General features: G+C 53.1%; 7 protein-coding genes, 1 long non-coding RNA gene and 1 other non-coding gene across 29 annotated transcripts in view; 4 read left to right on the forward strand and 5 right to left on the reverse strand.

Moving 5' to 3' along the window:
- Positions 1-1,046: 1,046 nt before the first annotated feature.
- LOC100155534 (uncharacterized) lies at positions 1,047-13,147 on the reverse strand. Of its 10 annotated transcripts, none has more exons than XM_084994076.1 (7): positions 12,990-13,147; positions 9,375-9,563; positions 9,031-9,154; positions 7,360-7,574; positions 6,752-6,822; positions 6,400-6,504; positions 1,047-1,275 (listed from the first exon to the last, which is right to left on the reverse strand). In XM_084994076.1, the coding sequence occupies exons 2-7, from the start codon at positions 9,537-9,539 to the stop codon at positions 1,101-1,103; spliced, it is 855 nt and encodes a 284-aa protein (XP_084850202.1). In that variant the 5' UTR covers positions 9,540-9,563; positions 12,990-13,147; the 3' UTR covers positions 1,047-1,100. The 10 variants fall into 10 exon arrangements, with proteins under 10 accessions (XP_084850202.1, XP_020928729.1, XP_084850203.1 ...); XM_021073070.2 differs by having other exon boundaries at positions 9,318-9,563; XM_084994077.1 differs by having other exon boundaries at positions 9,375-9,567.
- On the reverse strand, positions 11,933-12,012 carry MIR130B (microRNA mir-130b). The gene has a single exon (NR_035391.1). It is a non-coding gene; the product is annotated as a microRNA mir-130b (primary transcript).
- Positions 13,148-16,500: 3,353 nt separating the features above from the next.
- SDF2L1 (stromal cell derived factor 2 like 1) lies at positions 16,501-18,496 on the reverse strand. 2 transcript variants are annotated; one of them, XM_001929542.6, is made up of 3 exons: positions 18,248-18,496; positions 17,718-17,914; positions 16,501-16,901 (listed from the first exon to the last, which is right to left on the reverse strand). In XM_001929542.6, exons 1-3 carry the CDS (start codon positions 18,432-18,434, stop codon positions 16,620-16,622), a joined length of 666 nt encoding a protein of 221 aa, XP_001929577.3. In that variant the 5' UTR covers positions 18,435-18,496; the 3' UTR covers positions 16,501-16,619. The 2 variants fall into 2 exon arrangements, with proteins under 2 accessions (XP_001929577.3, XP_084850207.1); XM_084994081.1 differs by having other exon boundaries at positions 18,062-18,496.
- A 3,035-nt stretch (positions 18,497-21,531) lies between these two features.
- On the reverse strand, positions 21,532-28,113 carry CCDC116 (coiled-coil domain containing 116). 5 transcript variants are annotated; one of them, XM_084994043.1, is made up of 6 exons: positions 26,219-26,319; positions 25,744-25,892; positions 24,502-25,065; positions 23,755-24,399; positions 21,911-22,660; positions 21,532-21,820 (listed from the first exon to the last, which is right to left on the reverse strand). In XM_084994043.1, exons 2-6 carry the CDS (start codon positions 25,813-25,815, stop codon positions 21,692-21,694), a joined length of 2,160 nt encoding a protein of 719 aa, XP_084850169.1. In that variant the 5' UTR covers positions 25,816-25,892; positions 26,219-26,319; the 3' UTR covers positions 21,532-21,691. The 5 variants fall into 5 exon arrangements, with proteins under 5 accessions (XP_084850169.1, XP_084850167.1, XP_084850168.1 ...); XM_084994041.1 differs by having other exon boundaries at positions 21,532-22,660; XM_084994042.1 differs by having other exon boundaries at positions 21,532-22,660; positions 26,014-26,319.
- Positions 27,666-45,133, forward strand: YDJC (YdjC chitooligosaccharide deacetylase homolog). Of its 3 annotated transcripts, none has more exons than XM_084992897.1 (5): positions 27,666-27,869; positions 27,956-28,115; positions 28,329-28,428; positions 28,505-28,682; positions 42,420-45,133. In XM_084992897.1, exons 1-5 carry the CDS (start codon positions 27,706-27,708, stop codon positions 42,442-42,444), a joined length of 627 nt encoding a protein of 208 aa, XP_084849023.1. In that variant the 5' UTR covers positions 27,666-27,705; the 3' UTR covers positions 42,445-45,133. The 3 variants fall into 3 exon arrangements, with proteins under 3 accessions (XP_084849023.1, XP_084849022.1, NP_001230491.1); XM_084992896.1 differs by lacking the exon at positions 42,420-45,133 and adding an exon at positions 29,150-29,435; NM_001243562.1 differs by lacking the exon at positions 42,420-45,133 and adding an exon at positions 28,854-29,435 and having other exon boundaries at positions 27,695-27,869.
- Positions 34,024-82,288, reverse strand: UBE2L3 (ubiquitin conjugating enzyme E2 L3). Its single transcript, NM_001185133.2, is given in 4 exon segments — positions 34,024-34,431; positions 40,851-41,037; positions 67,495-67,590; positions 82,231-82,288. Coding segments are annotated over 4 exon segments (465 nt in total). The 5' UTR covers positions 82,258-82,288; the 3' UTR covers positions 34,024-34,276.
- Positions 68,981-81,135, forward strand: LOC146396677 (uncharacterized). Its single transcript, XR_014826104.1, has 3 exons — positions 68,981-69,042; positions 70,427-79,312; positions 80,743-81,135. It is a non-coding gene; the product is annotated as an uncharacterized LOC146396677 (long non-coding RNA).
- Positions 82,289-89,789: 7,501 nt separating the features above from the next.
- On the forward strand, positions 89,790-97,668 carry LOC100153093 (RIMS-binding protein 3A). Its single transcript, XM_001926953.6, has one exon. The coding sequence runs from the start codon at positions 91,806-91,808 to the stop codon at positions 96,657-96,659; it is 4,854 nt and encodes a 1,617-aa protein (XP_001926988.2). The 5' UTR covers positions 89,790-91,805; the 3' UTR covers positions 96,660-97,668.
- A 4,838-nt stretch (positions 97,669-102,506) lies between these two features.
- Positions 102,507-138,048, forward strand: part of HIC2 (HIC ZBTB transcriptional repressor 2) — a 37,382-nt gene continuing 1,840 nt past the window's right edge. For 2 of the 5 annotated variants that reach the window (XR_014826084.1, XM_084994050.1), the window contains exons 1-3: positions 114,376-114,543; positions 131,865-131,962; positions 133,726-138,048. The exon at positions 133,726-138,048 is cut by the window's right edge. Coding sequence is in view for 4 of the 5 variants with exons in the window: in XM_084994050.1 (XP_084850176.1) it covers positions 131,937-131,962; positions 133,726-135,517 (1,818 nt within the window). In the remaining variant the exon portion in view is untranslated. Of the gene's footprint in view, positions 103,063-114,375; positions 114,549-116,455; positions 116,610-131,864; positions 131,963-133,725 lie in introns of those variants that run through there. The other 3 variants (XM_084994051.1, XM_021072792.2, XM_084994052.1) reach the window with 3 other exon arrangements.

The raw sequence follows: 138,048 nt of genomic DNA on the forward strand, positions 1-138,048 counted from the left end.
GTTCCTGTCGTGGCTCAGCTGAAACGAATTTGACTAGAGGACTCAGGTTCGATCCCCGGCCTCGCTCAGTGGCTTAATGATCCGCTTAACCACCTTGTTGTGAGCTGTGGTGTAGGTCTCAGACGCGGCTCGGATCCTGCGTTGCGGTGGCTATGGCATAGGCCAGCGGCTACAGCTTCAATTCCACCCTTAGCCTGGGAAACTCCATGTGCCACGGGTGCGGCCTTAGGAAAAAAAAAAAGCCCACCTAGCTCAGCGGGTTAGGGATCCCACGTTGCCACAGCTGTGGTGCAGTTTGCACCTAGGGCAGGATTTGATCCCTGGCTTGAGAACTTTACACATTCTGCGATTGTAACAAAAAAGTAAATATAAAGGAAAACTCCCACTAGGCCCCATATCCACTCCTCAACTACCCCCCCCCGCCCCCCCAAGGCAGACAGCTCAAAAGGGACATCCACACTTTCTGTCCACCCGCTCACTGCCCATACAGTTCCCACTGCCTCCAGGCCCTTCTCCTGGGAGGCCCAGGGGCAGGAGCCATCAAGCCTGAAAGTCCAAAGCCCTGATGATACCTTCTGTCTCTTCAGCCAGACCACCATGTTTGTGTGCCCCAGCCAAGCCCTGGACCTCCCTCTACAGTCAAGCACTGGGTGATCTTGCCCAGATTGATGGCTTTAAACACTGTATCCCTTGATTCCCAAACACTAAATTGCCAGCACTCTTGGGAGTGCCTGTTGTGGCTTAGAGGTAACCCGACTAGTATCCATGAGGACACAGGTTCAATTCCTGTCCTTGCTTGGTGGGTTAAAGGATCTGGTGTTGCTGCTGTATAGGTCACAGACTTGGCTCGGATCCTGAGTTGCTGTGGTTGTGGTGTAGGCTGAGTTCCCATGTTGGATCCCAGCCTCCCTGACTTGACCACCTGACCACCTACTGTGTGCAGGCTCAGACCCATGAGCCTCTGGCTTGCAGTACCCTGACCACTACTTGGGACAGGAGAAAGCCCAAGGGACAGCATGGTCCCTGGGGAGCGAGGCACAAGGAAGGCACCTCCGGGGGGAATTTATTCATTTCTCTGGCCGTGCTTTGCACAAGAGAGGTTACGGGTCCCTCTGGTAGGGCACAGGCTCCACGCTGCCAGGGTCATTCTCTGAGTCATCTTGGGGATGGGGCACAGGCTGGAACTTGAGCAGGACAGGCGGCGTGAAGATGGAGGCCTTCACAGAAGGCGATGGCATCTCCTCGGTGCTGGGCAAGCCACTACAGGCTGCGGTCCTGTACAGGAGACAGGCAAGATGTGCCCATGAGCTCAGACCCGGCACACGGGGCCACCAGAGGGTCCTATAACCAAACCCAGGCTGTGGGGTGGTTCTCAATCCGTCTCTACCCCTGGAAGCCCTTCCCACCGGTGTTTGTTCAAGGCTGTTCATTGTGGCAATGTCTGTGATTATGCAAACCTGGAAACAATCTAAAGGACCATTGGGGGAGTTCCCTGGTGGCTCAGGGGGTTAAAGACCTAGTGTTGTCACCACTGTGGTGTGGGTTCATCCTGAGCCTGGGAGTTTCTGCAAGCTGCAAGCACAGCCCAAAAAAAGTTCGTCAGGGAATTGCTTAAGGAATCATGGTGTAGCTATGCCTGCTGTGACCATTCTGCAGCTGTTTAAGGAACCACGTTGGTCTATATATCCCAACAAGTAAAGCCGCCTCAGTGGTACAGTAACAGAAAAGAGCAAGTTTCTGAGAAGTACAGGCTATATCATCTTGCCTTGATTTAAAAATCAACCAATGTAAAAAAAAAACAACAACAACAAAAAAAACTGATGGAGTTCCCGTCATGGCTCAGTGGTTAACAAATCTGACTAGGAACCATGAGGTTGCAGGTTCGATCCCTGGCCTCGCTCAGTGGGTTAAGGATCCGGCATTGCCATGAGCTGTGGTGCAGGTTGCAGACTCAGCTCAGATCCAGCATTGCTGTGGCTCTGGCATAGGCCAGCTGCTACATCTCAAATTAGACCCCTAGCCTGGGAACCTCCATATGCCGTGGATGCAGCCCTAGAAAAGACAAAATAAAAAAATTAACCAATGTATTGGGATTTTTTTTTTTTCCCTTTTTAGGGCGGCACCCACAGCATGTGGAAGTTCCCAGGCTAGGGGTCAAATCAGAGCTGAAGCTGCTGGCCATAGCAACACCCGATCCTTAACACAGAATGAGGCCAAGGATCAAACCCATGTCCTCATGGATACTAGTTAGGTTCCTTATCACTGAGCCATGAAAGGAACTCCTGGGACTCAAATTTTTTTTTTTTTTAAATCTTTTTAATAATTTTTTTTTTTTTCCCACTGTATGGGACTCAAATTTTATGCCTTCATTCTGTATTGTGAACTTTCTTCCATAGAATATGTTGTGCTTCTGTGAACTTTTTTTTGTTGTTGGCTACACCCATGGCATATGAAAGTTCCTGTGCCAGAGACTGAATCTGAGCCACAGCTGCAACCACAACTGTGCCAACACTGGATCCTTTACCCCACTGCTTGGGGCTGGGGATCAAACCTGCCCTTTCACAGCGACCTGAGTGGCCAGTCTGATTTTTAACCCACTATGCCATGGCAGGAACTCCTTATGTGAACTTTTTAAAAAAAATAATTTAGGAGTTCCCGTTGTGGCTCAGTGGAAATGAATCTGACTAGTTTCCATGAGGACACATGTTTGATCTCCGGCCTTGGTCAGTGGGTTAAGGATCTGGCTTTGTTGTGAGCTGTGGCATAGGTTGCAGATGCGGCTTGGATCTGGCATTGCTGTGGCTGTGGCTTAGGCCAGCAGCTACAGCTCCAATTGGACCCCCAGCCTGGGAACCTCCATATGCCATGGGTGCAGCCCTAAAAAGACCAAAAAAAAATTTTTTTTTAAATAACCCATTTTTGATGGTGGGTGCCACGATAGCACAGCTCACTCAGAAAGTGATCCATGGGAGTTGCTACTGTGGCTCAGCAGTAACGAACCAGACTGGTACATGAGGACACTGGTTTGATCCCTGGCTTCGCTCATGGGTTAAGGTTCTGGCATTGCCATGAGCTGTGGTATAGGTCGAAGACACGGCTCAGATCTGGAGTTGCTGTGGCTGTGGTGTAGGCCAGCGGTTGCAGCTCCGATTTGACCCATAGCCTGGGAAACTCCATATGCCATGGGTGCGGCCTTAAAAAGAAAAAAAAAAAGAAAGCAATCCATAACTGGCGGCTACAAATTGTCCCCATGGATAAAATACTTCAACAAGCAAAAGAAATTGAGTAAATGATGCACCATCCACACAGTGGGGTGTTCCGCATCTATTATCACTGGGGGAATTCAGGTATTTGTTTGTTTTTTTGGGGGTGGCTGCACCCATGACATGCAAAAGTTCCCTGGCCAGGGATCAAACCCAAGGCACAGCAGTGACAATGCCAAATCCTTTACCTGCTAGATCACCAGCTAACTCCTCCCTCTTCTTTTTGAGGTAACGAATATGTTCTAAAATTGGATTGTGGTGATGGTTGCACAACAGTGAATATATGGAGAGCCATTGCAGTGGACATTCTGGGTGGGTGGATTGTATGCAATGTCAATTATCTCAAAAGGTCTTTAGAAAAGGACTAAGACAATTGGTAGTATTTTCACAGAAAAAAATGAGTGTCTCTTCTTTTTTTTTTTTTTTGGTCTTTTTGTCTTTTGTTGTTGTTGTTGCTATTTCTTGGGCCGCTCCCGCGGCATATGGAGGTTCCCAGGCTAGGGGTCGAATCAGAGCTGTAGCCACCGGCCTACACCAGAGCCACAGCAACGCAGGATCCGAGCCGCGTCTGCAACCTACACCACAGCTCACGGCAACGCCGGATCCTTAACCCACTGAGCAAGGCCAGGGACCGAACCCGCAACCTCATGGTTCCTAGTCGGATTCGTTAACCACTGCGCCATGACAGGAACTCCGAGTGTCTCTTCTTAAAGCCTTGACAGCACAGAACTCCCTTTCATTTGGTATTTTTGAATGATTATATGTAACATATATGCTAGCAATCTTGTGGGTACATTTTTCATTACTAAGTAAGCCAAAAACACTTCTAAAGGTCTGCTTACTCTCTGAGTGTTATTGTTGGTAAGTCTTTTACCAACTGGGAATTTAGAATCATCCTCATAGAACCGTGTGAATTTCTCACATTAAGACATCAGAACGCTCATTCACGGCTGGTGGGAATACAAAATGGAATTCACTCTGGAAGAGAATTTGGCAGTTCCTTATAAAACCACATGTATCTTGCACAACTAAACAGCAATCATGTTCCTCGATATTAGCCCAAAGGGGTAAAGAACCTAGATTTAGGAGTTCCTGTCATAGCTCAGCGGTTAACAAACCCAACCAGCATCCATGAGGATTCAGGTTTGATCCCTGGCCTTGCTCAGTGGGTTAAAGATCCAGCATTACCATGAGCTGTGGTGTAGGTCACAGAAGCGGGTTGGATCCTGCGTTGCTGTGGCTCTGGTATAGGCCAGCATCTACAGCTCCAATTGGATCTGTAGCCCACGAACCTCCATATGCTGCGGGTGCGGCCTAAAAAGGCAAAAAACAAACAAACAAACAAACAAAAAAAAACACAAAACCTTAGATTAAAAAAAAAAAAAAAAAGATTTCCCATCGTGGCTCAGTGGTTAACGAATCCTACTAGAACCATGAGGTTGGGGGTTCGATCCCTGCTCTTGCTCAGTGGGTTAAGGATCCGGCATTGCCATGAGCTGTGGTGTAGGTTGCAGATGTGGCTTGGATCCCGAGTTGCTGTGGCTGTGGCATAGGCTGACAGCACCAGCTCTGATTAGACCCCTAGCCTGGGAACCTCCATATGCCACAGGAGTGACCCTAGAAAAGGCAAAGACAAAAAAACAAACAACAAAACTGCACACGGATATTTAAGGCTGCTTTATTCATAATTGCCAAAATCTGAAAGCAACCAAGATGTCGTTTGGGAAGTGAATGGATGATAAATCATGAATCATCCAGACAATGGAATATTATTCAGCACCAGAAAGAAATGAGCTGTCAAGCCATGAAAAGATATGGCGAAAACTTAAATGCACACCACTAAGTCATGGAAGCCAGTTTGAAAAGGTTGCACACTGTGTGATTCCAAGTACACACGTTCTGGAGAAGGCAAAGCTATGGAGACAGTACAGTAATCAGTGCTTTCCAGGGGTTGGGGGAGAGGGAGGGAAGAAAAGGCAGAGCATAGAGGACTTTGAAACCACTCTATGTGACGCTATAATGGTAGATGCATGTCACCATACATAAGCTATGGATTTGACATAATGAGTTATCGTGTAGGTTCAAGGGCACTCTGGGGGAGGCTGCACGTGGGTGGGGGGGGCAGAAGGATGTGGGAACTCTACTTTCAGCTCAGTTTTACTGTGAACCCTAAACTATTCTGAAAAATAAAATCAACACGAAAATGTTAAAAATAATGATTCATGGAATTCCCAAGTGGTGCAGTGAGTTGGGGATCCGGCGTTGTCACTGCTATGGTTTGGGTTCAGACCCTTGTCTGGGAGCTTCCACTTGCCACAGATGCAGCCAAAAAAAGAAAGAAAGAAAAACACTCATACTCAGTAAATCCCGACTTTGTAAAACATGCATGTAGGTAAATCATGGGGCTGCCCACAGCTGATGGAACTGATGGAACTGTTTCCTTTCTGTTGGCCTATTTGTTTCCTTTTTTTTTTTTTTTTTTGCTTGTTACAGCCACACCTGCAGCATATGAACATTCCCAGGCTAGGGGTGGAATCGGAGCTACAGCTGCTGGCCTATGCCACAGCCACAGCAATGCAGGATCTGAGCTGTGTCTGCAACCTACACCACAGCTCATGGCAATGTCAGATCCTTAACCCACTGAGCGAGGCCAGAGATGGAACCCCCAACCTCATGGTTCCTAGATGGATTCATTTCCGCTATGCCACAATGGGAACTTCTGGCCTATTTGTTTGTGATTTCTTTTCTTTTTTTTTTTTTTTTGTCTTTTTGTCTCTTCTAGGGCTGCTCCCACGGCATATGGAGATTCCCAGGCTAGGGGTCTAATCGGAGCCGTAGCCGCTGGCTTACGACAGAGCCACAGCAACGCCAGATCCTGCGACTGCAACCTACACCACAGCTCACGGCAACGCCGGATCCTTAACCCACTGAGCAAGGCCAGGGATCGAACCCGCAACCTCATGGTTTCTAGTCAGATTCGTTAACCACTGCACCACGACAGGAACTCCTGTTTCTGATTCCTTACTGTTAATGACACCATGGTCCCTCCTAGAAGTGGAAGTGACCGTCACACTGGACATTCCTCCAGCCCCCTTGTACACCACCCCAATGCCAGGAGGCTTAGGGCCTCACTTACCAGGGAAATCTCGGGCAGTGGAGCTTGGGCATGCTGTTCCTGGCCAGGTAGGAGAAGTGGAAGCCTCCAGGATTGAGCACCAAGGGGGTCAAATCAACCATGCGGCTGCAAAGCAGAGCAGGGCAGGGAACATGTGTTGGCCTGGGGGGCTCACCTTTGACATGGGCACGGGGACCCTCGCCCACAGGCAGATCTCTGAGCCCCACTCCTCCCCAGGATGAGGGATCTACTCGGGATTGTGGAGAGGGAAAACTAAGAGGACAGGAAGGCATCATAGCAGGACCGGCACCCAGCAGGATCCTCCAGACACTCCCTTTTCATTGGCCTTGAGCCCAGAATAAATTCCTTCCACCTCTTGGGGTTTGATGGCAGGCCTGTCCAGTTCAATTTCACCTCAGACTCTGAAGCTTCCAATTTCTCCACCTGCAGGAAACAAAGGAAATTTTAGGACAAATTCAGGATCTTTGTCACAAAGAGAAACACCTTCTCCAAGAGCTCTGAAAATGATGAGTCTTTCAGTCAATCAGCAAACATGTCAGGCTCATCCTTGGTTCCACTCGGAGCTCAGGGTTGGGGGAGAAGGCATGGGTTGGGGGATGGGAGCCAAAAGAGGACGTGCTTGCCATGCCTGGGGGCCGGTGAGCAGGAGTCGGGAGGGAAAGAAAGGCAGAGGCAGCAAGAGGGCAGCCTGGAGAATGACACCCATGAGGGTGGAGATGGGGGCCATTCTCCACCTGTCTTCTGGGAGCTCCAGGATCCCGCCCAGGGCACTAAGGCCAGGCAAGTGATGCTCTGTGCACACCCCACCCCCACCCCTGTGACTCTGCTCTATCTGCTACTGCCTGCAGAGCCCTCTCTGCAGATTAAAAAGAAAGTTTTGAGACCCACTGCTGCGGGCCTGGGAATCGCTGGGGTGATGCCAAGTAGGCAGGCAAGGCTGCCCCTCCCAGAGCCACTGACCGATGTGCTAGGCAGCGGAGGGAAGGGGCCAAAGACCCTGGGCATGGTGTAGACAGGAGGTGATGGTGCCACCATGGAGGTCACGGTGGTGGCAGGTGGTGGCAGTGGCGGAGGTGGCAGCAGGGTCGGTGGTAGGCACGGGGAGGTCGACTGATCTCGCAAGATGATAGGCTCTGGTTTCTTTGCTTTTGGCTTCCTTCTCTTCTTCTTGGCATCTGGGACAAAAGGTGTCAGTGAGTGCCTACCCAGAGGCCAGAAAGGTCGAATGGTGGCCAAACACAGTCCCTCCAACAACAAGGAGAAGCAGGCCCCCACAAAGGGCACAATGTAGTGACCCTCCAGGCCACCAACCAACTCCCAGCCCCACAACCACCCCATGGGGAGAGGGTACTTTTATTTCAAGCTGAAACGGAGCTCAAACTGTACCAACTACAGGCAGGATCCACGCCAGAGAGTCTCACCTCCAGGGCAGGGTTTCGTGGGAAGTGATGCAGTGTCACCGCCAAGGAGGGTTGGGCTTGGCCTGAGCAGCCTGGTCTGCCATTCACCTTCCCCGGTATTGAGCAAAGCCTGAGTTGGCCAGCAACCCAGTGGGGTATCCAGGCCCTGGACAGTGAGCCCACCGACTCCACCCAGCCCAGGGTCATCCCGGGAGTGTGCAAAGGGCCCACCCAGGTGGAGGAAGAATTTCAGAGGTGGGCTTGGAGTTGGAAGGAACTGGGGCCTGCCCCCTTCCCCTCTCCTGTTCCAACGAGTCTGGGTATTTCTACTGTTCAAAGCTGGAGGCCAGAAGTTCCCATGAAGGCTCAGTGGCAAGGAACCCGACTATCCATAAGGATGGGGGTCCAACCCCTGGCCTTGCCCAGTGAGTTAAGGATGCAGCATTGCTGTGAGCTATGGCATAGGTCACAGATGTGACTCAGATCTGGCGTCCTGTGGTTGTGGCATAGGCTGGCAGCTGCAGCTCCAATTCAACCCCTAGCCTGGGAACTTCCATATGCTTTTTAGAACTGCACCTTAAAAAGCAAAAAAAAAAAAAAAAAAAGACTGAAGCCACCAGCAAAGTATCAGTTAACAAGCCCCTCAAACACCTCATGTGGAATGAGAGAGTGCTACCAGGGTGCACTGGCTGGAGGCTGAGACTGCCTGGAGTAACTCTGTCCTGAGTCCCAGTCCAATCCACCACTTCTGTGTGACCTACACACACTGGACAACCTCCCTGGATCTCCATATCCTTTTCTGTAAAACAGGCACAAATAACACACTGATGTCACCTTGGGAGGCTGCACTAAGAGCTCCAGGCACTGTGGGTCCAGCTATCAGGAAATAGTGATGTGGAGCATGCACACTCAGCACCACAGACTTGGAACCTCCAGGTGGACGGCCCCCCAGTGTGATACAAAACAAAGGAGCCCACGGCCCCCGTTGTTTATCCCTGAACGCAGACAGACCCAAAGACCAAACCCAAACGTGATCAAGGCGGTCAGAGGAAGAAAGACAAAGCTAGCACTCCCCATTGGACCATGACACAGCTACAAACCTATTAGGTGGGTACCCCAAAGCACAACACTGCTCTTTCGTCGATGGCTTCAAGGGAAAGTGAGGGCATCCCACCTCAAAGGGGACTCCCACAGACGTGACCAGAATCCTCACTGGATTCTGGAGCCTCACCCTGGGAGTAGAGGTGCACGCGGTGGATGCGCCTCTTCAGCTGCTCCAGGCGCCGGTGCATCTCCCGGGCGCCCATGCTGTTGCAACAGTTCAGCTCCCCCTGGATGGCGCTGGAGAATTTGGCCTGCGACCATAGTGGGAGAGGAGGGTGTTGGAAGCCCACAAATGAGCCGCAGCCTTCTGAAAGACCCGACCTGCCTGCCCAGGCGGACGGACGGCGGCGCCCCGCCTCCGCCCCCTAGAGCTGAGCTCCGCCCCTGCACCGGGCCCGCCCCGCCGGCCCGCACCCAAAGGAAGGAAAGGATCCCGCGCTGCTCGCACTCTGCCTGCTTGCCCTTGCGCACCACCCTCTCGGCCAGCGCCGGGTTGCGGTCGATGCTGCGGAAGAGGCGGCGCAGCGCGCGCTCCGTGTAAGTCACCGCCTGCCTCTCGAAGTCCTCCTCCGAGATGAGCTGGCAGAAGGCCACACTCTGGGGGAACTCGCTGTCGAACTCGTCCAGGACCTCCATCCTTGAGGGCTTCGGGCGGCCTGGCTGCCTAGGGACAGAACGGCCGTCAAGGTGGGACCACCAGGGTCCGGGCCCGCCCACCCCATCAGCCCCACGAGAAAAGAGAGATCCCCGAGGGCCGGAACCATCCAGGCAGAGCCAAGCCCAGGGACGCACCGCTGTCCCCCAGCTGCCACGCCGCCGAAGGCTCGCTCCGCGCCCCGCGCTTGCTGGACCGCTCCGGCCCGTCCCGGGAGACCGCGGGCCAATCCCTGCAGGACGGGCGCACGTGACAATGCCTGCCGCTCTGCGCATGCGCCCTCACGCCTCGATGAGATGGTCGCTGCGGCACTGCGCAGCGGGAGGCCCATAGTTGCGGGATACTCCCGACGACGGCTGCGCAAACTTTCAACTTCTTTATGGCCCTTGCCCCGTGGCCAGCCTCTAGTGCCCTCTACCCCAGCTATTCCCCCCCCCTTCCTTCTGGTCTGTAGTCAAGGCCCCAAACACTCCTTTCTGCCCCCGTGTTCGACACTTTTCACCCTCTTCCTCCTGACTTACTCTCCAGGTTCCACATTCTCCTCCCATCATGAGGTCCTGACTTCTCCAGACCTTCTTGGACCATCTTACCCACTTCTTAGCTCCAACCCACTTCTTAACCCCAACTCGAGCTCCAGACTCACATCCAAGAGTAAAAGGGGCATTTCCCGGGCAGTTGATGCTGAACACATCCAGATTGACATACAGTTTCTTCCCTCCTGCCCTCAACCCACTTCTCTTTTCCCTCTCCTTAGTCAGTGGCCAACACCACAATTCAGCCCAGCCACTAACAAGGGACATGCATCCTGGACTGCCTCTTTCCTGTCCCCACCTCACCCCCCTTCACCAGCCCTGAGATCCATACCTCAGAGGGCCATCACCAGCCCTCTAGCCCCAGCTTCCCCCAGCACAGGAGGTGGCATTCACTTCCTCCTGCACTGAGGTCAGAGAGCAAGGTGGATCCACCAAGGAGGAAGGTCTGGCCTTTGCATCTTGGGTGTAGACAGACTCAGATACACCTGGGCTCAAATCTTCATTCTGCTGCCTGCCCCCGTGTGACTCACAAAATCAGACTTGACTTTGAAATATATAGTATGTGCCTTTAAAAACAGGACAAGCCTCCTCTAAGAGATCAGGCAGACCCCTGATTAACACCCCATCATGTCATGTTATGCTTATAATAGTTCACACTTTATATGTTTATTTGTATTTTTTAAAGAGTACAGTGCAAGGCACTGCCAAAAGAGGAAAAAAAAAACTACATGGTCTCTGCCCTCAGGGCCTTCCCGTGTAAAGAGAGTGTCAGCCACAGAGAGAAAAGTGTGATCTAACAGGTTCTGGTGGAGGAACATTGATGCTTTGGAGCCAAAGGAAGGCTTTTCCTAGGAGGGGACATTTGAGCAGAGCCCTGCGTTCACAAGCCCCTCCCAGTAAGGGCAGGAGACAGCTGCATGGGGTCTTTGGCCAGTGGGTACAGGATCACCTCCAGCCATAATGCCTGAAACCAAGAGGGAGGGAGGATGGGTCTGAGTCAGGTGACCCTGGGAGGGAGGAACCCAAGGGGTCAGGAGCATGTGGCATTGTCCCTCATCCTCCAGGGATGCCAGGGCTTCTGCCTCCAGGGTGGGGGTGAAGCCAGTGTCCACGGGTGCTTAGCCACCAATAAGGTGTACTCCCAAATGCCCATGCAGGGACCTGGGCTCCCTTGCAAAGCAACAGGTTTGAATGACTGTCACTGAGCACACAAAAATCTCTCGTCCTGATGATGGGGCCAGGCTCCTTGGCAGTTCAAGCCCTAGTGCCAGCTGTGAGGGTGGGCGTGACAGGCACCCCACAGTCTCTCCTGCAGGCTCAGGGCAGCATTTGTCCCCAGGAGAGAACAGGTGGGCTAGGTCAGAGGGCACGAGCTGCAGGTTTTGTATCCCAAGTCCACTGTCCACCCCAGACTGTGCTTCTCCTGCTGTGAACCCAGAACATCCTCTCTAGGCCTGGCCCTCCCTAGGCCTTCAAAGAGGGCTGGTCTTAGGGCACCTCCACGTGGTTAAGGGTCTAAGCCAGGTCCAGTTAGACCCTCTGTGCAAAGCAATGGGCCTTTCTCCACTGGGTCCTGACCAAACCTGGAGCCCCCAGGCTTACCTGAGTGCTGGTTGCAAAGATCATCTTCAAACCATAGCTTTTCTGACTCTGGGGTCTCTGCCCCTGCCCTGTCCAGCCAGGACCCAGACAGAGAGCTTAGGGGATGAGTTTCCAGCTCTGCCCTCACCTGACGTTCTGATGGAGGGTCCAGCCCTGCTCCGCACCTGCACCTAATTGCTAGGAAGCAGAATGAGGCAGCAAGACCCCCCTCCCCCCAGGCACTGTGGACGGCAGGCTGGGCCTGACTGATGCCCTTTCATCATTGCACTGCTTCCCAGTGGCCCACAGTAGTGCAACAGGGAAAGAGTGTCAGGCAGGCCTGCCAGAGCCTCTCCTGGTGGTCCAGGGTTGGTGGTGAGTGGGGATCTGAGACTTGGAATGCAGGCCCACTGGGGCGGGGCCTCTGCCTGGGGAGAAGTGTGCCCTCTGACCCCAGAGGCCCAGGCCTGGCCAGGATCTCAAGTTTCCATGGAGAAGTGAGCGAACTGGGCAGGGGGGAAGGGAGGGCCTGTGGGTCCAGGGGCTTGGCCTGGGCAGGGGAAGTGGAAGTGTGGGGGAGGGGGTCCCCAAGGCTGGTCCCAGATGCTTTGACAATATCATTGCACTGCTCCTCAAAGCACAGTAGTGCAACCTCGTCAGAGCACCTGCGGCCAGCAGGGGGGACCCCAACCGATCCCAAGACAGTCGGAGCGGCAAGCTCCACTGAGGGTGGGTGGGGCTAGGGGCCCATTCCTAGAATCAGGGCAGAGAGGGGACAGATTTTCAGTGGGGCTGCCTTCCTCGAGGTCCTCAGAACCCCAAGGCAGCCAGACCTTCCCCAGCACCTCCAGATTGCCATGGAGGAGCGACCCCAGACCAAGAGGCAGCTCCAATCCCGGAGCTCGAGCCGACGGGGGGAAAGGGCGCACACACAAAGGAGAGGGGCCGGCGCGGCAAGGTTGTCCTTAGCCCACTCACGCCCAGGGCGAGGGTGGATACTGCCCGACGACCATGCTCCCTACCCCGTTCCGCGTCTCTGGAAGAAGAAAGCTGGCCCCACTCCGGGTCGACGTGCCCCTGCCGGCTCAGGCCCCATCCCTGGCCCCTGGTTCCTGGTCCCCAACTTGAGCTCCGCGTTCTGTCCAGTAGATTCCCTGCCCGGCGACCCAGAGCGAAGAAGAAGCACGGGGGGTGTTTCCCGCCTCTCTGGGGTTCCCTGCCCGGAGGGGACGCCCGGAGTCCTGGCTGCGCCCCTCCACACACTCCACCGGGTAGGGCCGCCCTGCCCGCGCTCCCACCTTGGCCCCGGCTACTCACACGGCGGGATGCCCCTTACGCCCCGGGGCGGGACAGGACTCGGGAGGTTACCGGGAAAGGTTTGGATGGCAGTCTGCCCGCGGTGACCCCCAGGACCACCCCGCACCTCGTGGCGCCCTCTCGCCGCCGGCTCCATCTTTAACCCGCTGACAGGCGGCGGCCCAGCCCCCGGCTTCTTAGCATAGCGCCGCGCTGATTGGCCAGCGCCTGCGGGGGCCTAGCCTCCCGCACGCCCATTGGCTGAGGCCAGAGCGATTTCAAAATAGCCTGCGGGCCCGGATTGGCCGGGCGCGGGCCGAGGCTGCGGCTCCGCGGTTTTAACAATGAGTTCTACAAACACTTTCTCCCCATTCATAACTTATCAAAAGGAACTTTGCCCGCCTTTTCGCAGCTCCAGGCTCCGCGAGTTTTTTGGCTGCGCCGGCAAGAGAGCTTGGAAGCCCGGTGGGGGCGCAGACCTCGCGACCAAGCCCCCTGGGGAGGTGGCTGCGACCCGAGGAAAATGCTGAGACCCGCAGTCCACCCCGTCTCCTCTGGGCCGCTGGCTACCTCGTTTTGCTAACTGAAATCTTTCCCTGGGCCTCCCGGAAGGGCACGTTCGCCTGCGGTGGGCTCTCTGACTGGGGTAGCCCCCTCCCCACGGCATCGCGGGACTTGACACAAATGAGATTTGCTTGAAGCCGCTGAATAGGCCTGGGCTTCAGGACCTGGTCTTGGAGCCCCAGGAGCCTTGTGGAACGATGGGAGGCACAGGGAAGGGGGCTTCGCTTGGGTACCTGCGTGATTGTGGATAACCATTCCATTAAGTTCTTACGGAGCCTGACGACCCGGAATGATGTACACCAGCTCTCCTGGCCCTCACAGAGCTGCAGTGTGTGTTGGGGGTGGGGTGGGGGGTGATTTGGCTACCATGCATCTGGGCCCTTTCCTCTTTTATTCTCCGTCCAAAGCCTGAGAGTAAATGCTACGCAGGAAGGTGCAGCTGGGTTTGAGTCTTCAGCAATCTTGGTTGCCTCGTCTGCAGAATTAAGAAGAGAATTGAACTGTGCTTCTTACAGGTGTTGCCAGGAGCAAATAAGATGCTGTGCAAATCATTGACCTAGGGCCTGGCACTTAGTTTTCAATAAATGAGAGCACCACGGCTGCTGCTGATGCAGTTTTGATTCTTGGTCTTGCCCTGCATTCTGCATGCAGCCATCTCACCTGCTCCCACAGCTTCAGCCTTGATTTCCCAAGGATTCCTACATGCTGTGCACTGTTGGATTCTGCTCTTAATTAATACTTCTCACTTTTCTGTGTGTGGTAATTGGAAAGTGAGGTGACAGAAGCAGAAGCAGGCTCTTACAGCCCAGAGGGGCCAGAGGAGTGCAATGTGGTCCACATTGCTGGTGCCCCGCCTCCATTCCCTTGACACTCACCTCTACAGAAAGGATGCTTCTCTGGCTGAGGACTACTGGGCAATTGGGAAGTGCTGCAGAGTAAATCCCTGCCCCACCCCACCCCCAGCAGCCCTCAGACAATGAGAGAAGATATGTTGGTTGGATGAGTGCCCCACTTTCTAGCCTTTGGTGGAGAGAACTCTAATGTATGTTCTCCATGGGGTCCTAGAGCTCCCCAGTGTGAATAAGGCTTCATCGGCTGCCTTCCTGCTCCTCTAAGCCCTATTCCTCCGCCTCAGTGTTTTGTGGGATCACCTACCAACAACCTGCTTGCACTCCTGTCTCAGGTCATATGAGTGATGGTAGAGAAATCTAGACTTGTAGACACTATTCAAGAGGTTTGAGCAGGAGTTCCCCTTGTGGCTCAGTGGTAAAGAACCTGACTATTATCCATGAGGATGTGAGTTCAATCTCTGGCCTGGTTCATTGGGTTAAGGATCCAATGTTGCCATGAGCTGTGGTATAGTTTGCTGATGCAGCTTGGCTCCAGTGTTTCTATGACTGCAGTGTAGTTTGGTGGCTGCAGCTCCGATTCAGCCCCTAACCTAGGAACTTCCATATGCCACAGGCATAGCCAAAAAAAGAAAAAAAAAAAAAAAAAAGGCTTGAGCAGAGCAAGAGCTCATAGGGGAGAGGGCAGGGGGAGCAAAGGACCTAACCGTGACCCTCCTCCCCTCAGGTCTCACATTGACTAGAGCTTTTCTCTCACCCACTAAGGTCAATGAGTTCTCAAAAGTGAGGTGCTCTGCCCACCCTCCTCCAAGCCCCTTCCAACCAGCTGCCACCCCCATCCTCTCCTTGGGCTCTATTATTCTCATCCTGCAAAGTCGCATCCTCCACCTCCAGCAGCTCCCCAAAGCCTCTAGGGATGTAATCTCCACTATCACCTCTAGAGGGCACCCACACACCAGAAAAACTACTGTTACCTTCGTATATCAGAACACTATTTATTTATTGTTCCTTTTCTTAAGTTGCAAAGTTTTGCTGGCTCAAATCGTGCCTCTTCCAAGTTCCCTGGTGGCCTAACCGGTTAAGGATCTGGTGCTGGAGTTCCCGTTGTGGCTCAGTGGAAGCGAATCTGACTAGCATCCTTGAGGACACACGTTGGATCCCTGGCCTTGTTCAGTAGGTTAAGAATCCAGCATTGCCATGAGCTGTGGTGTAGGTTGCAGACGTGGCTCGGATCTTGTATTGCTGTGGCTGTAGTGTAGGCCAGCGGCTAAAGCTCCTATTCAACTCCTAGCCTGGGAATCTCCATAGGCCTCGGGTGTGGCCCTAAAAATGTTAAAAAAAAAAAAAAAAAAAAAAAAAAAAGTACCTGGTGTTGCCACTGCTGTGGCTTGGGTCAGTGTTATGCCACTGGTTTAATCCCTGGCTCAGGAACTTCTTCATGCTGAAGGTGTGGCCAAAAAAAAGAAAAAACTGTGTCTTGTCTTCCAGGAAGACTTGTTAGTGGCTTCAGGGTGGCAGTTCTCTGTGGTTACTTCCCTTGTGATATCTTTTGAAATTTCTCTATGGCCTCAGGACTTTGAAGGGTTGTAGTGGAGCCTGAGATGCTACATTCCAGGGCTGGCTTGGTGTGTGGAGTGCTATTTGCACCAAGAGTGAGGGAAACTGTGATGCAAATTTCCAGCAGATAGGCAGAGTCCTGACCCGGTTCTTGGTCAAAGACGTGTGAGATTGCAGCAACTGCAAGAGGCGCCAAGAGGAGGGGGAGCACCTCAAAGGATGAGGGGGCTGGAGAACTTGTGCCCATCCCAGCTGGCAGAGAGTGGGGCTCCTGCTTTCCCCCTGACCCCAGCCCTGGCCCCCACCCTTATCAGGAAGGTTTGTAAAGCTCAGGGCCTGGGAGCTGGGGTCACTTGCCACTGGACCATCTGAGGGTAGAGCAGGGGCTGTGATGGCCCAGAGCAGTGTTGGGAGTGTACAGAAGAGCATCAGAGAGGTTTGGACAGGTTCAGCTGCCAACTGTTATGGAGATAGAGGTTTTGCACTGAGGAAGAGATGCTGAACCAGGCCAGGGAGGGCTGGCGCTTGCTGGGCACCCCTAGACTCACAGCAAAATACAACCATAGACCAACATTCTTTAATCATAAAGGCACTTAAGAATCCCTACAAACCCAAAGTTTCCCCCAAGAGTGGGTCTGCAGTCAACCCATCCTTCTGCCCTCCATCCACCCATCCAGAGCACTCAGAGTTCATCATGACCTGCAGAGGGGTCCATGCTGGGCTTGATGAAGATGCCTTCCATGGCCTTCCACCTATTGTGAGTGTTGGCGCTGGGCATGCCGTGCACCTCGTGTTGCCCACGGATGGGACTCCCGTATTGCTCACCGGTGACCGAAAGGAACACAGAGGTGCCCACGTGCTGGAAGCGCACTGCAGCCTCCCGCTCCCAGTGCTGCCCTGAGCAGCGCACTGTCCACAGGTCCAGGTCATCACCCTCGCCATCCTCCCCAAAGGCGCTCACCTCCTGTGGGTGCGGGTGGGGCAGGATGGGAGGACAGTAGTCATTATGAAGGGCACTCTGAGACTCCTGTAGACACTTGTCTAGCACTGCGCTCACACCCAGGGGCCTGCCTTGCAACTCTCTGAGCCTCAGTTTCCACAGCTGCAAAATAGGACAACACAACTCCTACCCCCAGCACTCAGAAGCCCCCCACCCCCCACCTCCGTAAATTTTTCAAACACCAGCACATCCCACCTCATCTGGGCAGCGACCACAGGCCCCCACAGGGCCAAGACCTTCTCCTCGCTCCTCCATGTTCCTCCTGTTCTAATCCCTCTGACCCTCACTCAGCATAAAGCCCACACCTCAGGCTGGGCTTAAGATTAAGGTTCTATTAATCTACTTTCTCTTCTGATAACCGTCCAAAAGCATCCTCTGTTCCAGCCCCACCTCCCACCCAGTTCCAATGAACTCCACATGCAAGCTCTTCCTTAGGCCTCAGAGACACTCTCCTCTCTGTGGCCTGGGGGGCTCCTCCTCCTTCCAGGCCCAGCCTGAGTTCCCCCTCCCCTGGAGGGTTTCCATTCCTCACTCCAGTGGCCATAGTGGATTCTCCTCCTCCGCTGTCGGATTGCCCCTCAGGGATGGCACTGTCTAGCTAGATGGCTCTTTCTGCCTGGGCAGAGAGCTCCAGGGGACAGGACCCTGACGCATGCAGTCACCTCGGTGTCCCCAGAGGGGGCGCTCAACAAACACTTCTGATTTGAAATTCCCGTTCCACAGAGGAAGTCGAGGCTCAGAGCCGGCGCCCGGCCCCTCACATATACTCCAGGGGCTCACCTGGTTGTTGGACAGCGGCGAAGGGAAGTGGTGCGTGTGCAGGTTCTTGCCGGTGAGCACGTGAGTCAGCCGAACCGTCTGCCCGCAGCGCACCGGAGACCCGCGCGGACACCCGCCCTCCGAGCCGCCGCGGATTTGCCAGTAGCTGTTGGCGTCGTCGGACGCCTCCACGCCGGTCACCGACTGCTGGCCGCTGCCTAGGGGGAGATACCCCACCCCCGGGGTTGCCGTCAACGCGACAACTCTGACCCTCGGCAAGGACACCATCATTTCTCCCGGACAAGCTCAACCCTGGGACCCAGTGGCTCCCTCAGCCCCTCCCGCCCGGGCGGGACTCAAGTCACCTGGTCCGAAGCTCCCGAATGACATCGCGACCACCCCGTCAAACAGCCAGACTCTGCCCCTTGGTCCGCAACTCCTTCAGTCCCTGATGATTCCCAGACCCCTGGCCGGCAGACCCCCGCCCCACCTCTGTCAGACCCCCACCCCTGGCCGCTACTGCCCGGATGCCGCAGCCCCAGCCCGCGCACCGGATCCGTATTTGATGTCGTGCGAATGCAGCCGCACCCGGTGCTGCGTGTTGAGCAGCTTCAGCACCGACCCACAGGTCACGAGGCCCGAGCCGGTCTTGGCGGCACCGCTGCCCGGCACCAAGAGCGCTAGCAGCAGCCCCAGCAGCGCCGGTCCGGCAGTTCGCCGGCAACCCGCGCTCCACATCGCCCCGGCCGGGCTCTGGCAACTCGGCCCGTGGACGCTTCCGTCTCCGCTGCCGGCCAATCGGGCTCTGACAGAGCCCACCACGGTAGCCAATCGCCGGCCTGCACGGCGCTCCGCCTGCACTGTTATTGAGTCCTTGTGGAAGGGACCCGCCCCCAGCTTTCGAGAGACGCGGCGGGGAGGGGGTTGGAGACACGAGGAGGGTTATGATTGGTCCACGCTTCCGAGGACTCACCAATGAGTATCAAGGGAAGACTGGGGCGGTGCCGAGCGGAGAGAGCTGGTGGCTCGCTCTGCAGGTGAGGGCGGCCCTCCCGTGGCCTCTGGGCCCCAGAACACCTGGTTCGCCTCTTCACGAAGGTCCTTGGCCCTAGATCCCCAGGACCTCAATCATGGTGTCTTCCTTGGGCCCTAAGTCCCGCAGCTGCAGGGTCTTGATGTTGCTCGACCACTGGATTACGTGGTCACAAGTGGACACATCTCAAAAACTCAGTCACCTGGTCCTTCAGTCCCTGGACCCCAGGATGGACTGGTTCCCCAGTCGCTTGGTCTTTACCCCTTCTCCTGCATTGGGTCACCTCAGTTCCTGGACCCTGGAGTTTCTGAATTCCTTGGCCACTCACTGACCCCTTCCAGGGCAGAATCTCATGGTCATTAGGCCGCTGGGCAGCAGAGGGAGCTGTGGTGTAGAGGATAGTGGCAGGTGGTCCCCAGAAAGCACCACCAAGCTGTCTTAGGAAACAAGAGCAGAGGGAGACCAAGTAACTGGGGACCAAGCCTCGGTTACTTTGCGTCCAGGGCTTCAGACCCATAGCCTTCTCAGAGGTCTGTGGGCTCAGTCTTCAAGGGGAGAAACTTACACCACTATTTATTCATTTGTGGAACATTCCTACGTTGACTTCACTCCAAGTCTTTCAATTCACCCCGTCTAGATGGCTCTGACTCCAAATCAGGCTGTGAGGCATCTCTCCTGCCCCAACCCCAGCACCCTCACCACCCTAATACAAGGCGCCTCCCACCCCTCCACATCTACCACCACCTCCTAGAAGAGTTCCCTGCTTCTGATAACTCAGGCCCCTCCAAGACATTTTCTACACAGGAAAGTGGTTTGTGCCTTAAAAATCATAAATTGGATCATGCCAGGTGTCTGCTGAAAGCTACCAATGGTTTCCTGTTACACTGGGAATGAGGGGATGGCAAGAACAGGGTTAGTAATCTCCCTGAAGGCAAAGAAAGGGTTCCAATAGCAGCAGAGACCCCAAGACTGAGTTGGGGAAGCCAATGTGGCTCCACTTGTAGTTTCTGGAGACTCATGGCTCCTCCTGGATGTCCCTTTTCCTGTATACCACATCCCCAGCTCACCTCATAGGTAGGTGCTCAGCACCCTCCACCTGGAGGCCACGGTTTGTCTCCAGGTTCAGATTCCCAGGCCCTACTCAAGGTGTAATAAGTGACAGGCGCGTGGGGGGGGTAGTTTGTTTCCAATCAAGTCTGCTAACAATTCTTCCCACTCTTGCAAGTGCCAGCTGCTCCTCTCCTCAAAGTATGGGGTCCCTCCCCCCATCCCCAACCTGGGCAGGCATCACAAGTGTCTTTGACCATGAGAATGCTGCAGAAATGCTGTTTGGGAAGTTCCAGCAGTCTGGCTTCTTCCCTCTAGGAAGCCAGCCACTGTTCCTGCTGGTCCCAGGCCAGAGGGACCACTGGATGGCCAGGGGCAACACGGAGAGAGATGCTGGAAGGGGAGAGGCCATGTGGCAAGTTCCAGCCATAGACTGGACCCCAGCTGAAAGCAGCCATTCTGGCTCTACCACTGCCAGCTGAGCCTGTCAAACACCAGTGTCATTACAAACACTGATTTTGCCTGAAGCCACTTGAGTCTCAGTTTGTTACATAGCCTGAAACAGGAGCTACGGGGAGATGTCTCTAGCATCATGTGCCAGTGGTGCCCAAAAGGGGCTGCTCCCACCCCAGGAACTGTCTCTAGACGTGTACCTCTGAGGCTGAGGTGGGGCATGTGCTCTACTCCCTTGAGACTACACAGTGGCACCTGGAAGCCAGAGGATATTGGGTGTGCCAACAGGGCCAATCAGCAGCCAAGTGACATGGCAGTCAATTGTGGCCCTGAATGGTGGTGATGGGGGCAGTGGGTGGCCTCAAGGTCAAATATGTGCTGTAAAAGATCCATGCTACAAGAGCTCTGTGGAAAAATGGGTCCCTGATCCCCCACCTCAGGACACCAGCCCCTCTGACTGGCAATGGAGCAAGTGCTCCCCGCCAAATCGCAGTGTATGGATGTGACATAGAGGGTCCTTCCTGCCTGGCTGCAGAAGCAGCTGACAGTGGCTATGTCCTCACCCATAGGCCACTGAGCATGGTCAGTCCAGGATGAGCTGGCCCGGCCTCCACATACTCAGCGAACTCCAGGGGAGGCAAGCCACACCAGGCTCCTGAAGTGGCAGCCTGCAAGGCGAGGCAGAGTGGAGTACCTCCAAGTGCTCCCTTCCCATGGGGTGGGGAGGAGCAGCCAGGGGCTGAAGCCTGGGTGAAAATGCCTGAATAGGAATGAACAGGCAGACGGGAGGAGGGTGCTGAGCTGGGGCCACCGAGCGGCTGGACACTCCAGGGCTGGGAGATGAGAACTGCCAGCCATAGCACCTAGCCATGCCCACAGACCCTTTGAGAAAGAGCTGTCCTGCCCAGGACAACTGCGGAAGGGTAGTTACATGGCAAGCCCAGGGCAGCCAATCCATAGCTTGACTGACCAGCAGCCCTGACATGACCTGCAGGGAAGAAGATTCAGGGGCCGGAGCCAGGAATTACAAATTAGGAAGGCACCCAGGAATGGGCAGATGGGCCCTGGCAGAGGAGCAGCCCTGGGGAAATGGGAACATGATGCATGGGGCCCTGAGGGAGCAGGAACCAGAAGCTCTAAGAGACTCAAAGAGCCAGGAATATGCAGACTGGAGTGGAAGAGAGCCACAAGCAGAGCACGTGAGGCCATGGGGCTCAGAGGGCCTTCCGCTGACTTGAAGGCTACCTTGGGGGCAGGTGCGCAAAGGGAGGCTGAAATCTCCAACAGGAAAACCAACTGTGCTCCATCGACACAAGTTTTATTGGTCCCATTGGCTACCCAAGAGGCTCAGCAAAGCTTGGCATGGGCACAAGCTGGCCTCTGCCCAGGGCAGCAGCTGGGAGGGTGGCATTCCAACAGAGTGGAGGAGCAGGACATTGAGTGCTCAGTGTGGCTCAGGGCTTCACGGGGAGTCACTGGGGCCCACAATTGAGTCTGCGGAGGGGCTGCCTGTGGCCTCCAGTGGAGACTCTGGGGAGCTCTGGGGCTCATCCTTGTCTCCAAAGAAATCGTCCTCCTCCACCTCCTCCCCCTTCTCCTCCACCTCCACCTCCTCCACCTCCTCCACCTCCTCCTCCACCTCCTCCACCTCCTCCACCTCCTCCACCTCCTCCTCCTCCACCTCCTCCTCCTCCACCTCCTCCTCCTCCTCCTCCACCTCCTCCTCCTCCTCCTCCTCCTCCACCTCCTCCTCCTCCTCCACCTCCTCCAATTCCTCCTCTTTGACCTCCTCCTCAATGCTCTGCTTGTCCTTCTTGTCCACTTTTTGCTTGGACAGATGGGAGGCCACGCTAGTGTCAGCTGATGTGGACACCTTGGGCTCTGGAAACCCACTGGGCTCCTGCCCTGCATCTACTGCGTTCTCCTGTGGGGTAAGCAGCAGCCCTGTGTCGAGGTGGGGTTCTGTGGTTTTGTCCTGGACCTTGGTGGCTCTGGTGGCCAACTGAGGCTGCACAGTGGGAGTCTCTGGGCTGCGCTGGGGGGTGTTGTGCTGGGAGGTTTCCTGGGATGCAGGCCGGGACACCCATCGTGTTGCCCTCTGTGACACCTGCTGGCTGCTCTGGGCCTCCTCCAGCCGGCGCAACAGGCAGCTCCAGTTGATCTTGGAGGACAAGTGGATGCGTGAGCCCTTCACCCTCTTGAAACCCAGGAAGAGGTCCATGAGTGCCTCGGTGACTGGGAAGGAGATGAAGCCCAGCTGCCCTGTGAGGTTCTTCTCAAACTTGTGTTTATAGATGAGCAAGGACACGGCCTGGTCCTTCAGGTAGCTGACCAGCTCCTCCTGCCAGGGGTTGGAGAGGTGGGAAACACTGCTGGACTTGGACAAGATGGAAGGCAGCGGCTTCTTCTTGGGGAACGTGTAACTTGGGCTCTGTGTGGCAGCCAGGGAGGAAAAGGCAGATATGTCATCCACTCCTGCTCCCCTGGGCACCCTCCCACCCAGACACCCTCCAGGTCACCCACATGGTGCTGCACTCAGGGTGCAGCCTTACCACATCCTGCGACTTCCTGAAGGCGAGGTGAGCACAGGCCCTGTGCATTGGCCCAGAACACACTTACCACACCGTTGACATGCTGGCCACACTGGTCAGGCCTGGGTGGAGGCCAGTGACCTCAGTCACAGTATCAGCTGAGTGGGAGCCTATACCACCCACCCTCTCCCAGGCCAGGGCTCAGAGGTGGAAGCATGCCTGGGGCTCAATGGGTGAAAGCAGAGTCAAGGGCTGTGCTGGGGAGCCACCAGGGTGAAGCCATCTCTGTCTCCTTACCCTTCCTGAGCAATGCCCACTGGGCAGGGAGGACACACTGTAGAGTCCTGTCCTGGGCAGAAGGACCAGAGGGAGCTAGACCACGAGTCCTACCCTGGGATCAGGCTACTGTCCACGAGGGACAGGACCTACCCTGCATGGGAGGGCCTCCAAGATTTATGTGCAAAACGTTAAAAAAAATACCCAGAATAAAAAATAGCCTTTATTCATCTTTGACAACACATGGCAGGAGCTAGGCTCAGATTCTTGGGGACCCTGTCAGCTCATTCCTGCTCAGGTGGTTTCCACAAGGGCAGGGCAAGAAGCCTGGACCTTGGGCACCTGCCAGTGATGGTGGCTGCTAGGAGCGATGGCTGTTGGAGCCCTTCCACTGCAAACCCACCCCTAAGACCCCTAGCCCCAATCTTGAGGAGGTCACCTCTGGACATAGCGTGGCAGGCGATGGGGAGAGGCCCCTTACTGCGGAGGTGTATGGTGAGAATGCAGGGAGGTGGTAGGAGGGGGAAGGGCAGGGAGAAGTGAATGAAGCTGAGCCCAGGGTTGGGAGGTGGGTCTGTCTGGAGGGCACTTCCAACACGACCCCAGGGCCAGGCAGAGTGAGGTGCAGGCTCCGCCAGGGCCGGGACCTCTGGCTGGAACTCGGGGGCCCAGAAGCTGGTGTGGGTGGTCTTTGTACTTTGGGGTCCCTGTCAGATACCTCGTGCCTGAGGTGGGGTGAGGGGACCTTGGGCTCTTCTGTGGGTGTCATCTCAAGCCGGAACCTGGTGTCCACTTGAGTGCTGGACACAGGGGAGCCACCTCCCTTGGGCTTGCTGCGTCCCCTGGGCTTGACGTTCTTTCTGTGGTCCACCTTGGGGCTTGATGCTGTGGTGGGCAGCAAATTATCGGGCTCCTCCCCATTGGTGGGTGTGGCCAGCTTGGAGTTAGACTCTGTGGTGGGTTCCCATTCTGATGGGAAGAGAGGGCGGCCATTGCGCCGGCAGGCACCACTGAGCTTGTCCACAGCCTGACTGACCACGTTCTGTAGGGCAGGGAAGAGGTGGTGCTCAGCCAGGAAGTCCAGGGTCCGATGGGGCTCTCGGATGGCGCAGTAGCCAGGCAGGTCAAAAGCCACCGGCTGGCTCAGCAAGGACTTAATTTGCTTGTTGAACTCTCGCTTGAGGAAGACCAGCTCCTGCTCTCCAGGCCCCAGCTCTGATGCTTCCAGAGTGCCCGAGCTCGAGCCCAGCAGCCCTGAGAACCAGGACAGGGGCGTCTCTGGAGTCCACTGGCTGCTGGCCTGGCTGTCAAGCGAGTCCCACGGCAGCGAGTCCCTGTGGGAGCAGCACTGCCCCAGGCCTTTCTGCAGAGAGAGGGAGACTTCTCAGGGTCGTCCGGGAGCAGCCAAGCAAGGCCTGGCCCTGGGGTCCACCCCCAACAACAGGGCTGGGACCCCAGTCCTCACCCCCCTGTTCTCCAGCTGTAGCAGCCGTTTGAGGCTCTTCTCCAGCAGGAGTCTGTCCTTCACGGCTGGCAGTGGGCCCAAGCTATGGGCATCCAGGGCACTGTCCCGGCACTGGGAGCCTGGCCAGCAGGCTCTGAAACTGCTGTGGGAGTCAGACATGGAGCTGGAGCAGGATGGGTAATTGTTGGGGTGCCCCACACAAAGACTGGGCCGGGTGCGGTGCCGGTGCACGGTACTGAGGCTAGGCCGGCTGCATGCCCGTCGCCCAACCTTTGGCACCTCCACTGGGTCCTGTATCTCCACCAGCGGCAATCCTGCTCCTGTCTTCATGGTGGCCATACGCTCAGTTGCCACTTCCACCACTGTCTGCAGGCTGTCCAGCACCTGGCCCTCAACAAGGAAATCCAGGAAGTTCCTAAATGGTCGAGAGCCCTTGAGGTTTCGGCAATGGCCACGGAGCCCTGAACTGCTCACAGGACTATGCATTGATGGCGGGTGTGGCATGTGGCCCACCTTGGAGGCTGGTCCCCTTTCCGGGAACAGAGGCTTCTTAGGTGGCTGCACCTGAGCAGACAGGCATGTTACAGTGGGCATGGATGCCCAATGGTGGGGAGGGGTCCCCAGGGTCCTCCTTGGACACAGGAGCTGGGTGGGGGGTGGACATTGGAAGGAACTAGATTTTGGAGTGAACCATCCCTGGGTTTGGATACTGGCTCTGCTTGCTTCAGGCTATGTGACTGTGGGCATTATGGCCCCTCCTAAGATCCATTTCCCCCTCCTGCAAAGTGGGGATGTCTTCTGGGTTGCCCTGAAGATTTCCTGACCAGTACATTTCACATATATAAGATGCCAGGGAAGTCTGAAAGCCAGCTTTTGCCTTCACACATGGAATGAACAGGCATCACAAAACTGCTCTGAGCCCTGTCTCCACTTCTGGGAGACTGTAGTCTTGAGCCCTGTGCACCCCATGGTTGCCTCTGCACCTGGAGCCATAGACATCATGCTCCAGCTCTGGGTCCCAGGCCACCATGCTCCTCCCAGGCTGCTGAAGGGGTGGGGGGGTGGGGGGAAGGGGTACAGAGAATAAGACTGAGATGACTAGAGCCCAGCTAGGGGGAAAGGAGTGGTCAAGGTGACAGGTCACTAAGAGGCCCAGAGAGGAGAAAGTGGTGATCTGGGGTGCCAGAACTGCTGGGGAACAAGTTGGAAGCCTCAGAGTTGGGCCCTACCTGGCACACTTACCCGAGGAACGTAGGTGGTGGGACCAGCCTCGTCGTCGGCCAAATATCCCGAATGGTGGCGACAGCTGGTCATGCTGCAGGTGGTCGGGCCCGATGCCCTCCTCCTGTCTCGTCAGTGATCAGTGCGGCAGTGCAGCTGAGAATTCCACTCTGTGCCAGGAGGGGAGAGAGCGTTAGGGTTCCCGCAGGCCAACACGAATCCGAGTCTCTGTCCGTCCGTTGGCTACTGTGTCCACCGCCCCAGGAGCCGGTGGTCCCTGGCTCCCCATACCCCAAGTCCTTCATGCATCCGGTCTGTCCTCTGCTAGGAGGCCCCTGGGCGTCTGTGCAGCATCAGTGTCCGGAGTCGCGGGGGCGGGGCGGTGCCCGAGGGTGTCTGCATCCAGTCTCCGCCCATCTCTGGCTAGGTTTTGTCCGCCTCCCTCCTCCCGGCCCCAGCGCCCAGTCATACGCCAGGCCTCTGCCGACCCGCTCACCAATCCCGCGCGAGGTAGGCGCCAGATCTGGTCGATATCCCTGCTCGATGCTGGGTGGCCACGTCGCTGGGTGCAGCCCGCAGGCCTGCTCATTTGCATGTAGCTTCCTGATTGGCTCGCGACCTACCGATCACTCGCCACAGCACAATGGTTGGGGCGGGTCCACATGGCTCCTCCCCCACCTGGCCGGCTTTGCCCCGCCCACATTCGCAGCAGAAGTGGGAGGTCTAGGGACTCGGTCCCGCCTGGAGGGGAGCCTAAGGGAAAAAGCCACGGACTCTCCCTCCCCCACCCCCCACTTGGTGACACAAGCACCTTCCTCAGCTCTTCTCTGGTTCGCGGACGGCTCCTTTCCAGGGTCCTCCCCTAGACCAGTGGGGACTCCCCAGAGTCTGTCTGGAGCTCAGTGGAAGGAGTCCCCACTCTAAATCAGAGACTAGCTTCAACTTCTAGCCCCGCTGTTTCCTGCCAATGTGACTCAATCTCTCTGATCACCCACTCCTCCTCTGTAAGTGGAGTTGAGCGCCATCCACATGGGAGTTTGGAGATTGAATCAAATCACCGTACAACACACCCGCACCGTGATTAGACCCTATCCCTCTCTACCTCCTCTCCCTCCTTTCCCCACAGCTAGGGATATTCCTCCTCTGAGAAGCCTACCCAGAGGGCCTGTCCCCCAAGAGAATCACCAGCCCTATCCCAGATTCTGCCACACTGTGTTATTTGTCAGATCACACTCCTTGGGGATAGCAAATGTGGTGCTCATCCTTAATCTATGATCTTTCTAATATCAGTAGGTGCTCAGCAAATGTGAATTTCCTCGTTCCAATCCGGAGACCCTCAGGGCTTATGGCCTTCCCAGGACCAGCTTCCCAGCAGAGAACGATGGTCGGTTGAGGTACCACAATTTAACAATCACTATTGAACACAATAGTCCTGCCAACTTGGTGACAGGCTCTTTGAGGTCTCCAATTCTTAAAATCCTTCCCCCCATGGAATGGGTATACCTGTTATCCTCGAACTTGGCTCTGTCCGCTCTCCTCCTGACCTAGGGGGCCAACCGATGAGAAGATCAGAGCCGACCAGAACTCTGGAGGCCGGTCCCAGCTCCACTGCTCTCTGCAGTCATGTAGGACAAGATACTTCCCCTCTCGAAGCCTGTTTCCTCAACTGTAAAACAGGAATGAAATTACAAGCTCCATAGGTTGAGCTCAGATACTGCACTGTCCATTAGGAAAATCAAGACAGCTACATCATTGGAGTTCCCGCTGTGGCGCAGTGCGTTAAGACTCACTGCAGCGGCTGGGATGGCTGTGAAGGCAGGCTGGTGGTTGCAGGGAGCCCGGGGACCAGCAGGCGGCGAGAACAAAGGCCAAGTGCCTGTGCGCCGGGTCCCTGCGTGGGGGCGGGGCCTCGGGGCATGCTTGGGGCGGGGCCTGAAGTGCCTGGACCGCGTCGCTCCTCCCCCAGCCGCGAGCGGAGGCACCATGGCAGGGCCACGCGTACGGCTGGTGGTCACGGCCGACGACTTTGGTTACTGCCCGCGGCGCGACGAGGGAATCGTAGAAGCCTTTCTGGCGGGGGCTGTGACCAGCGTGTCCCTACTGGTCAACGGCGCGGCCGCCGAGAGCGCGGCTGAGCTGGCCAGGAGGTGAGCGGCAGCCCCCTGAAGGGTCTGGGCGGGCTTGAGGGCCGCCGCCCGAGTCGCCCGTGCTCCCGATAGCTCTTCGCCCGCAGGCACCGAATCCCCACGGGCCTCCACGCCAACCTATCCGAGGGCCGCCCCGTGGGCCCGGCCCGCCAAGGCTCCTCGTCGCTGCTCAGCCCCAAAGGCTTCTTCCTCGGCAAGATGGGGTTCCGAGAGGCGGTGGCTGCCGGAGACGTAGTCTTGCCTCAGGTGCGCAGGTGCGGCTGCGGGAAGAAGCTTGCGGGGACCCTCCCCCAAGGCTCCGCCCCCAGAGTATCTTGAAACCCTTACTGGCAAGAGCCCGCGCTGGATGCCTCCCAGATTCAAGTACTGGAGCGCTCACAGGGGGCTGAGCCCATTGAGCGGGTCCTCCTCCGTAGCTGCTTTCAGACGTTCAGCTTGCCTGCGGTCCTCTCTCTTCAGGTGCGAGAAGAGCTGGAGGCTCAGCTGAGCCGTTTCCGGGAATTACTGGGCAGGGACCCAACTCACGTGGACGGGCACCAGCACGTTCATGTGCTCCCAGGTGCGAGGGATGGTGCTGCCAGGATGGCGTGGGCGTGTGCGGCACGAGCCTCTCCCTGACTCCGCCCCACCCTTAGGCGTGTGCCAGGTGTTCGCCGAGGCGCTGCAGGCCTTCGGGGTGCGCTTCACCAGGCTGCCGCTGGAGCGCGGGGTGGGCAGCTGCACTTGGCTCGAGGGCCCAGCGCGCGCCTTCGCCTGCGCTGTGGAGCAGGACGCCCGGGCTGCCATCGGCCCCTTCGCCCGCCATGGCCTACGGTAAGGTCCCCATCCCCTGCCTAGTCCAGGTCCCAGTGCGTCCTCCATTCACCTTGTTTCTCAACCTCGAAGCGGGTCAGGCAGGGACTAACGTTGTCCCCACCCCCATCTGGCCTTGCCCTGCCCATCGTGGTCCTGTGGTCCCTGCTCCTGATGCCCCTGCATCCGTAGGTGGACCGATGCCTTCATGGGTCTGAGCACCTGTGGCCGGCACATGTCTGCTCACCGTGTATCAGGGGCACTAGCTCGGGCCCTGGAAGGTATACCTCCACGCCGTGCAGTGACGGCCGAGCTGATGGCGCACCCGGGCTACCCGAGTGTGCCTCCAGCTGGGGGCTGCGGTGAGGGCCCTGATGCCTTTTCCTGCTCTTGGGAGCGGCTGCACGAGCTGCGCGTCCTCACCGCCCCGGCGCTGCGGGCTCGACTTGCCCAGGACGGCGTGCAACTCTGTGCCCTTGACGACCTAGACTCCAAGAAGTCCAGAGAGGGGAAGCCTAATGAAGCCACTCTGGAAACCTTGCTGGAGCCCTCCTCACCATGACCCTGGCAAAGCAGGCTGTGACTTCCTGGGCTGGACTCTGCCATCTCTGTACGCAGGTCCTGATGGCTCAGAGCTTCCGCAAGCCCTCTGGCTGCGGGTAGCAGCGGTGACCTCTGGGCCTGGGGCCTTCCAAGCACTGGGGGCTTTCTTGGTGCCATGTAAGCATCTTCCTTGGGCAGAGATGACTAATAAAGTAACATGTGTCCTGTAAACTTGGGTGTTTATAGACTGTGCCCAGGAAAACCTCCCAGACACAAAGGACAAAGCAACTCAGGCTGACAGAGGTCATTCCAGAAAAGTCCTGCAACATGCTCCACATCTGGTGTTGCTTATGCTTAGGCTCCTTTCATTCCTTTTTTTTGTTTTTGTTTTTGTTTTTGGGAGAGGGGTTTGAAGAATGTCTCACCAGTCTACTTTTTGGGAGGCATGTTATAATCTCAATTCTGACTTTGGAAGATATCTCCTATTCAAAGCAGCCCTTTGCCATCCTAGGGGACAGGCCTGAGGAGGTCCTGCAAATTTGCAGGAGTGTTTACGTTTTGCCAGGAGGGAAGGTCTTCTGTAAAAATGGAATCCCTGGTGAGGTGTGGATACCCTGTGCCTGGGGCTCCTGTGGCCTGGGTCAAGAAGATGCAGGGAGCAGATGGAACACCTTGTGGTCCTTCTTGACTCACGTAATGTCACATCACAGTGATGATGCGCAGGGACCAGTGTCCCCATTTTGCAAACCTAGAGAAGGGAGTCAGAGCAGAGCTCTGAAGCTTCCTGTTCATTTATGACACACACTGGGCCTTAGTCTGTGCCAAGCATAGAACCAAGGCCACAAGAGCTCTCTGCAGCTTTCTGAAGGGGTGAGGGTGTGGCCCCATCCCTCTGACTGGTGGCCTCTTCCCCCTCCTTCTGGCTGCAGCCTCTCCGCCACCGTTCCTCTGACCATGACTTTTCCAGCCACTGGCCCCTTTCTCCTGCCTTTCATCTAGCGGTGTGAACTGGAATGGCTGTGATTTGGCCCCTCCGGTTGTCTCGACTATGCCTCCTGGCCTTGGCCCACTGGGGTCTGGCCCTGCTCTCAGGCTGCTGGCTGGAGTTGGGCAGGGGTGGCCTAAAGGCAGCACAGAGACACCTCTCTTGAGGGGGCTCTGCTGCACTGAGGGGAGGAAGCAGCTATGTGGCTCTGGGGCCCAGGAGAGAGGTGTGGGTGACAGCAGAGAGACTTGGGGGTCTGCACAGATGCTAGATGAAGCTGTTGGAGGGGCTACTGTCACCCAGGAAATGAGAGGGATGAGCAGAGATGAGGGCCTAACCAGCCCTAGACCATGGGCATGCAAGAGCAGAGAGAAGAGGGGGCAGGCCACACTGGTAGGATAATCGGGGGATGGAAATCCACCTTGTCAGGGGAGGGAAGGTGCCAAGAAGGCAGAGGGCCTCAGGTGGAACAGAGCCCATTTTGGGGGCTGATCACTGGGGAGACAGGACATTTTTCATGTCAAACCTGCTGTGCACTGGATGGCCAAGCTAGGGGTTTACTGTTAGCCATTATTCACCAGGCATGGGGGATCAGCTCTGTGCCAGGCCAGGGCTGGGGGCTGGGACACAGCCTGCAAGGATCTCACAGTCTGGTACACAGATGGGGACAGTTGTGTGTGACCTGGGCTGCAGTAGGGGGTGGGAACACCAGCACAGCACATAGCAGTGTGAGGACAGAGGGAAGTTCCTGACCAGCCATCCAACCATCGGCTGTGGCCTCTGCAGTGTTGGATGGTCATGGTCCATGTGGCACCCCCAGGAGCCCAGGCATCCAGGAAACAGTCGTTTACCCAGAGAGGCCTGGGCTGGGCATTGCTGTGCAGGACCAACCTTCAGCTCCACTCCTGGAGGTGCCGTTCCCAGATGTGCATGAGGGAAGCAGGGGAGGAGGGAGAGCCAGCACAGACACACAAGGCAGGAAGAACTGAGACTGGCTCAGGCCTGCCCTGCTGGCTGTGGCACAAAGTGCTGCCAAAGAGTGACAGCAGGGCCCTGGCCAGAGCCCCAGTGGGCAGGATGGCTCCAGAAGCTGGCCAAGGTGGTGAAGTAGATGCGTGTTTTGAGCTGAATGAGGAACAGCACGAGGAAGGCAAGAGCATGGTGAGCAGGGGGTTGAAGAAGTTGAGGGTCCCATGGACTTGGGAGAGGGACTGGCTGTGTCTGGCTCACAGAGGGCCAAGTGGTGAAAGGTAAAAACACCGGCCAGGTGTTCTTGGCCAGGTCACTGAGCATGTCCTCTGAGAAAGTAGGGAGAACTGTGCCCACAGGGTGTCCTCAGTAACCAGGGACAGAGTCCCACTGAGGAACAGAAGCCCCCTACCCTCCCCACTTGCTGGTGAAATGACCCCAGAAATTCCCTCTGAGGCCTGTAGACCTAGCCGTCAGGGTCCCAGCTGGTGTCCAACTGCAGGCAGGGGACTCAGCTGATAATAAAAAGTTGTGTCCAGGGCACGAGCTGGCCTTGTGCTGAGTCAGCACTATAGCTGTAGTCACGGGACCAACCCTATTAAGCCATGAAGCGTTGTGTGTAGAAGTCACCACCCCTACCCCAACATCCAGGGGTTGCCCTGCAGCTGTTTCTGCTTTCCTTGGCATGGCCCAAACACTGTGTGCCACTCTTGGAGGCTGGGCGAGGAGACACCAAGCCTCAGCCCCACCCCCACGTCCCAGGGCACAGAACACTGGCACTTCCCACACACCCCGCAAGGAAGAAACCCACACAACCAGACCAGTGTCCGAGAGCATTTTTATTAAGGGCAGCAGAGCGGATCGCAGCATCTTAGAAAGCCTAGTCCCCACCAAGGGGGGAGGGGCGGGGGACTGGGCGTGCTTCGAGGAACCCCACCCGGGAGTGTGAATTCCTGAGTGGGCCCGGTCAGTGGGCTGCTGGCCAGCTCTCCCCTGCTCTGGAGGACCCAGCTGACTGGGCTCAGTAGCAAGGCCACCCCCAGCAAGCTCCATGCCTGCCCGAGGGCTTGGTGACTGCCCACAAGAGCTCCTCGGCCTCAGCCTGCTGCCGGAGCAGGCACCAGGTGGGAGCGGGGACCACCCACTGCCCTGATAAGGCCAGGGTATGAGTCCCCGAGGGGCTGCCAGCTTTGACCAGGGTGGACGACCTCCCAGTGGCGAGCGGAGAAGGGAGGGTGCGACAGGCGGGCAGATTTACGCTGGTGGAAATACGAAGCAATGGACAGTTTCCAAGGATGGCAACATTTCTGGATTCAGAGAAGCAACGAGAACAGATGGTGGCTTGTCTGGATAGCATCTGACAGAATTTGGCATTTTATTACAAATCTGCGTGTGGGTGAAATAAAGTCCATCATCACCTTTCTGCTAATGAAGAGACAGGTGTGGACTGCTGGCCCAGCGCCCCTGCCATCCCAGGGGCATAGGAGTCTCCAGAACCTGCCTCTCACGTACCTAGGACTAAGGAAGCTGAGTTCATAACACACCGTAGGCCCCACGCCTGCACAACTACACAAGGTCATAAGGCCTAACCACCACCACACCCACTTCTGCACAGATGAAGCCAAGCTGCCTCACAGGTCTGCAAGCCCCAGAAAGACCTCAAGTTATAGAAGGAAAACTAAAACAGAAAGCAGAGTTTAAGTTATCTCCACAGGATCTAGCCCCCTGAGAACCCAGAAGGGAAGTCCCCATGGCAGAAGTGGAGTTGGTGACACCCAGTGCTTGGACCACTGGCTCCCTCTGGGTGTCAGTGACAAGGACTCACTACTATTTCAGGGACAGTGCCACTTGCTTTGAGAAGACATTAACATTCAAATCTTTACAAGTTCATCTGATGATAAATTCTACGGTCAATTTTTATTTCTACAAAAAAAGGCAGTCAAAACAATATAAAACATGTAAAGGATATTACTGAGCGAGCTTCGAGTAGATCCTGACTCTGCGAAGGCCGTGAGTCCAGAGGGAGGAGAAGGCCATCCTGTTCCTTGGTTGGGCCGGCCGGACGCTCCGAAGGCAGGGCCAGCTAGGTGCCAGCAACCCCAGGCTTGTACCGGTACAGTGGAGAATGCCAGAGGGTCAGACCGTGCTGATGAAGGCCTGCTGCACCGAGGTGGCAAGAGGGAGCCCAGAGCCACGTTGGCTGGTCGGGTGGAGCGCGGTGACAGGAGAGCATCAAATTTCAAATGGACACTCTGGTTTTAGTCTGCAATGACCCGGACATCTTCTAGAATAGCTGCAGGGAGAAGCGCCAACCTGTGGCCTCGGGAGCCTCTGGTGAGAAATTCCTCCCACGAGTCCCCCATCCTTTGGCTGGCGGGCCCCCCTGGGACCATCACAGGCCTGGTGTTGGGGGGTTTCCCTAGAGGAGGCCGGCTGGGTTACAGTTCCATCACAACACAGACTTCAGAGGCTGCCCATCTGATCAGAGTTTTACAGAAGAGCTGGGCCTCCCTTTCCACGGCGTTTTTTTGGGAGAGGGGTGGGTGGGTGGAGGTGGTTGCTTGTTTTTTAAACTTCTTAAAAGGATGTTATAAGTCAGAGTCAAGATCTGAACTGACTCCCACACCAGGCTGTGCAGCACGGAGGAGAGGAGCAGACATGCCAGCACTGTCCCATCTCCTGCAGGAGGCGGTGCCTGGGCTTGGGGAGCCAGTGAGTGGAAAACAAACTAAATGCAAGAAGGTGGGAGTGGCAAGGGAAGAGGGGAACCACAACCTTTTTTTTCCTTTTTTTTCTTTTAAACCTTAGGGCTAAATATAAATTGAAGATTTGGGATAAATTTAGACAGGAAAAGAAACACCATTCTTTTAAAGTAGATTGAAGCAGTGATTTTTAAAACAAAGAAAACAGAACTAGAACATCTTAAATTTTTAATCCTTTCTTTACAGGTTACCTAGACCACTTCTGATTAAGAAAACTGTAGAAAGTTAGTAACTGCCACAAGCAGACGCCAGGCGGTGGCACATGTCAATTTTCCACAGAGTCCTGCTTTGCGGGGTGTCTGAATGCACTGCTCGGGGTCTCTGCTCACACTCGCTGGAATCAATCACGGCAGATTTTAGTCCACAGGTCGCTTTTCCCCATATTTCTTTGTAAACTCTTCAGCATTCTTACAGAATTTTTTACGGTCCTTAGAGTATTCTTCAGCTAGGTCAGCCCGGAGCGGGTGCTCGGGCTGGGGGTCGTTCACCAGCGCTATAAGGGACTGGATGACTGCCAAGAAAAGGACAAGGCACTGCTGGTTAGAAGGCCTCCAGGAGGCACGGCAAGAATGCAGCTTCCAGTAAACACCTACAGGCTTTTTACACAAAGCGGCCTCCCATTTATCCAAAATTCTAACCCCCAGAGTTCCCATTGCAGTTCAGTGGGTTATGAACCTGACTAACATCCATGAGGGTGTGAGTTTGATCCCTGGACTTGCTCCATGAGTTAAGGATCTGGTGGTGTGATTGCAGCATAGACTGGCAGCTGCAGCTCCAATCTGACCCCTAGCCTGGGAACTTCTGTTTGCTGCAGGCGTGGCCCTAAAAAGAAAAAAATCTAACCACCAGCATGCACCCATGGTTCCCCTGTGACTAGAAGAAAGTAATAGACGAGGAGTTACCGTCGTGGCTCAGTGGTTAACGAATCCAACTAGGAACAATGAGGTTTCGGGTTCGATCCCTGGCCTTGCTCAGTGGGTTGAGGATCCGGCGTTGCCATGAGCTGTGGTAAAAAACTGCAGACGTGGCTCGGATCCCACATTGCAGTGGCTCTGGTGTAGGCTGGCGGCTATAGCTCCGATTCGATCCCTAGCCTGAGAACCTCCATATGCTGCGGGAGCGGCCCAAGAAATGGCAAAAAGACAAAAAAAAAAAAAAAAAAAGAAAGAAAGAAAGTGATGGACGACAGCACTACAGTAGATGACTAACTGTACAGAATGACCCCTGCCTCCTCCAGGAAGCCTTCCAGTCCTGACACACTGGGGATGTCCCAGCCTTGTCAATTTCACCCCCTCCCAAACTTTGTAAACCTCAGCCAGGTCCGGCACTCCAACTCCTATTCTCAGGCAGGTCGAGAGCTTCTCCAGAGCAGGAGAACTACACTTGGTTCAGGGTACTCTCGCTCAAAGTGTGCTGTGAGCATGAGCTGACAGGCCTGAACTGTGTAAATGGATAATATGCCCACAGAGCTTTGAACAGTCAAGAAAGGTTCACTCGGAGTTCCTGTTGTGGCGCAGTGGTTAACGAATCCGACTAGGAACCATGAGGTTGCGGGTTCGGTCCCTGCTCTTGCTCAGTGGGTCAACGATCTGGCATTGCCGTGAGCTGTGGTGTAGGTTGCAGACGTGACTCGGATCCCGCGTTGCTGTGGCTCTGGCATAGGCCGGTGGCTACAGCTCCAATTTGACCCCTAGCCTGGGAACCTCCATATGCCGCGAGAGCGGCCCAAGAAATAGCAACAACAACAACAAAGACAAAAAGACCAAAAAAAAAAAAAAAAAAAAAGAAAGGTTCACTCAACCATCCTGTCTAAGCCCTTGGGGGTTGTAACCCTGAGCAACATCACACTGCCCATTCCAGAGGCAGGAGAACCCATAGCTCAGGGTGGGAGTCCACAATGCACCCCTAAAGGGCAGTAAGGCCCAGATGGGCTGGAGGGCAAGACTGGGATGGAAGAGCCAGGAAGGAGTAGAGGGAGGGAAGGGCAGCACGGGAGGCCCAGGAACCCCAGGCCCCCTCAGAAGTAGAGTGCACACAGCCTCCACACTTCTCACATGTCCCCTCAGTCACCCCACTCCCCATAAGGACCAGCACCCCACTGTCCCAGCAAAAAGGCCCCTCTCCTTTGGACTGCCAATGCCAGGTGGCTTTATTGGGAGCCTATGCTTTTCATTCCAGCATCACAAGGAATGGGCTAAAAAAGCATTCAAATAGATTCATAGACAGAGAAAACAAACTTACGGTTACCAAAGCAGGAAAGGAGGGGAGTTTGGGATTAACATATACACACTGCTATATATAAAATAGATGACCAACAAGGACTTGCTGTATAGCACAGGGAATTCTACTCAAATCTTGTAATAGCCTATATGGGAAAAGAATCTAAAAAAGAAAGCATATATGGGTGCTCCCTTATGACTCAGTGGGTCAAGGGTCCAGCCTTGTTACTGCTGTGGCTTTGGTTACAGTGGTGGCACAGGTTGGATCCCTGGTCTGGGAACTTCCACATGCCATAGGCGTGGCAAAAAAAAAAAAAAAAAGACTTACCTGAAACTACCACAACCCTGTACGCCAACCACACTTAAGGAGAAAAAAAAAAAAGCTATTTGTTCTTCTTTCCCCTTGTTTGCCATTAATCCACATGGAGCCTAGATGATTCTTTGCATAATATATTGCTTTAAATCACATCAAAAATATATTTAGGAGTTCCCATTGTGGCTTAGCAGAAATGAACCCAACTAGGTTCCATGAAGATGTGGGTTTGATCCCTAGCCCTGGTCAGTGAGTTAAGGATCCAGCATTGCTGTGAGCGGTGGTGTAGGCTGCAGACATGGCTCGGATCTGGCATTGCTGTGGTGTAGGCCAGAAGCTGTGATTCGAGCCCCAGCCTGGAAACTTCCATATGCTTTGGGTGCAGGACCCCCCCCCCCCAAAATTAAGATTACCTACTGCAGTAAACTGAAGGCATCAACAGACATTAAACAAACCCTGCAGCTGCCTCTGGTCCAGCCAGAAGAAGCAGCACCCCAAACCAGGCCTCCAATCGGCACTTGCCAGCACTGCAAGAGCTCTACCCCAGCTTGCTGCCCTCTGAGACTTCTCCACCCCACTCTCAACCTTTCTTGTTCTTAACTTTTGGGAAGCCTGAATCCCACTAGCCCTACAGTGTAAATAGGGGAATCCCCATCTTTGTCTGGAATTAAAAATGGCTCTGTGGCAGAGCTGACAATGATGAGTTTCAAGTTTTCCTCTATTATGGAAAGTCAGGCTCTCTGCCTTTCATTGGGATCATCTCTCTCTCTCTCTTTCTCTCTCTCTCTTTTTTTTTAAAGGGCCACATTTGTGGCATATGGAAGTTCCCAGGCTAGGGGTCCAACTGGAGCTGCAGCTGCCAGTCTACACCACAGCCACAGCAACAAGGGATCTGAGCTGTGTCTGCAACCTACACCACAGCTCACAGCAATGCCAGATCCTTGACCCACTGAGCGAGGCCAGAGACTGAACCCACATCCTCATGAATACTAGTCTGGTTTGTTACTGCTGGGCCACAACAGGAACTCCTCCTTCGATCATCTTAATACCTAATGTATCAGTATAAACCATTTGTCAATCACTAAGACTTGCTTTTCAAAAGATATGCACTTGGAGTTCCCGTTGTGGGGATTTGCCCCTAGCCTGGAACCTCTATATGCTGCAGGAGAGGACCCAAAAAGCAAAAAAAAAAAAAAAAAAAGATACGCACTTTGCAAGTTTGCAGTTTGTCTAATTTTTTTCTGAGAACTTGCTTTTATTTATGCAATCAAGCCTACATATTTTCAAGTTTACTGTGTAGTTCAGATGGTATTTCATCCCTTCTCTGTTCCTCTGGGAGCTAACCCATAATAAGACCCAGCTGAGCTCAGCTTGTTTTGACAGAACACTGAGAGCCACAATGCTTTTCAAACTACAACCATGGCCACCTCGTGTCATTGTCACTTACAGGACAGGAAACTTACGTTTTACAAATGACCAAGCCCCGGATTCCTGATCTCCTCCTTGACCCTAAGGCTACTCAGAAGCATGTTTTCCCTCCAAAGTGTAGGGGTTTTAAAACATTTTCAAGACTTACCAGAGTTTCCGTCATGGCTCAGTGGAAACGAATCTGACTAGCATCCATGAGGACGCAGGCTTGATCCCTGGCCTTGTTCAGCGGGTTAAGGATCCGGCATTGCCATGAGCTGTGGTGTAGGTTGCAGACTTGGCTCGGATCTGGCATTGCTATGGCTGTGGTGTAGGCCAGCAGCTACAGCTCCAATTTGACCCCTAGCCTAGGAACCTCCATATGCCAGCCAGTGCGATCCTAAAAGAGACCAAAAAAAATTTTGGCTATGCCCAGGGCATGCAAAAGTTCTTTGGGCCAGGGATCAAACACCTGCTACAGTGGTGACAATGCTGGATTCTTAACCCGCGGAGCCACCAAGGAACTCCTAACATTTAGTTGTTTTTAAGATATTCACCAAATTGTGCGACACCACCACTATTTAACCCCAGAACATATTTATCATCCTCAAAAGGATACCCACTCTTATTAGTTATCACTTCCTCTTCCCCTCCCCCAGCCCCTGACAAACACTAATCTACTTTTCAATTATAGATCTGCATGTTCTGGATATTTCATATATGGTTGATTCTCATTATTTGCAGCAGTTATGTATTATAAAGTTGCTGTGAATGCTGAATTACAGTGAACTCTGAGTGACCCCAGGAATGACCAGCTATAGAACCACCTAGTAGAGGCCAGCCAACCTACAAAATGAGAAATAATGAACTGTTACTTTAAATCACTAAATTTCAAGGTGGTCTGTAATACCATTAATAAGTAACAGAAATATGGGGACATGCTGTCAGATGCCAGGGACAATGTTCCTGACGTGTGTGAGGATGAGATCAAGGGCCATGCCAAGACAAATCTACAGAATGATCTTCTAGGGAAAAAACCTGCCTCCAACAGAAAACAGCAATTCTGCCCATCCCTGCATGTAGAATAGCACCCTGTTTAAGATAAAATGTTTATCTTCAAAACCTAAGTCAACAAGCACAAAAATAATGAAAAACCTCTCTTAGGGAGTTCCTGCTGTGGCTCAGTGGACATGGACTCAACTAAGATCCATGAGGGTGTGGATTCGATTCCTGGCCTTGCTCAGTGGGTTAAGGATCCAGTGTTGCTGTGAGCTGTGGCAGATGAGTCTCAGATCCCATGTTGTTGTGGTTGTGGTACAGGCTGGCAGCTGTAGCTCCAATTCGACTCTTAGCCTGGGAACTTCCATAGGCCACAGGTGTGGCAATGAAAATCAAAGACAACAACAAAAAAATCCCCACACCCTGGAAAAGCAGAGCATTTTGGCTATGCACCTAGATCTAAACCAAAAGAGAGGACTAATGCTGACACAGCGCTCTTAGGCACCCACCCCACCCCCACAGGAGCAGGCAAAGCCTGTGCATTTGAACCCAGCTCTAGGGTGGGAGGAGACCTGTAACCTTGTGGTCTGGCCACCTGAGCAAATGTAACAGCTAGATTCCAACATGGAGCTAAGAATTTATATAGAAAAATCAGGAAGCTCCTGCATAGTGCAGCAGGTTAAGGATCTGGCATTGCCATGACTGTGGCACAGATTGCAGCTGCATCGCAGGTTTGATCCCTAGACTGGGAATTTCCACATGCCCAGGGTGCGGCCAAAACAACAAGAACGTTGTCAATCTTTTATGGATATCAACCTGTGTCTGACCAAGTGCCAAGTCCCCTGGAGACCCCTCCGTGGCTCCACGCTCAGCACCCACTCCTTTCTGCTACTCAGCTGTGGGAGCCTAGTGCACACTTTTCACAACGACCATTTCCAGTGAGCCTTCCCGTGTGAAAGGCTTTTCAATCCATCTTCCAGGGGTTCTGCTAGAAAATGACTGTTCATATCAGTCACTGAAAAAAAGAAACCTGCAGCCTCTCAAATTCCAGCCTCATGCAATCTCTTTAATCTAAAACAAGACTGTGAGACACAACATTGTAAACAACTATAATTAAAAAAAAAAAAAAAAAAAAAAAGAGTTGCCACTGTGGTGCAATGCGACCAACAGTGTCTTGGGAGTGCTGGGATGCGGGTTTGATCCCTGGCACTGTCACAGCTGGGACTTAGGTCGCAACTGCAGCTGGTTTCTGACCCCCAGCGTGGGAACTCCATATGCTGCTGGGTGGCCAAAAAATTTTTAAAAATTTAAAAATAAAGAGACTGTGAGTAGTTCAGGGAGTCTTATAAGAAAGCCACCACAAATATGAGATTAGGATTACAAAAGAAAGCTCTCTAATTGAGAATGAAAACTAGATACAGTCTATAACAAAGTCAGTTATTGCAGGGGTCAAAAGGGGGGGCCAACCACAATACTGAATCAAGTACTTTTCCCAAAATGTGCATGGGATGTACGTTTACAGAGTAGCACACAGACACAGGGACCCAGGGCCACATCCAATTCTCAGGAGTCCCAAACCCACCAAAGTTACCCATGAGCTTTTACCTGGGCACACAGCCCTCAAGTCTGGCTGTGCCCTCTCACAGTGACCCTACTGAGCCCTCTCCACCGCCCCAACCCACTCCCAGGTCTGACTTCAAGTGCTGTTGTGAGACCACTTCCCCCTCCAGGCAGCCCCACAGACCTTCAGGAAAACTCCCAGGGACAGTGCTCATGCCCTGTCACTGCACTGGCAGCCAGTGCTGGGCTGGCCTATGTGTGTCCCCATTGGGTTGCAAGCACAGGAATACCCGTGCAGGGGCACAGTTTAACTGAGACAAGCCATGACCATGGGACTGGTGGCCTGATCAGTCCTGAGCACTGGGGTTGGTACAGCAGCAAGGAGGCCCTGCCTGCAGCAGTGTCCCCAGAAAATGTAAGAAGACACCTTACCTTGGTCGGTTTTGGTTGCTGGCTTCCAGTTTTCAGCACTAATTACCGGCAGGCAGACCTGCCCCTTTTCATCGATGTTGGGGTGATAGATCTTCGTTTTAAACGTGATCTTCGGTGGTTTGAATGGGTACTCTGCTGGAAAGTTGATTTCAATTCTGAAGGCCCCCTTATCATATGGAGGGTTGTCCTGAAGGGAAAGAAAAGAGGTCAGAGCGAACCTGTAGCTGAGACAGGAGTGTTCTAATTGTTTACCTGAAAAATTAATTTGTTTCAAGAGGTTATATGACCTGAAGTCTCATCACCTTCAGGGAAACAACAATTTCTAGAGACCACTTCCCCCTCCAGGCAGCCCCACAGGGGCTAAACTGTGAAAAGGTCTAAGATTAATGCCCTGGCCTCTTTATCTTTTTTTTCTTTTTTTTTTTTAGGGTCACAACCACAACATACGGAGGTTCCCAGGCTAGGGGTCAAATCAGAGCTGCAGTTGCTGGCCTGCACCACAGCCACAGCAACACCAGATCTGAGCCACGTCTGCAACCTATACCACAGCTCACGGTGATGCTGGATCCTTTAACCCACTGAGCAGGACTAGGGATTGAACCCACGTCCTCATGGATGCTAGTTGGGTTCGCTGCCCTGAGCCACAACAGGAACCCTTTTTCTTCTTTAATAAACTTATTATTTTTTTGAGAGGTTTCAGGTTTACAGCAAAACTGAGAGGAAAGTACAGGATTCTCCTATGTCCCTCCTTCTACACACACAGCCTGCCCTCCCATCAAAACCCTGCAGCTGAGTGGTGCCCGTTATGGCTGACCAACCGCCACGGACACACCCTCATCCACAGTCCATGGCAGCTTCACTTGCTGGTATCATTCCCTGAAGCTGGAATCACAGACTAAGGAGTCTTTTCAGCTGGCTTCTTTCACTTAGTAATACGTAAGATTCCACCATGGCCTTTCTTGGCTTGTTAGAACACTTTTTTTTGGTGATGAATATTATTCTCCTATCTGGATGGACAGTTTATCTATTTACCCCCTGAAGGATACCTGGCTGCTTCTGGCAATTAGGAATACAGCTGTTGTACACATTCATGTGCAGCTACTGTGGGCATATGCTTTCATCTCCTTTGGGTAAATACCAAGGAGCACGATTCCTGGATTGTAGGTTAAGAGTATGCTAAGTTTTGTTAACACTGTCTTCCAAAGCGGCTGTACTGTTTCACGTTCCCACCTGCAACAGCGGAGAATTCCTGTTGTTTCATATCCTTGCCAGCACTTGGTGTACTCAGTGTTCTGGAGTTCCACTATTCTCACAGGTGGGTAGTGGCACCTCATTGTTTTAATTTGCAAATCCCTAATGACATGGTGCTGACTACCTTCTCATACGCTTATCTGCCATTTGCATGTCTTCTTTAGTAAAATTCTTTCAGATTTTTTGCCCATTTTAAAATCAGGTTCTTTGTTTTCTTATTATTTTAAGAGGGTTTTTTTTTTTTTTTTTTTGGTATATTTGGGGTAACAGTCCTTTTTTAGATGATGTCTTCTGCAAATATCTCTATCTTTTTTGAAGGTTCGAAGAGTCACACCAGGGGTAAATAAGAAGCCAACCTGGACCAGACTGAGTGCTGACAGGCCAAAGAGGTGGCCGACTCCAGATCCTGGCCAGAGTGGTCATCCCAGAGTAAAGCCAGAACCCAGCTGGACAGCTGGTCCCTGTCTGGTCACCAGGCAAGGCCAGCACCATATCCCACCCCCTTGTGCTTAGGATCACTCTAGCATTCCAGGCCTGCACACTGATGGCCCCAGGGAAAGGAGCCAGCCTCTCTCCAACTCTCCATCTCTGAGCTGAGCAAGCCCTCTGTCTGCTTTCCCTCATACTCCAGCTCTTCTGGGTCCCACCTATCCCACCCCACCTGAGAAGACCAAGCCTCAAGGGACATTCTCCACTTCCCTGCAGGGGAGTGAAGCTGGCACACCCCAGGTCTCCACACTGTCCCCCATTTTGTTCCCACCCAGGAAGGTAAAATTAGGGAGGGCTGAGGGGTGGGAGACACCTTGCAGGCAGAGAGGACCCAAGACTAGGATGGCAGGGGCTTAGAAGGGGCAAGACAGGAGGCTGGGGCCACATTTAGGGGTCTGAACCGCCCATCTGAGTAGCAGGGTGTGTGCAGCAGGGTGCGAAGGCAGAAGATGACTGCATGGGGAAGGTGGGGCCTCAGGGAGCAGATGTGGGAGCAGAAGCTGGTTAACAGGGGCCCGTGTGAGCGGCAAACCTGCGCATATCTGGGGGAGGGTGGGCTAAGGCTGGACTGGAAAATTGTTTCACCCCAACAAAATGTCCCCTAGTCTTTCTCTTTTTCTTTTTTGTCTTTTTAGGGCCGTACCACCCATGGTATATGGAGGTTCCCAGGCTAGGGGTCAAATTGGAGCTATAGTCACTGGCCTACACCACAGCCACAGCAACACCAGATCCAAACTGCATCTGTGACCTACATCACAGCTCATGGCAATGCCGGATCCTTAACTCACTGAGCGAGGCCAGGGATCAAACTCGCAATCTCATGATTCCTAGTCAGATTCGTTTCCACTGCACCACAATGGGAACTCCCCTAGTCTCTTCTTTAGGGAATGCAGAATTCTCTAGAACACTATCCAGAAGTTAAAGTGGCAGTAGACCCATCCCAGGCCCTAACCTGCCTGCCCACCCGAGTCACTCCACATTACCAGCAGCTCACAGGGGAGCTTGGAGAAGACTGCTTTGGGATTTTCAGAAGAGATTTGCTTAAGCCACATAAAAAGCTTTACAGTATGACTTCTGGAAGTTGAGATCTGCCAATCTATTCATTCATCTCCCAGGACCAACCAGCTGCCCCAGGGTGGCCACCTGCCCATTTGCGTGCCAGGAGCTGGGAGACAAGGGAGAGTCATGCTGGGATGCTCATGAACACTTGTGGCGCAGTGGGGCGGGGACACATAGCAATCTGTGCTGCCTGCCATGTCTGCTGCCCACAGCGACAGCTGTGCAAGGCAGGACAGGCCGGGCTGCTTGCTCCCCAGGGAACCTGGCTAAGCACAGCTTAACTCCTCTGAGCCTCTGTCCCTATCCAGGGCTCTGGTGACCAAAGGGGTGGCTCAAGTGTGTGCAAATCACACAAACTGTCAATCAGTCTATCCATGTGTCCATCCTAGCGATTTCTGTCAAGGAAGTTGTGCAAAAATTCAACAGAGGACATACTTCTGGATTAAGGCCTAAAACAGCATGCATGAGTTTCCCACGTTAGATGTAAACTCATTCTGTGGGAAGACAGCTCAGAAACTGGAAGGGACCCCAGGGAAAAAAATGTTCTGCTGTAGAAACAGGGTGTTCGACATTTCAGGAATCTGCCTCAAACTATCCTTCTCTGCCTGGGAAGTCTCGTGTCCTCTCCACCAAATGAGCACCCCCAGACCCCCAGACTGGTTCCTCACCCGCCCTGCCAGTGCACAAGGCCAGGCCACAGCCGCTAAGACCAAGAGGGTCTCCCTTTGCACAGCACCAACGCCCCTGCCCCCACCATGTGTCCACTTTGTTCCTTCCCATAGCAACCTGCTGAGAACCCCAAGGCCCACCTGTACCCCATGTCATTTCTTAACTAACCGAAGACCTAGAGTCCTTCCAGCACCCCCATCAGTCAGTTTTGTGTCACCACAGTAATGTTTTCCCTGTGACTCAGTGAGGACATGACATAGCTCTCTGGCTGCCACACTGAGTCCCTGAGGCACTGAAATCACAAGAGCCCATGGCAGGTCCTAGAAGGATGTCCATTTCCTAGAAGGCTGTCCACTAGGGTGACGCCAGGCTCGCCCTTTTCCCTAGCAAGGAGGATGTCTAGCCCAGGTCTAGTCCAGACCTGCCTGTGACAGGGGGACAAAGAGGAGGACTCCCTGTTCCAGCGCCTGAGGCTGGTTTCCATGCTCTCAGACCTTCACGGTCTATTCCAGAGTGTGGTCAAAAGCCAAAGCAAGCTCCTGATCTCTGAGCCCCCTTTGTAAATTGTGAAGTATTCATCTCTCTTATCTGTTCTGAAAACAAGCTTCCTGGTTGCCTGAATCACAAAATTTGCTCAATTAGCAGATTCACCTTCTGCTAATTCTGCTTTCTAAGGATGACTTCTTTGCACTGTTCTCAATAATTTGGTTTGTAGGACTTTCCATAGTACAGATCTTTGTCAATGAATACTCAAACATTAAAAAACCCCATCATATTTCCTTAAAAATAAATGTTAGTGGAATTAAGTATTCTTAGAACTGACTCTCCAATCTTTCATGACCAAACTACCCCATGAATATATTTATTTATTTATTTATATTTTTTATTTTTGGGGTCTTTATAGGGCCACAGCTGCGGCATATGAAAGTTCCCAGGCGAGGGGTCGAATCGGAGCTACAGCTGCCAGCCTATACCACAGCCATAGCAACACAGGATCTGATCCAAGTCTGCAACCTACACACATAGCTCACGGCAACACTGCAACCTTAACCCACTGAGCAAGACCAGGGATTGAACCTATGTCCTCATGGATACGAGAGTTGGGTTTGTTACTGCTGAGCCACAATGAGAACTCGTACATCTAAATTTAAAATCACAGTCTCCTTTAGACTGAATTTAACAAGAACTTCCCTCCTAAACTCATGGGTCATGGCATGATCCACTTTCCATCTCAGAATGGAGGTAGCTGTCCTATTATTTCTCATTGAAATAAAATATTCACACCAAAAAAGTAGTACTAGACCTTCCAGCCCCAGGATAGGGCTGTGAGCCCCTGTGGCAAGCTCTTCCTGCTGGATGGCTGCACCAACTGCTGTCCCTGTTTAAGGAACCAGGGTTCTGGGAGGGCGGTGCACAGAGGCAGGCTTTTCCTCCCTGGGGCGGTAGCAAGATGACTTCATGTGCAGCTCTGGGTCAGAAAAGAGGGTTTCCCTCCTGCAGCCTCAACCACTACACCACGGCGGGAGAGGAAAGAAGCTCCAGAAGGCACCAGTGCAGGAGGGAGGCCAGAGGTGGTGTGGGGACGCAAATGCGAAGGGGCAGGCGCAAGAGGAAGGGCCAGAGCTGCAGGCAGTGAGGGAAGGACACCAAGCCCTGTTGGTTTCCGGTGCTCCTTGCCTCCCCCACCCCCATCAGAGCCCAGGAACAGAAGAGAGAAGACCAAATTCCTTCCTGGCTTCAGGCAGCTTTGAAGTTTTGTTACAAGTGGGGAAAAAAATTTTAAATTGAGGTGAAATTATCAGAAAGTGCACAGCCCCCGTGGCATTTAGTAAATTCCTAATGTTGTGCCACCACCTGTCTCTAAGCTCAAGACCTCAACACCTGAGAAACACACTCTGTTTCATCAAGCAACAACTGAAAAACCTCAGGCAATACAAGTGTCCAGTGAGCTGCACCTTGTGCCTCACTGCACAGAGGCAGCCCACCTCTCCTGGGAGGGGAGGAAAGAAAGAGCTTGAGGTGGAAGGGTGCTCGGCAAGGGGCAGGCAGCCGGGGAAGAACATACTCTGCTCGCTAAGACCCAGCCTCTGAGCCACTAAAATCAGAGAAATCCAGGGAGTTCCTGTTGTGACTCAGTGGTAACAAATCCAACCAGTATCCATGAGGATGCGAGTTCCATCCCTGGCCTTGTTCAGTGGGTTAAGGATCTGGCATTGCCATGAGCTGTGGTGTAGGTTGCAGACAAGGTTCAGATCTGGCATGGCCGTGGCTGTGGCATAGGCTGGCAGCTGCAGCTCTGACTCAATCTCTAGCCTGGGAACTTCCAAATGACACGGATATGGCCCTAAAAAGACTGAAGGGAAAAAAAAAATCGGAGAAATCCACATCTGTTGTAGAAAATGTGGGCTGTGGGCAGGCACAGAGGGGACATACCGCCTGGTGACCCCCTGCCCCTGCACAGACACAGGACTGTCAGCTCCACCATCCCACTGTTGCTGGCATCACCCCCATCACTTAAGCCCTCTACATATCCAGGCCTTCAAGATGGTCACAGAGAATTCCACTGTCAGCCAAAGTGGTTTCCTTACCACCCCCTTGGCTGCCGGGTGGGAACTGTTTCCCTTGCGAAGACAAGCAACAGAAGCACAAGTGTCTGCAACAGCACCAAAGAACCCAAATGCTTCTTTATTAAAAATAAAGCTACCACACACTCCCAGGACAGCACTGGGCTGCACTGAAGGGCAGTAGGGGTGGCAAGGCTGCTGCACACATTCCAGGAAGCCACAAGGTCCATGGTGATGTTTTCAGAGAGGAAGAGGCCTGGGTTTATCTAAGATGGGAAAAGGTAGGAGAAGGGCCCCGAGGTTCCAGTGGGACCCTACGGCACACTGGCAGCTACTTCCCTGTTTTCTCCTTAGTCCAGGAGATGCCTGAGACAGAGGCATTTGAAGTTGAAGTTGAAACTTCAAATGTTTGCTACCTGAACTGCTAAACCATCAACATTTCCTCTTAACTATCATCAACACGAGTTTGTTATTCTTCTGAATATTGTTAAGAGTGTCTGCTTTCACAACAATGGTCTATCACTGTACCTGGAACACCGTGACCTCAGAACCAGCCTGGAGCTTGTTCTACAGAAGAGGAAACAATACCCCAGTCACCAGTTACTGCTTATGGCAGCTAATAAAGCAGGAAGTTTGAGAACCATACAGTCATTTAGGAGGAAGGGGTTCAATTCCAGGTCATTCACATGGAAATAAAATAACTTCTTGTTAGGAAAGAAAAACTGATCATACAGCTTTTAAAAATGAAATCACAAGAGTAATAATCCAATTTTAAAATGGGCAAGGAGAGTTCCTGTCATGGTTCAGCAGAAACGAATCTGACTAGGATCCATGAGGATGTAGGTTCAAGTCCTGGCCTCACCCAGTGGGTTAAGATCTGGCCTTGCTGTTAGCTGTAGTGTAGGTCACAGATGCAGCTCGGATCTGGCATTGCTGTAGCTGTGGCCAGTGGCTATAGCTCCAATTCCACCCCTAGCCTGGGAACCTCCATATGTCATGGGTACAGCCCTAAAAAGACAAAAAAAAAAAAAAAAAAAAAAAGGTACAATGAGAGGAGTTCAGCAGTGTCTCTGGAGCTCCAGAATACAGATTCAGTCCTCAGCCCTGCACAGTGGCTTAAAGAATCTGGGTTCCCACAGCTGTGGCAGAGGTCACAACTGTGGCTTGGATCTGATCTCTGGCCTGGGAAATCCATACGCCATGGAGTGGTCAAAAAAAGAAAGGGGGAAAAAAAAAGCACAATGATCTCCTACTTCACATCTACTAGAATGGCTGTGATTAAAAGATGGACAGCAGGAGTTCCCATCGTGGCTCAGTAGTTAATGAACTCGACTAGTATCCATAAGGATGCAGATCCAATCCCTGGCCTCTCTCAGTGGGTTAAGGATCCAGTGTTGCTGTGAGCTGTGGTGTAGGTAGCAGACATGGCTCAGGTCCTGTGTTGCTGTGGCTGTGGTGTAGGCCAGCAACTCCAGCTTCAAATAGACCCCTAGCCTGGGAACCTCCATATGCCGCAGGTGTGGCCCTAAAAGACAAAAGACAAAAAAAAAAAAAGAAGAAGAAGAAGAAGAAGACAACAGCAAATGTTAACAAGGATGTGGAGAAACTGGAACCCCACACAACTGCTTGTGGGAAGGTAAGTGGTGCAACTACTGTAGAAACAGCCTGGCACTTCCTCACATGGTTAAATGTAAAGTTACCATACGACCCAGCAATTCCACTCTTAGGTAAATATCCAGAAGAAATTAAAACACATGTCCACATAAAAACCTGTACATGAATGTTCACAGCAACATTCATAATAGCTAAAAAGTGGAAACAACCCAAATGCCTATGAACTATCAAGTGGAAAAATAAACTATGATATATCTGTGACAATATTATTTGGCAATAAAAAGGAATGAAATACAAACAATGCAGGCTACAATATGGATGAACCTTGAAAATATTATGCTAAGGAAAGAAGCCATGCACAAGCAGTCACATATCATATGATTCTATTTATATGAAATAAAAAGGCTATGGAGTTTCCATGTGGCACAGTAGATTAAGGGTCCAGCATTGTCACTGCTATGGCCCAGGTTGCTACTGTGGCCTGGGTTCAATTACTGGCCTGGGAACTTTCACATGTTGCTGGCATGACCAAAAAAAAAAAAAAAAAAAAAAAAAAAAAAACACAGGCTAGCTAAACATACAGAGACAAAGTAGACTTGTGGTTGCCTATGCCTGGAAGTCCCGTCTGGGGGCGATGACTAAGAAGGCGAGATTTCTTTGAGGAGTAATAAAAAAAAGTTCTAAGGAGTTCCTGTTGTGGAGCAGCAGAAACAAATAGGACTAGGAACCATAAGATTGCAGGTTCAATCCTTGCCCTTGCTCAGTGGGTTAAGGATCTGGCACTGCCATGAGTTGACGTATAGGTCGCAGATGTGGCTTGGATCTGGCGTTGCTGCGGCTGTGGCATAATCTGGCGGCTACAGCTCTGATTAGACCCCAAGCCTGGGAACCTCTATATGCCACGGGTGTGGCCCTAAAAAGACAAAAAGACAAAAAAAAAAAAAGTTCTAAAATTGTGGTGATGGTACAACTCCGTGAGTTATTAAAAGCCATTGGAAAAAAAATTGTTTTTTTGTCTTTTTAGGACTATACCAGTGGCATATGGAAGTTCCCAGGCTAGGAGTCGAATTGGAGCTACAGCTGCTGGCCTACGCCACAGCCACAGCAACATGGGATCCGAGGTGAGTCTGTGACCTACACAGCAGCTCTCGGCAACGCCGGATCCTTTAACCCACTGAGGAAGGTCAGGGATCAAACCTGCATCTTCATGGGTACTGGTCGAATTCAATTCCGATGAGCCACAGTGGCAACTCCTGGACACTTTAAATGGGTGAGATAAATGATTTGTGACTCTCACTAAAACCGTTAAAAAAGAAATCAAAGCTAGCTCAGGTGCAGGGTTCTTATCTGAGGACAGTATTGTTGCCCCCCCTGGGGTGGTCGAGAAATGTCTGAGGTTGTCCCAGTGACAAAGGGGGCTACCAGCATCTAATGAACAAGAAACAGACAGTCCTAGACAAATAACCTACACACACATATCAAAATGCATTTTGCAGTGCGATCCCATGAGAAACACTGCTACAAGTTCAGTAATACAAAACTGTGGTGTGCCTGCTGTGTGACACAATGTTAGGGATAGGAAGTAGGAGAGAAGCAGATAAAGATCTGCCTGAACCATAACCCACTGAGACGATGCCCAGACCACAACTTTCTAAGCAGAAGTCACCCTGTGAAGAGCCCCAGACAGAGGGGGGCTGGACCACAGCAGAGCCTAACACTGTCCGGGCAGCAGCCATTTCCTAGCTGTTTCCTTGCTGGCAAAATCCCAGTTTTGTTTTCATACACACTGCTCCCTCGTGAAGTAGATAAATCCTGACTGATCTACACCCATGCTGTCCAATGTGGTGGCCACTAGCCACAGGTGGCCACTGTGTACCTGAAACATGAGTCCTCCAAACTGAGGTGTGCTGTTTGTATAAAATGCCACTTGGATTTCAGATGTGCAAAAAGAAAGCATAAAATATTTCATTATATTGGTTACATACAAGAATACTTTTAATACACTGTGTTAGGTAAAATACTTGCCAAAGTGAATTCCACCAATTTCAGTCCCATTTTTAACGGGAGTACTAGAAAATTTAAAAGCACAGCTGCGGCACACACTCTATTCCTACTGGCCAACACAGCCCACTGTGGTACTGCGCACACCTGGCCAGTGACACACCCGGGGTGGCCACATATCCTGCTTCTAGATAATGACATGAGAGGGGTCTGCAGAAGCCCCTGGGATGGGTGTGTCTGTCTTGGTCACTGCCTGCACACACACACATGCACACACACGTTACAACTGGAAGTCTGTCTAGGGCTGGTGGATTGATCACGGTCCACTTCCTGGTTATGATACTATGTTTAGCAATGCAATAGGTGAAAACCACTGGGATCTCTGTTATTTCCTACAACTGCATTAAAATTTGTAATTATCTCAAAACAAAAAGCTCCAAAAGAGAGCAAAGAAGGTTCCTCCTTCCAGGAAACAGTGGGACCTCCCTGAGTCTAGTGCTGTGGCGGTAGCTGGGGACCAGGGGGAGCTGGACAGGTCAGCAGCGTGTAGGATTAATGCACCCTTGCTGAGCCAGCCCAGAGAACCTCCACAAGACTACCTGTCAAGTGCAGGAACTCTCCCTTTTCCTTTACTTTCAGTCAAAAGCAACCTCACTGGTATGAATAATGACTGGAGGGAACAGAGGATGGAGTGACTCCCCAGAACCAGGGATGGAGCATCTCAGAGACTTAGCAGCAGGAGGAAGGCCTTGCTGGAAGGGGGACATGTGGCTTCAGGAGCAGGAAGAGGCACAGTGGTCCCTGAGAAGGCCCATCCCTCTCTGGAAATTAATCAACAGCTATTTAGCTCAACAATCAGCTGGTTTCAAGTAGCCCAGCCTCAGACCATCGCAGCTGGTGGAGAGGGCACTGGCCTGCAGCCCATAGGACAAGGGTGCAGAGCTCCTCCAAAGAGGCTGATTCCTGAGCCCAGGTGGGGAGACTGGAGCCTGAGGTGCTACAAAGAACCCTGGGATGGTAACACCTAACTATGGCTAAGGTATTTTCCAGGTCTTTGCAATCAGGCCTGATGCTCATCCCTGAAAACACAGGGGCGCAGCAGGGCTGGCGTGTGGGCACTGAAAGGGGCAGAGAGCCCCAGAGACACTGCAATGGCAGACACACTGCTTCCTCTCCCAACAACCAAGATGATATGTGGCCCTCTAGGCACCTCTATTTCTTTTTCTTTTGTCCTTTTTTTTTTTTTTTTTTTTTTAGGGCCACACCTGTGGGATATGGAAGTTCCCAGGCTACGGGTCAAATCAGAGCTATAGCTGCCTAAGCCACAACCACAGCTACACAGGATCTGAGCTGTGTCTGCAACCTACACTGCAGTTCACAGCAACACTGGATCCTTAACACACTGAACAAGGCCACGGATCGAATCTTCGTCCTGATGGATACTAGGTAGGTTTGTTACCACTGAGCCACAACAGGAACTCCCAACTACTTCATTTTCAAAACAACTACCGACACAGCTTTGGCTACAAAGGCCTTAGGGTTACAAAGCACGTTCATAAGTGCATTTCTAAAGCCCAAAGGCAAAGAAATCTGGGTCGGTCTGACTCAATGTTACCAAGAAGCAGGCACTGACTAGCTCCGTTTCTCAAATAAAGAATGGCAGAGACAGAAGAAAGACAAGCTCTCATTGAAATGCTGTCACATGCGCATGTCTTACCTTCTCAGTCAAAGATCAAATCAGCAGCAGCACCATCATTAAATTCAGGGTAACAACGAGATGGACAGGGAGCAGCACAGGCAAAACAGGAACTCAAGCTGGGACCAACATCCCCCTTACAGAACTAAGCCCTGGGAGTTCCTGTCATGGCTCAGCAGTAACAAACCTGACTAGTGTCCATGAGGATGCAGGTTCGATCCCTGGCCTTGCTCAGTGGGTTAAGGATCCCATGTTGCCATGAGCTGTAGTGTAGCTCACAGACGTGGTTTGGATCTGGCGTTGCTGTGGCTGTAGTGTAAGCCAGCAGTTGCAGCTCCAACTCAACCCCTGGCCCAGGAATTTTCAAATGCCATGATGCCATGGGGGCAGCCCTAAAAAGAAAAAAGAAAAAAAAAAAAAAAAGAACTAAGCACTCAAATCATAAAGGTAGAAAAGGACAAAGAGCAAACAGGAAAGGAAAACAGAAGACATCACAACACAAAAGCAGAAATTACCATAAAAGCAAAAATTAGGAAATTGGAAAACAGATAAAAAGAATGAAATTTGGGAGTTCCCGTCATGGCGCAGTGGTTAACGAATCCGACTAGAAACCATGAGGTTGCGGGTTCGGTCCCTGCCCTTGCTCAGTGGGTTAACGATCCGGCGTTGCCGTGAGCTGTGGTGTAGGTTGCAGACGCGGCTCGGATCCCGCGTTGCTGTGGCTCTGGCGTAGGCCGGTGGCTACAGCTCCGATTCAACCCCTAGCCTGGGAACCTCCATATGCCGCGGGAGCGGCCCAAGAAATAGCAACAACAACAACAAAAAAGAAAAAAAAAAAAAAAAAAAGACAAAAAGACAAAAAAAAAGAATGAAATTTGGGGAGTTCCCGTCATGGCTCAGCAGTAACAAACCCAACTAGTATCTATGAGGACAGAGGTTCAATCCCTGGCCTCGCTCAGTGGGTTAAGGATCTGGCGTTGCCATAAGCTGTGGTGTAGGTTGTAGACGCAGCTGGGAACTGACATTGCTATGGCTGTGGCATAGGCCAGTGGCTGCAGCTCCAACTCGACCCCTAGCCTGGGAACCTCCATATGCCAGCCAGTACAACCCTAAAAAGACCAAAAAAAAAAAAAAAAAAAAAAAAAAAAAAAAGAGAGAGAGAGAGAGAGAAAGAAATTTCTACTTCTTGATACATGAAGTCAGAGTATGGCCATCTGTCAAAATCCACTAAAAGAGAAAACACAAGCCAATCTCACATATGACCATAGGAACACACACAAGAAAAAGGGAACTATCAGACACAACTTAGAATAGATTTACAAGGATATCCTGCTGAACAGCATTGAGAACTTTGTCTAGATACTCATGTTGAAACAGAAGAAAGGGTGGGGGAAAAAATGTAATTGTAATGTATACATGTAAGGATAACCTGACCCCCTTGCTGTAGAGTGGGAAAATAAAAAAAAAAAAAAAATTATAAAAAAATAAAAAAAAAGAAAAGAAAAAGGGAACTAAAACACTGCAGGAAAACTGCCATTTTGAAAACCCACACCAAAAAAAGAAAAAAAAAAAGTAAGAAAACCCATACCATAAAACCTAATTAAAAGTAATATGGTCTTTTTTTCTTTTTTGGTCTTTTCTAGGGCTGTACCCACGGCATATGGAGGTTCCCAGGCTAGGGTCTAATCTGAGCTGTAGCCGCCGGCCTACACCACAGCCACAGCAACACAGGTTCCAAGCCGCGTCTGTGACCTACACCACAGCTCACGATGCTGGATCCTTAACCCACTGAGCGAGGCCAGGGATCAAACCTGCAAACTCATGGTTCCTAGTCGTATTCGTTAACCACTGAGCCACGACAGGAACTCCTGAAACCTAATTAAAAGTAATATGGTCTTTAATGAAATCCACTCATTCCTGATTAAAAGAGAAACAATCAGGGAGTGACCTCAGCAAAATGGCAAAGTAGGCAGCCCCACTGCTGCACAGAAACATAAAATAAAAACAAAAACACGCAGAAACTGTCAGAACCAGCTTTGTCAGAACTCTGGAGAATGGTCAAGGTTTACAGCAACCAATTGGATGCAGAATCAAGAAAAAGGCAACTAAAACACTGCAGGAAAACTGCCCTTACCCAGCCCCACTGCTCACTGTGGATCCTGACCCTGCCTCCAGAGGGACCAGAGCAGAACCTGTTCGCAAGTTACCGTTTATTCTAACCTGAAGGGCTGACCCAAGGTCCTCATCTGTTTTGTCTCACAAAGAATCCAGAAGGTGGGAAGGGCTGGGAACTGCTCCAAAAGATTGCAAGGCAATGGAAATCCACAGCTGCCTACAGCAAAGGATAGCACTTGAGACACAGAAGCTTGTCTGAAGCCAAAGGGGAAAACCCGGAGGGAAACCCAGGGAGATCAGGGCACTAGGAAGGTCCCAAGTCCCCTGGTAAGTTGAGAAAGTCACACACGTGCCTAGGACAGGTTACACACTCAGAAAAGAACGGAGATCTGAACCTCTCAGCAATGGCTAACTGCAGGCTCAAGGAAAGCGAGAAGCAAATGTAACTGGCCTGGCTGCAGGTTAAAGAAGTCCCCCAACACATAGCCGATGTGCAAAGACAGAGAAGACTCTTTAAGATCCTGGCATTCAAGGAAATTTCAGTTGAAACACTGGTGAAACACAAGCAGAGCCTTCGACAATCAAGAACAGCAAGGCCCAGGGAAGGAGGAGAATCTGATTTCCACATTATAATATTCAAGGGCCCAATTTTCCTTTTATTTTTAGGGCCACACCCACGGCATATGGAAGTGCCCAGGCTAGGGGTAGAGTCGGAGCTACAAGCTGCCTGCCTACACCACAGCCACAGCAATGCAGGATCTGACCGGAGTCTACAACCTACACCACAGCTCACAGCAACGCCACATCCTTAATCCATTAAGCAAGGCCGGGGATTGAACCTGAGTCCTCATGCATACTAGCTGGGTTCATTACTGCTGAGCCACAATGGGAACTCCTCAAGTGTTCAATTTTCGACGACAATCACAAAGCATATAAAAAAACCAGAAAAGTATGTTTTTAAAGAAAAAAACCAAACTGATAAAAACTATCTCAGCTCCTGCACAACTCTGGTTGATGGTGAGGTAACTGGGTGGTGTCACAGATTAACATTATCAATCCTTAAGTGCCAGACCGGGGGCTACATGCTCATGGTCTTCAAGTAGTTCATTTCTCCCATTTGGTAGAATGGAAAGCTCAGGAAATGTGTATCAGATACTATTATCTAGGAACTTGGGACAAGAGCTAAAGCAGAGACGATATGGGGCAGGGAGGGGTCTGTATCTAGAAGACCCCACAGTGTCCTGCTCGGTTACACAGGGACCCTGAATAGCCAAAACAGTCCTGACGAAGATCAAAGTCGGAAAACTCACATTTCCTGATTTTAAAACCTTACTATAAAACTACAAGAATCAGGAGTTCCCGTTGTGGCTCAGTGGTTAATGAATCTGACTAAAAACCATGAGGTTGCTGGGTTCCATCCCCGGCCTCGCTCAGTGAGTTAAGGATCCGGCATTGCCGTGAGCTGCTGTGGCTGTGGCGTAGGCTGGCAGCTACAGCTCTGATTAGACCCCTAGCCTGGGAACCTCTATATGCCGTGAGAGCGGCCCAAGAAAAGACTTAAAAAAAAAAAAAAAAAAAAAGAGCTACAAGAATCAAAATAGTGTGGTACTGGTATTAAGGGCAGACATTCAGACCAACAGAACAGAACTGGGAATTCAGAAGTAAACCCTCTCATATACACTCTAATAATTTTTGACAAAGATGCCAAGATCATTCAATGGGAAAGCACAGTCTTTTTGATGAATGGTCCTGGGAAAACTGGATGTTCACATGCAAAAACACCATTTTAAACAATTAACTAAAAATAGATCAAAGACCTAAGTTTAAGAGTTAAAACTAGGAGTTCCCTTTGTTGTGCAGTGGGTTAAGGATCCAGGAATGTCACTGCAGCAACCTGGGTTGCTGCTGTGGCACAGATTCAGTCTCTGGCCTGGGAACTTCCACATGCCACAGGTGTAGCCAGAAAGGAAAAAAAAAAGTTAAAACTATAAAAACCTCAGAAGAAACAAGGGAAAATCTTGATAACTTTGGATTTGGAAATGGCTTCTCAAATATATACTGAAAGCACTCAAAGAAAAAACAGATATGATGGACCTAATAAATATTAAAAACTTTGTGCAGCAGGAGTTCCCGTTGTGGCTCAGCAGAAATGATTCATGAGAACTTGGGTTCAATCCCTGGCCTCGCTCAGGTGTTGCTGTGAGCTGTGGTGTAGGTTCAGACGCAGCTCGGATCCCGCATTATTGTGGCTGTGGCATAGGCCGGCAGCTACAGCTCCGATTCAACCCCTAGCCTGGAAACTTCCACATGGCGAGGGTGCGGCCCTGAAAAAACATAAAAAACAACAACAACAAAACACTTTGTGTAGCAAAGGACACAATTAAGACAGTGAAAAGAGAAGACAACAAACAGAATGGGAGAAAATATTTGCAAGTTATATTTCTGATAAAGATTTAATATCTGGAATATATAAAGAACTCCCACAATTCAAAGAAACAAGCAGCCCAACTCAAAATGGGCCTAGCAGCTTGGAGTTCCATGGTGGCCTTGTACGTTAAGGATTCACCATTGTCACTGCTGAGGCTTGGGTTTGATCCCTAGCCCAGGGACTTCCACATGCCTTGAGTGCAGCCAAAAAATCAAAGAAGTATATAGCAGCTTTTTTCATAATTACCCAAATTTATTATTATTATTTGGTCTTTTGTCTTTTCAGGGCCACACACAAGGCACATGGAGGTTCCCAGGCTAGGGGTCAAATCGGAGCTGTAGCCAAGAGCCTACACCACAGCCACAGCAACTCAGGATCCAAGCCGCATTTGTGACCATAGCTCACAGCAACACCAGATCCTTAACTCTCTGAGCAAGGCCAGGGATCTAACCTGCATTCTCAGGGTTGCTAGTTGGGTTCGTTAACCACTGAGCTACAACAGTAACTCCAATCACCCAAATTTAGAAGCAACCACAATATCCTTCAGGTGAATAGATAAATAAACTGAGTACATTCAGACAATGGAATATTAGTGCTAAAAAGAAATGAACTATCAAAACAACCATATAAATCTTTTTGTATTTAAAAAAAATTTTATTGAAGTATAGTTGATTTACAACATTGTTAATTTCTCCTGACAACAAAGTGACTCAATTATACATATATCTATTCTTTTTCATGTTTTTTCCATTATGGTTTATCACAGGCTATTGAATATAGTTCCCTGTGCTATACAGTAGGACCTTCTAATTTATCCATCTCATGTATACTGGTTTGTCTCTGCTAATCCCAAATTCCTAATCCTTCCCTCCCCTACTTTCCTTCCTACTGGCAACCACAAGTCTGTTCTCTAAATTGCTGAGACTGTTTTTGTTTTGTAGATATGCTCATTTGCATAATATTTTAGATTCCACATACCTAATATCATGGTATCTGTCTTTCTCCCACTTAAATCAGTAAGCACTGACTTACTTCACTTAGAATGATAATCTCTAGGTCCACCTGTCTTGCTGCAAATGGTATTATTTCTTTTTTACGGCTGAGTAGTATTCCATTGTATAAATATTCCACATGTTAATCCATTTATCTGTCAGTGAACATTTACGTTGCTTCCATGTCTTGGCTATCATGAACAGTGCTGCAATGAACACTGGGGTGCAAGTATCTTTTCAAGTCACAGTTTTCTTTGGAATATATGCCCAGGAGTGGAATCCTTGGATCATATGATAGTTCTATTTTTAGTTTATTGAGAAACCTCTGTACTGTTCACCATAGTAGTTGTACCAATTTTTATTTCCACCAACAGTGTAGGAGGGTTCCCTTTTTTCCAAACCTTCTCCAACATTAATTATTTGTAGACTTTTTTTTTCCTATCTTTTTTAGGGCCGCACCTGCAGCATATGGAAGTTCCCAGGCCAGGGATCAAATCAGAACTGCAGCCGCCGGCCTACGCCACAGCCACAGCAACACCAGATACAAGCTGTGTCTTCGACCTACACCACAGCTCACGGAAATGCTGGATCCTTAACCCAATGACTGAGACCAGGGATCAAACCTGCATACAGTTCTTAACCCACTGAGCCACAAAGGGAACTCCTATTTGTAGACTTTTTGATGATGGCCATTCCGGCCCATGAAAGATGGTACCTCGTAGTTTTGATTTGCATTTTTCTAACAATTAGTGACGTTGAGCATTTTTTCATGTGCCTATTGTCCATCCCTATGTCTTCTTTGGTGAAATGTCTATTTAGGTCTTCTGCCCATTGTTCGAGTGTTTTTTTTGTTGTTGAGTTGTATGAGTTGTCTGTATATTTTGGAGATTAATACTGTGTCGACTGCATTATTTGCAACTATTTTCTCCCGTTCTGCATGTTGTTTTTTCGTTTTACTTATGGTTTCCTTTGCTGTACAAAAGCTTGTAAGTTTGATTAGGTCCCATTTATTTTTGCTTTTACTTTTACTGCCTTGGGAGACTGACCTAAGATAACATTGCTACAATTTATGTCAGAGAATGTTTTGTCTGTGTTCCATTCCAGGAGTTGGGTTTTTTTGGGATTTTTTTTTTTTTTTTTTTTTTTTTTGGTCTTTTTAGGGCTGCACTCACAGCATATTAAAGTTCCCAGGCTAGGGGTCAAATAGGAGCTGCAGCTGCTGGCCTATAACACAGCCATAGCAACGCCAGATCCAAGTTGCATCTTTGACTTATTATACTACAGGCCACAGCAATGCCGGATCCTCAACCTACGGAGCGAGTCCAGGATCTGAACCTGCATCCTCATGGATACTGTATGGCTCATTACTACTGAGCTGCGACAGGAACTCTTCTTCTAGGAGTTTTATCGTGTCATGTCCTATATTTAAGTCTGTAAGCTTTCTTTGGGGGGCCGCACCTGTGGCATATGGAAGTTTCCAGGCTAGGGGTCCAATCAGAGCTGCAGCTGCTGACCTACACCACAGCCACAGCAATGTTAGATCTGAGTTGCATCTGTGACCTAAACCGTAGCTCACAGCAATGCCAGATCCTTAACCCACTGCGCGGGGCCAGGGATCAAACCTGCATCCTTATGGAAACTAGCCATACCGCTGAGCCACAACAGAAACTTCTGTAAGCCATTTTGAATTTATGCTTATGTGTGGTGTAAGGGTGTGTTCTAACTTCATTGATTTGCATGTGGCTGTCCAACTACCTGAACCTTCCCAACACCACTATTAACTGCACATTACCAATGACAGAAGCCAATGCAAAAAGCTATTGTATGATTTCAACCATATGACATTCTCAAAATGGCCATACTGTGAAGACAGGAAAAAACAAAAACACAGTAGTTGCTAGGAGTTTAGGGTTGGCATGGGCGGAGACGGCTGACTAGGCAGAGCACAAAGGCAGTGAAAATATTTTATATGATACTATGATTGTATGTACATGTCATTACACATTTGTCCAAACTGACAGAATGTGCAACACCAAGACTGAGCCCTGATGGGAACTGTGCCTTATAGATGATCACACTGTACCATTGAGGGTCATCAGTTAGAAGAATGCTCTGTTCTGGGTGGGGAGGAGATACTGACAATGGGGAGACCATGTTGGAGGGCAAGAGGTATATGGGAAATATCTGCACCTTCCTCTTAATTTTGCTGTAAACATAAAACTGCTCTGAAAAAAAAGCCTCTAAAAGGGCAATAGAACTTTGGAAATTTCTCCGAAAATATAGAAATGGCCAATAAGCACATGAAAAGATGCTCAACCTCCTTAACTATGAGGAAAATGCAAATCAAAACCACCATGAGAAACCAGTTCTCATCTACTGGAATGGTTATAACTAAAAAAAAAAAAGGAAAAGGAAAATAAGTGCTGGCGAAGATGTGGGAAAACTGGAGCCCTTGTGCACTGCTAGTGGGAACATAAGACTGTGCAACAGCCGTGGGACTCAGTCTGGTAGGTCCTCCAAGAGTTAATCACAGAGTTACCATGTGATCCAGCAACTCCACCTCTACACTCACCCAAAGGGATGAGAACAGACACCTGCAAACCAATGTCACAGCAGCATTACCCACAAGGGTCAAAAGTGCCAACCCTAGTCTCCATCAGTACATGGATGGACTAATAACCAAAACTGGTGCTCATATATAACAGGATATTATTCATCCATAAAAATGACGTTCTGATACATGGTACAAGGGTAGGTGAACATTGAAAAAAGTATGCTCATTGAAATAAGCCAGATAAAAAAAGGTTAAGTTATATGATTCACTTATAAGAAATCTACGATAAACAAATTCATTGACACAGATAGTAGATTAGAATGCACCAGGTGTTGGGGTCAGGAAAGTGGAGAGTTACTACTTCATGGTTATAGAGTTTCTGTTTGAGTGATGAAAAATTTTGGAAGTACAAAATGATGATGGCTATAAAAATTTTTTTCGTTTTTGGCCATACTTGAGGCATATGGAAGTTCCTGGGCCACCGAGTGAATCTGAGCTGGAGCTGCGAACTACACAACAGCTGTAGCAATGCTGGATCCTTAACCCACTGAGCTGAGCTGAGGAATGAACCTGTGCCTCCAAAGAGACAAGCCAGATCATTAACCCATTGTGCCACAGCAGTAACTCTGGCTGCAAAACATTTTGACTGTCATTAATGTCACTGAATTGTGCACTTAAAAAGGACCATAAAACGGCAAATTTTAGGTTATATATATTTTCCCACAATAAAAAATTGATGAAGGAAAAATTTTACATTTTTTTTTAAGGCTGCACCTGAGGTATATGGAGATTCCCAGGCTAGGGGTTGAATGGGAGCTGCAGCTGCCAGCCTACACCATAGCCAAAGCCACAACAACACTGGATCCAAGCTGCATCTGTGACCTACACCACAGGTCACAGCAACACCGGATCCTTTTTCTTTTTCTTTTTTTTGCTTTTTAGGGCTGCACTTGTGGCACATGGAACTTCCCAGGCTAGGGGTCAAATCAGAGCTACAGCTGCCAGCCTATACCACAGCCATAGCCACACCAGATCTGAGTCATGTCTGCGACCTATACCATAGCTCACGGCAACACCGGATCCTTAACCCACTGAGCGAGGTCAGGGATCAAACCTGTATCCTCATAGATACTGGCCAAGTTCGTTACCACTGAGTCACAATGGGAACTCCCCCCAGATTTTTAATTTTTTAAAAGAGAAACTTATGGAGTTCCCATCATGGTACAGCAGAAACAAGTCGGACTAGGATCCATGAGGTTGCATGTTTGATCCCTGGCCTCCCTCAGTGGGTTAAGGATCCGGCATTGCCATGAGCTGTGGTATAGGTCGCAGACGCAGCTCGGATCTGGTGTTGCTGTGGCTGTGGCATAAGCTGGCAGCTATAGCTCTGATTTGACCCCAGCCTGGGAACCTCCATATGCCGCAGATAAAAAGACAAAAAAGAAAGAGACAAAAAAAAAAGAGAGAGAGAAATTTTTTTTTTGTCTTTTTGTCTTTTTAGGGGCCTCCTCAACATAGACCTCTGACCTCCAACCTCCAAGACATTGAGAAATGAATTCCTATGGCTTATAAGCTACCCCATTGAATACAGCAGCCCAAATGGCACAAAGACACAAATCAAAAGGAGAACATTTGAGGAGTTCCCGTCATGGCACAGCAGAAATTACTCCAACTAGAATCCATAAGGATGCGTGTTCGATCCCTGGCCTTGCTCAGTGGGTTTGGTATCCGGGATTGCCATGTGCTGTGGTGTAGATCGCAGATGGCACTCGGATCCCACAGTTGCTATGGCTGTGGCGTAGGCCAGCAGCTGTAGCTCCAATTCAGCCACCAGCCTGGGAACTTCCACATGTTTTGGGTGTGGCCCTAAAAAGCAAAAAAAAAAAAAAAAAAAAAGGAGAACATCTGGTGTTATCATCATGGCTCAACAGAAACGAACCCGGCTAGTATCCATGAGGCTGCAGGTTCAATCCTTGGCCTCTCTCAGTGTGTTAAAGATCCGGCACTGCCATGAGCTAAGGTGTAAGCCACAGACTCGGCTTGGATCATGCGTTGCTGCAGCTGTGGCATAGGCCAGCAGCTGCAGCTCTGATTCAACCCCTGGCCTGGGAACTTCCATATGCCACACCTGCAGCGCCTAAAGCAACAACAACAAAAAAACCCAGAGAACATCTGCACCCATCAAAACTGACAATGATGATTTCTTTCCACATGTTTATTTCAGACTCTGTCACATATCAGCAAACAGTGTTCCAGAGAGCCCCACTACCACCACACCCACTTATCCAGCTTTGACAATGGCCAGAGGGGAAGCACTCCTTTTATTTTTTTATTTTTTCTTTTCAGGGCTGCACCCTCAGTATACGGAAGTTCCCAGGCTAGGGGTGGAAATGGAACTGTAGCTGCAGGCCTACACCACAGCCACAGCAACTCAGGATCCAAGCCGAGTCTGCAAACCTACACTGCAGCTCATGGCAACGCCAGATCTTTAACCGACTGTGGTTGGGCCAGGGATCAAACCCAGGATACTAGTCGAGTTTGATACTGCTGAGCCACAACAGGAACTCTAAAAAGCACTCCTTTTAGAGGTGAGGGTACTGGAACTAACTGTGGAGCTGGCACAAGACCACCACCATGCCAATCCCCTCTTGCAGCCAGAAGCCACAGCCTGAACTATGAACTACTCCAAAGACATGTGTGGGCACTTATGAAGACAGGGCCCACAGGAGTTTAAAATGGCAACAACCCTTCCGAAAAATAATTTGACAATGTAAATAGCCCTCAGATGGTCCTTCCTTACATATAATACAACCCTGATCCTAATGGAATATATAATACAGAATGCTATGTTGTAAGAGTAGAACCTAAAATAAACAAAGGTGACTATATCGTACACCTGTAACTTATATAATATACATCAATGATACTTCACTACAAAAATTTAAAAATTTAAAAATAAAATAGGGAGTTCCTTGGTAGCCTAGTGGTTAAAACTCAGTGCTTTTACTGCTACAGCCCAGGTTCAATCCCTGGTCTGTGAACTGAGATCCCATATTACTGCACACCATAGCCAAAATAAATAAATTAAAGATGTTTGTGGGTAAATTATTCTAAAAATGGAAAAACAAAAGTGCCTGCCATGGAGCAGTGGGTTAAGAATCCAACTGCAGTGGCTCAGGTTGTCGTGGAGACAAGGATTCAATCCCCAGCCCAGTGCAGTGGGTTAAGGATCCAATATTGTCACAACTGAGGTGCAGGTTGAAACAGAGGTTCGGATTCAGTTCCTGGCCTGGGAACTTCCTGGGAAATTACGGGTGTAGCCACAATTTTTAAAAAATTGGGAGTTCGCGTTGTGGCTCAGCGGGTTAAGAACTTGACTAGTCTCCATGAGGATGCAAGTTTGATCCCTGACCTCGCTCAGTGGGCTAAGGATCCAGAGCTGCCGTGGCCATTGCATAGGCTGGCAGTTGCAGCTTTGATTCCACCCCTAGCACGGGAACTTCCACATGCTGCAGGTGTGGCCCTGAAAAGAAAAGAAAAAAAGGAAAACAGCAACAACACAGCCAATATGAAAGGAATGATTAAATAAATGATCACATAAAATACCATGAGAGGGAGTGGGAGGGACTGAAAGTCTGGGGTTAATAGATACAAACTATTGCCTTTGGAATGGATAAGCAATGAGATCCTGCTGTACAGCACTGGGAACTATATCTAGTCACTTGCGACGGAGGATCATGTGAGAAAAACAATGTATATGTGTATGCGTGACTGGGTCACTTTGCTACACAGGAGAAAACTGACAACACTGTAAACCAACTATAATGGAAAAAAATCATTAAAAATATTATGGGATATTTTATAGTTATTAAAACTTAGGTTCATGAAGAGCTTCAAAGCAGTGACAGCAGTTCCTGCTGTGGCGCAGCAGAAACGAATCCGACTAGGAACCATGAGGTTGCAGGTTCGATCCCTGGCCTTGCTCAGTGGGTTAAGGATCTGGCATTACTGTGAGCTGTGGTGTAGGTCACAGACATGGCTTAGATCTGGCTTTGCTGTGGCTGTGGTGTAGGCCGGCAGCTGTAGCTCGGAGTCAACCCCTAGTCTGGGAACCTCCATATGCCGAAGATGCAGCCCTAAAAAGCAAAAAAAAAAAAAAGAGTGAGAAAATGATGGAGATATGACATTACTCATCCTCCCAGTATAAGTGGCCTGTGCCAAGGCTGGAGGGTATGTACCAGGTCAGGGGTGGACATGCTCATTGGGTGAGAAGTTTCAAGAAGGTTCCTAAAGGGCAGGTACCAAAAACTGAATTTCTTCATAATGAGATTATAGAACTCTTTCTTCCTCAGAGTTCACATCTGCATTGTTTTCCTTTTTCCTTTCTTTCTTTTTCTTTTTCTTTTTTTTTTTTTGGAGGACTGCATCCACAACATATGGAAGTTCCTGAGCTAGGAATTGAATCCAAGCCATAGCTGCAACACTGGATCCTTAATACACTGCACCAGGCCATGGATTAAACCTGCACCACCAAAGAGACAATGCCAGATCCTTAACCCACTGTATCACAGCAGGAACGCCTCCCATCTGAATTTTAAGTGGAAAAATTTTATATAATAAGTTTTATATTATAAAAATATTATATAATAACAATAATAATGGGAATCAACCTGAACTGCCGCAATAACAATGAAGGGCCTTCAGGAACTGCCTCTCCAGGCCACCACCTACTCCTCCCTCAGGGTCTAGGTCTGCACCCTCTCTGAAGTACAGCAAGGGTGGATTTGCCAAGTGGCTTTCCCAGGACCAGCAAGCACCCTGATGTCAAGGCATACTTTTGGGGGGCAATGTCTTTATCAGCTGGCACTTTTAACTCAGGTAAGATTGGGTAGAATACCCCCTGACAATCCCTGAGGTACAGGGAGACCAAGTGTGGGGCACTCATGGTGATGTGGACAGATCAGTTACCAACTGCTTACTTGAAACTCCTCACAGCACCCAGGGGCCCTGGGCCATGAGCACAAGAAAGAAGGAAGACAGAGAAGTAGGAAGACACAGTGTGAACAGAGCTGAGAGCAGCCCTGGCATGCCTCTGTCCCAGGTGCAGGTTCCCCAGATGCACCCCAGAGCCTCAGCCCAGGCACACCAGCCACCTCTACCATGGGCTCAATGAGGCCATTCCAGAGGCTCTGCCAACATGAAACCAAAGGGAGGCCTGCGGGATAGCCACCTGCCCCAGAGCCAGCCCGCAGTCTCAGGCCACTGAGCTTCCAGGTAAACTGCCCACGCCTGACCACTTAAAACCGTCCCATTCATTCTCAGCATTTTTCAGAAGTTCCACATAGTGAGTGTCCACCTAATTTATTCATAAGAAACAAAGTCTCAATTAGAAAGGGTTAGGGGTCAGACGGTCTTGGTCCTCCTTCCACTCAGCACCTAAATGGTCCCTAGACTGAGCAAGGGCTGGGGTCAAAACCAGGCTGGACACTCCCAGACTAATAATTTTTGGTGTGTACTGAAATGCTATAAAGTGTATCTTTCCTTAGTTATCCAAATGGTTATAAAAATAAACTACAAAATTAAGTATTTGCTGTTCAAGTTCCAGGGACTTTTTTCCCCCATTTTTGGCCACATATAGAATTCCCAGGGCAGGGATCAGATCCGGGTCATAGTTGCGACCAAAGTTGCAGCTGCGGCAACACCAGATCCTTAACCCACTGTGCTGGGCAGGGATGGAATTTGTGTCCCAGTGCTCCCAAGATGCCACCGATCCCATTGTGCCACAGCAAGAACTCCCCAGGGACTTTTTTTGTTTTATTTTGTTTTGGGACCACACCCATGGCATATGGAAGTTATCAGGCGAGGGGTCAAATCAGAGCTGCAGCTGCTGGCCCATGCTACAGCCACAGCAATGCCAGATCCAAGCCATGCCTGTGACCTACACCACAGCTCACAGCCGGATCCTTAACCCATTGAGCGAGGCCAGGGATCGAACCTGCGTCATTATGGATGCTAGTCAGATTTGTTTCCTCTGAGCCACGACAGGAACTCCCCAGGGACTTTAAAAAGGCACCACCTACAAGGAGCATCAAGAAGCAGCATCTGGGGTTAGCACGCTCCATGCTCAGCCCCAGCAAAGTGACCAGTCTGCTCATATACAGAGATTTCATGCAACAGAGGGTAGGGCAGGCACAGGGCAAGGTGGGGGGAGGAAGTGGTGCACCCACACAGAGGGCCCTAACCAGGGATGCTGGACGCACAGGACATCTGAGCAAGGCCACCCTCAGGACAGACATGGGGCTCCAGGGAGCGAGCAGGAACGGAGGCCGAAAACGACAACCCCGTGATCTGACACTGGGAGAAGCAGGGTCCCTGAGAGATAAAACAGAGAGAGAAGCAGCAGCAGGGAGGGCACTCCAGCCACGGAATCAGGGCTGGGACACTGCTGGGCTCTGCACCCCAGGACTGCCGAGCCAGAGGCGTGTGCTTGACGGGAAGGCAGGGAATCTGGGACCACAACTAGAGTCAGCACAGAACAAGCCTCTTAAGGGGTGAGGAGATGAAAGGCTGGAGAAATAGCAGACATTGAATCAAGAGGGCACTGAGGCCACAGGAGAGTGCAGTGAGGAGGAGGCCCAAGTTGCCTGAAGAAAGTCTGTGTGACAGGGAGCAGGGGCGTGGGGGGGCAGACCTGGAGACAGAAGCTCCAGAAAGATTCAGGAAGAGGGATGACCGGGGGCCATTAGGCAAAGGGATCTGAGAACAACAAGGGGCACAGACTGGGGGGCACCAGCAATAAAGCCCAGACCTGGGTGTCCAGAGGGTTAGAGACACAGATGTAAAACCAGGCAGGAAAGCAAAGAAAAGATGTAGATGGAAATATCAGCCATCTCCCAAGAGAGGTGAGGTCAGAGAAGGCAGCCCTCCTGCACTAAGGCAGCCAGGCAGAGAGCCAGGGAAGATCAGCAACACCGACGCACACTGCTTTTTGGGCCAATAACCGCAGACCTGGAGAGCTCGGCCCCAGAGCAGACAGGCTCCTCCTTGGGGACCCGAGGCGCAGCCTGTCCTTGGAGCCTCGAGTGACAGCCGCCCCTGAGCACCTGCTGGCTGCCTAAACTCAGAGCCCACTCGGGAGCAGAGAGAGAAGCCGCACCACACACATCACCTTAAAGAATAATCTGGTAGGAAGTGGAGGTGTTCAATACTCACAGGAACAATAAGCCCTTGCCAAGTCAATAAATTAGCTTCATCAACCTGGATGTTACGGAAGTTTTTCATCCCACATTTGCGGATTTCTTCAAGCTCCTGTTGATTGACAAAGCATAAAGGGGTGTCAAATAGGGGAAAGCACCACATATTAAGATCCCTCCTGACTCCCTCAAAGTAAACTGAGCACCAACACTGCAGACGATGACACTCCAGGGCGTTGCTGGACAGGATGGCAAGGCCTGGCAAAGAGGCCCAGAGCCGTGCTGGGCCCCTCAACCTGTTCCCCAGACCAAGATAAGACCCCACCTTGGTGAACCCAGAGAACCCAGTGGGGAGATCTATGTGCCCCTGGGGTGCACTCACTCCCCTGGGCTGTTCCCACGTGGCATGGACTTGGATTTATGAAGCACTGACTATGTGTTGGCAGGGATCTGAAAAAGACGGAGCTGGGGACAAGGGGCAAATATATGCCCACAGAGTTTTCTACCCAATGATGTGAGCGTGGTCTCAGAAAGACTCCACCTAGCAGGACTAAGGTGAAGAACACCACTAGCCAGGCCGGGGCGGGGGTGGGGCATAGGAAACCTTCACTGAGCCTCCGTTTCCTCAGGTGCAAAAGAGGAGTAGTGAAACCGAGTGTAGACAAGGAGGGGACTGTGTTGTGAGCCACAGGACACCCCGCAAACATGAGGGGTTATTACACAAACGGTCAGTGCAGCAGACGCTGTTTCACCCAGAAAGCACAGCCAGCCTGAATGCATCCTCTAGAGTTATCACTTGTTTCTCAATTGACAGGCACTAGCCTGACATATCCCACTGTTTCCCCCACAACTCAAGTGACTGTCCAGCAGGTGTTACAGCACAAGCTACCCACTGTACGTGCACACCCAACCTGTGTCCCCAAGCTTCCTCCATCCTCAGACCCCAGAGTGAGGTGCTTGCTTCCCCTAAAGCCCCCACCCAGCCTCTTGTCCACGACAGGCTCTTTACCTCCTGGGTGCCTCTCTCTGCAATCCCACAGCACCATCTGGCCAGACCCTGCCTCCTCTTTGCAGGTCCAGCCAACGCAGCCCTCTAGAACTAGGAAGCCCCTCAGTGTTTGGTGGTGTGGCTTATGACTGCAGAGGCTCTGAATCAACCCCCACATCAGCCCAAAAGATGCTCTGCACTCCACCTTCCTATCACACAGCCAGTCTACCAGGCACCCTGGGGAATACAAGGTATGGAAGGAGAAGACTCCCAAGAAAAGGGGCCTGAGCCAGGCATAGGCTCTGAGTTGGAGGATCCATGTGTGCCTGGCTTAGAGCAAAACGAGGATAGCGTGTCAGATGAACGCTCAGTAGACACGGCTGGGATGGACTGGTGTTTTATGGCAGGGGACAGAGCACTCTGGCTTGTCAACCCTAGTTGCCCACCACAATCATTGGCCTGGGCCCCAGGGCCAGAAACTCTTGCCCAGCAGGTGTGGGGTGGAGGGAAATGGGGATTTTTTTTTTTTTTTTTTTTGTCTTTTTGCCTTTTCTAGAGCCGCTCCCACAGCATATGGAGGTTCCCAGGCTAGGGATCGAATCGAAGCTGTTGCTGCCGGCCTACACCACAGCCACAGCAATGTGGAATCTGAGCCGCATCTGCGACCTACACCACAGCTCACAGCAACGCCAGATCCTTAACCCACTAAGCAAGGCCGGGCATCTAACCCGCAACCTCATGGTTCCAGTAGGATTCGTTAACCACTGCACCATAACGGGAACTCCAAGAAATGGGGATTTTTAAAGAGCTGCACAGTGAGAAGAAGAGTTCCATTTCTAAGCAATGCTTAGGGAGTTCCCCCTGTGGCACAATAGGATTGGTGGTGTCTTGAACACTGGGACTTGGGTTTGATCCCCAGCCCAGGACAGTGGGTTAAGGACCCGGCGGCGTTGCCACAGCTGCGGCGTAGGTCACAACTGCAGCTCAGATCTAATCCCTGGCCCAGGAACTTCTATATGCTGTGTCAAAAAACGGGGAAAAAAAAAAGCAATGCTTAGCTTCCATTAGGAAAATGCTGGCAACCATAGCTGTGAGCCCTGCAGCGGGAGAAGGGGTGGCCTGGCCTCTCTTCCAGAGCCTGCAGGGGGAAAGCATGGAGCCTGAGAGACTACTCAGCCTACCAGCCTGCCTCCTAATGCCTGGATTCATCACAAAGGCTCACCTGGGGATCCTAACACCTGAGCAGGTTCAGGAGGGAGAGAAAAGTCTCATACCCACACTCCCACTCTGGTATCACCCCAAAGACAGGGTCATGCTTAAACACTCGCTTTAATGATCGTGTTAGGAAATGGATGGGAAGCAGGGGCTCAGGATGAGCAGGGCTCTATGTACTTTGATCTTCTGGTCCTTGGCAAGACACCAGAGTAAGATGCTTGGCTAGAAATAGAAAGATACCACACCCCTTATGGTCTGAATCCTACCAAGCTAACAAAGATGTTTTAAACCAAGGGGGTTCCTGGAGTTCCCGGCATGGCGCAGCAAGAACGAATCTGACTAGGAACCATGAGGTTTCAGGTTCAATCCCTGGCCTCAGTGGATTAAGGATCTGGCATTGCTGTAGCTGTGGTGTAGGACGGCAGCTATAGCTCTGATTAGACCCCTAGCCTGGGACCCTCCATATACCTTGGGTGCGGCCCTAAAAAGACAAAAAGACCAAAATAAAATAAAATAAACCGGGGGTTCCTGTTGTGGCTCAACAGAAACAAAACGAACTAGTATCCATGAGAATGAGCATTCTATCCTGGGCCTTGCTCAGTGGGTTAAGGATCCAGTGTTGCCTTGAGCTATGGTGTAGGTCACAGACACAGCTCAGATCCTGCATTGCTGTGGCTGTGGCATAGGTCAGCAGCTGTAGCTCTGACTGGACCCCTAGCCTGGGAACTTCCATATGCTGTGGGTGGAGCCCTGAAAAGCAAAAAAACAAAACAAAACAAAAAAAAGATGTTTAAACCAAATATAGACAAGCAAAAAAATTCCAGATAGAATTTTGAAATTGGAGTCAAAAAAAGAATAGGAGCTCCTATTGTGGCACGGCTGGTTAGGAACCCAACTAGTACCCATGAAGATGCAGGTTCAATTCCTGGCCCTGCTCAGTGGGTTAAGGATCCAGCATTGCTGTGAGCTGTAGTGTAGGTCACAGATGCAGCTCAGATCTAGCATTCCTGTGGCTGTGTCATAGGCTGGCAACTACAGCTCCAATTCAACCCCTAACCTGGGAACTTCCATATGCTGCAGGTTCGGCCCTAAAAAGAAAAAGAAAAAAAAGGAGAAAAAGAAGCAAAAACAACAGAGGAGTACAGATATAATATACATGGGACAGAGAAAATTTTTAAATAATCTATAAATACATTTTACAGCTTCAGAAATTCATATACTAACAACATGATGTATGGGTAATAAATACAGAAGGGTAAATTTTGAAGAAATGAGTAGCAAAAAAAGTGAACCTTGCTCAAGAACCAGAGACTGAGTGGGTATGTGGGCAGGGGTGCAGGGACACCTACCAACACCTAGATATCAAGAGATAAGGGTGTGAGGAGGACCATCTCCCTGTCCTCACCTCCCACTGAGAAGACTGGGAGCCTCAGGAAGTCCAGAGCACAGTTAATCTCACTGTCATGTTAGGCTCAGCAAAGATGAAGCAGCAAGCACCTTTGCATTTAACTCTAACCAATAAAAACTGGGTATAAGGCAGGAGTAAGAGAAACCAAGACAAACAACCAGCCAGCCAGACTGTAATCTCCAGGGAATGTCAGGCAGTCCCGGAGAGTTCCTCAACAGGGTGGCACAGCATTCAGAACCAGCATCCGGCAGGACCTTGCACTAGAGCACCGAGCCCCACCCCTTAGATGCCAGGCCTGTGACACCACCCCGCCCCAGCTGCTGACAACCACTGATACTCTCAGGGGCTGGGAGGCTAAAAGTCCTGAGTTGCACAAGACAGTCCTGCAGACAAGAACTGTGCAGCCCGAAATGTCAATCACGCCTCCACTGAAGACTAATCCGGGTCATTCAGAGAAGAGGCAGGTTCATCTGAAGGCCTGACAGACCATCCAGCAAAACTGCCCCCTCATAGCTTAGGATGAAGGACAGGGGAAGGATGCCAAGGAAGCAACATCAGTTCAGAGCTGGAACGTAAAACAGATGATGGAAGAAAAGGCCCAGCGGAGGAGGGGCCCAGCTCCAGAATAGAGTCATGAAGCCAAATCCAAGAACCACAGGAGCTTACAAAACACACCCACAAAGGTCTGTTTCAGTTCTGCTCTGGGAAAGGAGCAGTCAGCTGCTCCGGGTGACTGGCACAGAGCCCACAGAGTGAGAGGAGCAAGAGGGGCAGGGAAAGCACAGCCAGCAGTGAGGAGTGGGCTTCCTAGGCAGGGCGAGAGTGAGGGGGAAGCAATGCGCTCCTCAAAGCCCAGAGTGGGCCTCACCTGAGGGAGCTGCCCAACTGGTCACCCACACTCTGGGCAGAAGCCACCTGAGGGGCCTGTAGGAGCTGGCCCAGGACAGAGCCTGGGCCCAAAAGTGGGTGCTGGCCCCCTGGGACGAGACCCAGTAAAACACACCCACCACCCATCCCCAGCTCAGGAGCAAATCCGAAAAGATTTGAACAAAGTCTCTGTTTTTTTTCCTCCTGGAGTAAAGGCTCTATAATGGGCCTTTACAATTCAAAAGCGGTTCCTAATTAGCGTGAGGCAGGGCCCTCTTTAAGAAATCCAGACAGCAGTTCCCAGACAGGAGTTCCCATTGTGGCTCAGTGGTTAACAAATCCAACTAGTATCCATGAGGACACAGGTTCAACCCCCTGGCCTCGTTCAGTGGGTTAAGGATCCAGCATTGCCATGAGCTGTGGTATAGGTCACAGACACGGCTCGGATCCTGCGTTGCTATGGCTGTGGTGTAGACTGGCAGCTACAGCTCCAATTAGACCCCCTAGCCTGGGAATCTCCATATGCCGCAGGTGCGGCCCTAGAAAAGAAAGAAGGAAGGAAGGAAGGAAGGAAAGAAGGAAGGAAGGAAAGAAGGAAGGAAGGAAGGAAGGAAGGAAGGAAGGAAGGAAAGAAAGAAAGAAAGAAAGATCAATCCAGATAGATGCAGAGGAAAAACCAGCTGCCCAGCTGCCTAAGTCAAATCGACACTATGGATGGAAGGATCCAGGGAGGTACTAGTTAACACCATGCTGTAATTTCCTACTTGCTAAAGGAAAAAGGCACACCTTGCCCTGAAAGAGTACATACAGAAAGTCCGACTGAAGGCCATATCCTCCCCCCACCCCGCCGTTGCTGCACTGGCTTAGGAGGGCGGAGCTGCTCTGGGGACCTGCAGGTCAGGCTGCAGGGAGGGGTGGCAGGTGGCAGCAGAGAGGCCTGACACCAGCCTGAAGGAGGCTGAGAACAGAGGCGTCCCCATGGGCAAGGCCCACAGAGCCCCGGGAGGAAGAAAGCCCCTGCTGGTAAGGGCCACAGAGGGACCAAGCTGGGCTGGAGTGGTTACTAACCCTGGAGGACTCACAGGGTGTGGGTGTGGGCTAGGGCCCAGTCCCAGGTGGATGGGGCTGGGGGACTCACTCCTGCCTAGGCCCACCTCAAACCCGTGGAACGAGAACCTCTAGAGAACACTGAGCACTGAGGCAGGGGTCCCCAGGGAACCACCACGCTCAGCCAGCCCAGGCTCTCAGCAAGGAAGACACGGAGGCCCTGACTAACCCAGCCTCACTGCCATTAACCCAGCTCCTCACAGAGCAAAGATGGGCCACTGAGCCAGGCACACAGAAGCAAGGCGAGGGATCCTCTGACTGCAGTTAAGTCTGCACTAAGAGCAACCCTGAAATCATTCTTAAGTTTTTCTTTGAAAGTGACTGCTTTCTGTGACTTACGTTGCTGATTTTCCTGTTCTCTACTCTGAAGCTTCCTATGGGCAGTAAAAACCAAACAATCTAACCCCAACCATCCTCTTCAGCATTTTATACATTACATGTAGAAATGCTATTTATTTGCTTCAACAAATCACCAGTGGACCAGGAAGAACAGAGGTCTCCGAAGTTGGACAGGCCTGAGATCAGCCCTGGCCCCACCCTTCGTACCACCTGAAGCTCTGAGTCTACCTCTTACCTGAAAATGATAGGAAACTGACCTCGTAAGGCCCTGCTGAGAATTATAAGCAAGGCTGGATAGTGCTTAGAGCTAGCACTCCTAGTAGGTCCTCAACTAATGTGAGTTTTATACCTGTTCACAACTGTGCAACTCAATTCTTTTTTTTTTTTTTCAGGGCCACGCATGTGGCATAAAGGTCAAATGAGAGCTACAGCTGCTGGCCTACACCATAGCCACAGCAACACCAGATCCAAGCCACATCTGCAACCCACGCTGCAACTCGCTGGATCCTTAACAACTGAGTGAGGCCAGGGGCAAACCTGCATCCTCACAGATGTGATGCTGGGTTCTTAACCCACTGAGCCACAAGGGAACTCCTCACCACACTTCTTAAAATCTAAGTGTGTCAGGAAACCAACATACATACATTCTCTGTTCTCCATAATAGGACACAGACATGACAGTGATGTCACTGATGTTGACAGCATATGATCAAAGTTCACAGGGCTTAAATTAGAAATGAATATGTTTACAGTTGTTAACACAAAGTTTTCAGAAATGATCTGACCCATTATATCCCAGTTAAGAAAGAAAAAGAGGAGTTCCCCGATGGCTCAGTGGGTTAAAAGTCCAGTGTTGTCACTGCTGTGGGGCAAGTCTGATCCCTGGCCCAGGAACTTCTGTAGGCCACAGGCACAGCCAAAAAAAGAAAGAAAGAGAGAAAGAAATATAAGAAATATAAGACGCGGGCTTGCCAACAGCATATCATACCCCTTTCCACAGGGCACCTTCAAAATCCCAAAAAAGAGCAGAAAAGAAGGGATACTAGGGAAGACACGTGCCTTTGTGCAATAGGTACACCCCCAAAGGAGCCTGTGAAAAGCTGCCAGGCCCTGAACAAGAAGCAGCGGTGGGAAGACAATGCTCAGTGAGGACACGGCTGGAGCCTCACGACACTCCAAGGAGGGCCAGTCAGCTTTGTTCCACAGACAGGAAGGCCACGGAGAAGCTTGGAGAGGCCCAGTCACAGACAGGCCTTGGACAGGACAGAGCCAAGACCAGATGGGCCCTAGAGAGGATTAGGATGGTAGAGGTTGCTGCTGGAAATGGAGAGCTCAGGGGTCCTAGCCCTGGGCAGATGGTGGGGCTCAGCGTGCTCTTAATGACAAAAGCATGACAACACAGCCTCTGCCTCAACTAGGAGTTTATGCTGTGCAGGGAACATTTCTGGCTCCTGCTCAGGCAGAACGGAAGTCAGCAGATGGAACCCGATGTATAGGATCTCTGTTAAACAGCAGCTGTGCTGTCCTGTCAGTACAGTGGTGAGTACCCCCATGGCTCAAATACCAGCTCCACAACTGATGGGACAGCAATAACCTGAAAAGTGCTACTTCCTGCTTGCGTAACTGATTTTGACAGTAATGTACTTTCCAAGTTTGCACAAAACCACAGGTAGCAATGACACTAGTTTGTGACTTTAATGTAGCTCAACACACTGTAAATCTAAACATAAGGCTTCAAAGCCCCAGAACACGAGTTCTATTTCAGCAACTACTAAGCCACAGGGGCCGCCCTTCCAGGACACTACTTCAGCCTGAGCTGTCACTGCAACTAGCACACTCAGCTACTGTCCCAACCCTGATGGGAGTTTCACTGTCTGTGCCTCTGGAGAAATCAGGATGCTGAGGCTCCAGGTGAGGACACAGACAGGTCCACACCATAGATAAGGTGTGAGCCCAGGTCCCTAATAATGACCACAGCATCAGGGAGGTGGGCCGACCGTGCACAGGCCATCCTCAGGGCACACGGCAGAGAATACAGCATAGGCTCAGAGAAGCACACAGCCCACACCCCAGGCTCCGCAGCCAGACCCCAGCTGAGCAGGCCCTGCTCCGGAGGAGTATCTCCCTCTCAACTCGGGTGAGTCAGGCCTGTGAGCTGTGTCACACACTCCATCTGAGCTCAGTGCCATAGGACAAGGACAGAAGCTCATGTGTGACATGTCTTTCCAGAAAGCACGTTGGCAGGAGGCACCCATGAAGCATCTCAGAAAGGCCCCTCTCAGGACATGGCAGCTGACTCAGGATGCCATCTGGTTGCTCAAGCCTGCGGGCCTAGGGGCTGCCTGATGGCACCCACCACTGCCCAGCACTCACCCCTGCCCAGCTCAACAGCCAGATGCAGAGCGAGCCTGGCAGACAAAGAATCCAGAAAACTACCACCCACAAAGACCCGCAACTGCTCAAACAGCAGAGACCCAGCCGCCACCTAACCTGGGATGAATCCTACTCTCCACCCTGTCCTGTCCCTCCTTAAAACCCACAGCAGCCTTGTGACAAGCGGCAGCAACACCCTGGGAGCAGCGGGTGCACAGCTCCCCCAGCCCCTGGCAGTCGCTGAGCCTCAGCCTGGGCCCGGAGGAGGGGAGCAGCCACCAGAAGCAAGCTGCCTTCACTCCCGCTTCAATGCTGGAAGAGAAGATGAAAGGCCGTGGTTCTAATGCCAGCGGCAACTGCTTCCGTCACTGGGGCTCCTCTTCCCCCAGTTGGGGTGCTCACTGCCCTGTAACATCAGGGTGGGAAGAGAAGAGACACGGGGTGAGAGTCTGAGAGATGGACAAACTGAACTCAAAAGCTTTGCAATTTTGCTGGAAAAAGTAAGCGTTTTTCAACAAAGACACGTTCACACAGCTGTCTCGTGAGCCTCTCACTAGCCCTAAGGAACAGGTTACTTCAGGAGTGGGAGAGTGCTGCGGTGAGGAGGGCCCTGGCTGCCTCGGCTGTCCAGTCCCATCTGGGCAGGCCCACCCCTACCCGCCCCAACCCTCCACCCTCCTCCCCTCCTGCTAGGCTGCTCACCTGGCTTCCAGTGGTGACGTCACATCTACATGGATCTCACACTTAGTAGGTGCCAAGCACCCTTCTAAGAACTTGATACCTATTAATTCACTTAATCTTTACAGAGATACACTGACTAATGCACAGAGAGGTTAGGTAACTTGCCTGGGTTCACTCAACTAAGGCTGATACAGGACACAAACTCCATAACCTGTGCTCTTAACCCCTGCACAGTATCCTCTCTCTCAGTTGCTCTGCCCTGAATGAAAAACACTTCTCTCCCTCTTTTTTACTGGGGGGAGGGCTAGGCTCATCTGAGCCCCCAAGAACAGAGAGGGCGAGGCTGGGCACCAGATGCTTGCAGGCCAAGACCTCACCAGCAAGCAGCTGCTTACCAATGCCACACTGGGGGACACATCAGACCCCTGAACTGAAAGACACAACACTGCTGCTACCTGTCCTCAAACCCACCAGCATCGCCCTCCATGGTTCCCCCTCAGGGAGAGGTAGTAACTCTCAAGTGGCTAGCCTGAGGACGTGGTCCTGCCAGGGCAGAGGGAGGAAGGGCTGGTGGTTCTGGAGGGCCAGGCACGTTGGGCATTCCAAACATGGGTAAAACCAGGCCAGTTCCCCAGGGGCTGGCCTAGCTAAAATCCAAGGAGGGACAGGGCAAGGTCAGGTTCATGCGGCCATCCTGGGGCTTGCTGCACCCGTTCTGAAGAAGGAGAGCTCCTCCAGCTCACTGGCTGCCAAGCGGACTATTAAACCCTACTCTCTGTGAAGGACCTGGTCAATTCCATCCCTCCTCCCACTCAAAGGTCTTTCCCTCCTGTTCACCACTACTCAGCTGGCAGACATCCAGCACACACGGGCAGCCCAGGATCTTTGTTCTGGGCTGTGCTGTTATTCCCCCTCACGGAGTTCCTGCAGGGCAGAGCCCAGAAGAGGAGGCCCGGGAGCAGAGTTGCCCTGGTGCACAGAGCGGAGTGGCCAAAGCATACACATCGAGAGGATCCCCTGGGAAAGGGGGGAGAAAGAACTGGCGAGACCCACCCTGGAAGGACCATGCTGGGGAGCGGGAATTTCTTAGTAGAGTCCTGCCCTACTGGACTTGGTTCCAGTTTCAGGGAACGGGGCCTGGACATGAGTACAGCCCGATAGGAATGGTGTGGAACTGTGGAGGCAGACAGCAGAGCACAAAGAAATCACTGAGCCACCCGAGGCAGGTGTCAGCCACAAATGGGGATGGAGCGGCAGTGGGGATGCAGAAAAGACAGGCAGGGGATGGAGATAAAGGCCTAGTTCAGCAGAATCTGGCAAGTAGCTTGATGTGGGAGGAAGGGGTGAGGCAGGCTCCCCCAGGTTCTTCCATGGAGATGGAGTACACAAGCGGCTTATTAACTAAGGGAGGCGAGGCAGAGGTGGGGGCACAGGCGGGCCTGAGACCCCGAGGCCTGCAGGTCCAAGTGCCATTCAAAGGAAACTCCCAAGGCAGGTGGACACAGGACCAGGAGGGATGTCTCTATGGTTCTCTAAGCTTTAATTCCTAATGTGCAATTTCAGCAAAGAAAACAGAAGTATCTCATGAACATTTAGTGATACTTTCCAAGAACGAGGATACTCTCAAGTGACCCGGTATAATAAAATGCTAAATCAACAGCCTCTCAATTGAGAGCTGTAACAAGACTAGAAAAGGCCCAAGTACCCTTAGACGAGTGTTTCTGTTCTAGTGTACACCTTAAGAAAAGCTCCCAGCAGTGCAGTAACGAGCCTACTCTTTCCCAGGGCTTACCCCAATTACCTCTTAATGGCAAAACATTTACAAAGAGTAACATTAAGGGAGGCTAAAATAGTCCCAATTTACTAGATTGCATGAATTTAGGGTAAAAAAACACAATGCTTCCCTCTTTTCCCCAAAACCCTGTAGGTTCGGAACAGTGACAGTGACATGACACAATTTGTACAACTTCCCTCACACGTTAACACAGCCACCAGACACACACACGGCTCCTTCATGTTAATGACCCAATCTCAGGGAGTATAAGCGTGTACTGAAGAGCAATGTAGTTGGCTGCTTAGTACAGTGAATTCCAAGGAATGCGCTGTTATTTAGCAACTCCTCCTACTCATTCGTATGTGATTATGGGCCGAAAGTACACCAATATGGAGTTCTGAGTGAGCATTATTTAAATAGCATTAGAAGATTGCTACAAATCTCAATTCCTTACCTCAACAGTTACATTATAATAACTAATAAAATGTCACACCTCTTTTAAACCTACAAATTCCCCACTGAGGAAAGCCATTCTGGGAAGATACCCAGCTGGAGAGCAATTTTCCCACAGCCACACCTACTGGTTTCACTTTTGTAGCTATTTCCCCTCCTGACCAAAGCACTGGTTACAATCTGGCTGTTGCCATCAGTGCTGAATTAGCTGCTTGCAAATTAAAATGTATTTAATGTTTTATTAACATTGTAGTTCCAAAAGAGTGTTCTGAAAAAAGCTAATCCTTTCAGCAACTACTTTTTAAATTAAAGACTTTATCATATTCACTTTGCCTAAAATAACTTCTCAGCCTGATATAAGCACATGACTCTACTTTTAATAATGTATTTCACACTATCTGCAGGCGGACCATTGCTACACTTTGACTCCAAGTGTTTCAGAAATTGTTTTCTGAGGAAACCTAAAGTTCTTTGACTTAATCCATTTGATTATTCAACATGTTTACTTATCACCTCTGAAAATCCCTTTTATAATCCAGGCCATGTATTGATCAACTTGATTCAGTAGTTTTTTGGGGTTCTTTTTTTTTTTTTTTTTGCTTTTTAGAGCCGCATGTGCGGCATATGGGGAGGTTCCCAGGCTAGGAGTCCAATCAGAGCCACCGGCCTACGCCACAGCCACAGCAACACCAGATCTGAACCGTGTCTGCAACCAACACCACAGCTTATGGCAACGCCAGATCCTTAACCCACTTGAGTGAGGTCAGGGATCAAACCTACAACCTCATGGTTCCTAGTCAGATTTGTTTCCACTGTGCCACGATGGGAACTCGTGATTCAGTAGTTTTTTTTGTTTGTTTTTTTAAACTAATCAGGCCTAAACTTTCATAGCCAATGATCAGCATTCCCCTACTGAACTAAAAAATTTCCATCCAGAATTCAAGAAACAGCATCCTTCTCCATGCATCCTTGTAACAAGAAAGGAAGCAGTGTGACAAAGGGCGTGGAACTTGGGGTTTGGACCAGGGAGAGGCAGCATTTCATCTCTTCCCAGGATGGTGCGCTAAAATAAAGATGACAACACACTAACTTTAAGAGTTATTGAGGAGTTCCCGTCGTGGCGCAGTGGTTAACGAATCCGGCTAGGAACCATGAGGCTGAGGGTTCGGTCCCTGCCCTTGCTCAGTGGGTTAACGATCCGGCATTGCCGTGAGCTGTGGTGTAGGTTGCAGACGCGGCTCAGATACCCCGTTGCTGTGGCTCTGGCGTAGGCCAGTGGCTACAGCTCCGATTCGACCCCTAGCCTGGGAACCTCCATATGCCGCAGGAGCGGCCCAAGAAATAGCAAAAAGACAAAAAAAAAAAAGAGTTATTGAAAAGATAAGGAAAAACTTATCTAAAGGATCTGGCACTTAATATGTACTCAGTTTTCACTACTTTTTTTTCTTTCTAAGCTCAAATTTTGTGAAACACAAACAAACAAACAAATAGTAACTCCCCTCTGAGACCCCTGGGAACCTGGAAGCCCCAAACTGGGTCAACTGAGCTAGACTCAGAGATACCAGGATGAATTAGGTCAAGATCTCTACCCCTGAGGAACTCAGAACCCAGCAGGAAAGGCAAGTCTAACACAAATCAGACTGTGACAAGTGCTCAAAGAGAAACATAAAGAAAGTGGTGTGGTCACACAAAGGAGGAAACAACTCACTCTAAAGGGGGATGGAGGGGAGGCCTCAGCATAGTTGGCCTTGGAGTTGAACCAGAACTTCCCTGGAAGGGAGAAAGGCAAGGGGAAGACCGCCTTTCTCAGGCACAGCCAACAGCATGTACGAAGGAGACGCTCTCTCCCTTCCTAAAAAACTGGGCCAAGCCAGCAAATCTGCCTGCATTCCATTTTCTCACCTACAAAATGGGAATAATAGGGTCTACTTCACAGGCAGGATTAAACATGATCATGAATGGGAAGTACAGAGCTGCACAAAGTAAAAGCTGGGGGGAAAAGGCAGCCATTGTGATTAGGTGCAAGAGTGGTGTGTAGTGGTGGGGAACTAGGGATCAGGAGGTGTGGCTGAGCAGATTACTTTCCAGCAACCTAAGGGTCCTGCATGCCAAGAAGTCAGGATTAACTTCTGAGGACAATAAAATCACAGAGGTTTTCCACAGGAGAGGGAAAGGATTAAATATTTGCTTTAGAAAATGAACCATGGTGTCCAAGAAGACAGTCAGAAGAACTCAGGAAGGTACCTGAGAGATGAGGGTATGGATTCAACTAATTTCAGTTAAGATTACAGAGGAAGGCACACACTCGAGAAATGTTTAAAGTAAAATCCAAAAGGCATAAAAGATAACTGCCTTTGGGGAATAGAGCAGGGAAATAAGTAACAGTTCTCTCATCCAGAGTACTGGCAGAACGGTGGTGTCGGGGACAGAGAAGAGAGAAGCCTCGAGTCTGTCCACGGTTCTTTTGTGCCCACTTCCAATCCAGTTTTATGAAGTTCAATGTCTCTAACCCTTAGCGAACAAAAGAAAGGAAATGTTTCCAGGGAGGGAGGGCCCAGAGGCTGTGACTCCAAGTTCAACGTCCAGGTCTGCGGAGTACTGCTCTGTCCAGGAGGAACCCCAACCCTTTATCTCCTCTCAGGAAACCAGCTCCTGGCTCCTTTTTATTTCCGGCCGGGCATAGCCGGGCAGCACCACCGGCAGGGCGGCCGACTTGCAAACCTAGGCGAGATCCATTCCGGGAGACGCCGGCAAACACACTCGAGAAAGAACTAGGCCCGGGTGGCATCTGTGTTCCTCACCCGAGGAGCCAATTAGCAAGAAGGCACCCGGCTGCATTCAAGATACAAAGTATCAAGTTATTTTTATAAACTTTAGCCGGTTTTGACTTCAACCCATCCCACCCCCCATATGGCACTTTGCTCCAGCAGGAAAAGGGGCACGGAGGACCAAGAGGTGGGCCGGGAGGGACTGGGGCAAGAGGCCCGCGTCGCGGCCGGCCGTCCCCCGCCCCTCCGCCTCCCGGTGCTCAACTTGCCGCCGTGTGACTCTGCAGTCACAGCGACGGTCCGCTGGCACCCGGCGCAAGCCCGAGAGCCGCAACAAACCGGCCTAACTTTCGCCGTCGGCCCCCGTCCCCCAGCCCCCGCCCGCGCGGCCCCCGGCGCCCAGCCCGGCGCGCTGCGGCCCAGGGCGGGGCGGCTCCGCGGCGAGGACTCGCTACGGCCTGGCTGGGCGCTGGGGCCTCCCGCAGGCGCCCGGTGGGCCTCCCGCCCCCCGCCGCCGCCCGGGAGCCGCCGCTGCGCGGTGGGGAGCCCGCGGGCCGGCCAGGCGGCTGGTCCGGGCCAGTGAGGGGCCAGGGCGGCGCGGCCTGGCGCTCCCGCCCGGGCTGCGGCCTAGCGGCAGGGTTAGTTCCCTCGGCGCTCGCGGCCCGGGGCGGCGTGGTCCCGCGGGGCGGGGAATGGCGGCGGTTGCCCCGATGGGCCCGGGCGGCCGCGGGGCCCCGGCTTGCCGCCGCCCCCCGCCCGCCGGCGCGGAGAATGGCTTTTACCTTCATCAGCCTCCTGCTGGCCGCCATCTTGGCTCTGGTGCTGCTGCCGGCCCAGAATGCAGCGCGGCCGCCGGGCTCGGAGCCCCCGCACTTCCTGGAGCGGGGGAGGGGCGGGCACAGCGGGCGGGCGAAGCGCCTACTGTGCGCCCGGCGCACGCTGGAGGCCCGAGAGCCGGGCCCCCCGCAGAGACACTGCCCTCGCAGGGCGTCCGGGGAGGTGGCACTGGGAAGCGATGCCTGGCACACAGTAGGTGCGCAGTGAACATTGGTTGTGTGAGATGGGTGACTGAGCAGGATTATTGCAAGAGGCGCTGTGGTGACGGGAAAGAGGCTGTGGGACATACTTCTTTCTCACAGGGAGGTCAGGAAGCCTCACTGAGGAAACAGTGAATTAATTATATCCAACACAGTGAACAACCCCATTTCTCAGGAAGCACCGTGGAGGCCAGCGATTTGCCCAAGGTCTGGCCTCTGGCCAGGAGCGGAATTCCTCTGCTGATCAGTGCCCGCTCCAGGTGCTGGCACCTGAAGAATGAGAAGCAGCTCTGAGGACCGGAGGGGGATGCTTCAAGCAGAAGTGCCAACACCACGAGGCTGTCTGAGTGGCCAGAATGGAGTAAGAAGGATTGAGGGGTACAGGGAGGCGGTGACCTTGGGGCCTTGAAGGAGTGAGAGGAATTGGGTCCTCTTCTACATGCTGGATGTGAACAGCAGCCCGCAGTCAGGTGCATGGGTGTAAGGAGAGTACTCTGGTTAGAGAATGGAGGTTGAAATAGGTAGGGGTCAGAAGGGGAGCAGGGCCATTCGTAAGCCTTTTGCAGGTATCCAGGCAGAAGTCATGGTGTTTTGGACCTCTGGGCAGTGAGGCCAAAGGGGGGGGGGGTTCAGCTTCAGATCAGTTTGGCTTTGGAAGGCATTTTCCTCTGTCTTAAGAGCAGTCAGGAGAGGAAAGAAGAAAAGGGCACTAGACATGTTTAGCCTGGAAGGGAGCCAGTCTCCCACCCAGTGTCCTGAGAGCCCAGGCTTAACACGGGGAGGCAATGGTGCAGAAACTAAATGATAATAAGCCTCATGCAATCAAGGACCCTGTCTGCCCTTTATCTCCCCCCAGGGTTGGCACACAGAGGGTGCTCAGTAAATTTATGGCACATGTAGGAGGGACTCCATCAGGCAGTTCCCTAGAGCCGTGGAAGACTTGGGTGCCTGGCCTGGGATCTGACTCCTGGTCCTAGTGTGCATTGGGCTTGGTGCTTGGTGGACTCAGGTCAAAGAAAGTGCACAGCTCTATTGGAAACTGCTTTCTCAGAAGGAAGGAGGAGTTCCCATTGTGGCTTACTGGGTTAAGAACAGCCTCACTCAGTGGGTTAAGGATCCAACGTTGCCACAAGTTACAGTGTAGGTCAAAGACACAGCTCATATTTGGTGTTGCTGTGGCTGTGGTGTTGGCTGGCAGCTGCAGCTGCAATTTGATCCCTAGCCCAAGAACTTCTATATGAGGAAGGTGTGGCCCTGAAAAGAAAAAGAAGAAGAAGAAAGAAGGGGACCCTGCCCTGAAGAATTGCAAGCCAATAGAGGAAGCACAGTGCATACCCTTCACCTTGACAGGCTCAACCAGGAATAGAGGGTGGGATTGAGAGAGGCTGACTGCCAAGAACTAATGTTTGCCAATGCAACTCCCCAGCAAGATGGCTCCTTTGTGCTGACTTGGGAAATGGGGAACAGGAGGCCCTGGGCAGCAGAGTGCCGTAGGCCCTGGGCAGCAGAGTGCCGTTGTGCATAAGCACACAGTCCCAATGTGAAAGCTGCCTGGTCGTTGGGGCCCCCATCCTTTTAACTTTCCTGTTCCCTAAAGCAAGCCTGGCATGTGATCACACCATCTCTGCCCTCCACTCAGCCACCCTATTCATCCAGACCTGACCTTTCATGCCACCTCCTCAAGCCTCCCATCAAGAGTGGCCTCTCCCAGGAGTTCCCACTGTGGAGCAGTGAGTTAAGAATCTGACTGCAGTGGCTCAGTTTGCTTCAGAGGTGCAGGTTTGATCTCCAGCCCAGTGCAGTGGGTTAAATGATCCAGCATTGTCACAGCTGCAGCATAGGTTGCAGCTGTGGCTCAGATTCAATCTCTGGCCCAGGAATTTCCATGGTGCGGATGTGGCCATAAAAAATTTTAAAAAGAAAGGTCTCTCCTGGAGATCCCTGGTGGCTCAGCAGGTTAAGGATCTGGCATTGTCACTGCTGTGGCTCAGGTAACTGCTGTGACGGGGGTTCAATCCCTGGCCCCAGGAACTTCTGCATGCCACAGACACGGCCAAAAAATTTTTTAAAAGGCCTCTTCCTCCTTCTAGGTTCCTGGCCCTTCTGCTCAAACTACCACATGCTGCTTCTTCCTCCAATCAGCACAGGTCCTAGGTTCTCACCTGCTGGGTTCAGGGAGGGAGATACAAAATGTCACCTGCCATCCAGGGGCTTGCCACACCCTGAGGAGGCAACAACTTGAAAGTGACAGAGGTGTGAACGTTTGATGAAGGCAGAGGACAGGGGAGGGGAGGGGCCTGGGACAGGAGAAGGTGTTGCAGGGAGAAGAAAGTCCCTCTGCCAGGGCAGGGAATTAGCCATGGCACTCACACTCACTAGGGCTGACTGGCCTGGGCTGGACATTTGCACCAGTCACCTAGCTCCCTGGCACCACAGAGCCACGCTAAAATGCTGTATGTCACAAGTGAGGAAGTCCCAAAAGAAGTAGCTTGCTACAGATGTGATAAATTCATTTGAGTAATTAAAAAAAAAAAAAAAAGTAGCTTGCCCTGCCTCCTCCAGCTGGGAAGGGGGCCCCAGGAGTAGACCCCCATGTGGTCCCTGCAGTGAGACCCTGCCTTGACGTCCCTCTGCTGACCAGAGCCTTGTGCCCCACAGTCCTCCCTTCCCACACCCAGCACCCAAGCCTCTGCCCAAGCAGCTCCTTTGTTTGTGGGACCTTGTCCACCCGCCAAGTGCTGGTCATGCCTCAGGCCATGACTTGCCATGCCTGCTTGGAGAACTTGACTGCCTGTGGAGTGCTGGGTCCCACCAGTGTGAATGCACAAGCCTCCCTTTGTCACCCCAACCACCCTCTGAGGTGAAAAGTTTTACCAGCCCCATTGGCAGAGGCAGAAACTGAGAAAAATCAAGTTTTTCTCGGCCACCCAGTTAGTCAGAAGGTGAAGCCCAAGTCTGTTCTTGAACCATGAGGTCTAAAGCAAGGTCTGGGAGACCTAGTCAACCCAAAGGGTGCCCTCTTTCCCTCCCCACTTCCCTCCTACCCCTCCACCCAATCTTGCTCCCTCCTCCTTTCCTTCATAAACCCCATTGGAGGTTCTCTGTGCTTAGCGAATGCAGAAATTAAAATACCACCTGCCCACCACCCTCTGCATAGACCAGATTGGGTGCTCAGCAAACGTTCAAAGAAGGAAAGGAGTTCCTGTTGTGGCTGGGAGGAAATGAATCTGACTAGCATCCATGAGGATGCAGGTTCGATCCCTGGCCTCTCTCAGTGGGTTAAGGATCCAGTGTTGCCGTGAGCTGTGGTGTAGGTCACAGACACAGCTCAGGTCTGGCATTGCTGTGGCTGTGGCATAGGCCTGCAGCTGTAGCTCCAATTCAACCCCTAGCCTGGGAACCTCCATATGCTACAGGTGCAGCCCTAAAAAGACAAAGAAAAAAAAAATTCAATGAGGGAAAGATCATCCCATGACCTAGAGCAATGACTAAATGACCGACAAGAGGCATTGCCCCTGGTGTCAGTGGGGAGATGGACAAAGGCCTCATGCTGCAGGCTGCAGAGAGAGAGAGACTGGCGAAGGCCCAGAGCAGAGAGCAAATGCAGATGCAGAAGGCAGAAGATGGTCTGTCTGGTCCGTCCTGGCCACAGCAGGCAGCTGCAAGTCAGAATGCTGCCGGCAATAGAAGTGTCCTCGGAGCAGCAGCTTGGGGATTACCGGGACACTCGGGTGGCCAGAGCCCATGGGCCAGGCTCTATGGGCACCAGCTCAGAGCCCAGACTTTGGGCACATGGGCCTGGACACAAGGCCTTGTGCAACCCAAGTAGTTTCCTCCTCTGGAGGGGACGTGCCAGCCTCCCCAGCTGTGGTGAAGACTCAGGTGCAAGGCCTGTCACATGCAGGTGGGAGTCAGCTGGCCACCCACAGGGGCACACGCCTGGGGAGCAGGGCCAGGGCTGCCGGGCTGGGCGAGAGACCAGCCCAGCAGGCCAGGGAATGCCCAGCCAGAGAACTAGAAGCTGGCACATGCTGCCTCTCGCCACCCAGGAGGGCATGGACCAGCCAAAGCCAGCTGTGGGGCCCAGGAAGTAGATCCCCTCTGCTATCCATCCAGAAAGGGGCACAGCCAGGATGGCAGGCCTCCCACCACCTAGAGCAGGAAGCCCTGTTTGGGCTGCTGCTGAGTGGCTCTCTCTGAGCCCCAGTTTCTCCTCAGGCACAGGGGGACCACGACAAAACTATGAGAAGGACACAGCCTGCACTGGGCAGGGCTTGCAGGTCCCCCCGCCCGACACCTGATCTCAGCTGTGGGCAGCCCTCAGTCTCCGGCCTCGCCTCATGGGGAGCCTGCCCTGCTGGTGCTCTTACCATTAGCACCACACCCCTCACCCATGGCACTTGCCACAGTCCAAGTTCACTGTTCCTGTGCCACATTTGTGTTTAGCATCTGCGTCTGCCCTTAGACTGTGAATTCCATGAAGACAGAGGCCACACCTCTCTCTTCTTCAGTCACGTGTTTACTGAGCACCATGTGCCAGACACTGTTCTAAATGCTGGGGAGATGTCTGAGAACAATAGGAAACATATTAACCCAAAATAAGAAACCTGGACCGACTGTAGCCACGGAAGGTAGGAGCTTAAAATGCTCCGGTGGGCCCCCAGGATGGAACCGAACACCTTCACCAAGTTTGAAAGCTCCAAAAAGCTCAGGGCACGGGCAACAAAAGAGGGCTGTGGATCAGCTTTCCCAGGACCCCAGACCCTATGACCACATGGCCCAGAGGTCTGTGACCAGGAATACAGGGTGAACCCAGACGTGAGGGGCACAAGCTTCCTCTCAGGATCGTTGGAGTCACACGGTGTTGGGGCAGTGGTGTCTGCGCTCATAATAGACAGGGGAGCCTCTAACCCAGAGGTTTGATGGTCTTAAATGTGTCCCTAGCAGCACACTTCTTTCAAACACTATTAAACCAAAGTCCTCCTTAGAACCTGACCAATGACATGAGTGAGTGGCTGTGTCCTATTTTTTTCCCCCTTTTTTAGGGCCACACCTATGGTCTATGGAACTTCCCAGGCTAGGGGTTAAATCAGAGCTGCGACTACTGGCCTACACCACAGCCACAGCAACGCGGGATCTGAGCTGTGTCTTCAACCTACACCGCAGCTCAAGGCAATGCTGGATCTTGAACCCACTGAGCAAGATGAGGGATCGAACATGCATCCTCCGGACACTATGTTGGGTTCTTAACCCACTGAGCCACAACAGGGATCTCCAGTGGCTGTGTCCTGTTGAAGCAGATGGGGCCAGTGTCTCCCCTTCAGCTCTGGTCAATCTTTCCCACCCCTACGGTTTTGTCCGGGAGCCCTAGGACAGTAGGGAAGTAACCCAGTTTGAAAACCACCCCAAGTAATCTGTCCCTTTCATGTTCTAGGCAAGACAGCCAGGGCCCAGAGAAGGCAGCCTGGTGCTCCAAGTCATCCATGGGGGTGACAGGCAGGTCACTGCACAAGCACTGCACAGCATGATGAGTGTGGGATGGCAGGAGCCTGGCACCGGTGAAGCCCTGGCTTGCTCTTCCACTTGACCACATTCCAGATGCCTCTGACGTGCCTCGGGTGGTGCCAGCATGGGCGGTGGCTGGATGGCGCCTGTGGGGCTCCCAGAGTCACACAGGGTCCTTCTCCCTGGTGGCAGCCTGCCTTCCTGCGCTGACTATTGGAGCCACTGCTCGGGGCTGCAACAGGACAGCCAGGCTGCAGAGCACCACCCACTGCACTGAGGTGACCATCCAGATGCCCTTGGGCCCTTGTAAGCCACCTGCTCTGGCTGAGCCTCAGGGCCTTAGCCTCTGTCAAACAGAAATGTGCTGAGGGTCTCCTGAAGACATGCTCCCTGTGGCCCCACGACCACCTGGACATTCCAGTGTCTCAACTCCCCATCCCCGCATCCACCTCACCTCTCAAAAAGAACACCTGCAGCCAAATTCCCCATGTTCATGTTACTCACCACTGCCCAATGGCATCACCCATGGCACATCAGCATTCAAGGGAACCCATTTTGAAAAACATGAGTACAGCAAAAGGGTGGGGCCAACAGGGCCACATGCTGAATGAACACAGCAAGTGCTTCTCTGAGCCTTGGTTTTGCCACCGGCAAGATGGGGCCGAGATGGTCTGCCCACCTACCTGAGAAATGGCTATGAAATTGAGAGGCCCGTCTGTCTGTTCTGCACCAGGAGCAACCCAGGAAGGTGAGTCAGAGAAGAGAGGCTGGGGGGGATTCACCCTGGGGGCCTTGAGGGTGGCTTGTGGCTAGAAAGCCATCCTCAGAGCAGCAGAGCCTGAGCTGTGAGAGGCTCTGGGTGCAACCCAGACCAGGATGGCACCACACACTGAGAAGCAGAAGGGTCTCAATGTGGTCACAGCATTAGGGACTGGATGCAAATGACTAGGTACCAAATGTCCATCCACATCTCCCAGAAGCCACTTGATGCCAGGGCAGGAAGGGCAGGGAGAGCCAGATTTAAGTAGGGCTCCTACAGCTGTGTGTGTGTGTGTGTGTGTGTGTGTGTGTGTGTGTGTACATGCACACATGTTCCACAGCTTAGGATTCCAACAACATCTCTGTTGAGGACTGAGCCTCACCCCCCGCCCAGCCTGATGCCTCTGCCTGAGGCCCCATTGGGCAGCCTGGGGCCTGGGGTCCTAGCCCTTGCTTCTAGGTGGTACCTGAATGTGGGCAGTAAGCAGGCCAGGTGAGCAGTAAGCAGGTCTGCACCCTTCAGGCCCTGCCTGCCTGGCCCTGGGTTCCCATCTCTCCTTTCTCAGAAGGGACTTTCACTTACCCCTCCTTGAGCCCCCTGTGGGCAGGGACCCAAACGTGTATCAGATACATCCCTGGTCCAAAAGGAGAAGCATTAGTTGGTGCGATCAGGGCAGCAGAGGCCTGGGTTGCCCAATCCTGGCCTGGAGAGTCAGGGAAGGCTTCCTGAAGGAGGAGAAAGAACTGCTAAGCAGAGGCCAAAGGATAAGACAAGGTTAATATAAGTGAGTGGACAAAACCACTAACTAGCCTGATCACCTGGAGTCAAACTCTTAATCCATAGGAGTTTAAAACTTCTCATCTGTAAAATGGGTGGTTTAAACCAGAGTTCTTATTGTGGCGCAGCAGAAATTAATCCAACTAGGAACCATGAGGTTGCAGGTTCAACCCCTAGCCTTGCTCAGTGGGTTGGGGATCTGACATTGCCATGAGTGATGGTATAGTTCGCAGAAACAGCTCGGATCTTGCATTACTGTGGCTGTGGCATAGGCTGGCAGCTGTAGTTCCAATTAGACCCCTAGCCCATGAACCTCCATATGCTGTATGTGCAGCCCTAAAGTAAATAAATAAATAAATAAATAAATAAATAAATAAATAAAGGCAAGCATTAGCACTGAGCATAGCACATAGTAGTTCCACAGTGGGCAGTGTTATTTCTGTTTCAGGCCATTTGGCATCCCAGACAGGGGAGAATGACACATGCAAAGGCCCAGAGGCCTTTGAACCAGGGGGCTCTTCAGACTCCTGGAAGAAGCTTGTAAAGGTCCAGGCCGAGCCTGAATGGGGGAGATAGGAACTTACACAGACCTCAGTGCAGCTCCTACCATATACCCAGCCTGTGGCTGACAGTGTCTCTCCAACCCTGGGAGTCTGTTTCTACCAACATACTCCCTTGTGCAGAGGCTGGGACAGGTGAAGGAACCAGCAGTGATCCCTCAGCCAAAAAGTGGCAGAGCATCCATAGTGAGTTTCAGGGGGCTGAGAGTACCTGCCTTCAGCATGGCAGCCCTGCCTGGCCCCAGCCAAACTTCTGCCTTGCAGACCTCAGTTTCCCTAGCTGTGAAAGAGGGACTAGGATGAAAATTAGAGAGCTGCCAGGGAGCCTTGCTCTGTCTGGGCACTGTGAACTCTCACCTCCTTGAAACCTTATAAACAGAGGAAATGAATGCTCCAAGAAGTCAGGGAACCCTGAGAGGTCACGAAGCACAGGAGGGAGCTGCATTATTAGCCCATCTTACAGATGAGAACATGGGAGCAACTGAAAAAGCTAAGGACTAGTTGACTCTGAAGACCCACCAGCTTTAACTACCTGACACACTGCCCTTTAGAGAACCATGGAAAGCTCTCTGGCCTTGCTGTCTCCAGGGAGGTGGTGTGGGGAGCCAGCGAGCCAATCATTTACTTTTTGGAAACACAGGCAGACCTGGGCACTTCTGAGCCAGACCAAAGGGCAGGCCGGGCCCTCATGGCAGCCCCATCCTCTCATCTCCCACCCTGCCTCTCCAACCCTGCCTCCGGATTTCACTTGACTCTCCTGCAACATGTTAAATGTGAGGCTCCACACTGGGTAAAAGACTGGGAGGGGGGCCCTCCCAGCTGTGACCCTGAGATTGGTTAGATGGCATCAGGAGGCAGAGTTATGCAGGCCTGAATCCACATTCAGCTACTTCTGGGCCACGTGACTGTGGGGAGGTCCGTATCTCCCTGAGCAACCCTGCAGGGTGATTGTAAAAACTAACCAAGAAACCGCAGGCCAGGCTTATGGTCCTGAACAAGCCCTTCTTCTCCCCTGTCTCCCCTGGCACCATGCCCAGCCCCTGGGCTGCAGACTTCCCTGTAAATTTGGAATAGGAGTTTTAAACAAATAATGCATGCAAGTCCTTGGAAAGGGTCTTTGGAAGGGTAGGTGCAGTGGGGATGCAGGAGCCAGATGCTCCCCCCTCCCCTGCAGGTGAGCCCAGGGCTCACACCCAAGTTTGGGCATATCCTGTGGTGATTCCTAGCCGCCAGACCACCTGAATCCACAGCAGTGCCAGGTGGGGTGTGCTCACACCCCACTGGTGATCTTGACACATACACCAAGCCCCCTTCTCCAAGCTCAAAGAAGCAGCTCAGACTTCCCATGAGTTCAGGGCCTGAAAGGGATCGATACAGTCCCTGGAAGAGGGCTGGGGTGAGACATTAGGGACTTGGTGGTAGGACCAGGGAGAAGCCTGGGGCCAGAGGGAGTCCTGGGCATTCCAGGAAGGGCATAGGCAGTGTCGAGCCCAGTGTCAGGAGCCCAGCCCCGACATAGGCAGCCGGGAGTGGAGCGCAGGCTAGTGCACCCACCGCAGGTCGTAGGGAACGCACCCAGAGACAGGAGGGGCGCGAGGAGACCCAGCCAGGCACCGGAAGGGGCGCGTGCGGCGGTTGGCCGCGGCCAGGTCGGCTGCCGTTGGCGAGAGGCGGCCTGGGCCAGGAGAGGTCAGACGTTTGGCCCGGCCGCGGCCACCATGACCAAGGACTCGCCCAGCCCTTCGGGCAGCGGCCACGCGACACCCAAGAAGCTGGCTACTCCGGGCCCGGCGGCGGCGGCACTGGAGGAGCAGAGGCGGGAGCTGGAGAAGCTTCGGGCTGAGCTGGAAGCTGAGCGGGCGCGCGGGCGGGCGGATCGGCGGCGCTTCGCAGCCGAAGCGCGCCAGCTGAAGGAGGCGGCCGAGCGGGAGCGGCAGCAGCTGGTTGACCACCTGCGCTCCAAGTGGGAGGCACAGCGTGGCCGGGAGCTGCGGCAGCTGCAGGAGGAGGTGCTGCGGGAGCGCGAGGCCGAGATCCGGCAGCTGTTGCGCTGGAAGGAGGCCGAGATGCGGCAGCTGCAGCAGCTGCTGCATCGCGAGCGCGACGGCGTGGTGCGCCAGGCTCGGGAGCTACAGCGCCAGCTGGCCGAGGAGCTGGTGAACCGCGGCTACTGCAGCCGAGTGGGGGCGCCCGAAGTCGCCGCCGCGCAGTGCCGCTGTCGCCTCCAGGATGTGCTGGCCCAGCTCCGCTGGGAAACTGACGGCGAGCAGGCCTCGCGCATCCGCCACCTGCAGGCGGCGCTCGACGTGGAGCGCCAGCTCTTCCTCAAGTATATCCTGGAGCACTTCCGCGGGCACCCCGCCTTGTCCGGCGCCGCCGACCCTCCGGTCGTGCCTTCTTCTGAAGAGCCGTCCCACGAGACCACCGCAAAGTCCCCACATCAACTCGGATCCCTTGATGGCGGGAACGCCGGCGCCCGCGCGCGCTCCCGCTCCCTCGACCGAGTGCCCGCTGCGTGCTCCAAGTCCCCAGACAGCCTGCTCCCCGCGCGCGCCAGCTCCCTCGATTCCTTGGCCCGAGCGCATTCCTGCTCACTCGGCAGCACCCTGAGTCGCCCCAAGACCCCCGAAGCCTCCTCGCCAGACACCTTCATCCCAGGATCCCCAGGCCCCCCGCCGCCGCCACCACCGTCGGAGCACAGAAGACCTGGCGACATGCGAGAAGGGGAAGAGTCGGGGAGTAAGCCGTGCGAAGCCCCGAGCCCCTTGCCGCAGGGCGAGGACTACCGCGAGCTGGTGAAGCGGAACTCGGAGCTGTCCGAAGCGTTGCAGGTTCTGGCGCGCCACTGCTCTGTCCTGCTCGAAGAGAACCTACAGGTGAGGCGCGCGGGCTTCCCCGACGAGGCAAGAGAGAAGGTGAAGCGGCTCAAGGTGAAGCACGCCGAGCTGGCCAGCCTTGCGCGACGCCTGGAGGACCGTGCACGCAAGCTGCAGGAGACCAATCTGCGGGCTGTGAGCGCGCCCGTGCCCGGCGAGAGCCTCGCTGGCCTGGAGCTGTGCCAGGCCTTCGCCCGCCAGCGCTCGCGGGACTTGTCGGAGCAGGCGAGCGCGCTGCTGGCCAAGGACAAGCAGATCGAAGAGCTGCGGCAGGAGTGCCACCTGCTGCAGGCGCGCGCTGCTTCAGGCCTTGGTAGCGCCCCGCTCCCCGGAGGGGGCGCCGCCTGCGCCGAATGGCTTAGCTTCAGCGACTTGGACCGGCTGCAGCGCGAATCCCAGCGGGAAGTGTTGCGTCTGCAGAGGCAGTTGACGCTGCAGCAGGCCACCAGCAGCGGCCGAGCGGAGGCGGGCGGCCAGAGCGCGCCCTGCGAGGAGGCGCGGCGCCAAGTGCAGGCGCTGGAGCTCGAGCTGGACGCGCGGCGGCGAGAGTGCGAGGAGCTGGGCGCGCAGGCGGCGGAGGCACGGCAAGGCCGCGAAGATGCCGAGGCTCAGCTGCAGGCGGCGCTACACGAGGGCGCCTGGCTGGCCAAGGAGAACGCTCGGCTGCAGGCCCAGGCTGACTGGACGCGGAAAGTGGTGGCCGAGGACAGCGAAGTGCACGGGCAGGTGGGCCGCACGTGGCAGGAGCTTGAGAATGGCGGCTTGCTGGCGGGGCAGCTGCTGCAGCAGACGGCTCAAGGGCAGGACAGGCAGCAGCAGCTGCAGGACGACCTGCAGAAGGCCCTGTGTGATCTCCAGGCTGCCCCAGAGGAGATGAGGACCCTGCAATGTCAGCCTGCTCACCCTCCCCAGGAACCCCGGAAGGCCCCCCAAGCCACAGAGCCTCCAGGGAGAAATAGTAGGGGCACCAAGTTGCAGTCAGGGCCTGAAGACCAAACATGGTCACCACCTGGCAGAGACAAACAGGAGAAGGAAGACTTTCTGCTAGAGAAGCCTGTTGCCCCCCAGGAACCAGCCAGAGACCCCCAAGAGCCAGACAGAGAACCAGGCAGCCGAGCTCGGGACTCCAGGCCCCCGGCAAAGAAAACCAGCTCCACATCCAACTCCTCCTCTGAGGTGGAGTCCATGTGGGCCACTGTGCCATCTTGCCCTACTCTGGACACAGCCAGAGAGGTGGAGGATCTGGAGCCTGATAGTGTGTCCTCAACCCAGGAAGTGGGGGACTCAGAGGCCCCCGCCACCTCCAAGCTCAGAATCTTCCTAGCTCGGTATAGCTACAATCCATTCGAGGGGCCCAACGAGCACCCAGAAAGTGAGCTGCCCCTGACAGCTGGGGAGTATGTGTTTATCTTCGGGGACATGGACGAGGATGGCTTCTATGAAGGGGAACTTGAAGACGGCCGGTGGGGGCTGGTGCCATCCAACCTGGTGGAGCAGATTCCAGACCCAGACATCCTGGGCTGCCTGCCCCCTGCATTCCCTGACCTTGGCCCCACTCGACTCCTGCCTGGGCAGGGCAAAGCTTTGAAGGAAGACACTGGGAAAGCTGGGAAAGCCCAGGGGGCAGTGGACAGGGTGCCAGGCCATATGGCGAGGCTGGGCTCCAAGACAGAATTGGCAAGAGAGGGCTCAGGTACCAAGACTGGTGATGGCTGGCTGGGCCCTCAGCGGAGTGCAGATGAGTGGGGCTTCTCCAAACCTCTTCTGGGGGCCAGAAGGGTCTTTTGTGTGCCCCCCATGCAACTTCGCCTGCAGAGCGTTGCAGCCACATGGGCCGAGATCACCTGGGTTGGCAGCAACCACTCCCACATGGTGTACCTCAATGACCTGGAGAGTGCCCTGACCCCAGCAGGGGTAAGCTGCTATACCTTCCACCACCTGCATCCTGGCACGAGGTACCAGGCACAGGTGGAGGTGTACCTGCCACAGGAATCATTGCAGGGGCACTGGGAAACCATGTCCTCCACCATCACCTTCAACACCCCCTTGGCAGGACCCCCTGACCCTCCTCTGGATGTGCTGGTGGAGCACCACACCTCACCGGGCCTCCTGGTGGTCAGCTGGCTTCCTGTCACCATCGACTCAGTCGGGTCCTCCAATGGAGTCCAAGTCACTGGCTATGCTGTGTATGCTGATGGGCTCAAGGTGGCAGAGGTCACCGATGCCACTGCTGGGAGCACCCTGATCGAATGCTCCCAGCTCCAGCTGCCCCTGATGTGCCAGAAGGTCTCGGTGCGAACCATGTCGCTCTATGGTGAGTCCCTAGACTCGGTGCCAGCTGAAATTCCTCATAGCTGCTTCCCCTGTGACCGCCTGCCAAAGATGTCTCCCTTTAGCTACACCTGCAGGGACCCTTCCACCTGTGCAGTGACCTTCACCCTCTGCCCTCAGAGACTGGTACTGTCTCCCCTGAGTGCCAAGGCTAATCCCTATGCCCCTGGAAATTGTGGGGAGCCGCAGGTCAAGTCTCTAGTAGCCTTCCCTGAAGAACCCCAAAAGAGGCGGTCCCCGATGCCCATGCTGAATTCAGAAGGAGAATGTCCATGTGCAGGGCTGGGCAGCCAAGCCCAGGGGCCTGCAGATGCCCAGGGGCTCTGCAGAAAGGATCTGCTCTTTCAGAAGGGTCCCCGGAACCATGGGCCACCTCTGCCTAGGGGCCAGGAGTGGAGAGAAGAGAGCCACTACCAGCGGCACATGGGCATCAAACAAAGCCCCTCTGCAGGAGTCATCCAGCTGTCCCCTGAGGGTGGACCGGGAAAAGAGCCATTTCAGGAGAAGGCTGCCCTTGATAAGATCCCCAAACAAATGCAAAATGCCCCTCTCCCACTGGGCACCAGCCAACAATCCGTGCCTGACATCTATGACATTCTGCGGGAGGAGGCAGGGTGCTTCGGTCTGTGGGGCTCAGAAGGGCAAGAACAGAGGAAGGTGCCGAGGAGGCAGAGCAGGCGAGGTCTGGCTCTGGGGGGCAAGAGAGAGCGGTGGCCCCAGGAGCCCAGCTCGTCACTGTGTCCTGCTCTGTCCAGCAAGGTCGTCAGGATGTCCAGGGGCAGCGCCCCACCTCTGGGGACCAGGGCAGACCCGACCAACATCTTTGTGGCCCTCTCTGATTACGACCCTCTGGGGATGTCTGCCTCCCCTGAGGCTGCAGAGGAGGAGCTGGCCTTGAGGAAAGGGCAGCTGCTGAGAGTGTGGTGTTCTCAGGACCCCCACGGCTTCTATCGCAGTGAGCATGACAAGCAGGTGGGCAACATCCCTGGGCACCTGGCGGCTGAGGTGGAGGCAGACATAGATTGCACTGGAACAAGGTGGCATCTGCTGGGGCAAGGACACCCGCCCTCTGGGGCCTACCTTCGTGACTTGGGGGGGCTCCCCAGCCCCCAGCACTCCTCCCCCAGGTCCCAGGAGAGGCCCTCACTGTGGACTCCGAAGACCATGTTAGCGGCTCTGGACTATGACCCCAGGGATGGGCCAGCAGGGGGCTCAGTGAAGGGCATGCTGTCACTGAGGGCAGGGGACGTGGTCACTGTCTACGGGCCTGTGGATGACAAGGGATTCTATTACGGGGAGTCAGGTGGCCACAGGGGCCTGATCCCAGCCCACCTGTTGGATGACATGTGCTTCCCCAGAGAGTGAGCGCCACTCCCTGCCAGGGTGGTGGCACCCCCGCCACCTGAGCCCCGCGGAACAGGGAACACCAACCCACCACCAGCACCCTCCTCATTTCCATGAGCAACGCCTGCTCCACATGCTGCTGTGCAGACCTGGCGACAGTACCCATCCTCCCTGGCCTCCCTGGCTTCCCCAGCGGCAGGGCATGAGTCTGTCCTGAGCTGTGTCCAAAAAGAAGCAGAGCAGATAGCCCCCAGAGTGTGACACAGACTGGTAACTGCAGCAGGTATTTGGAGAAGTGCTTTTTCTTGTGCTCCTAATGCGTCTTCGTTAGGAGTTTATCTTTATTCACCTGTTGCCTTGTATGAAAGTCTCAAGAAAAGCCTGCCTCAAAAAAAAAAAAAAAAAAAAAAAAAAAAAGCAACCAGAATGTTAGTTTTTATCTCATGTTCAACTCCTCATTAAAATGTTCAGAAAAAAGAGAATATTTTAGAAGTGAAAGCACAACCAGGGACCAAGCCCGCCTCTCCTCCCTTTCTCTGTCCAAGGGTCTCCAAGGGCTTCAGGCATGTTTTCCTGGTAGTGGGGAGGTTCCCTTTAGAGGGGCTCAGCTCAGTATCTGCTGGTAGGGCTGCAGAGGCTCCAGCAAACAGCCAGAGATGAGAAGCAGAACCCCAAAGACCTGGCCCCGCCAGCCTCTACTGTGGGTGTCCCTATAGCAGGCTGTGCCCCTGGGGTCAGCCCTTTCCAGACTGGGTTCCCTGCTCTGCGTTAGGCATTAATGGCCCCCTTTCCCCAGTGCCTGTCCTTGAGGGGCCTCCATGGAAGGGCATGTCCACAGTCACCCCATTTACAGAAGAGCAGTTGAGGCTCAGAGGGCCCCTTGGCTATGGAGCTGAGCCTTTGGGGGGCTCCCCAGAGGGTGTAGACCAAGGGTGGTCTCTGTTCTTCTCTGCTTCTATCTGATGCCTCATGTCTCCTCTGGTGTCAGAGGAAGGGCACCACCTTCCCTGGGGACAGGAGGAACCTACCAGAAGCATCCTGGCTAGAAGGATTGGAGCCAGGGCACGTTCTCTCTGGAGGAGGCTGGGAGGGGTAGGCCCGTGGGATGCCGACACCTGACACATGTACCAGCAGGGGGGCAGTGTAATCACCATTTGGGAGCTGAGACTTCAGGCCTGTCCACTGAACTCTATGATCACCTGTCACACACCCATCGCGTCTTACAGTGAGAAGGCCAACTCAGAGGCTGCTTGGCTGGCTTGGGGAGGCAATCCAGATCATCTCACAATTTCTTTTCTTTTTTTTGGCCACACCTGGGATCAGACCTGGACTGCAGCAGAGCCACAGCCTTGGCAATGCCAAGGTCCTTAACCTGCTGAGCCACCAGGGAACTCTTTGTCCCATCAGTCTTTTTTTTTTTTTTTTTTTTTTGTCTTTGTCTGTTTAGGGCTGTACCCGAGGCATATGGAAGTTCCCAGGCTAGGGGTCGAATCGGAGCTGCAGCTGCCAGCCTAAGCCACAGCCACAGCAATGCGGGACCTTAACCCACTGAGCAAGGCCAGGGATCAAAAATGCGTCCTCATGGATACTAGTTGAGTTTGTTTCCGCTGAGCCACAATGGGAACAACCTCCTTCCCTGATCATCGACCAAGATCATTTGCCTTTTTCCAGAAGCTGCAGAGTAGTTAATATCCTGGCCATGAAGTGGCACCCCCACCATCCACTCCAGCCCCCACCCTGCTTTATCTTTCTCCAGAGTGCTCATCCACACCTGGTATGTTCCTTGTGGTTCTTCTGTTATCTGAGCTCCACCCCTTACATTCTAGCCCAATGTAAGCCCCACAAAGGAAGGGACCTCTTTGGCTTGTTCATTGCCTGGCACATGGTAGGTCCTCAATAAATTTATGTGGCATGAAGGAGCAAGCAGTTTCTGACATCCTCTGTGTGTGGCCCCTGTTCAGGGCTCCAGGTTTTCACCCCAAGCACTGGGCCTCCCCATCCCCTGAAACAGAGTCAGACATGGACCCTGGGCAGCAGAGGAAGGCTCTAATTCTGACCATAGGCCCTGGAGTGGGTGAGGAGGGAGCATCCTAGGAAATGGGAACTGCAGAAACAAAGGCCCCACTCATGAAAATAAGTGATTGCTCATTTGGGGAAACTCAGTGAGCAGTGGCACAGGTTGCATTTGGGGGGGCGCGTAGGAATTGGGGACCGGGACACACCTGATGGCCAGGGCCTCCTCTCCTGGAAGGGTCTCAGAAACAGTCCCCCAGAGCTTTCTCATGCCGCCGCCGGGGGGCAGCCTGCATGCACGAGGGCTGCTCCCCAGGGACTGGGCGCTAGGCCCATGCCTCCTGCTCAGTCTCTGAGCCCCAGCTTCAGCACCAGCAGAAACAATCGCTTTGACCCTGCAGGCCTGGGATTCAGGCCCTGCTCAGCCCTGTTCTCCCCCACTGCTCTCCCCAGAGCAACTTGGGGAGCCCCCGCGTGCCCACAGGTACCCTGTGTGAGGCCCAGCGAGGTGGATGTCCAGCCACAGCAAAGCCTCCACCTGCAAATCCCAGTTCCCTGAGGCCACAGCTTACTAGGTCGGAACCTAGCCAGCCTGTGGACAGCTGGGAGGCCTCTCTGAGCCTCAGTTTCCTCATCTGTGGCAGGGCTGGGGGCAGGAGCTTTGATCTGAGCAGGTCATATGTACAGAGCACTTGTCCCAGGAATTTCCATTGTGGTTCAGTAGGTTAGGAACCTGAATAGTATCCACAAGGATGTGGGTTCAATCCCTGGCCTTGTTCAGTGGGTTATAGACCACCAGCTCCAGCTCTGATTCGACCCCTAGCCTGGGAATATCCATATGTCACAGATGCAGCCGTAAAAAGAAAAAGAAAAAAGCACTTGGCCAGATCAGGAACCAAAAGAAGACCATGAAAGCTGGTGAAGGCACAGGTAAGGGGGTCCATGGCAGGGCAGATGGTTCGGGGCCCAGCTTGCTTCCCCCAGGGACCCTGGGGACCTGAAGATTTTGAGCAGGGTATTACATTTAGAATGGATAAGCAATGGGGTCCTGCTGTATAGCACAGGGAGCTATGTCCAATCACTCATGATAGACCATGATGGAAAATCGTATGAGAAAAATAGTACGACTGGGTCAATTTACTGTACAGTAGAATTTGACAAACACTGTAAATCAACTAAAATAATATAAAAATAAAATTAAGGCGTTCCCCTCATGGCTCAGTGATTAACGAATCCGACTAGGAACCATGAGGCTGCGGGTTCCATCCCTGGCCTTGTTCAATGGGTTAAGGATCCAGCATTGCCAATGAGCTGTGGTGTAGGTTGCAGACACAGCTCGGATCCTGAGTTGCTGTGGCTCTGGCTTAGGCCGGTGGCTACTGCTCCGATTTGACCCCTAGCCTGGGAAACTCCATATGCTGCGGGAGCGGCCGAAGAAATGGCAAAAAGACAAAAAAAAAAAAAAAAAAAAATTAAATATAGAAGGGAGGGGCTGATTATTTTTCTACAAAGTAATTTATGATTTTTAATTTTCTAATGTGCCTCGGATATGTGCCAAATGATGGAAAAGAAACAGTAAACTCTATGATTCTTAAACAAAAAAAAATTAAATAAATAAGATTTTAAGCGGGGGCAGGGGAGGCCATATAGGAGTCGCAAGGTAAGAAGCTGGAAAGGGGCAGATGCCTGCCCTGCCCCTTCCCAGAGACGACCTGGAGGCCCAAAGCTTGTCCAGGCCTGCCCAGGAAGGGACGGGGGATGGAAGCCCAGCTGGCCAGAGGGCAGAGGAAGCTGTGGGGTGGGCAACGGGCAGTGTCTAGAGAGTCTGGAGAGTTCTGGAGCAAGGGTCACTCCGCCTGTCCTGGCGCCGGCCACTTCTGCCTGGGGGCCTCCGGTCAGGTCTCAGCACCTCGCCAGCCCTCCCCCCGGTCATTTCTCATCAGAGACCTCTTCTTCTGCTCTGGCTCCCCATGCCGCCGGCTCAGTTACCCCCCTTGACCCACAAGGAGACAAGAGCCAGCCGCCACAGCGAACCAGCCTCAACATGGCCAGCCTTTTCCAAGGCTCATCTGCTGGGGGGACCCCCAGTCACCCCTCTCTGCCTCTCATTGATCTGCCCACCCATCTCACCCTCTGTCAATGCCCATTTTCAGAACATAATTTTTTGTGGGGTGTTTGGTGTTTCTTTGTTTGTTAGTTTTTGCTTGTTTTTTTTTTTTTTTTTTTTTTTTTCGCTTTTCAGGGCCGCACCTGAGGCTTATGAAGTTCCCAGGCTAGGGGCTTACAACACAGCCACAACAGCATGGGATCCAAGCCAAGTCTGTGACACACCATGGCTCACCGCAATGCTGGATCCTTAATCTGCTGTGTGAGGCCAGAGATTGAACCTGCATCTTCATGGATACTAGTTGGTTTTGTTACTGCTGAGCCACAGTGGGAACCCTCTCAGAACATAATGTTAACCGATACATTTCAGAGTCCTTATGTGACACCTGTGTTCATAAGAGCACAGCATGAAGTCACAGAGTGAAAAGCCCAGAGACACCTTCAAGGCCCATTTGAAGCTCATTCCACCTTTCTGTCACACCCTAACTCCCTGTCGCATCCCTTGGAGATCGGATTTGGAGGCTGGATGAGGCTTGCAGGAGGTCAGTCTTTCCAACTAAGGTAGAACCAGCTAGGCCCATTCAGGTCTTGTCAAATCTAGTGTCTCCAGATGGAGCTGGCTCCAGGATCCTGGGTACAGAGGGTTCCAGGAGCAGTGGTGACACCACTGACACTCCAGCCAGCCCACGGAGCCAGCCAGCCCGGCCAAGTGCCAGTGGCTGGTAGAGTCTGTCATGGGTCTGTCTGGGAGGGAATGCCCTTGGTTGGAGATTCCCCCTCTCTTGAAAGCCCACTGATACTTGGCTACAGGTGTGTGTGCCCATTGTGCCCTGAGCCCTCAGGGAAATTCCCTTCAGATCCTTCAATAACTGATCCTGGGCTGTACCCACCTGGCTGGACGTCCAGGACATTGACCTCATGGGCCACATCCCCTTGGTCAGGGTGCTTTGGTCAGAGGTGACCCCCTGGAGGATGGGCTTCTCCTGCTCAATTTCCTCTTTCTTAAAATTGGCCTGGCGGTGGCCCTACCACCTCAGCCAGTTCACTCCCAAGATGTCCTTCAGAGGCGCCCTCTATCATGTCATAGGACAGCCTTCCCGAGCCCACCCGCCCTCTCTGGATTCAGCCGCCCCTCCCAGGTGCCTGGACAGCCTCCAGGCATGGTCCTGGAGCCCTGGAATTACTCATTAACTCTGCTGCCTTCCCTATCATGCTGTCTTGCTCCTCCTTGCACCCTCCATGCAGGCATCCTGTGCTGGTGTGGAGCAGACATCAAACCGGACGCCGCCTCAAGAAAGGGTTGGCCTGGGGCTCCCGGTGGCTGCCCTTCCTGATGAGAAGTGACCTTTCCAGAGCACTGGTCCAGTGCTTTAGCTCACGTATGCCCACCCCAGGCCAGTGTATCCAGGAGGGCATAATTATTTCCCCTTTTTACAGACAGAGAAACTCAGGCCCAGAGAGGAGAGGTCACTCATCAAGGTTACTCAGCGTGTAGGCGTAGGTGGCAGAGCAGGGGGTCTGAGCCCAGGTGTGTCCCTTTGCCCCTTGTCCTTATCTGGAGGATTCCTTCCCCCAGCCTGGGGGCAGGGCTTGGGTCTAGGGAGGAGGCCAGAGGGAGGGCTGGTCAGGAATTCAAATTGGTAGAGCTGGTGGGGGAGGGCGGAAGGTGCCTGGGAGTGGCCAGCACTTAAGGCTTGGGCAACAGGGCCCTCTGAGAGCGACCCTGGGGGAGGGGGCAGCAGGGCAGGCACAGACTGCTGAGTCAGAGATGCCCCAGGGTCTCCAGGGGGAGGCTTCTGGAAGGTGGTGCAGGCTGGGGCCAGTGAGCACTCCAGAGTAGTGAGCCAAGGGGTAGAACTAGGCGCCAAGGCCCCACCCCAGGATCCTCAGGATTTAAGGGGAAAGAGGCCTCAGAGAGGGCAGGGGGCCACATTTTCCAGAAGGAGGGAGTGGTCAGCCCCACAAGGTCGGGCAAGATAAGGGCCCTGGGCCCAGCCTGCCTCGTGACTGTGACCAGAAGCTGCTATCCCAGCCCGGGGGCTTCCTGGTGTCCAGGCCATGAGGGAGCTGGCCCCTCCCCCATTGCACAGGAAGCCCCACGAGGCCCTGGGGAGAGAGGAGGCTCCCCAAAGGAGACTGCAAAGCTGGAATCTGGAAATTCCAAGTGCTCCGCACCCTGAGCAGGCTTGGCCTGCCCTCGCCCCTCTGGCTACCCAGCAGAGCCCCCCGGACCCTGCCCACAGCTAATTCGGAGGAGCCAGACTTCTCCCCTCTGCCCCTCAGCTGCCAAGAGGAACTTCACTAGGTAAGTGGGGCATCGCCTCACCTGACTCCACCTCTGCGGGCCTTGCCTCTCCCCACTCCTCACCTGAGGCTCTGCTGGGCTTCTGCCTGCATACCCAAGCCAGTGAGTAGACACAGCTCTTGGGCCCATTGTACAGGTGGGAAGACTAAGGCTCAGAAAGGTCAGTTCTAAGGCAGCTGGCTGGTTGGTGGCACAGCCAGTATTTGGACCCAGGTCCAATTGCGGCTTCCCCCCAGAAACACAGAACTGCCCTTTACATCTCAGAGCAATGTCTGGGTCGCCTTCTTCATCTATCCATTCACCTGGGCCAGGTGCAGGGGCCATAGCTTCCTGTAGACAGACCCCACAACAGCTCCAGAAAACCAAAGAGCAAGGTACGGTTTAATCAGGAGCAGAGGCCCAGGGCCTGTGGGAGTTTGCAAGCAAGGAGGGGGCAGGCAAAGCTTCCCAAGAAAGGAGGGGGACTCACTGAGATTTTTTTTTTCTATACTTCCTAATTACATAAACATGACGTGACAGGAGTTCCCATTGTGGCTCAGTGGTTAACAAATCCGACTAGGAACCATGAGGTTGCGGGTTCGATCCCTGGCCTTGCTCAGTGGGTTGAGGATCCAGCGTTGGCATGAGCTGTGGTGTAGGCTGCAGATGTGGCTTGGATCTGGCATTGCTGTGGCTGTGGTGTAGGCTGGCAGCTGTAACTCTGATTTGACCCCTAGCCTGGGAACCTCCATATGCTGCAGATGCAGCCCTAAAAAGACAAAAGACGAAAAAAAAAAAAAAAAAAAAAAAAAAAAAGGAGGAGTTCCTGTCGTGGCTCAGTGGTTAACGAATCCGACTAGGAACCATGAGGTTGCGGGTACGATCCCTGGCCTTGCTCAATGGGTTAAGGATCTGGCGTTGCTGTGAGCTGTGGTGTAAGTTGCAGACGTGGCTCGGATCCCTCATTGCTGTGGCTGTGGTGTAGGCTGGGCGGCTACAGCTCTGATTTGACCCCTAGCCTGGGAACCTCCATATGCCGAGGGAGTGGCCCAAGAAATGGCAAAAAGACAAAAAAAAAAAAAAAAAAAAAAAATGGAGCTGTAGCCACTGGCTTATGCCACAGCCACAGCAATGCAGGATCTGAGCAGCATCTTCAACCTACACTGCAGCTCCTGGCAATGCTGGATCCTTATCCCACTGAGCGAGGCCAGGGATCAAACCTGCGTCCTCATGGATACTAGCAGGGTTTGTTACCACTGAGCCACAACAGAAACTTCCTGTAATTTCTAAAAACCATACATGTGATTACATTTTCACAGTGTTCTGGATCTTGCTTCTTCCACTGAGCAGAATGTCTTGGCCAATTTAACAGTAAACCTTTCACCCCTCCTTGTCTGTCTACTTAGTGACAGTGCCACCACTTTCAGCTGGGTTCCAGAGCTCTCTTGGCTTCCCTACCAGAGGACTGTGTTCTTCTAGCACAAATTTGTTCAAAACGCTGGATACTGGCCCAGGCTATGATGCTCCCGTGGTCCCCTGCATTTGACATCTGCCCTGCCAGCCTCCTCTGGGTGCCTCAGAAAGCCTTCTCTCCTTTCAGGAGTTTGTACCTGGTCCTCCCCTGCCTGGCCTCACCCTGCCTCACACCCAAAGTTTGGCCTTTGGGTCTCACCTATTCACGTATGCACCAAATCGTGACCCATCATACAGGTGGTGTTGGGTCCTAGGCATGGGCAGCAGCAGTGAACCAGACAGTGTGGAACTCAGGTTCTTGAGAGAGCTAGGGGGCCATCAGGGATGCTGCTGGGCCAGGAACAGCTCTGGAGCTGATGTTGAAGAACAGCGTGCAGGGCAGAGCGCACTGCACAGCTTCAAAGACCAGGGCAGTCATTTCCCTGCCAGGAACTCACAGCAAAGTATGGGAAAGGCCCCTATCCCAAGGCAGGTCCTTCGCTGGAGGGAATATGCCTGTTGGTGGGGACTTCCTTCAGATGGTGTGATGATGGAAGAGGCTACACCAAGCTCTTGCCTGTCAGAGGCACCTGAGTTTGAGCTCAGCTGTGTAATCTTGGGCACATGACCTTAACCTCTTTGAACCTCCGCTTTCTCAGTCTATCAGAGGTGGCAATGAAGAGTAGCCCCTCTCCCTAGAGTGAGGAATCAATGTCCGGAGCCAAATCAGAAGCTAGAATTTGGGTGGGGCTGTTGCTCTTGCAAGAGCAATCCTGATTCCCAGTTGAGTGACCTGAATGCAGAGATTCGGCAGTGCTGTTCTGTCTCCTGTGTGTACCACCTGCATTGCATCCCTTGTGAAAGGGCATGAAGGAACCGCACAAGGCTTGGGAAGCAGCAGGGGTTGGGTGGGGTTGGGCTTTGCTACAGGAGAAAAGGGGAGTCCAGAGGAAACGCATTCATTCATTGCTTTGACTTTTCATTGAGTGACTTTTCAATGTCCGGCGTGAGCCAGGCACTGAGTCTACAAGAAGAAACAGAAGTTCCTGTTGTGGTTCAGCAGGTTACAAACCTGACTAGTATCCATGAGGAAGCAGATTCGATCCCTGGCCCCGCTTAGGGAGTTAAGGATCTGGCATTGCTGTGAACTGCAGTGTAGGTCACAGACACAGTTTGGGTCCTGCGTTGCTGTGGCTGTGGCATAGGCCAGCAGCTGCAGCTCCCATGCAACCCCTAGACTGGGAACTTCCATATGCTGCAGATGCAGCCCTAAAAAGCAAAACAAAACGAGAAGGAACAAGATCTCTCCCTGCCTCTGTGGCATCTGTCCAGCAACCGAAGCAAGACTTCATAGGGTGAACAGCCTGAGACTGGGGCAGGGAAACTTCCTGAAAGTGGGGATGTCTGAGCTGGATAGGAGCTCTCCAGGCAGAGGTGGGGAGGAGGAAGTGTGGCCCAGGCAGCAGGAGCTCTGAGTGCCCAACACCCAGAGGTGGGAGGAGAAATTGGGATGTATAAGGAATGGAGTTTTTTGATGCAGCTTGGGGCAGGGTGGCAAGATGTGATACTGCATGGGATGCACTTATGCTAAAATAGTATTAGGGAAATTCCCATCGTGGCTTAGCGGAAACGAATTCAACTAGTAACCATGAGGTTCCCAGTTTGATCCCTGGCCTCGCTCGGGGGTTAAGGATCCAGCGTTGTCATGAGCTGTGGTGTAGGCCAGCAGGTGTAGCTCCGATTTAGACCCCTAACCTGGGAACCTCCATATGTCACAAGTGCGGCCCTAAAAAGCAAAATAAATAAATAATAAAATAAAACAGTATTAGTTTCAGTTTCTCTAAAGTGCAGATTTATAAATGAAATAAAATTCATTGAGTAATAAAAAATAAATAAATAAAAATGAAGTGCAGATTTTGGGAGTTCCCGTCGAGGCTCAGTCGTTAACAAACCTGACTAGGATCCATGAGAATGTGGGTTCGACGCCTAGCCCCAATCAGTGGGTTAAGGATCTGACATTGCCATGAGCTGTGGCGAAGGTTGCAGATTCGGTTCAGATTCCGAGTTGCTATAGCTGCGGTGTAGGCCGGCAGCTACAGCTCCAATTTGACCCCTAACCTGAGAACCTAAAAAAGCAAAATAAATAAATAAATAAACTGCAGCTTTTAACCAGGCATCCTCTTTCTCTCTCTCTCTCCCTCTTTTCTGGCTGCACCTAAGGCATTTGGAAGTTCCCTGGTCAGGGATCAAACAGCACAGCAACGCCAGATCCTTAACCTACTGTGCCAAAAGGGAACTTCCTCATCCTGTATTTTTGTTAAATCTTGCTGTCATATTAAGAAATAGTGATTTACCCTCTGGGCATATTTTGTGTGTTTTCTTTTCTTTGTTTTTGAATTGAGAGAAGATAATGGTAAAATAGCAGGTCAGTTCTCCTGTCCTTACTTCAGCCATCCTCCAGGATATAATCTTAGTTAATTTACCCAGGGCTTCCCAGATCCTGCCCAGCCTCATTTCATTGAATCCTCCCAGGAGCCCCTGGGGAAAGGGGCCATTGTTATTCCCCAATGACTGATCTGAAGATCAGAGAGGTTAGGTCCTGTACTAGACCCACAGAATCCAGAGGGCATTGAGAAAAGAAAAGTACACCTCATTCTCTCTGGCTTTCCCATCTCCACCATGGTATGGTTTCTCCATTTCCATGTTACTCTCCAATCAAGTATAGTTTATGGGGAGGCTGCCAGTGAAAACAAAACTTTGAAATCTCCAAATTCACCTCATATTATATCCAAAAAATATATCAAAAACTTTCCCCAAAGTTTTTTTTGTTTTTTGTTTTTTTTAATTTTCACTGAAGCGTAGTTGAGGAGTTCCCAGGTGGCACAGCAGGTTAAGGACCTGACATTGTCACTGCTGTGGCCTGGGTTCAACCGCTGGCTCCAGAACTTCAGCATTTTTTTTTTTTCTTTTTTGGATGCCCCCTAACATATGGAATTCCTGGGCCATGCATCAGATCCCAGCTGTAGTGGCAACCTAAGCCGCAGCTGAGGCAATGCTGGATCCAACCCACTGAGTGAGGCCAGGGATCAAACTGGCGTCCTCATGGATCCTAGTCAGGTTCATTACCACTGAGTCACAATGGGAACTCTTGTATCATTTTTATTTTATTTTTATATTTATTTATTTATTTTTGTCTTTTTGTCTTTTCTAGGGCCGCTCCCGAGACATATGGAGGTTCCCAGGCTAGAGGTCTAATTGGAGCTATAGCCGCTGACCTATGCCGGAGCCATAGCAACACAAGATCCGGGCCACATCTGTGACCTACACCACAGGTCATGGCAATGCTGGATCCTTAACCCATTGAGCGAGGCCAGGGATCGAACCCTCAACCTCATGGTTTCTAGTCGGATTCGTTAACTACTGAGCCACTATGGGAACACCTCCTGTATCTTTTTTAGTTTCCACATCTAAGTGCTATCATATGATATTTATCTTTGTCTGTCTGACTTACTTCACTTGTATGAGAATCTGAGGTCTGTCCTCCAAGTTTTCAGTGTTTAAATGTCTATGTAATAGTGCACTAGAAACGTCAGAGTAACCATGTTTGGATATTATAAAGTGCTTGGCAGGAAATGGCCTTGGGGGTGGACACTGGAGACACCATGCAAGGCTGCTCAGAGATGACAGAGATGGTGAGGGTATAGGTCACTGCCATGTAAAAAAACTCCCCCCACCCTCCTGCCCCACTTCTTTCCCTGACTTTGACAGGAATATGTACTAAGTATGGAAAACTTGGAATGTTTTAGTAAGTTAAAGAAGCAGGAAAAATAAACCGTCACCCACAGGATCTGAATTGCTACACCATGTTGGGCAAGTATTTCTTGTAGGAACTATTCAAACTAAAAACACATACATGGCATTTAACCCATAGATTCTACTTCTAGAAAACTGCAGGAAGCAAAGGCAAGAGTACCTAGGGATTTAATTAATTAACCATTTAAAACTGTTTTTGGGTTTTTTTTTTGGGGGGGGTCTCACTTGAGGCCAAAGTGGAAGCAGCCCAAACCACTGCAGTGAAAATGCTGGATTCTTAACCTGCTGCACCAAAAAGGAACTCCCTTATTTTATTTTTTATGATTAATTTTCTTGAAGTATAGTTGATTTACAATGTTGTGTTCATTTCTGTTGTATAGCAAAGTGATTCAGCCCTACATATACATACATCCGTACCTATATAGGTTATCACAGAACATTGAGTAGATCTCTCTGTGCTATACAGCATGTCCCCATTGATCATCCATTCCATTTACAAAAGTGTACATCTGCCAAATCCCAAGCCCCCAATCCATCCCTCCCTCTCCCACCTTCCTCTTTGGTAACCATGAGCTTGTTTTCAAAGTCTGGAGTTCCTGTTGTGGCTCAGTAGTAACAAACCCAACTAGTATCCATGAAGACACAAGTTTGATCCCTGGCCTTGCTCAGTAGGTTAAGGATCCAGCATTTTTCTTTTTTTGTCCTTTTGCTACTTCTTTGGGCTGCTCCCACAGCATATGGAGGTTCCCAGGCTAGGGGTCGAATCGGAGCTGTAGCCACTGGCCTATGCCAGAGCCACAGCAACGCAGGATCCGAGCCGCGTCTGCGACCTAAACCACAGCTCACAGCAATGCCGGATCGTTAACCCACTGAGCAAGGGCAGGGACCGAACCCGCAACCTCATGGTTCCTAGTCGGATTCGTTAACCACTGTGCCACGACGGGAACTCCTTTTTTTTTTTTAATTTTTTTTTATTTTATTTTTTTAGGATTCAGCATTGTTGTGAGTTGTGGTGTAGGTCACAGATGAGGCTTGGATCTGATGTTGCTGTGGCTGTGGTATAGGCTGGTGGCTACAACTCTGATTTGACCCCAGCCTTGGAACTTCAATATGCCTCAGGTGCAGCCTTCAAAAAAAATTCACTTGTATCAATTTTTTAAATTCCACATATAAGTGATATCACATGAAACTTGTCTTTGTCTGACTTCCCTTAGTTTGATAGTCTTTGAGTCCATTCATGTTGTTACAAATAACATTATTTCGGAGTTCCCGTCATGGCTAAGTGGTTAACAAATTCGAAAAAGACAAAAAAAAAAAAAGAAAAGAAAAAAAGAAAGAAGTAATGCTTTTTGTTTTTTTTGCTTTTTTTTTTTTGTCTTTTTGCCATTTCTTGGGCTGCTCCCGCGACATATGGAGGTTCTCAGGCTAGGGGTCTCATCAGAGCTGTAGACGCCAGCCTACACCAGAGCCACAGCAGCGTGGGATCTGAGCCGCATCTGTGGGTTACACCACAGTTCACGGCAACGCCGGATCCTCAACCCTCGTGGTTCCTGGTCGGATTCGTTAACCACTGAGCCATGATGGGAACTCTCATTATTTCATTTTTTTAATGACTAATATTCCATTTTATATATGTACCACATCCTCTTTACCCGTTCCTCTGTTCATGGAAACTTAGCTTGCTTCCATATCTTGGCTATTATAAATTGTACTGCAATGAACATTGAGGTGCATATATTTTTTCAAATTACGGTTTTCTCTGGATAGAGGCCCAGGAGTGGAATTTCTGGATCATAAGGTAGTTCTTTTTTTTTTTTTTTTGCTTTTTAGGGCTGCACTCACAGAATATGGAGGTTGCCAGGCTAGGGGTCAAATCAGAGCTACAGCTGCCAGCCTACACCACAGCTCACAGCAACACCAGATCCTTAACTCACTGAGCAAGGCCAGGGATTGAACCTGAAACCTCACAGTTACTAGTCGGATTTGTTTCCACTGTGCCACAACAGGAACTCCCATATGGTAGTTCTATTTTCAGGGTTTTGTTTGTTTGTTTGTTTGTTTGTTTGTTTTTTGTCTTTTTACCATTTCCTTTTGCTCCTGCAGCATATGGAGGTTCCCAGGCTAGGGGTCGAATCGGAGCTGTAGCCACCAGCCTATGCCAGAGCCACAGCAACGCCAGATCCGAGCTGCATCTGCAACCTACACCACAGCTCAAGGCAACCCCAGATCCTTAACCCACTGAGCGAGGCCAGGGATCGAACCCACAACCTCATGGTTCCTAGTTGGATTCGTTAACCACTGAGCCATGACGGGAACCCCTCTATTTTCAGTTTTTTAAGGAACCTCCATACTGTTTTCCATAGTGGTTGTACCAACTTACACCCCCACCAACAGTATAGGAGGGTTCACTTTTCTCTGCACATTCTCCAGCATTTATTATTTGTAGACTTTATTTTCTTTCAGGCTGCACCCCTGACACATGGAAGTTCCCAGGCTAGGGGTGGAATTGGAGCCACAGCTGCCAACCCACTCCACAGTCAGAGCAATGCCAGATCTGAGGCACATCTGTGACCTACACCACAGCTCATGGCAATGCTGGATCCTTAACACTGAATCAGGCCAAGGGTCGAATCTATGTCCTCATGGATACTAGCTGGGTTCATTACAACTGATCCACAATGGGAACTCATAGCCTTTTTTTTTTTTTTTATGGCGGCAACGGTGGTACATGGAAGTTCCTGGGCCAGGGATCAAATCCGAGCTGCAGCTGTGACCTACACCATAGCTGCTGCAACATCAAATCATGACCTACTGAGCTGGGACTCGATGGAACCTGCACCTCTGAAGTGACCCAAGCTGCTGCAGTCAGATTCTTAACCCACTGCACCAGAGGGAACTCCTCTGTAAATATTTTGATGCATTTTCTTCATTCGCTTTTCTTTTCTTTTTTTTTTTTTTTTTTTTGTCCTTTATGCTATTTCTTGGGCTGCTGCTGCGGCATATGGAGAGTCCCAGGCTAGGGGTCGAATCGGAGCTGTAGCCACTGGCCTACGCCAGAGCCACAGCAACGCAGGATCCGAGCCACGTCTGCAACGTACACCACAGCTCACGGCAACGCCGGATCCTTAACCCACTGAGCAAGGGCAGGGATCAAACCCACAGCCTCAGGTTCCTAGTCGGATTCGTTAACCACTGCGCCAAGACGGGAACTCCCTTCATTCGCTTTTCCATGGATCAATATTTTGTATGCATTAGGCACATACATTCTGTAGTTTGCTTTTTCCCTATTTTTGGCTTAATATAATTTGCATGCTTCTAGATTGTAAAATGTCCTTATAAACACCATACATGGTGGCCTCTTAACATTCCATCATGTAGACAGCTTAACCAGTCTTCTATTGCCAGACATTTACTTTGTGCATGATGACTTTTTCATTATTATAAATGACATTTGAAAATATGATTGGAGTTCCCATTGTGGCGCAGTGGTTAACCAATCCGACTAGGAACCATGAGGTTGTGGGTTCAATCGCTGGCCTTGCTCAGTGGGTTAAGGATCTGGCATTGCCATGAGCTGTGGTGTGGGTCACAGACGCGGCTCTGATGCCACGTTGCCATGGCTCTGGCATAGGCCGGCGTCTACAGCTCTGATTAGACCCCTAGCCTGGGAACCTCCATATGCTCAAGAAAAGGCAAAAAGACCAAAAAAAAAAAAAAAAAAAAAAGAAAAGGAAATATGATCATACATTAATTTTCTTTTTTTTGCTTTTTAAGGCCACACTCCCCGCGGCATATAGAGGTTCCAGGCTGCAGGTTGAATCAGAGCTACAGCTACAGGCCTACGCCACAGCCACAGCAACACGGGATCCAAGTTGAATCTGTGACCTACGCCACAGCTCACAGAAACACCAGATCCTTAACCCACTGAGCGAGGCCAGGGAACGAACCTGAAACCTCATGGTTCCTAGTTGGATTCATTTCTGCTGTGCCATGCTGGGAACTCCTATCATACATTAATTTTCAAATGCCAATGAAACAAATGACCATTGGGTGTCTATTAAGCATCAGGTGTGCTCTTGACACCAGGATTCCAAACCCCAAGCTTACAGTGTGGTTAGAGAGACCTTTAATAATGCATGAAGTCTACAAATGAGGTTAATTTCCTTAGAACAAAATCCCAGAAGAGGGATTACTGATCCAAGTGTTGTGATCATTTTAAGGGATTTTTATTGTTGGCTCATCCTGCCAAATTCATGTTCAGGAATTTTCAGATAATTTATGTGCTTTGAACAGAGTCATTACCAGCCAGATTTCTGTCTGTATTTGAACATTATCTTTTTTTTTTTTTTTTTTGTCTTTTTGCTATTTCTGGGGCTGCTCCTGCGGCATATGGAGGTTCCCAGGCTAGGGGTTGAATCAGAGCTTAGCCACCGGCCTACACCAGAGCCACAGGAACTTGGGATCCGAGCCGAGTCTGCAACCTACACCACAGCTCAAGGCAACACCAGATCCTTAACCCACTGAGCAAGGCCAGGGATCAAACCAGAAACCTCATGGTTCCTAGTTGGATTCGTTAACCACTGAGCCATGATGGGAACTCCTGAACGTTATCATCTGAAACTGATTTCTAATCTGTTAAAACAAACTAAAAAAGTAACTTCTTTTAATTTGAATATCTTTGGTGAGTAGGACCTTGACAGTTTCTCAGCGGTTTCTTCAAATAGTAGTTCTCCACTGAGCTCTGTTCCTGGGTTATTTCTTTTCTCCTTTACTGATTTTTTTTTTTTTTTAAGGGACACACCTGCAGCATATGGAGGTTCCCAGGCTAGGAGTCCAGTTGGAGCTGTAGCCACCAGCCTACGCCAGAGCCACAGCAATGTCAGATCTGAGCAGCATCTGCAACCTACACCACAGCTCATGGCAACACCAGATCCTTAACTGGCCGCTCAAGGCCAGGGATCAAACCAGCAACCTCATAGTTGCTAGTTGGAATCGTTGCCCCTGCGCCACACTGGGAACTCCTCCCCTTCACTTATGTTTTGATACTTCCTTTTTCATTAGGCTCTTACCATTTCTGGAATCTGTTTGTAGTCTGTTTCTTGGCTAGCACTGAGTCACTGCAGTAACTTTACAATTTGTCGTGAAGGGAAATGATAACTGGTTTTGGCTATTTATTCTTTCAGGTGAAGTTAGAATTATTTTAAAATCTCAAGAACCATCCTGCTAACACTGCAGTAAACATATATGTTAATTTGTTAGAACCGGGGCATAGTCAGCTTTCTCGACTGGAACCGAGACCCCACAGTCCTGGGTCCCTCTCTTTAGATGGTGAGCCCTTTCGTTTGGTGTCCGAAGTGGGGAGAGGTCCATCAAGCGACTCCTAAAACAGGGCCGCGGCCCCGGGCCCACCCCATCCCCTGCCAACAGTCTGGGTCTGGTGGGTTGGTCTGGGTGCTTCGCTTGACCCTGGGGGCTTGCGAGGGGCTGCGGCCACCGGAAAAGTCTGGCCGAGCACGGCGAGTGGCGACCTCCGCGCCCTCTGAACAGGTACGGCCGGCGCTGCTGCGCTGGGCCGCCGGGACCGGGGATAGGCGAGGGGGTTTCTTTTCTCCGGACGCTGACGGCCAGGCCAGCGGGCCGGACCACGCCGTCTGCAGCCCGCAGCTGCGCGGTGACGCTGGCCGCCAGCGGTGTACAAGGAGCCGGGCTGAGAAGGAGTAACTAACGCGGGGCTGCCAGGGGTCAGGGTCAGGCTCAAGGCGGGGTCGGCTCCGTGTTCGGGGGCTGGCCGTGGGCCTGTAAGTGCCGAGACCCCCTTCGGTGGGAGCGCAGCCCCGACGTTCCGAGACTGAGGTCGCGGCTGACCCCGCACCTGAGGAGGTGCAGTCGAACGCAGGAGGTCTGGGTCCTGCTCCTCCCGCGCCCCTCCTCTACGGCGCCGTCGTGCGGCGCAAGCCCCGCCCCGGTTCCGCCCCCGACACTCAGGCCCCGCCCCCGCCCCCGCCCCGCCGCTCGCCCATTCAGATGTGGGTCAGGGGTGAGCGGGCGGCGCCGACGTCACAAGCTTCCAAGATGGCGCCAGGCGGGCGACTGTGAGCGGCGCTCGGGCGCGCGGGGCGGAGAGCCGGGCCGGCGGCGGGCGGACGGGGCGGGCGCGGGCGGCGCGGCGGCGCCGAGGACGAGGCCGCGGGAGGGCTGGCCGGCCGGCGGGCAAGCGCCGCCGCCGACGCACACGAGGTGAGGTGCGCTGGGCTTGGGGCGCGGGCAGTGGGCGGCGGGCGCGCCCCCGGGTAGAGGGGCGTGGGCGGGCGCGCGCTCGGCGACGTGGGGCTGCGCGCGTGGGAGGGGGCGGGACCCCCGGCCTGCCGGCCGCTGGCTGTACTGCCTGTGGCGCTTCGCGCTTTGTGGTCCCCGCATGTTGGGCGGGCAGCGGGGTCCGGGTACAAAGCCTCCGGCCGCGCGGGTGTGCGGCGTGGGGACGGCGGGCGGGCGCCGGCTCTTTGTGCCTTTTCTTCAGTGGTCTAATCCGAGCAGTGTCCGGGAGCGGCGCTGCCTGACAGGCGGGCTCCCATTATTCTGGAGGCCGTGCGCCTGCCGCCGCCCCTCACAGGGGGTTTCGCGGTTTCCACAACTGTGGCCCCGCTCCGTCCGCGTCCCTTCCCTGCCCCCTCCCCGCGGGAGGACGGCTGCGCGCGGGCAGGGCAGGGGCAGGCCTGGAGGGGCCGCTCCCCGAGGTCCGGGCCTGCGTCTGGTGGGCTCGCTGCCCTGCCCCCAGATCTCTCCCGTAGGCAGCGGCTTGGCAGGAAGAGAGATGGGCTTGGGGGAGGGGGTCTCTGGCAGGGGGAGGGAGCTGAAGGGCCCCAGCTTGTCACTCTCTGTTTATCTACTGAGCTGGTTCATATTCACTCTGGCTTAGTTGGGGTGGGGGGAGGCGGGGATGCCTCTCCCCGGGGGGTGGCGACTTAAAGAGGAGGGAACGTGGTCCGATAATGCTCCCTGCGGCCCCACCCAGAACAGCGTGGTACTGCCTGGGGAAGGGAGCCCAGTGAGGATCCGGATGGGCCGGAACGGTTTTGAAGTTATTTATCGGTGTTTCTCCTGTTCACCTCAAGTGTCTTTTCTAGTAAGAGTGGCCAAGCACATCTGGAAAGCTAGGTTCCCCCCCGCTCCCAGCAGGAGGAGTGTAACCCAGGGAGGCCACCCCTCTGACATATGTGGTGGTGGGGGGGAGGGGCAGAGCCTTGCCCATAGGAATCCTGTGGCTGTAAGATTGTTGACTGATGTGAGGATAGCTGTGCCTCTTGTGCTTGGGGGAGGGGGAGAGCTGGCAGGTAGCGGAGGGGCCTCCAGAGCTCTAGGCTGAACTTGGGGCTGTTCCCCAGGGACCCTGGCTGAAGGGATGGAGCTGGGTCGCCCAAACCCAGGACCTTTCTGGAGCTGGCATTTATTGCTTCCTGGCTCCTGGCTTTACTTCTTCCCCTCTGTTCCCATCTGCCAGCGTCTGGACTCCCTGGGCCTTTCAGCAGACATTTTCAGGAGCACAGGCCATGTGGCCGGTCTGTAGCCCTGGCTCAAGGAGCTGGCGTAAGCTCAGCAGAGCAGGGCCGCTGGAGTGGTCTGAAAAAAAAAAAAAAAAAAAAAAAATAGCAGATGGGCCGGCCTCAGGCTGGCCTCCAGAGACAAAGCTGTGTGGTGAGATTGCTGGTTTAGTGGCCTCTTAGCACCGAAGGGGGGCTGGGGGGATGGGAGGCGGATACTTGGGGGCCGAAGCGAGTCCTTTGGCCATGGAGTGGGTTGCCTTCCCTGCCTGTGAGTGAACCGGTGTGTGTGGTTGGGCTTATTATGAAAACCTCTAGATCCCATGGTCAAGGAGGAGCCTAGGAAGCCTGGGAGGGGGTTTCCCACCTGGCCACCTGCCTTGGGGTTTGCACTCCCAGGTTGCTTTCCTTTGGCTCCTGGCTTCCTGCAGGCCAGTTTTGGGGTGTAGCTGAGTGCTCATTGCCCAGCTTCCCTGGCCATTTGACTTGAGTGCTGTTGTGTACCCAGGATTTCTCCTGCAGTGTTTTCTTGCCAGTTGTTGGGACTTGTAGATTAGTCACTCAGCTTTTACAAGCGATTCCTGAAAAGAAAAATCTCCCTCTGGTTGTAGGCCCTGAGTGGAGGAAGCAGCAGCCTGAGGGATCCAGGCCTTTAATTAAAGCAAAACCGAAATGATTGTTGCAGTTGCTGGAGGGAGAGGAGGAGATGCAGGTGGGGTGGAGGCGATGTGCCCTGTCCTGTAGCGAGGTACCTGCCGGGGACAGGTAGGCAACATCCCCTTCTCTCTGCCTGGTCTTGGACAGCAGCCCAGCCTCCTCCACAAGCTGCGGTCCTGGATTAATCCTCACGTAGTGTTTTCTTTCCATAGATCAGATTTCTCATTTTGTTAATAAGCACAGTCTCCAACCCACTTGAAGTCAGCTGTCGTGGACTCAGCAACAGGGTTTTGCATTATTGAGCTGACAGGCCTGCTGCCTTCCCAGAGTCCTTATTGTCTGCCAGGGTTGGACCTGGGGGGTGGGGTGGGGTGGGGGCAGTGCCTTTTCTTCGGCAGTGCGCCCCCAGAGAGGGCTGTCAGGGCAATTCTTCAGAGCCAGGAGTGAGGAGGGAATAAAGTTCAGTTTACCCAGGGGACCTGCAGCCCTGCCCTTTTGCAGTCAGCCCCACCCCACAGCTCGCCTGCCTGGCCCACGGGGGCTGAGGGCCACTGCCCCCAGGACCCAATCACTGGAGGGCAGGGGCTCTCAGTTCTGGCTGCTTCTGCAGAGAAGAAACCAAAAGTCTGGTTCCTCCTGGCCCTCTGAGACTGAGTGAGGGGGTTCTCCTGGCAGGCAGTGAGAGGGGGCCTGGGCTCAATGCTGTTTACTCTCCCTGTGACCTTGGACAGTGATGGACTCTTTGAGCCTTAGTGTCCCCATTTCTAAAATGGGAACAGAACTAGAGTTTACATTCATGTATAGCTGCTCTGCAGAGCTCAGCCTGGGGAAGACAGACAGCAAACAAGTGATTAGAGGATGGGGTGGTGGGGGCTAGCACTGTGCTGCATGGAGGGCACCGCAGGGCAGGGGGCCCCAAGAGAGGGGGCCCGTTCTATGTCTGGGTCAGCTGTGGGGGAGGGGTGTTCAGGGGTGTTTGTGGGGAGTGTGTTCAGTTTTGGAAAGGCAGCAGCGGCAGTGTGAGTATGGCTGGGGAGGCAGGAGCATGATTCTGAGTTCTGAGGAGCTGGCACAGGAGCACCTGCTGTGCACCAGGCACCTGTGAGGCTCTTGCACAAGCTTGTTTCCATTCAACAAAGTGTAAGCATGCTGCTCTCCGCCCTCTGGCACTATAGCCTTGCCAACAAGTGGCCTTAAGCCGGGAGGGAGAGGCACTGGCCTGCTTTCTCGCATCCTCCCACTTCAGCTCTCTCACAGGCAGGCGCGTGACATTCTGGAGCTGCAGGTATACAGCTGGTCCAGCTGGGGCTGGAGGGTAAATGCCTTTGCTCCAGAGCCCGCCTGGTGTGGAGTCTGGAGATCCTACCCTGGCTCCCTCAGGTCAGGGGCTTCCCAGCAAGCCTGGCCAGTTTGACGTTGCCTGGCAGGCAGCAAAGCCTGTGCTTCCTGCTGGGAGGGGCCCTGCCCTAAGGGTTAAGGACCTAAGCTGGGGGAGGGGGTGCCCAGTGGGAGCTGGGAGCGGCAAAGCAAGAAAAGCAGGCGGAGGCGAGGTGGGGGTTGTGAGTGGGCCTTGGTGAGCTTGATAAGGAAGGGAAAACCAGGAGCTGACTCGAGGCCCCACACCACAGTCCTGGAGGGAAGGGCTGGGGCCTTGGGCTATGCAGGATGGGAGTGATCAGATTGAGTGGGAAGAGGGACCCTGAGAGACTGCCTGTTTCCTGTGAGTGGAGGGTGGTTTTGCCTTGGGGTTAGAGCAGGTCCTTCTGCCAAGGGCCTGGCTGCTGAGTGCCCATTGCAGAGTGGGTGCTGGTTCCTGTTTGGGAGTCCATCTCTGAGCACATGGGCATGGGTGTGGGTGTGGGAAGTGGAAGGCAGGTGACCCGGTTTCCTCAGGTGCTCTGCCATCTCTCCCTTCCATTTCGTGGGAATTTCAAGGCCCCTAAGGAAAGGCAGGGCTCTGGCTTGGCTTGGCAGGGGCCAGGAGTCCAGGTGGGGAGGTGGTGTCTTAAGGAGGTGGAGGGGCTGCTCCCTGGCTCTGGTCCAGGCCAGACCATTGTCACATTTACCTCCAGGGGTCAGGACTGTTGTCTTGGCCTTTAGACTTCGTTCTCCACAGCACCTCTGGGGATGGCTTTTCTCAGGCAGTTGTGGGGAGGGGCTACTCCAGTGCCTCAGGAATGATCTCCCTCATACCCCCACTCCCCACACCAGGGAATCAGCCTTTTCATCAGCCTGGTGTAGGCCTTTGTGTTGCCCATCTCTGTGCTGCTCTGGATTACAAGCTCTTGGTGAATTCTTGTTCAGAGAACGAATGAGAGGGGGAGAGCAGAGTTGATGGCTGGGAGAGTGGGGTTTGGGGCTTGGGTAGCCGCCCCAGGTGGACACAGGGAAATTTTCCTGTGATGAGCATGAGCTGCCCATTGACTCCGTGAGTATGTGCTGTTCCCAGTGCTGTCTGGTGGAGGCCTGCCTGGTGGTGCCCTGGTTCTCAGCCTGGTGAATCAGGATCCCCTGGAGCTGGCTGAGCCCAGCCAGCCCATATTTGGGGTGCACCCAGGCAGCCATTCTTCCTAAAGCTTTTGAAATGGATCTAATGGGCAGCAAACCACTGCTTTAACAGGAGATAAGCCTTTGTTGGTAATAGAATCAAGGCAGTGGTGAGTCTAAATAGACCAGCAGAGGTGGTCACTAACTGCTTTACTCGGAGGGCCCAGTGGGGTTGAATTTACAGAGCCAGCTGGCTGATTCTGTTAGGTACCAGGGTCTTGGAAGAGCATCAGGTACAAAGGGGCTCACCCTTTCTATGGTTCCTCTTCACTGGGTGGCAGTGGGAGGGACCCCAGACTGGTGGGTGTGTGCTAAGGGAGCACCCCCTGGGAACCACCTGCTGCCTTTTTTTTGGCTGTACTCTGGGCATATGGATGTTCCTAGGTCAGGAATCGAATCTGAATGGCAGCTGTAACCTACGCACAGCTATGGCAACTCTAGGTCCTTAAATCACTGGGCTGTGCTGGGGATCAAACTTATGCTGCCGCAGAGACAGTGCCAGATCCTTAACTTGCTGCACTGAGTGGGAACTCTTAACCACCTGCCACTTTTGACCCCAGGGCTCTTGATCCTGCTTGGCCTTCAGAGACTGCCTGTTCTGGTCTCTTGGTTACATTCTGGGGCCCTGCTTGGCCTCGGTTGCCCTGGCATAGTGACCTGGGAGATACTAGGGACCCACTGGGACTGTGTCCTGCCCCTTCTTTTTCTCTTTGACTTCAAGGTACCTGGGAGAGGGGGATTGGTTCCTGCGGTTAGTTCCCTGGGCTCTTGTCTGGGTAAGGTGTGCGAGAGACCTGGGGACAGAGTGAGGCTGGGAGGGGCACTGGGAGTAGAGCTTCAGGTTAGGTCGGGCTAGCTTGGTCTGGCCTCCTTTGCTGGGACAAAACAATGGGCTGTTCTGGGGTTTAATTCTTGTCTGAGGGCAGACAGGATGCAAGACAGCCCCTGCCTACTTTGGACCACCTACCATGTGCTGTGAGCACCAAAGCCCTTGGGCGTGGTGTGTTCGGAATGGGCCTGATGTCCTGGGTAGGAGGTGCTGTCCTTCAGAACACGAAGAGCAGCCTGGCCTGGGGCCAGGGAGGAGCTGGGACTGAGTGGTCGGGTGGTCTGGGGCAGTCAGCTGTCCTCTGTCGTTTTAGGCTTCTGTGCATCTTGGTGGGTGGGCCAGTGGGTCTGCCTTGAGAGTGAATGGTCCTGGGATGGATTCCTGCCTCGGCTGTCCTGTGTCTTCACCCCAGGACTTCATGGTGCTTCCCTTTGGTAGAAAGGGGATGATGGTTTGTTTCTTTCTGGCAGGTGCTTGCAAACTGGGAGGAGGATGGTTCTTGCACAGTTCCTGACTGGAGTGCTGGGGATGTAGTGGCAGGAGAGGGCTGGGCCTTGTGGGCCACACCTATGCAGAGCACACCTCTGCAGTCCCTACCATCCCCACTATGCGAGCAGCTGGGAGAGGTTACACTGCTGGGAAGTGGGTAGAGAAGTTCTAGGAGGGGAACGAACACATCTGGACGTGTGCGGTGTGGTATCTGGGCCCCTGCCTCTGAGTGGTGCTTGGGCCTAAGGGCAGCGGTTTTCGCACTCACAGCATGTGGAAGTTCCTGGGCCAGGGATTGAACTCATGCTGCAGTTGCTACCTCCAGCACAGCTGAGGCAGTGCCGGATCCTTAACCTGCTGCACCACATGGGAACTTTCTAGAAGGATTTTCCTTTAAGTGGGGTGGTGGCATGGTGGTCTTGAGCAGAGCAGGGGTCTGGTTCTGGAGCTGAGCTTGGTCCACTGTAGGCCTGTGGATAGGCACCCCTCCCTCTGGTCACTGCTCTTCCCTTCTGCCCCTCAGAAGCCTGAGTTTGCCACCTCCAGGTCGGCCTCAGGCAAGGCAGCCCCACCTTCTCTTGGTGTCCTCTGAGGCCTCCCTCTGGGCGTGTGGGAGATGGGCCCAGGGAGTCTGGGTGATCGGCCTTGAGGGAGGGGGCCCTGGGCCACCAGCAGCAGCCTGGGTCGTGGGTGCTGGGCCGGGGTGGCCCTGTAGCCTGGGAGGTGAGCCTGAGCCCCAGAGGGTGTGGGCAGGAGTGAGGGTAGTTTCCAAAGTCCTGCATTCCACGCGTTTTGACAGTGATAAGGTGCCCAGCCAGGCGGGGTCTCGGAGCACATGCCCTGGCAGGCGGCACACACCTGCTTCCTATAGCCCCCTCCCTGCCTCCCCCTCCCAACCTCTGCCTCTAAGGGTGTTTTCCGAGGCCATTTGAAGTGGCATTTCCTTTCCTTTCTTTGAAATGCGTCACTCTCAGGTTTGGCTCCTTGCCTGGGATTTCAGCATTTGGTGAACAACTGTGATTTTGTGGGAAGATTCTGGCGTGAAGCCTGTTTCTCTGCACCTCATTTTTCTTGCCTGTAAAACGGGTTGGTAGAGATATTTGAGATGACTATCAGCTGTTCTTAAAGTGGTTTGCAGACCCCTGGGGGGTCCTAGGACTCTTTCAAAATACTTAAAAGTTACTGACTTGTGGCACTCAGGCCATCTGTGCAGAGCTGTGCTGGGTGGTCCTGCCCTGCCCGAGGTGCACACCGCCAGGGCCGTGTTCTCCAGCCCGTGGTGCACACCGCTGTGACCGCTGTTTGCCCTCCTGTGTACCGGTGATCCAGTGTTGAGTCTTGACTCTGGGGTACTTGTGTGTTTAGTGTTCTGTGATGGGCTGGGGAGGACGTGGAAGGCTCTTGTGCCTCAGACGGAAGCAGGACGTTGTTGCAGGAAAAAACACTTCGTGTCTGTGAGCCAGTTTTTCTCAGGGAACATTAGTTTTACTTGAAAGAAGAGCTAATAGGCTAATAGGCAAGGTGGTGGTTGTTCAGACTTGGAGAGTTTGCTATACCTTCTCTCAGATGAACTTTGCCACTAGAAGGAAAACAGCTGATGATATTTGTTGCCAGCAGTAGAGCCAGAGGAGAGGGGGAGTTTTGGAAAGCCTGACTTGGCAGACCTCTTCTGAGACAGTGTTGTTGTAGACGGCCTGGGCTGTGTGATGGAGTCTGACAACATTGGGAGGATCTGATTAACTCAGTGAAACGATATTTTCCAAATGACCAGTGCTCGATGTTGCAAAATCCTGGGTGGATGTGAGCACAGGGTAGACTGATGGATTTTTGTGTAAACAGGTATGAATTAGTCACTGATACGATTTCATATTCCACATTGTAACTTTTAAGAAACTACTACTTGTGTTTAAGTGGGATATGAAGGAAGAAGAGCCATCCTTATCTGCAGAGGTTAAAATACTCTTCTGTCTTTGGAAGGTCAGATTTCTCTATGGACTTCAGTCAAAACCATGTGCCCTGACAGACTGAGTGTGGGGCAGGTGCGGGAATCCAGCAACTTCTCTTAAGCCAGACGTTCCAGACATTTGCAAGAATGTGGAACAGTGGCACTCTTCCTAGATTTTTTTTTTTTTTTTGGAATAGTTTTTCCCCCTCATGCAAACATTATTTATGTTAACATGAAATTGGTTTATTGTTGAGATTTTTAGGCCAATTAAAAATTTTTTTTGGTTGCACCTTTGGCACATGGAAATTCCTAGGCCAGAGATTGAACCTGTGCCACAGCAGTGACAACGCTGGATCCTTAACCCACTGCGCCACAGGAGAACTACCTAAGTATTTTTCTTGAATTACCTGTCTTTCTAACACAGCGGACAGAATAGTAACATACAAGTCACATAAGAGTTCTTTGGGTTTCCTATATTTTCAAGAGTGTGAATGGCAGTGCTGGAACCATGGGCTGAGTTGGGGTGGGGTGGGGTGGGGGTGGGGGGCCGGTAGCCTGCTCCCTGATGACCTTCCCTTCTCCCACCTCTGCTCCTCCTCACATGTATTATTCACCCTGTCCCCTCAGCACTGCCTTTTCCAACTCTGGCATGTGCTCACTTAATGAACATGCACAAGGGCCTGCCGTATGGCCGGAGAGGTCAGTGGGATACAGGATCTCTGACCTTGGGAGCCCGTTGGGAGGTACGCAGAGAGAGGCAGCTGGGCAGCTGGTGCTGATGTTGGGTTGGGAGAGAAGTGCAGGCAGCCTCGAGGAGGGGCACTCGGGTGTGACTGGAAGGGCTGCTCTGAGGTGGCTGGCCCTCTAGAAGCCTTCTGCAGGCCAGCCAGGTGTGGACTTTATCCAGGCACTAGGATTCCATTGAAAGCTTCAAGCAGGGGTGTGACTTGATGAGATTGGTGTTTCAGGACGATAACACAGGGCTCATTGGACTCAGAATTGGAGGGGCAGTACTTCGGGGGGATGTGTGCTAGACTTGGATCTTTGCTTTGGAGGGGCTCCAGTCCCAGGGGATTCCTGAGGTTTCCTCTTGTGGGTCCACCGCCCACCCTCCAGTACAGAGGCTCTGGCTTCCATTACTACCCGTTGGGATGAGTGATATTCTCCGGGCACATCCTGTGGGACTGGCCTCCCTGAAGCCCTCATTCATGCCTTGCTGCCACATCCCCGGCTATCTGGCCATTGGTGGAGTCCTGTGGTCAGGGGGCTGGGCTCAGCCCTTCCCAGATCTAGATAGCCTGTGTCCTCCTGTCTTGCACGCTGGCTCCTTGAAGGCTTGAGACTGCTGCAATCATCACAAGTGAGTCATGAGAATGGGGGGCACACACCAATCCCCACTTGTGTGAGAAACACCCCCTCATCCTGGACATTGCCCTCCGGCTCCCTCCTGCTGTCCTTCTGAATCCTGGGTCAATAGCTCCCACCCTTGCCATGGGTTTGCACTGTCCATGGAGGTGGGCACTTGGTGCTTTGAGACTCACCTCAGTTCTGGGCGTCACTGTGGTTCCCTCGCTCTGGCCCCACGAGCAGTGTTCCAAGGTAGCACTGTCCCCCCTCTTGTCATCATAGGGTGATATCAGTAGCCCAGTTTTTACCCCTCCCCCAGCTCTGCTTCCTCAGGCATAGAGGAGCCTGTTTATTTTCTGTCTCTAGACCTCGTTCCTTTTTTGTCTTTTTTGTCTTTTTTTAGGGCCACACCCATGGCATATGGAAGTTCCCAGGCTAGGGATCTAATCGGAGCTGTAGCCATTGGCCTACACCACAGCCGACGGCAACGCAGGATCCTAACCCACTGAGTGAGGCTGGGAATCAAACCTGTGTCCTCATGGATGCTAGTCAGATTTGTTTCTGCTGAGACTTTAGGGGAACTCCCTTTTTTTTTTTTTTTGCCTTTTAGGGCAGTCCCTGCGGCATATGGAGGTGCCTGGGCTAGGGGTATAATTGGAGCCAAAGCTGCCAGCCTATGCCACAGTCACAGCAACTCAGGATCCAATCCTCATCTGCAACCTATACCACAGCTTCGACAACTCTGGATCCTTAACCCACTGAGCGAGGCCAGGGATTGAATCTGCAACCTCATGGTTCCTCGTTGGATTTGTTTCCACTGCACCACAATAGGAACTCCAATCTAATTTTATTCGTAAAAATAGCTTTTTTAAAAAATTACTTAATGAATTTTATTACATTTATGGTGTACAACAATCATCACAACGAAATTTTATAGCATTTCCATCTCAAACCCTCAGTGCATCCTCCCCACCCCCCAACCTGTCTCATTTGGAAACCATAAAACTCTGGTGGTGCCCTAGGCCTCTCTACTAGATTTGATTTTTTTTTTTTTTTTTTTTTTTTTTTTAACCACACCTGAGGCATATCTAAGTTCCTAGGCAAGGGATTGAATCCCAGCCTAACCTGTGGGAATGTCTGATCCTTAGTTCACTGCACCAGGCCGAGGATTGAACCCATGCCTCCACAGCTACTTGAGCTGCTGCAGTCAGATTCTTAATCCATTGAGCTATGGCAGGAACTTCTACTCGATTTTTTTTCCCCATTTTCCCTAAAACAATCTGATCCTTGATTTTTTTTTTTTTTTTGCTTTTTTTAGGGTTGCACCTTAGTATATGGAGGTTCCCAGGCTAGGGGTTGAATCGGAGCTACAGCTACTAGCCTACACTACAGCTACAGCAATGCTGGATCCTTAATCCACTGAGTGAGGCCAGGGATCGAACCTGCAACCTCATGGTTCCTAGTCGTTTCCACTGTGCCACGATGGGAACTCCAGAGGCTCAAGGCTTTAACTCCTTGAGCCCTTGCTCAGAGGCCCTGCTGTCTGGTGTTGGTTCTCCACGTGGGGCAGAGGATCCTTTCCTTCTGCTTAGCAACCTCCTTTGACCCCTGACCCCTGAGAGCCTTGTCTAGTTTCTTCCGGGCTTCTTCTCTTCAGTGCTGCCTGCTCTGTCCTTGCTGGGTGCTCCTTGGTGCCGCTGTGTGTGCCTAGCCGGCTAAATTCCGGGTTTCCTCTCCTTTCCCAGGTGTGCTGCAGGATTTGAAGACACCCCCCCTTTGGCAGTGTCAGCTGGACACTAGGATGATTAGGAATGTCCAGGGGTGGTTGCTGCCTTTGGCTGGCAAACACTGATCGGTCTCAGGGAAGGGGCGGGGGGGGGGGGCGGGGAGGGGGTCTCGGTTTCCTGTGGCTCCCTGCTGGTGGGTAGATTCCCCTCCCCTGAGGCGGTGCTTCCACTTGTCCTGTGGGTGCCTGCTCCTGGTCAGGATCGTTATGAGTAGCTGAAGTTCAGGTCGGCCCACCCATCATGACTGGGAGGGCCCTATTGTCTGTCCTGGAGGCCCCTGTGCATCTGTGGAATCCAAGTACGTCATACCTGCCATGTGCACAGTTGTGAGGCACCACGGCCTTGGCCCAGGTGGACATGCATCCAGCATGAGAAACATAATCCCAGAAGCCCCTGTGTCCTGGGAGCCCAGTCCCCTCCCCCGATTTCCACTTAACCACCTTTTGGATCTGGCTACTCTGCTGAGCCGATTGTTTGAGGCCCTTCGTGCGAGGGAGTCAGGTTGGGCGGTGCTGCCAATGGTCAGCTCTTTCTGACCCTGAAAGGCAGATTCACATGGCTTTCGGCTGCTCTGGCCCACAGGGTGGCCCTGGTGCTGGTGGGTCTTGCTGGTGCGCACCTCAGGTGCGCTTTCTGGGCGCCAGATCTGTGTCTTTGCAGTCTTAGTCTTTTAAAAATGTGATGTCCTCCTTTCTCCTTGGGAGGTACTCTGATCAGCTACTCAGGCCACATCGTTGCGTTTGGCGTTGATTTTGGGTCTCACTTGGTTTTTGGCTTCCCCAGATGAACATGTCTCATAATGGCCACCGTGGTGTCCATACAGGTGGACAGGCAAACTGCCCTTTCTAGGGGGTGGACTACTCCACACTGAGGTGGTTCTTCCTGCTCATCAGTCATGAGGTCTCATCTTGCAGGAAGTGATGATGATAGGAGATGGTAGTTTTTGTTTTCTAAATCTTTTAGTCCTTAGTTTAAGAAATTGTTAGCTTCTAGGATTCCGTTTGAAGTTGTGACATTGGACTCTCTGTCCGGGAGAAGCCTGAGCAGCTGCAGCTCTGTGACTCCTAAAAACGGTGTCCTCTGTGACTCCTAAAAAAGGTGAGGGATGCCTGGTGACAGTCCCTTCCAGCAGGTGGCCCAAGCTCCCCCATGTGGGACTGTCACTGCTTCTCCTCCAGCCCTCAGGTCCTCTGCCTGCCACCCGTGCCCCAAACCCCTTGCTGCCCGCAGCCTCCATCGTGCCTCCAAGATGCCTGCGGTCACCTCTGTGGCCTCGCTTTCATGTTCTGGGGATGCCATGTTGATCAGTCACTCCCTGGGCCTGTGTCCTCCCTTTTGGGGCCACCTCCTTCCTCTTGATCTCCACTGGCCAAGCAATTACTGCTTGCCAAGTGTTGGGCTTCCCTGGGCAGTAGAAAGCTTGTAACCCACCCCAGTGTGCCTGCAGAACCTCGGGGTTAAATGTGGTTCTGGTTCTGAGGCCTAGAGTTAGGCCAGAGTGTCTGCGTTTCTCTCAAAACCCAGGGTGATGCTGCCATTGGTTCTCGGACCTGGCTGACAACCAGCAGGACAAATAGGAAGTGGGGCTGGGGGTCCAGGAGCCGCACACCAGGGCTAGTGTCCCTTTGCTCCTTGCCTGATGGAGTGGCACCATCCCCTGTTCTGCTTCCTGTTGGCTGACCTGCCCTGCCAGCCTCCTGCAGGCTTGCCTCCTTCCAGGCTCCAGTTCTTTTGCTGCTAGCAAGTCTCTTACCAAGAAAGAGTTCAGGCCCAGAGTGAGGGTAATGTGGGCACAGAATCTGGAAGTTTTCATAATAATGATTATTCTCCTAAGTTGTTGTTCCCCTTTGGGCAGCACTTGGCTGCGTCTCCCCAGCAGCACCCCGGTCTCACCTGGCTTAGCCCTCCTGGCCTCCCAGCAGGCCCCTCTCTGCACCCGCCCTGGTGCCAGCTGTGCCAGTGCCAGCAGGGGAAGTCCAGCTGCAGATCCCCTGGGTCATCCTGGCCTCACTTCTCTTTGGCCCCCAGCGGGAGTGTGGGCTGGGTGGAAGACCAGTGTGCAGGCCTCCTCATGGCCCCGTGATCCTCTGGGCGAGGGCAGGGGGAGTACAGACTTTAGGATGGACTCGGGGAGGTCAGGCTGAGTGGACACCACCTCCTCACAGCTCAGGGTGAACTGGTGGGTGGGCAGCTGGCCAGGCTGAGGGGAGAAGGAATGGCAGTGTGCTGATGGAGCCCGAGGGTTTCATAGACACCGTGACAGAAGGAGGGCAGGGCTCCTGGCATTCATGGAGCCTGTTGCTTTCCAGGAGGCTGGTTTGGGAGAAGAGCCAGAACTGCTGGCCGGCATCCAGGTCTGGGCTGGATTACCCGACTGGGCTTGCCCGGAGCCCTGAGTCCCATTTGCCACCAGCCCATGCCTGGAGACCAGAGGTCACAGAGGCCAGGGGTGTCCCCAAAGCATGCTGTGTGCCAGGGCCCCACCTTGTCACTTCCAGCCAGAAGCTTCTCACTGCTCTGGGTGTTGAGAAGCAGGGCAGATGCAGCACCCTCACACTCTTCAGGAGAATGCAGCCCAGGTAGGCCCTGCTGGGATGGGCCCTGAGGTTAGGGGGTGTGGGGGTTGGGGGGACTGCAGACCGTGGCCCTGCTGGCTCCCCTGACCTGGGAGAAGGAGGAATTAGTGTCCATCCCCAGGGTAGGAAAGTCTGGCTCTGGACTCAGGCTTTAAGTCCTTGCTTTGCTACCTGCCTGTTCGTGTGACCTTGGGCAGGTTGCTTAACCCCCAGAACCTGTGGGCTTATCTGACACTGGAAGTGGTGATAATACCCCGGAGGCTTCCCCAAAGGCAGAATGCCATCTCAGACTGGGGTGGGCGTGGCACGGCCTGGGCGCAGGGGCACTCCTGAGTGAGGAGGGATGATGGCCTCCTGGACTGGTGGGTGGGTTCGGGGCTGGACTTTAGGCTCTTCTGGATCCTGGGCTGCTTCTGGACCCTTTCACTCTGCTGTCTAGCTGCCCTCCTGCAGCCTGGGAGGGGCCGGGCCTACGGGGAGGTGCAGTGCTTGCACCTGTTGGGGCCACCTCTGGAGTTCCAGGTGGCCACAGCAGGGGTCAGCTGGGCCTGGGGTTGGGGGCTGTGTCCAGCATTTGTCTGGGGGCCTCAAAGACACAGATGTGCTTAAGCCCCTGGGGGCAGCAGCTGCCTAGGATCCTTGTGTCTCCCTTGGCAGTGGGCCCTCGGTGGGCAGTGGACGGCCCTCACTCTCAGCTGGAAGATCCCTGTGAGCTCTGTGACTGGGCTTCCTCAGCCAGGAGGCGGTTGAGGAAAAAGTGCAGCCTCCTGTTGGGTGTTGGCCTGGGTGGGCAGGTGCTACCCGGGACTCAGCATACCTCCGGCCTCCAGAGTGAAGTGAAGGGCTGCAGGGCACAGGTTGGGGCCACTGGACCTGGTGGTGGCGGCACCTTTTCTTCACCCCTCAGCACCCTCCATCCCAGCCGCATGTGGGCAGGGCAATTACCTGAAATTGGGAGGCATTTCAGTCAGGTTGGGTGAGGAGCCTTTGGGGGGGTCTGTTCCTGATGTGAGTGGTGGGGCCTTGCTGGAAAGGGCAGCACTCTCCTGGGGGCATGACTAAAGGCTGAAACCACAGCTTGAGCCTGGCCCCCTCGTGGGTCTGGGGGTGCCTGTGGGATGCCCTCTGACACCAGGGATGCCCACCTGTTCATGGCTAAAGTCCGGGCTCTGGGCACCGTGGCTTTCCCGGCTGAGTTGGGGCAGTTCCTGTCAGCATGGGGATTGAGAGTCGTTCTCCTCGGTGTTCTGCTTAAAAAGGACCACTTTCATCTGGAGACCTCCTGCCTTTGTGGCTGCCAGGATCCCCTAAGTCTGATGGACCATCTAAGGCAGGTGGGGCCCCAGTCTTGCCTGGGACACCAGTTCAGCAGTATGGGCCTGGCCTTCCTGGGGCTTGTGCTACTCCAAGCCTTGGGCCTGTTCTCAGTGTGTGGGTGGGGCAGGGGACAGGTGTGCCTTCCTGGTTTTTCTATGGCCTGGGCCTGGAGGGGGAGAAAAGGAACTCAGGACTCGGCCTGGACCTGCCCCAGGTCACCATGCAACAGCGCTGCTGAGGAGGTGGGCCTTGGCCGTCCCTATGCAGGGACCTAGTAGGAATGTAAATCAGGTCTCTGTTCATAAAGGGGCAGAGCTGCCCCCCTCTCCTCAGACTCGTGTTTGAGCCCGTCCACAGGGGTGAGCCCAGCTGGGGACCACCATCCACTCACTGTGAAGGGCCCGGTCCTGGCCTTTGAGGAGGACTTGTCTTTTTTTTTTTTTTTTAACCTTTTCTAGGGCCGCACTGGCGGCATATGGAGGTTCCCAGGTTAGGGGTCTAATCGGAGCTGTAGCTGCCGGCCTACACCACAGCCACAGCAACACCAGATCCAAGCCACGTCTCTGACCTACACCACAGCTCATGGCAACACCAGATCCTCAGCCCACTGAGCGAGGCCAGGGATTGAACCCACAACCTCACAGTTCCTAGTCGGATTTGTTAACCACTGGGCCACGAAGGAAACCCCGAGGAGGACTTTTCTGAGCTGTCCCACTACCACAGATCTTAGGTATCCTGGAGCCAGCACTCTGGACGGGCAGCGGGCTGTGCTGGGCGTGGGAACCTCGGGCCAGTAGGCGTGCTGGCAGGGCCTGCTGCCAGGCAGCTGCTGGGTGCCAGGAGCCAGAGCCAGGCGCAGCCTCATTTTACTGCCAGCTTGCTGGGCCAGCCCCACAGCTATGTTTCTAGTTATCCCCCACCCCATCCCACTTGGGCTCTCCAAGGTGGGTGCTGGCTGCCCCCACACCCACCTCTGAGCCATAGGGCTGAGGGGCCTGGGAGGAGGGTAGCTTTGCAGGGGTCCTGCTCTCACCTGTGATGAGCTTATGCCCATACCCCATACAGCCTGAACCTGGTGGACGGCAGGTAGGGCAGCTTTGTGCTGGAGGTGGCCTCCTAGCTGGCAGCCACCCCCCTTCCCCCGCCCAGTGGAGGGTGCAGTGAGGCCTCTTCTGCCCTGTCCTGCTGAGCCTCCCCCGGTGTAGGGTGGTGGAGTCAGTTCGTCAGTAGTTCAGCCTTCCCAGGGAGGAGTGGTCAAGCTGGTCAGCCTGATCTCGGCAAGAACAAGGGGGCGCCGCTGGTTGCTCGGTCTGGCATGTGCAGAGGAGGGGCTGCTGGGTGGGCACGGCCTGGGTGGGGCTTGGGTTGTTCTGGGGTCAGGTGGGGACCCTGGTGTGGCTCCTGTCTGTTCTCCCCAGCTGCACTCTCAAGCATTTCGGTGGTCTCTGGCCCCTCCCAAGGGTGGACTTGGCTCTGTCCCATGGCCTCTCTGGCCTCTGCTGGTGGGAGAGGCTGACAAGGGGCTCAGGTCTCCTTCATGAAATGTGGACGCACTCAGGCTGCTGGACCTACAGAGCTGGTTCTGCTGCCCTCTGGGACAACTGTGCCCCCTCCCCCGCCAGCCCTGCCAGAGGGGAGCTGTGCTGTGCAGGGGGCCTGGTGAGAGACAGCTGGCAGGCTGGGGCTGAGGCCTCCCTGCCACCCCGCACCCCGGGTCTGGCCACATTCCTGAGGGACCTGCTGAGCTTCCCTGGCCCTGGGGGCGGAGGAAGGGCAGGTGGGAGGGGCTCAGGCTGCTACAGGCTTCCTCCCCCACCCCTGGCTCCCTTCTGAGGGAACCTAGGCCTTCCTGAGTTGGGGGCAAGGAGCCAGAGCCTCAGGACCCCCTCCCAAAGCTCTGGGGTGGGGAGCAGAGGGAGCCTGCTTGCATCTGGCGGCAGCTGCCAGGGGCCTTGGCGGGCTGGTATTGAAAGGGCGAGCCTTCGAAAGCCATGTGGTCAGGCTGGGCCAGGCAGGAGGGGGCTGGGCGCTCTGGGCAGGGAGGGGGCGAGAGCAGGGAAGGGAAGGAGGCAGGAGAGCCAGAAGCGGTTGAGACTGGTTCTTATAAATAGCCCCTTGCACCAGTGCCTCCAATTTTGACCTTTTGTTATGTAAATGTGGCCAGCCTGGGAAGGGCCTTGCCCAGGCCTCCTGCCACCAGGCCTGTCGGCCTACCAGGAATTATATGCCTGCCACCAGTTCCCCCAGATCTAGGTGGCCTTTGGAGTGTCCTAAATCTCCGGGGAAGGGGGAGGGTGGGAGGAGGGTGCAGCTGGGCTCCCCAAGCCTCTGTTCTTCCCTGCCACCAGGCCTGACTGTGGCCACTGTGGCCACTGTCTCCTGCTCAGCTGTTCAGGTGTCCTAGCCAGAGACACCCCAGACCTTCCTGGGAGTGAGGGCTCCAGGGCCCCCAGGCACTTCTCCCTCATGTCCCCCTCCCCTAGTTGATGCCTGTCCAAGTAACCATGTCCATCTTCTCCTCCCCAGGTGACCAGGCATTGATGCACCCTCAGGGAGGCCACACGCTCAAGGAGGCCACCCCCGCTGGCTGCTGCTCACATGGTTTCTGGGCCCCTGGCACTCCGGTAGGCTGGGGAGGGAGGGCCAGGGAGGTGTGGGAGAGGGGCAGAGGGAGGATGCCTGGGCCTTCTCCTGGAGACTCTGGGCAGCCCACAGCTGCCATGGGCCTGCACCCTGGCCTGCAGTGCAGTCCTTTGTGTTCAGGCAGCACTGGGGAGCATGGAGGAGAGGCTGGGGCTTGGGGAGGAGGGGCTACTGTGGGCTCAGGCTCTTGGAGATTGGGACCTCCTGCCCTTCGTCAGTTCCTTTGCCAGACCTGGAGACTGCACGTCCCAGGTACTGGTGAAGCTGACATAGCATTTCCCTTGGGCTGGGTGTCCTGGCCAGTGTGGAACCATGCCTTGGGCTCTTTGTTCCTACCTGGCTGGCTCAAGGGCAGGGAGTGGTGCAGGGTTGGTTCCCTGGGGAGGCTCCAGCCTCTGAGTTTCTTGAAACAGTGTGACGAGGCTGAGCTGGCCCAAGGTGCTTGCTGCCTCCTGCTGTCAGCCCTGGGTGCTGGCCAAAGTGTTCACAGGGCACTGGAAGCCTTCCTTAGGGTGCACAGGTTATGGGAGGGCTCTCTGCATCTTTGAGAATGAGGGCAGATGCGGGCCTGAGAAAGTTTTGTGTCACAGGGAGGCAGGGCTGCGTGCCATGTGGGTGGGGGAAGCTCCGCAATCAGTTCCTTTCAGAGGTCAGAGGTCAGGTTCTGAATGGAAGAACTTGAAGGCCCCTCATTGGCCTCACAGCACAGAGAACCTGGGGGAGTGCTTGGAGGGGCTGCGAGCCACGGCCTTGCCCAGCGGCCCTGCTGCCCAGTGGTATGGGCACATGGTTCAGGCACAGTGCCCCATGGCCACTGACAGGGTTCCTTGGCGTGTTTACTACTCAGTGACACCAGTTAGCATCTTGGCCAGGCTGGGTGAGTTTCCCAGGCCACCTCTCCTTCTCAGCTCCCAGAGACCCAGGCCAGGAAGGTGCTCAGTGCCCGTGGGGTGGGGGCAGGGGTGGCCCTTAGGCTGTAGTGTTAGGTGATACTGGCAGACCTCAAAGTCTGGGAAGCCTCTAGGGTTGTTGAGAAGGACCCAGCCTAAAGCAGGGATCGCAGACCAGAGGCTGCGTGTTTGATCTAGCCCACATGGTGTTCAAGGAAAAAGAACCTTCACTTTGCATCGGGCAGTTTCATCTGGAAATCTGGACTTCCGGCTTACTCTTTTTTTTTTTTTCCTTTTTATGGCTGCACCTGCAGCATATGGAAGTTTCTGGGCTGGGGTCGAATTGGAGCTACAGCTTGTGGCACTGCTGGATCCTTAATCCGCTGAGTGGGGCCAGGGATTGAACCCCCATCCTCACCGACACTGTGTTGGGTTCTTTACTCAGTGAACCACAACAGGAATTCCTTCTGACTTATTCTGAAAGCTGGGGAGCTGTGTGCCCTTGTAGGAAGTCCACCCACTTAGGGGCTCCTGTCCCTTCAATTCCTGCTACTACCCAGTATCTCCTAGTCCCTTGCCGGTTACTTCTGGGTCCCCCCAGGCATGGAGTTGGCCACCTTTGGTGCAGAGATGGTACCTTGGGCTGTGGAGCCAAATTCAAATCCCAGTTTGTCTGCTTGGCATCTCGTGACTTCATTGTCCTCTGCTTGCATATGGGCTGCTGCCGCTCACCTTCTTGGCCAGTCTGGGTAGTATGAGTTCCCTGCACAGGCACTGTGCTTCAAGAGGCGGCCAGTGGCCAGGTTCATGTGGAGGGTCCCAGCTGACACGTGCATGCCTGTTCTTGCCCACAGGTGGTGCGTGTGGGCAGGGCGTGGGGACATGGGGCCCGACATGGAGCTGCCCAGCCACTCAAAGCAGCTCCTGCTGCAGCTGAACCAGCAGAGGACCAAGGGCTTCCTGTGTGACGTCATCATCATGGTGGAGAACTCCATCTTCCGAGCCCACAAGAACGTCCTTGCCGCCAGCAGCATCTACTTCAAGTCCCTGGTCCTTCATGACAACCTCATCAACCTGGACACAGACATGGTCAGCTCCACGGTGTTCCAGCAGATCCTAGACTTCATCTATACCGGCAAGCTGCTGCCCAGCGATCAGCCAGCTGAGCCCAACTTTAGCACGCTCCTCACCGCCGCCAGCTACCTCCAGCTGCCTGAGTTGGCAGCCCTTTGCCGCCGCAAACTCAAGAGATCTGGCAAGCCCTTTAGCTCTGGGCGGGGTGGGGCCGGCCTGGGACGCCCACCCCGCAGCCAGCGGCTGTCCACAGCTTCCGTCATCCAGGCCCGGTATCCGGGGCTCATGGATGGGCGCAAGGGGGCACTCACCCCCCAAGAGCTCCCCCAGGCCAAAGGCTCAGATGACGAGCTCTTCCTGGGTGGCTCCAGCCAGGAGAGTGTGCATGGCCTGGGCCGGCCAGTGTGTCCTACTAGCGGGGAGGCTGGCCTGGGGGGCTGCAGCACCAATGGGAGCAGTGGGGGCTGTGAGCAGGAGCTGGGCCTGGACTTGTCCAAGAAGAGCCCCCCACTGCCCCCCACTACCCCTGGGCCCCCCCTCACCCCCGACGACCCGGCCCACCTGAGCGACAGTCAGCACGGCTCACCCCTCTCAGCCTCTGCCCCTCCTGTCTCCAATAGTGCCTCTTATGCCGAGCTGGGGGGTGCCCCCAGCGAGCCCATGGATCTGGAGGGGGCTGAGGACAACCACCTGAGCCTGCTGGAGGGGCCTGGTGGGCAGCCCCGGAAGAGCCTCCGGCACTCAGCCCGCAAAAAAGAGTGGGCCAAGAAAGAGCCGGTGGTGGCCTCCCCCTTTGAGCGGAGGGAAGTGGCACCCAAGGGCCCCTCCCCAGGGGAGGAGGCCGAGGGGCTTGGAGACAGGGTCCCCAATGGCATCCTGGCCAGCAACATGGCAACAGCAGGTGGGCCCTACGTGGAGCCCCCATACCCCTGCAAGGAGGAAGAGGAGAACGGCAAGGACGCAAGTGAGGAGAGTGGGCAGAGTGGGAGTGAGGGGGGCAGCGGCCACGCTGGTGCCCACTACCTCTACCGGCCAGAGGGCTACGAGACAGTGTCCTACGGGGACAACCTGTATGTGTGCATTCCCTGCGCCAAGGGCTTCCCCAGCTCCGAGCAGCTCAATGCCCATGTGGAGACGCACACAGAGGAGGAGCTCCTCATCAAGGAGGAGGGCGCCGAGGAGGAAGCCGAGGACCTGTCAGCGCCCAGTGCAGCCTATGCAGCTGAGCCCCGGCCCTTTAAGTGCTCGGTCTGCGAGAAGACCTACAAGGACCCAGCCACGCTGCGCCAGCACGAGAAGACACACTGGCTGACGCGGCCCTTCCCCTGCAACATCTGCGGCAAGATGTTCACGCAGCGCGGCACCATGACACGCCACATGCGCAGCCACCTGGGTCTGAAGCCCTTTGCCTGTGATGAGTGCGGCATGCGCTTCACCCGCCAGTACCGCCTGACCGAGCATATGCGCGTGCACTCAGGCGAGAAGCCCTATGAGTGCCAGCTGTGCGGGGGCAAGTTCACACAGCAGCGCAACCTCATCAGCCACCTGCGCATGCACACCTCCCCCTCCTAGAAGCCAAAGACCTCCGGCCCCAGCGGCTTGTGGCCCCCACCCCCAGAGCTTTAATCCAGTCTTACCGGGGGCGAGGAGGATGGCCACTGAGCTACCTGCCTCCCCATCCTGATGGCAAAGGCCGAGTGGGGCTGGCGGGAGTGGGTCACCGGTCGGCAGGCCAGGTCGGAGCAGGGGGAGTGGGGCCTCCCTCCTTGTGGGAGGGGGGCGGAGGGCGCAGGGCTGCCGTGACTGGGTGTCTCTGCAGCCAGCCTGGCTCTGAGGGGAGTGGTGCCAGAGTGGGGGGGACAGTGCCCTCTCTCCTTGAGCCCAGGGGTCACCACTCATTGGCGCTGGGACAGTCAGGGCCCCCACCGCCTACCTCTCCACAACTGAAGAGCCCTTTGGGCCTGTGTGGCTGTTATTCCTACTGATCTGTTCCTTTCTTCTTTTTGAATTTTGTTTTTTAAACCAAAACCAACAAGAGTTTATTTTCCTTCTGGCCCCTCGGGGCTGAGCCTGGGTCTGCAGACTGAATGTACCGGGGCCCTGCCCCGCCCTGCCTGGCTACAGGCTGGGCACCCACCCTCCAGGCCCCAGAAGCCCTTCTTGGCCAAAGGCTTCCTGGGCCCCGAGCCCTGCCTCGGCTGCCTCAGGAGAGAGAGTGCTTTTCCCATAGTTTCCGAGGAATATTCTTTGTTTAGAGGTACTTGTTTTTTATTAAGAGGAAACCCCATGTAATGTTTATGTGAATGTTTGAACTGGAAGGTCTGGGGCTGGTGGGGGGCGGGGGGGGAGGCTGGACTTGGTGCCAGGGCGTCGGTACGCGTTTCCATTTTCTCGTGTGTGTGTGTGTGTGTGTGTGTGTGTGTGTGTGTGTGGTGTGTGCGGTGCGTGTGGACTCAACGTTGCGTTTCCTTCTTTCCTTCCTCCCTTCCTTCCCGATCAAGGTGGAGAGACTTCTGACCTTTTGCTACCTCTTGAATTTTCGAGAATAGGACGTTGGTGATGGCAGTTGTGGTCGTGACACTTGTGTTTTCCTCCTGTCAGTGTGCACAGGAAGATGTGCGTTCAAATGAGTGGGCCTCCTGGGGTCCTCTCAGAAGAGGCGCCTGCATTTCTTCCGTGCTTATGCAGCTAGCCATCCCCCCCCCCGCCCTCCCGCCGCCGCCGCCGCCCCTGAGTGTGTGCTGAGCAGCCCTCTAATCTGGGCCAAGTCGGGGTGCAAGTGCCCCAGCCTCCAGGGAGCCCAAGCATTGGCTGTGGGACAAAGCCCTCAAAGCTTCCTTCTGGACCCAGATGGGGTGGAAGTGAGCCCCTCCCATCTTGTCACCCAGGCCTATGAGAACTTGACCTCAGGAGGGCTGCAGTTCCTGCCTGGTCAGGGTAGAGGGGCTGACCAAAGTGGTGTGTTACCTCCTGCCCCGACAGAGAGGGCACCTCTGGGCCATCCTGGCCCATGGCTGCTCTGGTGAGAGTCTGGCTGCCACCCTTCGGCTCAGCCCCTAGTCCACCCTCGCCCCTCACCTTTAGTTCTCCTCCAGCCTCAGGCACCTCCATGGGCCTAGAGCCAGGCTGCCAAGGCCAAACCAAGGTCTCGAGGTCAGCCCCATTGTCCTCGTCCGCCTGGAGCCACAGAGCTGGACAAGCAGCTTTGTCGTTTTTGTTTTGCTTTGGCTCTTACTTCTTTTTTTTTTTTTTTTCTTTCTACTTTAAGTTCAGACCAAAAAATTGCGGAGTCACTCCCTACCCCCACTCCTCCACCCCTGCAGAGACCACCCCCCCCAGCTGAAAACAGCCTGAGTTCAGGGACCCGGATGGTGGGTGTCGCGAATGAGGGTACTCTGGCCACGTGGGGCCCTGCTGATCCCTCTGGTGGTGCTCCTGGCCCAGACCAGCCCTCTTCCCTCTGGGGACTTGTCCCAGTCCCTCTGCTCCCCAGCCCCCCACTCCGTCAGCACTTAAGCCACACGACAAAAGTCTGTATCGGGAGCTGCACACACACCCCGGGCGCGGCCCCCGGTGAAGCAGGTGGTTCATGGCAGAGCTTCAGGGAAGGGGCCAGAAGCCCTCACTCGACCTTCGCGCGACGTAGTATTGTACCCACCTGAGGATTGTACCGAGCCTTCTCTGTATTTTAACAAGAAAGCAAAACACTAGTTTCCTATTTAAGACTTTAAGGGTTTGTGGGGTGGGCGGGGTTAACACAACACTCGGTTTTGTTTTCCTTTTCCTTTGGTTTCAAGTGGAGCGTGTGCTCGCGAGTTGTGTGTGTGGAGATGTGTTAGAGCCTCGCCAGGAGGTTAGGCCGCTGGAGGCCGAGGGCGGCTCACAGTTCTCTGCTTTAGTCACTTAATTCCTGAATGTTTCGGAGAAACAGGAAACAGAAAATAGCAGATGTCATGTAGGAAAGAGGATAAACAACAAAAAGAAAAAAAAAAAAGAAAAAAGAAGCTCACATCCAAATTCACAAAACCTATTTTTTAAACCAAAGCACATTTTGAATGCGTATGGAACCTCAATGGGCTCAGAAAAAAGATGCTAATATATTT

Source organism: Sus scrofa, chromosome 14 (assembly GCF_054392235.1).
Source record: "Sus scrofa isolate SSC_HxYL_T2T_F1_AM1 chromosome 14, Sscrofa_HxYL_maternal_Yorkshire_Landrace_v2.0, whole genome shotgun sequence".
NCBI classification, from domain to species: domain Eukaryota; kingdom Metazoa; phylum Chordata; class Mammalia; order Artiodactyla; family Suidae; genus Sus; species Sus scrofa.

What these genes read in the sequence shown, in the direction of transcription:
- LOC100155534 (XM_084994072.1), bottom strand. Translation starts at nt 9,833, where the DNA reads ATGCGCAGAGCGGCAGGCATTGTCACGTGCGCCCGTCCTGCAGGGATT. An exon ending in CGTGCACCTCTACTCCCAGG is followed by an intron (nt 7,575 to 9,030) that starts GTGAGGCTCCAG and finishes CTTTTGTCCCAG; the next exon opens with ATGCCAAGAAGAAGAGAAGG. An exon ending in CTCCGCTGCCTAGCACATCG is followed by an intron (nt 6,823 to 7,359) that starts GTCAGTGGCTCT and finishes TGTTTCCTGCAG; the next exon opens with GTGGAGAAATTGGAAGCTTC.
- YDJC (NM_001243562.1), top strand. Translation starts at nt 27,706, where the DNA reads ATGGCAGGGCCACGCGTACGGCTGGTGGTCACGGCCGACGACTTTGGT. An exon ending in GAGACGTAGTCTTGCCTCAG is followed by an intron (nt 28,116 to 28,328) that starts GTGCGCAGGTGC and finishes CTCTCTCTTCAG; the next exon opens with GTGCGAGAAGAGCTGGAGGC. An exon ending in GCACGTTCATGTGCTCCCAG is followed by an intron (nt 28,429 to 28,504) that starts GTGCGAGGGATG and finishes CCCCACCCTTAG; the next exon opens with GCGTGTGCCAGGTGTTCGCC.
- CCDC116 (XM_084994041.1), bottom strand. Translation starts at nt 25,815, where the DNA reads ATGACCAGCTGTCGCCACCATTCGGGATATTTGGCCGACGACGAGGCT. An exon ending in CCACCACCTACGTTCCTCGG is followed by an intron (nt 25,066 to 25,743) that starts GTAAGTGTGCCA and finishes CTGTCTGCTCAG; the next exon opens with GTGCAGCCACCTAAGAAGCC. An exon ending in CACCCCACCTCAGGCACGAG is followed by an intron (nt 22,661 to 23,754) that starts GTATCTGACAGG and finishes GCTGCCACACAG; the next exon opens with AGCCCAAGTTACACGTTCCC.
- SDF2L1 (XM_001929542.6), bottom strand. Translation starts at nt 18,434, where the DNA reads ATGTGGAGCGCGGGTTGCCGGCGAACTGCCGGACCGGCGCTGCTGGGG. An exon ending in CGACATCAAATACGGATCCG is followed by an intron (nt 17,915 to 18,247) that starts GTGCGCGGGCTG and finishes ATCTCCCCCTAG; the next exon opens with GCAGCGGCCAGCAGTCGGTG. An exon ending in CGCCGCTGTCCAACAACCAG is followed by an intron (nt 16,902 to 17,717) that starts GTGAGCCCCTGG and finishes CCGCACCCACAG; the next exon opens with GAGGTGAGCGCCTTTGGGGA.
- LOC100153093 (XM_001926953.6), top strand. Translation starts at nt 91,806, where the DNA reads ATGACCAAGGACTCGCCCAGCCCTTCGGGCAGCGGCCACGCGACACCC.